We start from the raw sequence: 140,912 nt of genomic DNA on the forward strand, positions 1-140,912 counted from the left end.
AATTATCTCACTGAGGGGGTTCAGGCCTATGCAGAACAGCAGTGGGGACAGAGCATCTCCTTGGTAGATCCCGCACTTGATGGTGACTTGTGCTATCAGAATCAGAATCAGAATCAGAATCAGAATGGGTTTATTGCCAGATGTTGAGGTTTACAACATTAGGAATTTGCTGCGGTGCTTCAGTGCAAACAATAAGAATTAAAGTGCTATGTAGAAAGAAAGATATGTGCATGAGATATACATGAGATATATACATGAGAATAAGAATTAAGAGTGCTACGTAGAAAGATATATACATGAGTGCAGGTGGTGATCAGTGCCAGACATGAAATGATGCAGTGACACAGCGTAGGGTCATGTGTTGGTGGCGGGGACGGTCATGTGGTTATTGTTCATGTGTCCAACAGCAGAGGGGAAGAAACTGTTCTTGTGGCGAGAGGTTCTGGTGCGAATGGACCGGAGCCTCCTGCCTGAGGGGAGCAGGTCAAACAGACTGTGTCCAGGGTGGGAAGGGTCAGCTGAGATCCGGGCTGCACGCCGCAGTGTCCTGGAGGTGTACAGGTCCTGCAGAGGTGGGAGTCTGCAGCCAATCACCTTCTCAGCAGAGCGCACAACACGCTGCAGTCTCTGTTTGTCCCTGATAGTGGCTCCAGCGTACCACACGGTGATGGAGGAGGTGAGGATGGACTCGATGATTGCAGTGTAGAATTGCATCATCGTCCGTGTTGGCAGGTTGAATTTCTTCAGCTGCCTCAGGAAGTACATCCTCTGCTGGGCTTTCTTGATGACGGAGGTGATGGTGGGCTCCCACTTCAGGTCCTGGGTGATGGTGGTACCCAGGAAGCGGAATGAGTCCACAGAGGTGATGGGGGTGTCAGTCAGGATGATGGGGGGGAGTGGGGCTGTGTGCTTCCTGAAGTCCACAATAATCTCCACTGTCTTCTGGGCATTCAGCACCAGGTTGTTGTGGCTGCACCAGGACACCAGACGTTCAACCTCCCTCCTGTAGGCAGACTCATCCCCGTCAGAGATGAGCCCAATGACGGTGGTGTCATCTGCGAACTTGATTAGCTTGACAGACTGGTGGGTGGAGGTGCAGCAGTTGGTGTACAGGGAGAAGAGCAGAGGAGAGAGAACACAGCCCTGAGGGGAGCCGGTGCTGATGGTCCGGGAGTCCGAGACATTCTTCCCCAGCCTCACGTGCTGCTTCCTGTCCGTCAGGAAGTCAGTGATCCACCGGCAGATGGGATCAGGCACATTCATCTGGGAAAGCTTTCCTCGGAGATGGTCTGGAAGGATGGTGTTGAAGGCAGAGCTGAAGTCCACAAACAGGATCCTGGCGTAGGTTCCTGGGGAGTCCAGATGCTGCAGGATGAAGTGTAGGGCCATGTTGATGGCGTCGTCTACAGACCTGTTGGCTCTATATGCAAACTGCAGGGGGTCCAGGAGGGGGGCCGTGAGGGTCTTGAGATGGGAGAGAACTAGGCGCTCAAATGACTTCATGACCACAGATGTCAGAGCCACGGGTCTGTAGTCATTTAGTCCAGTGATCCTAGGTTTCTTGGGGACAGGGATTATGGTAGAGGACTTGAAGCAGGCAGGCACATGACATGCCTGCAGTGAGGAGTTGAAGATGCCAGAAAACACTGGGGCCAGCTCGTTTGCACAGTGTCTGAGGGTGGCAGGAGACACGCCGTCTGGGCCGGGAGCTTTCCGAGCATTCAGATTCTTAAACTGCTTCCTCACATCTGCTTCATGAATATGAAGAGTTGTGGTCGGAGGAGGTGGTGTGAAATCCTCTTTTGTGTGGGGTGAGGAGGGGGGTGTTGTAGGTGAACAGTTTGAAGGTGGTGATGGCTCTATGGAGGGGGGAGAGGTGGGGGAATGAGTGTCCAAAGTGTCTCTATTGTTGGGGCCGTTGGAGGTGTGAAGGCTGCCTGATGGCTCGTCAAAACGACAGTAGAAGTCGTTGAGGGTGTTGGCCAAGAGCAAGTCGTCAGTGGAGTGGGGGGTTTTAGGCTTGTAGTTTGTAATATTCCTAAAACCTTTCCACACAGAGGCCGAGTCATTCTCTGAGATCTGCTGCTGCATCTTCTCAGAGTGCTGATGTTTGGCAATGTCCACTTCCTTAGTGAACTTGTACTTGGCCTCTCTGTAGCAGTCCCTGTCTCCGCTTCTGAACGCCTTACTCTTGTCCAGCCACAGCTTTTTGAGTTTAGGGGTAAACCAGGGTTTGTCATTGTTATAACTCACCCTGGTGCGTGATGGCACGATGCTGTCCTCACAGAAGTGGATATAGGAGGTGACAGTGTCCGTAAACTCGTCCAAGCTGTTAGAAGCAGCCTTCATTGTGTCCCAGTCTGTAGACTCCAAACACGTGCGAAGCACCTCCACAGCCTCGTTGCTCCACAGTTTTTTGGTCCTCACGACAGGTTTGGAGAGCTTCAGCCTCTGTCTGTACGCGGGGATTAGGTGGATCATGACGTGATCAGAAAGTCCGAGTGAAGCGCGCGGCACCGCGCGATAGGCCCCGCTGATCGTGCTGTAACAGTGGTCTAATGTCCTCTCCTCTCTGGTCGGGCATTTAATATACTGCTTGTATTTCGGAAGCTCATGGCTCAGATTGGCTTTGTTAAAGTCCCCAAGAGCAATGATGAGAGAGTCCGGGTATGTCCGCTCCGTGTGGAGAATCTGCTCTGCGAGTGCGCACTGAGCTGCTCGCGCATCCGCGTCTGGCGGGATGTAAACAGCGGCCAGGATGAATGAAGCAAACTCCCGCGGAGAATAAAACGGTTTGCAGTGAATAAAAAGATATTCCAGAGAGGGAGAGCAGTGCTGAGCAATCACTGTTACATCTGTGCACCAGCCACTATTGATGTAGAAGCAGACACCTCCACCTTTGGTTTTACCGGAGAGAGCGGCCTGCCGGTCCGCGCGCAGCAGATGAAAGCCCTCCAGCTTGAGCGCGCAGTCCGGGATGTCCTCACTGAGCCACGACTCCGTAAAACATAAGACACAGGAGGAGGCAAAGTCTCTGTTCATGCTTCTCATCAGGGCCAGTTCGTCTATCTTATTCCAGAGTGAGCGTACATTAGAAAGGAAGATCCCAGGAAGGGCCGTTCTCAGTCCGCGTTTCCTCAAACGCACGAGTACGCCGGCTCGCTTACCTCTCTTTCGACGTCTCACTTTCCTGATCAGAGTCAGCAGTAAATCTGCCGCAGATGCGACAAATATTGGAAATAAATCCACAGGCGTTGTAGTCCTGCAGTTAAGGAGCTCTTCTCTGGTGTAAGAATATCCAGAGGAGTGCCCAGACACAGAAGAAATGCACAAAAACAAGACAAAAGTAACGCACTGAAGCACCAGGGCATCCATACGCGGCGCCATCTTGGATTTGGGCTTGAGGTTGGCCTCCACTGTTGTCCGCCACATCCCCATTGAGTTCCTGATGAAGGCTCTCAGGGTCCTGTTGATCTTATATAGTTCTAGGCATTCCAGGAACCAGGTGTGGGGCATTGAGTCATAGGCCTCCATGTAATCAATCCAGGCAGTGCACAGGTTGGTCAGTCTGGTCCTGCAGTCTCGGCTGACTGCTTGGTCTGCCAGTAGATGGTTTGCGCCTCTGGTATTCTTGCCCATCCCTTTCTGTGCCCCGCTCAAGTTCAAGTTCAAGTTCAAATTTTATTTGCCACATGCAGTGACAGGTTGCCCTGCAGTGGAATGAACCCGCCCCCCGACCTTACACACACAACACAGACATCACATGGGGATACAAGTCAGAGAACGGCTGCATTACAGAAAAACCACTGAAATGTACACTACAATGGGAATGTACAAGAGGAAAAAAAGAGACTTCTACTCATGCTGGGCTATAGGAGGACAGCATGAGAACAGGAAACAAAAAAAACTCCTCTGCACAGAAAGCACATAAATGTCCAAAGTACAACATTATAGAGCACGTGACCAGCAACAGGGTTGGGTAGGGGATGAGGAGTAATCCCAGGCAACACAGCAGCCATCCTGCCACTGCGCCGTCTCTCCAGCGCGGGTCCAGACCCGCCTCGTGTTCCCAGGAGGCAACAAGCATCAAAGCCGTTGGAAGGGGAAGGGGGATGTGTGAATGCTTATCAGTGTAAGTGTGTGTGTGTGTGTGTGTGTCCAGAGTTCAGCTGAGACAGTGTCCTTCGCCCTACCAGGCTAAGTAAACAGTCTTCCAGCCAACCCAGGTGGCCTTGCATAGAGTGGGAAGAACGGTCAAAAACACAGTCGTTATCAGGGTGTTGTTGTTCGGCTCCAGCCTTGAGCCCACAGCTTGCGCCGAAGGGATAGCCGCAATAAAATGGTGATTTTTCTTTTGTGCGAAAAACTCATGAGAATTTCAAAGCTGCTCTTTAACACGCCGACACCAACACTGGTCTCTCAATTCTGAGAACTCCCGACTGCAGTGAGCTGCTCCACGATGTAATCCAACTTTCTCTCAGAGATGTTATTCTGAGTGGACTTCTCCTTGATGTAGTCCAATGTACGCTCAGAGGTCTTATTCTAAGTATTCACGGCAGCCGTAAGCTTCTCCAAGATCTAACCATGCTGCACTCAGTGAGCCCATTCTGAGAAGTCGCGCCTCGTCCCATCATTTCAATCCCAGCGGGCAGCCTTGGGGGGGTTTGAACAGCCGGTTCCACTTTCTTACAGTTTTTCTCAGTCGCTTTGGTGCGTTTCTCAGATCAGAATTGAAATTCTCATAACTATTAGTTCAACCTCCACAACACTCAGTCATTTGTGCACATCATAGTAGCAATTTCTCCTCTCTCTGAACAAACTGCAAATGATTTTGGACATGAATCAGTTGCTTCCATACATTTCCCTGCTGCTTTCTGACATTTCCATTTGCTTATGCCATGTCAGTCAAAAGTAATCATACCTATGGATGCTGAATAGTCGTTCCCAATAAAACTAATAGTCATACATCCATTGCTTGAGTCATCACACACAAAATTGTTGAACTAGTTATCACATGCCAAATATTGGCCATCTGTCAAGCAAATCCTATACCTTTCTGTATCATTGTTCCTGGAAATGTCTCCGAAATTGAACAATTGATCTCGGGTGAATTACAGCTGTCACTCATGAGGAGGCGTGTGAAAGTTTAGTTGTAACCAATGACAAACAACTTGTTCACTGTCAATTATGGATGAATCCTGTGAATCCCCAATTGGCAAGCATATATAAACTGCGCAGGAGCTAGTGTGTACCATTTCTACACTTCTGTGACACAAAATGGAAGGTCAGCACCGTGGAAGAGGGGTGAGGATGCGGGGAGGAAGGGGAAGGGGAAGAGGGAGAAGAGGCAGATATAGGCGGATTCCTAATGAAATAAGGGCTACAATTGTGGACCATGTTGTCAATCACGGCCTCACCATGGAGGAGGCTGGTCGAAGGGTGCAACCCAATATTGGAAGAACTACTGTCAGTTCAATCATTCAAACATTCCGTAGGGAAAACAGGTATGCAAACAGTAATACACTGTACTGTACTGTGCCATCTCAGACACATCACATGTTACTGTACTGTATTTGCAATTTCACAAAAAGTTCACTCTGCACCACATAGGATTGTAAGACAACCTCGCGGAGGCGGAAGAGGGCCCCTTTTTACCCCACAGCAAGAAGAAGCCATTTGTGCAATGGTCATTGCAAACAATGCAATAAAGCTGAGAGACATACAAAGCACTATCATAGAGAATTACACGGTATTTGGCCATATTGAATCTGTTTCAATTTCAACAATTGACAGAGTACTCAAGAAAAATGAAATCCACATGAGCAAATGGCCCTGCTAGCAGCCATGGATGCAGCATGTGACGACATCACAGCAGGGTCCTGCAGAGGATGGATTCGCCACTCCAGGAGATACTTTCCTCGCTGCATTGCGAGGGATAACATCTGTTGTGATGTAGATGAAAATATGTGGCCAGACAGACAGGAACGTCTGGATGTGCCAGAATGATTTACTGTACTGTTACATGTGCTGTTTATTGTTCACATTAGTGCACAGCTCTACCAAATGGGTGATTTTATGTTTACATGTATTCTACAGTGCACAAGTGACTGTAGCATATTTTTCTTTTGCACAATTCTGTAGGATTACAAACACTTCTACGCAATGGAAATGTGAAACGTACGTATTCAGTGTCTCAGTTACTCCCAAGACTCCCATAACATCTACAGTGACTTTACTGCACATTTCAGATGGCTGTACAGGTAGGCCATAGTGCTGTTGTCAGCATTTTCAGGTGTCACCAATTGTTTTTGCAATGGGAAACACTGAAATTATAAACTGTCATAGTGGAAACATGACAATGCCATTTGACTATCTTGTTCATAAAGATGGTGTCAAGACTTTTCATTTTGATGGCACTGACAGTTTCATTGACATGGATACTTGCTTTTGAGGTATGGATAATCAATTCTGTGCATGTGACGTGCTTTTGCAGGCTATCCACTAGGTTTTGCAGTTTGCACTAATTGCTTTGGGAAATGCACTAACTGCTGTGCAAATGTTAATGGTGTTCTGAGAAACGCACCAAAGCGACTGAGAAAAACTGTAATTCTCTGATAAGCCAGGGCCAAGCCAGCTCCAATCAGCAAGAACCCTGTTATCATGGTTCCGAATAGTTCCGACAATATCTTCAGCGTCCTCGATCGACAGTCCCGCCAGGCACACGATCCTCCATTTCTGCCACCCGTCCATCGTGTATCCGGCAGGGAAAGTACCTCCAGGACACTCAGGCTCACCCGAGCCCAGACGTCTCATTGAGAAGAGGGTGTCAATAGCATTCAGAGACCAGTTGATCAAATCCATAATTCTGTTTAGGTTTTAGAGAACAGACTGTGAGAGAGTGTTCCAGGGAAAGTAATACACACAAGACAAGACAAGGACACAAGAGGCTAAGCAGGGAAGATAAGGGGAAGGAGGAGAGGAGAAAAGTGTGACCGCCTTCACCGAGAGCCAAACGAGAAAATTTTTTTTTAAAAACTCTCATGTATTGACCCATGTGCCTGTTTATCTTAGCCGCTATGCTGCCTGACAGGAGCTTCCACGTGGTGCTGAGGCAGGTTATTGGTCGGTAGTTGGAGGGGACCGGTCCCTTCTGCGGGTCCTTGAGGATCACAACTGTCCGGCCTTCGGTTAGCCATTCCGGGTGTCTCTGGTTCATTTGTGCTGCCAGGTGCTCGTGGATATATATATAGATATATCTATATATCTATATATCGATAGATAGATAGATAGATAGATAGATAGATAGATAGATAGATAGATAGATAGATAGATAGATAGATAGATAGATAGATAGATAGATAGATAGATAGATAGATAGATAGATAGATAGATAGATAGATATCACAAAGCATGTGTCACCAAAGCAAATGATGGCTGAAGATCAGGTTTGGCTTCCATTCGGTTACTTTTTGTTTAGCCAGCAGCTGTGTTGGATCTCTCTTTTGGTTTATTGGGAGACCTTTGTAACACTTGGGTGTGGCAGGGTGCAGAGAGGAACAGAAAGACAGAATAAAACACAGGCACCTGGCCTGTGATCTTTACACAGTAGGATATTGGCGCTAAGCCTGGTTTTAACTTTTATTTATTTAAAGTAGAACACTGTGATTAGCAGTGGCTGTTCACTCTGTGTAGCATGAAAGAATACACAAAATAAAGTGTCAGTGCAATCAGTGCAATTTCAGCGTTTCTTTGCATTTTAATTTCACATATTGTTTTTCTTTTGTTCAGCGTCAGTAAATGCTGGAGGGTCATTTTTGAGCATCACATCTTTGAATCACTAAGTCATGTTCCATAGTTTTTACACATTCTACATCTGAAATAAAAGGAACAAACGTACTTTAACAGTTTAGGGTTTAATAATTTAATTGTTTAATAATTTAGGATCATTTTAGGACCTTTTGGGTTTTTGGTCATTTGGATATGGTAAAACTGAAACTGTTATTTTTATGTTAAGGTTAAAGGATTAAAGTGAACTGAATCCTGTTTAGAAGATACAATGCCAGTGTTTTAAAGCTGTGTACAAATCTTAGAGGGAAATTGTGGGACACGTTGACAAAAAGATATCCTTTGGGGAAAATTAGTGAGGGTTGAAGGAGGAGAACAAGTTGGATTTCTTTCTGAAAGACTAAGTTGCAGGCTGACAGGAAGTTGCAGGTTTGCAGAGTGTGCCTTTTGCAGAACTGAAACCGAAAGCAGAGTCTAAGTGCAGGTTATTTTGAGGAGCCTTTAAGGACGAGACACACACTTAGTTAGAGAGAATCATTTATAGGTAAAAGTTTAATCATGTTTTGCTTGGGGTTGCAAAAAGAGCAGTTTGTCGCAGAACTGCTGCTGAGGTGCCAAGATGACAAGCGAGCATCCGGCAGTGACAGGAAGCACCTGTTATGAAGATAGAAGACAATTGTTCTTTTAAATTGTGTCAAAAGTCGTTGTGGTTTTGATATTGACGTATGTGTATATATATCCTGTCTGTGACGCATGAAGGGGCGTCAGTAAATCAAGCCCTGATGGTATAAAATATCTGTTCATGCTTTGATTAAGTCGGAGATCACTTGCTGTCTGCGTACAGAGTGTTCTTCCCACACGTGTGTAGTCATTAAAATCATTGTTTGACCAAGATCTTCTGGACCTGCTTGTTTGTACTCTCCTTCCTCAATTTTGAACCTTAACAACAGTTAACAGTTATCAAGTTTTTACTCACAAGCCACACACATGTTCTTTATACTGGTCCATTAATCTTAAAGGATATGAGCTGGGTCAATGACTGGATTTTTCAGAAGAAAAAAGAAGAAGGAGAAAAGAGGAGAAAAAATATCTGCAACAATTCTGCTAATAAGTGGTAATCTTTTTTTTTTTTTTTGATAAAACAAGATAATAAATCAACATTCCAATTTCAGTATCAAAATCCAGGCTTAAAAAAGAAAACATCTGACTGTGATTAAAACCAGTTTACCTTATATTTTAAGCTCTTATGAATGAATGCTTATTCTTATTGACTGCTTTACACAGACTACAATCCCTTGTGCCAGAGAATTGTCGTTTTTTTTTTCCCCAAAGATGTTTCACTAATTATCTGATAACAATCAATGTAAGAATGTCATTTATTAGGCAAGTAGAAGCATCTCATCAGAATTAGTGCATGCTAATCATGTGAAATCTCTTTCATTTGCTCTATATTAGGACTTAAAGTTCGGCAATATTTGTGGTCTGGATGTTTGCCCCCTTCATCTATCTACATGGCACAGAACCCCATGTTGGCGCTCAAAATTCAACAATGCAGAAGTGTTCTCAAACCACTCCTACCTCTGACACAACTTTGTAGGAACAGAGGTCTGCTGCGCTTCAATTTTGTTAGATCTAATTGCTAAATTGAATCTGACAGGTTGTCACTTTTTAGACCGTTTTAAATGCAATCTGTGGACTATAATTTTATTTCTATGTTAACTAGCACAAATTGGCAGGTGTTAGTGTCTGTGGAAAGCAGTCCACAGCTTCCACTTCTCATTCAGTCTTTTTTTCACTCAGAGATATCATAGGGCGCTGTGCTGGCTGATGCCTTATGACCATCCTTGCATACACAAATGGTGACTTCAGGCATTAAAAAATCCCACATAGCCTATGATGCTAAATCCAGGCCTTTGCACTTTTTTCTATTCAATCTATTTATCTATTTATCCATCGATTTCCACACGTAAAGAGAGCTTTAAAAACAAGTGGATTGAAAGTTGTTGTTTTTCACATGTAGGTTTGTTTCTTTTTTAAGATAATACCTAAACCTATTTTATATACTCTAAAGGTTTAATGTATAAAAAAAATGAGAAATAAGAAATAGAGAAGTATGACAGGGCAAAAAAAAAAAACAGAAGAGAGAGAAGATGGAGTCATTCAATATTGTGACAACAAATACAAAGAGGATGTGCCATTGTTTTTTCCGTCACCTAATATCACTGCTTACATAATTGAATGTCAGGTTCCCTTTACAGCAGAGACACATGAAACTGACAAGTAGTTAATTTCTTACAAACAGAACAATAATCACAAGGTCCAACTCAAACACACTCTAGGAAACACAGGCTCAGGTTATCGCTGATTTCTTTAACCTCTTATTAGATGGAATGTAAAGTTGCATGAAGCAGATAAAGTATAATCTGCATCTATAATTGTGTCCCAGAGATGAAGGCAAGATCTTGACCCAAGTCCCCACCCTTATCAAATGTTCTAGTTGAGCTTTTGCTGTCTATTGAATGTTTTGCTGCTCGAATGAGAGAGACTTTGATCCTAGATGTTGACAGCAATGAGTGATTGTGCGGATGTTATATATTACCATTCCTTTCCTCTCCAAAGCCATCAAGATAGTTCCCTTATCTGGATTTTAACGTTTATGACTTTGGGAGTTAATAAACCTTTTATATTTGTCATGCATCCTGTGAATCATTGTAGTAAAAGACTAAAATAGCAACTTATTTCATGGTTTTTTGTTAGTGTTGATTTTTTGTAACCTCTTGTCTTGTTTTCATACCCTTCCACCTTGTATCTTATCTATGTCAAGTTTACATGCATTTGTCTCTGCTTTTAGTCAATCGCTTCCTCTCTTATTTTTGTGCTCACTTGTCTTTTCATATTTCTTGTTTATAGTTTCTCCAGTTTCTCAATACAAACCTGTTCTCGATTCTTCGAAATAGCTCTTAGTATGTCCACCTATCCATTTTCTTACAGGCCAGATAGTTCACTGCACTGCCCTCTTATGATCTCATCTTGTATGTGCTGTCGTCCACCTTGCCTCAGTTTTTGTAAACCTGCACTTTATGTTCTTTGTTTGCTCACGAGTCAGTTCGCCTTTTACTTTTTGGACTTTGAATTTCTTGGACTGCTTCAACAGCTTTTGAGTCAACTCCTATCTGTTTTGTGTCCTGCATTTGGGTTCCTGACAGGTTTGTTTGGCGTTAAGTGTAACATTAAGTTCCATAAAAGACATTATAGGTTGCTTCACATCAGCAATGTGTCACAGAATTTCTTAGCAGGTTTGTTTCCCTGCGCTAAAGCCCCATCCTGCAATTTTAAACATTTTAAAGGTTGCTCTGTGACCTAGACAGCACACCTCACTGATGCGTTTGATGAAATTCAGCTTATGGAAACCAGCTAAAAAGTCTGCCAGGAGCTAAATGTTCAACTATTTCTGTTTTATTACCTTTATGTCAATAAAACACTTGCCGAATGTAATATCACAATTTAAGCAGTAAGAGAACTATTGTTTCAACTAATAACTCTTTAGAATATTAGTTCTTTAGGTTTTCTGCTCCGGGATCGGAAAATAGAAAACACATTGTGCCATGTGGGAAGTGAAGTGACATGCTTGTCGAAGATTAAAATCATTCATTTGGTTATCAAAGTAGGGAAGTACTCTTACATTTACTTCCATCACAAGACTGAATGTTTCCATTTCATCGTTTCTGTGACAGCTGAAAAAGTAGAACAAAGAAATGTCACTAGTTATATAACCTTTATGTGTTTATGTGCAGGAACTATGAAGAAAGAAGTTGAGAATAAAGGAAAATGCTTTAACTATTCATTTAGTAATTATTACCCTAAGTTTTCTTGTTTTCCATTTTTTCTGTGTGAAAACACAGTGTCATGACAATAGTGAAAAGATGCACGTCTGCCACTTCCCTTTTCTTCTCTCCCTCAGGGTGCACCACATGCTCTCCCAGGGCCTCGCTCTCACACCATCACTACGGCGACAGCTGGCGGCATGCTTTATCCCACAAGACACAGCTCCCATAGCAATCAATGTTTATAGATGCAGCCAGGCTCTAAGAGCTCTTGTGGTTTGTTTTTGTGTTCCTGAACATGATGTAGACGCATAAAGACAAAACCTAACTTCACTAATGAAAAACTAAACCAGATTGAGAAAGAAGGACACGACAAAGACAATATGACACAAATCAAAGACTCAAACCAAAGATCCAATAACTTTCAGAACTAAAAAACCCACAAACTGCTTTTTTGGCTCTGGCGAAAACATCCTTACGATCCATTTCATTGACTATCACAACAATATAAAGTCACACATGATTTTGGAGCAGTCTGCTGAGAGACATGTCCACAAACAAGAAAGTCACCTCTTTGATCTCTACAGATTTACTTGTCTTCAGTAAATGTTCCTCCTAAGACAATGTAACTCAACAATAAAGGATTTGCACTCACAGATTGGATTTTAAGCAATTCTTCAAGAAAATCATTAAGTTGGCGATAAGCCACTGTAGCCCAAAGTATGAACTCTGGCATCACCTAGTGGCTTAACGACGCAATGTGTGTTTGCATTGTTGCATTAGTGGTTTGCTTTTCTGTAATTTAATGTTTTTTTCAATTTTATCTCTGGTCAACCTGTTGTGGTGAAGAGAGAGTTGAATGTAAAAGCGAAGCTCTCAATTTACCAGTCGATCTACGTCCTTACCCTCTCCTATGGTCATGAGCTGTGGAGAGTGACTGAAAGAACGAGACTGCGGATACAAGCAGCAGAAATGGGCTTCCTCCGAAGTGTGGCTGGCATCTCCCTTAGAGATAGGATAAGAAGCTTAGCCGTCCGGGAGGGGCTCAGAGTAGAGATGCTGCTCCTCTACATCGAAAGGAGCCAGGTGGTTCGGGCATCTGACAAGGATGCCCCCTGGCGCCTCGTGGGTGAGGTGTTCCGGGCATGTCCCACCGGGAGGAGGCCCCGGGGCAGACCCAGGACACACTAGAGGAGATGGCTGGGGAGAGGGAGGTCTGGGCTTCTCTGCTTAGGCTGCTGCCCCCGCGACCTGGCCCCAGACAGGCGGAAGAGGATGGATGGATGGATTTTCCATTTAATTCTGAAATATAATGTTTGTTCCAGAAACTTTCCAACGTTCTGTTTTACAAAAACAAATCTGGAAAAAAAAAAAAGTAAAGCCCATTATTCTTGTATTTAGATTATTTTATCGGATTCCTGAACGTGAAAAAATATTTTAGGACACTTGATTATTTTCTGACTTCTCAGAAGTCAGAAGTTCAATGGGCTGAAATTTGTGTAAAAAAAGTGAAATCGGTTTATTTGCCTGATAAATAACAATATAATTTTTGATTTTCAGATGGTTTAGTAAATTTGTTAAGCATTGTATATACATACAGTCACCTGTAGGTATATATGTACCTACTTTTCGACCTGGGTCGAAACAAACCCCCCGAAAATACTGTACATGGTAGAATGTGAAAAGTAACTAAATAGCGCTTCTCATGCTGGTAGCCTGATAGTCTAATTTCAGGGGAAAGAACCGCCTCCTGCGTCATTACGCACAGCACAGCCAGGCCCTCTCCCTGTAGTTTCAACCTCCGGCCGCTCTGTGCATGCCCGCTCATCAGCTGTCACTGTGGCCGTGTGGAGACGCACATGCTGTTTTTCTACTACCTGGTAACGGAGCATATGCTGCCATGAGTGCTTTGTGTCGCCTGCTTCAGAGAGGACTGCTGAGCGGCCGGCCTCTGTGTCGTTTATTCCCCGGACAGCAGGATGTTAGCGGGGTGGCTCCCGCGGTCCGGTCAGCCAGCTCATCCAGGTATCCGTGCTAGCTTTCCCGGCTAACAGATGCCCTCTGCCTGTCACGTCTGTGACATGGTTCTGGGTAGATATGACAGCCCGGTGTTTCTGCTATAAAATTAAAAACTGTTTAAAACCGTTATATAACCAAAGGAATCTCTGGCCATGTCATATAATTTTTGTCTTTAAACGTTACTTTCACAGTTTTACGTAAATGACATTCAGATGTTAGCTGCATGGATAACGGGCAGCTCAACTATCATCACAACCACAAACAGGATTTTAGATCTGAGCTTTTATTATTTTATATTTATATTGTCGGGATAAATAAAACAGTCTTTGCTGTGATCTAGTTCGATTATTATATGCTACATACCTTCTGAATTGCCAGCAGTTTAGCAGTCATGCTAAGCCTGATTAAAATAAATGCTAACGTTGTTGTAATAAGCCCTTAATCTTACCTTTGTTTTGTTACTTATTTACATACATACAAATGATTTTACCTTAATTACTTTAATATTATATGAATATTGAGAGGTACTAAGAGGTTTATTATTATTTAAGCAAGGTGTGCCCGGTAAACAGGCAGCTGCCTGCAGATATGGTAAATTTCCATTTCAGATATATTTTCAATATAAAAATAAATAAAAACACATTGAAAACCTTAGCTTAATTAGCTTTAACTGTGTGATATTTTCCTAGCAAGCATGACAAATATTTGCTGTTTCCAGCTCGTCAACTTAAAATGTTTAGTATGGGGCGCCGTTTGTAAAGTGAAACATGCTGAAATTAACGGCAACATTTTTCCACATTTAGCTCAAAACCTTACAAAAACATATTTTTTCGAGTAATTTTTACAACATTTAGTAAAATATTTGTAACTTTTCATCAAATGTTAAATATTAAATCTAAATGTTAAATATTAAATCTAAATATTATATTTAAATCTAAATGTTAAATATTAAATCTAAATATTATATTTAAATCTAAATGTTAAATCTAAATGTTAAATATTAAATCTAAATATTATATTTAAATCTAAATGTTAAATCTAAATGTTAAATATTAAATCAAAATATTATATTTAAATCTAAATGTTAAATGTTAAATCTAAATGTTAAATGTTAAATCTAAATGTTAAATCTAAATGTTTAGGCTAATATGCAAATTTATGTACGGATCAACGGAAATACCAAAATAAAAGCTTCCCGAAAACCTCCAGTGCAAAATTGTGTCTGTTCTCCTCCTCACTTCTCCCCGCCATGTGCTGCTTCACTTCTTGCCTACGAGCATGTCCAGCGATTTTGCTGTACATGTGCTGCAGCGATTGTGAAGTGGAGACTGCAGCTGCTAAGAGTGCACTACTGCTAAACCTTTGGATGGCCGACAAAACGGATCTTCCGATGTTTTCAGCTAAATCGCCGGACGTGCTTTCTCATGGTCGGGTTATGGCTGAATTCCAGTGGAATGACGGTCCCGCCATAATAGACGTTCCAGCCATGTGTTCCAGCCCTAAACCTAACCTTATCTAACTATAACCTTATTCATAACCTTTACTAGCAGTTAAACGACGTAAAATAGTGTTTTCCAAATCGATTTTTAGAAAATGAACGAACATGTGTAGATTGAGTCCAAACGGTTCTCATGTGCTCTCCTTTTTCCGATGCCGTAATTTAGGAACATGTTGGGTACCCGAAAGCATAAAATGTTGACAATTTGTCACCTAGCGAAAATTATTACGCTTTGGGAGTGAGAACGTGTCTGACCACTACCGCCACACTTTTGCGCCGGAGGTTTTCGGAAAGCTTTTATTTTGGTATTTCCACTGATCCGTGCAATAAATTTGCATGTTAGCCTAAACATTTAGATTTAACATTTAGATTTAGATTTAAATATAATATTTAGATTTAACATTTAGATTGAAATACAATATTTAGATTTAACGTTTAACATTTAGATTTAACATTTAGATTTAGATTTAAATATAATATTTAGATTTAACATTTAGATTTAAATATAACATTTAGATTTAACTTTTAACATTTAGATTGAATATTTAACATTTAGATTTAACATTTAAAATTCTGTTTTAAATGTGAAAAGTTACAAATATTTTACTAAATGTTGTAAAAAATTACTTGTTTTGAGCTAAATATGGAAAAATGTTGCCGTTAATTTCAGCATGTTTCACTTTACAAACGGTGCCCCATAGTTTAGTGCCTATCTTTGATTTATGTCTTTGTGAATGGATTATCTCTGGACGATGACTTCCTGTTTAACAAAATAAATGTATTAAAGCTGTCGCCTGGCACTGAGGGGCTTTAAAGTGTGTCGTTTTCATGTTTTATAGACTGAATAAATGAATAATCAAGCAAACAATCACAGGATGAGTCAGTGATGGAATAACTCACAAACACCTTGTCTCATTGTCCAATTAAAACCTGAATGTATTATTTTTCTCACAGTTTTCTGTCAGTGTTTTAATCTATTAACTCTTTGTACATGTTGTCATGTAATTAGTCATCTTCCCCTTGTTAACATTGTAATGACAACAATTTAAAGTCACGGTGAAATAAATAAGAACACGTTTAACATTGATATCCTATGTTTGCACGTAAGAGTAAATGTATTAAATTTATTTGTACATGTGTGTGGTTGCCTGTGTTGTACCAGTAGGTGACAGGAAAATAATTCCCATCAAAAAAATTATTTTAACAGGGCAGTTTGAATGGGATTTAATATTAGAGAAGAAAAATGCCCTGTAAGTGACTTTAAGCATTTCTACTCCCTAAAAGTTGAATAAGAGTTTTATTTGTTGGATTTATTGCAGTTCCTGTCTAAGTAGTAACACAAATCTTAGCACAGCTGGAAGCATAGAGGTTCATTCTAATAAACATGAATGTTTTTTTCTTTCCCAGCCTCCTCAGTCCTGTCAACTTGACCTACGACGTCTTCGATGGGAAGGGAGAGAGCACTCCCCTGGTGTTTCTGCACGGCCTCTTTGGCAGTAAATCTAACTTCCACTCAATAGCGAAGTCCTTGGTGCAGCGCACAGGCAGAAAGGTAATGCAGTGATGAAGACAACAGACCTGTCAGTTTTTACATCAAAAACGTTCCCACTTATCTGTTCACTTTAAGCACCCTGTTAATAGTCTTCATACAAAAGCAGGTGTGGGAACGTACAGTTGACAGTGTGTTGTGTGTAATTTGATACAGCTTCCCAGCAGTCTGTGCTGTTGCGAAATTGCCCTGACAGATAATCTCTCATGTGTTTCCTTGATGAAACTCGTGTTCACAACACATTCTTTGTTCGTGCTGGGCCCAAGACAGACACAGCTGACATAAGAGCCAATTCTGCGTGTACGCTCTCTCGCCTCCTCTTCTCCAGTCCAAGTGTCCTAACTGTCCTTTGTCCAGTTAGGTGCTGACAGTAGATGCCCGTAACCACGGCAACAGCCCTCACAACCCCGTGCTGACCTACGAGGCGATGGCGAATGATTTGAACCACCTCCTCGCCCAGCTCCATATCGACAAGTGCATCCTGATCGGCCACAGCATGGGTGGGAAAACAGCCATGACGACCGCTCTGACGCAGGTCAGCGGTCACAAAATGTCACATGAATTTATCATGATAGTGCAATTCCCTCGCTGGATGTCACCTGACCTTTTTCACTGTACATTCCTATGAACTTAATAATCCTCCTGTCCTAGCAATTTCCATTTTCCTACTGGTTTTCCCACAGTGGCATTTTTTACTTCCATTGTCCTGCTTGTTTACCTCAGTCTGTCTGTCTCTGTAGCCTGCTTTAGTGGAGAGGCTGGTGGTCGTTGACATCAGTCCTGCTCAAAGCAGCACACGGACCAACTTCCGGTATTACATCCAAGCAATGCAGGAGATGAAGATCTCCACAGACATCCCTCGTTCCACTGCAAGGCGGATGGCTGAGGATCAACTGCGCAGTTTAGTGAAGGTCAGGATAATCCATTACACTTCTATAATTTAATTTCTTATATTGTTGTTATTAAATGGTATTGCATTTCTATTATTATGTTAGTATTCAGAGATGTTTTTTTTCTAAGTTTGTGTTATTATTTTATTTCATTTACTAAATGTATTGTTTGTTTTTCCCACCTAGACTAGTTGTAGGTAATTATCTTCATTGTGAGTGCTTTTTGATATGATACCAGTCAGTATTTTAAATAAATAAACCAATAAAACCAACCTTTTCCCCAAAAACGATTGTTAGTTTGTCAGAAGTGTCATTTATCTGTTTTGTTAAGGGTTTTTGTATAGATATTAAATCTGTAATAGCTGATCTGTTGGACCACTTGAGGTCAGCATTGTTCCATAACAAAGCCACTTACCATTTTAGAGTCTTGGAGAGACACAATAATGGCATTGATTATGATGACATAAGACCAGTATACTGTGTTCTAGTCACAGAGGCAGGCCTAAGTCTTTGTTTGTGTTAATGTTGAGCAAGAAGGCTCCAGAAGGTTTTTAAGAGCTTTTCTTATTAAGAAAAGTTCCCTGTCACATCTGAGAAGGATGTTAGTGAGGAATGTGAGTAAAGTAAAAGAGGAAAGCTGTTTTCCATAAAACTATAAACTAATAATTTACATCTGTAAAATGTTAATATATTTCAATAAATCTATGTAGATTCACTACATACCAGCCCCTTCGCAAAAAAAAGGTGTTTATGCAGTTAACAGTTAGGGGTGGGGGAAAAAATCGATACTGTGTAGTATCGTGATATTTTGTTTGCTAATAATGTATCGATACAGGGACAGCAGAAATCGATATTTTGTTACAAAAAACGTTTTTGTGCTCTGACTTCAGAGCATGTTGATCCTTTTTCTGAGCAAGAATCCTGACATTCCTTCACTGTCCAAATGTGTTTAACTTTTTTTTTTTGGCAGCAATAAACATGACAGTTTACTTATTTTAATTTAAGACATGTTTTATTTTAATTAAGGTTAAAACTTTTTTATTTAATGTAAAATTATATTTTGTTTTAATTTACTTTCAAATTCTTCAGTTGCCGAATGGGCTGCATAGTTTTCATAAATTGCATAGTTCAGAATAGCTATAATTGTACCAGATGGTTGCATTCAGTTAAGTTGGACTAGTATGTAATACAAACCGTTCAGTTTGTCAACAATAAAACTGACTGAAATGAGAGAAAGACTGAGTGCGAGACTTTATCAATATTCATTTTATCGAATGTCAAAGTTTACCTTTATGTACAGAATCTGAATATCCCAGATATTTTTAAAAAAACACAATAATATCGTATCGTGCGTTAAGTATTGTGATAATATCGTATCGTGGGATGTATGGTGATTTCCACCTCTATTAACAGTTAAGCTCGTTATTCAATAACCTGCTGTTTCCTTCCGCAGGAACATTCAGTGCGTCAGTTCCTTCTCACTAACCTGGTGGAGCAGAACGGACACTACGCCTGGAGAGTCAACTTGGAGGCCATCTCAGCGCACCTTGATGACATCATGAGTTTCCCCAACTTTGACACCGGCTATGATGGACCTACTCTGTTTTTGGGTGGAGCTAGCTCTGCTTATATCAGGTATAAAACACAGATTGTGAACTTTTTTGAACAGGTAAAATATTTCCTGAAAAAGGTTCATATTATAACATTTAAAACTAAAGTATTTAGATTTTATATATTTATGAAAATAGGAAAATATTTAACAAAAAAAATGCAAGTGGACACGAAATCATTCTGGGATGCTGGGACTGACCATTTAGTCAGTTTCTCTGATTACAAAAATGTAAACAATCCAATTAAAAATGATAGAGGTTACCTTGAGCTTACCTAAACTTTAACAGTTTTGCACTGTGTGTAAAGGTAATGCGACATCTATTATATGCTGGATTAATCGCTCAATGATCACAACAAGAGTCCACAGACTGAATAACAGAATGTTTTTTTCTTTTCTCCTGCTCTGTTGAGTGTTTCTGTTTATTATATCTCCTTTAGTCTTAAGCTGTACATGAGGCATAAGAGACGTTGAACTTTCTGCAACAGCAAAGACATTTGCAGAAATACAACTTCCAGAGAGAAGAGAGCTTTTATCATTTTTTATTGTTTTTTTTTTATCCAGTTTAACTATTAATTCTAATGTTGTAAATGCAGTTTTTAATGTACAGGTGACCATTAAATTTTAATTTAAATAATTAAACTAATTCAGATATTACTTCAAAGTAAGTGCCTGAGAGTGACTGCAGAGTGATGAGACTTAGTATTAAAAGGACTTTGGCTATACTAGCTAACATACATAATCTGTAACAGGTAAGTGAACTTGAAAGCCACTGGCTGTGAGCACATGTGTGGCTCAAGAAAATACTAATGAACTCAGGTTTAAACAACTGGAATGCAAAATGTTGTCGTAATTATTCAGACAGAAGAAGGCACAGTAATGGATATAAGAGAAATAAAATAACACATGATTATCCCTGAGAGGGTTTGCTTCAGGAAAGGCATCCAGAATGAAAAAAAAATCGAAATGTGGATCCATCTGCTGTGTGAAGCGAGCAGCAGAAAGACTTTAGCTTAGAAGTAAGCACGTCACACCAAAAAATATTCAAATATATTAAGACTGTCCTTTTATATACAGAGGAGAATGGCTAGACTGCTTTGAGCTGATAGTAAGGCAACAGTAACTCAAACAACCAGTTTTTACAACTAAGTTGTGCAGAAGAACATCTCGTATTGTTTAACATATCAAACTTTATAGCGGATAGGCTGTAATTCACACAGGCTCACCAAAATTGGGCAACAGATGATTTGAAAAAACGTTGCCTGGTCTGACATTCGGATGGTAGCTCCAGAATTTGGCGTAACAACATGAAAGCATGGATCCATTCTGCCTGGTTGCCGGTGGTGTAATGGTGTGGGGGATTATTTCTTGTACATGTCACAGCCCACCAGAGTATTGTTGCTGTCCACGGTCATCCTTTTATAAGCACAATGTATCCATGTTCTGATGGCTGCTTCCAGCAGGATAATGCATCATGTCACAAAGCTCAGATTATCTGACACAGGTTTCTTGAACATGACAGTGAGTTCACTGTACTATACTTAAAGTTTCAAGCACTTGTTGAGTTTATGCCATGATGAATTATAATATTTCTAAAACCAAAGAGACGTCTGCCCTCTACGAGCAGGACTTAGAAATCCATTGTGACTGATATAAATTCTTATATATATATTTATATATGTATTATATATGTAAATATACATGAAATAAAAAGACTGTATAGTGTAAAATAAACATAACATTTAACAATATATAACCCCAAAACACGAACCCAAATACCAGTGATTAACAGGTTTCATTTATATTCCTTTAGCACTTTTTCAGTTGCATATTCATGACTTTTACCACCGCCTGTCTTCCTTATAACACCCTCCTCTTCCTCCTCCTCCTCGTGTTCACTCCTGATCCAGCTCCGACGATTACCCAGAAATCCAGAGGCTGTTCCCCAACGCAGATATCCAGTACATCCCAGATGCCAGCCACTGGATTCACGCAGACAAACCCTTAGATTTCATCAGCTCCATCATCTCCTTCCTTCAATCCTAGCTGCCTCCAGCGTACGGGTCTGAACTTTTTTTATGCTCGACACCGTGAGCATCCGCTCGTCAAAAACTGAGGGTGCCGAATCAGCAGCTTCAGCAGGAGCAAGTGTAACTATTAACGATGCTTGTATTTGCCAACACTGGACCAAACTCACCCTTATACAACAGTCAGATCATACCTTTTAACAATATAGCACTTAGTGTAATGTACTGTAGGTGAACTTTTATTTTGTTTAGCCTCTCTGCCAGACAGGTAGTGTTATTAGATTGGCTGGTTTCTAGATGTGTGTTTGTTTTTTGGTTGATTTTTAGATAATAGAAACAAAAGAATCTCCAGTTTAACATAATGGGGCAGTTTTTGGAGGCGGTATACTAATCCAAAGAAATTCTCATTTGCACAGTGCTTCGTTTGTTTCCAGTGGCTTTAGGCCGAGGACAATCTGGGACCGCTGAAGTGTAGGAAGTCATGACAGCACTGCAATGAAACAAATACTGTAAATCTTAGAAGTGATGAATGTGTTAAGCAAAAAAGGTATCAGGAAGTTCGAGCTTGGCGCAGAGGACGTGGTACAGGATTTATGTGGTCAGTTGGTTTGTCATAGGAATTTATTTTACTGTTGATAATAGTGATATATTCAGCTTTTGGTGCAGAACGCGTCTCTTCGTTTGTGTATCTGCTGTGTGTCGGACACGAGGATTTACAGGTCAGTTGCATTTTGCAAAACTCAAGGTCACGGAGAGCGATGGTTGTGTTTTTTAGGCCAACTCATGCATCTATGAAAGGTGAGCAGAAACCACACATACAGTATTATCGCACTGTTTCCTGAGTGTCTCAGGTTATAACTGGATATACTACTTATTACACACTTATGCTATTGTTTTGTCTGTCTGGGGATAAGCATCGGTAACGTCGTCGTGTCTTTGTATGTGGTCAGTCCAAATAGTGTTTTGATGAAATAATGTTTTACCAGTCTGTATCTCATTTATCTCTACAAATAAGGCGCGTATGGGTATCTCACAAATATATGCTGCAACGAGGTACAACTGTACCTTGTTATGTGATCGTAATAGTAGTGAAACTGCCATTGTGTGAATAAGCAGGGTGTTGTTAATTTGTATACGTGCCTCTTTTATCCAGAGCTCCTTTTACATTTCTGTAAAACTTTATTAAGAAAAAACAACTTTTATTCTTCAATAATAATCTAGTAGAGTTTAGATTGGCAGCTGGGTTGCCAGTTCTGTGTGAATTTTCTCACAAGGAAAAGTTCAAGCACTTAGATGTTTACCAGAGTCAATGTTTTTTGTTCTTTTATTGTCATCACGAACGTCTAAAAAGGTTTAAATGGTCAGAATTAAGTTGAGTGAAACTCTTCTTAAGTTGTTTTTTTTTTTGTGAAGCTCCAGCTAGTAGAGACTCACCCTTTCTTCCTCTTTTAACCCACAAGACAGATTTTGTCTTGTTGCACAATATTAATAGTTGGTTAGCACTTCCACTTAAATGCAGATCTTGCTAAAGCTTCTGGACTGTTGCAGTGGGATGAGTGGATGACAAAGCAGAGCTCTCCATCAGCAACAGTATAAAAAAATATTGTCAAATTATTCAGTAACATTACGAGTTGTTTGAAGACTGTAACCATCTGTTCAGGATTGTATAGTTTCACTTTGAGCATGCCTTCTCTCTCTCGTCGTCAGGTGTGACTTTACTGTGCTATATACATCCCTGTTTGTTGAATATGTTACCATTATGATGGCATTCATTCTAGATAATGACATATATGTATATAAATTTTAAATGTGTGGAAGATGCATATATATGTGGAATATATATTGTTGAAAATATATTATACAATAAAATGACCAGGAAAAAAAACAGTTGGTCATTTTTCTTTCTTTTTCATATTGCAAAAAGCAAACATGCTGACAGTGAACAGAAGACTGTAAATGATGGATGTCGCTCAAAGGTTTGTGTCGAGCCTCAAAGCTGAGCCAGTTCACTGTTGCTGTCTTGGCGTTTTCCAACTTGAAAATAACTTCACTGAGAAATCAAGGGGCAGTACATGTTCATACAGCGCTGTGAAACAGTATTTGTCCCCTTCCCAATTCTTGTCACACTTACCATATTTTCCATACCATAAGGCGCGAGTAATCCGGGTCCAAAACTCCATCTGCTTCAGGTCCCAAAGTTAAACGAACACTGCAGCATCACTGAGAGTTAAAAACTGTCTAAATTCCTTCATTTTTAACATTTTTAATAAACATTTTTAATAAAATGTTTAATAATGTTGCTGCTTTACCAGACGTAAGAATTAAGTTTAACATCCAGGCATCCATGAAAATAGAATTTATTAAATTTAACAGAGTTAGAAGTTAGCGGGCAGTTAGCTCACTAATTTCCACCTAAACATGACAGCATGTCCTGAGTGAGAGATTTCTGAAAAAATTAAAAAGTACAGCTCTGCTATCACTTCCACCATAAATAAAGACAGAACACGTCAGCAGTGACGTTTGTAGGGTTACTAAAGTTGGGCTAGCTGGTATAGAATGATGTGCTACGTGAACGCTAGTGACACAGCTATGTTAGCATAATATTAGCACAGTAAAGCTGAAGGATGAACGCTAAGTTTTTTTCGCTCGATAAAGGTTAACATGAGGGTTCCTGATGGTTAGGGACAAATGCAATCGCATGGCAGGATGCTGTAAACGGACTAAACTTTAGTCAGGAGGACAACTGAGATAATCCATCCACAATATGAGTCATTAATATACTGCAACAACATGGGAATAGAGCAGCTGCGAGAGAATTCAACATTAATGAATCAATGGTACAGAAGTGGAGGAAGCAAGAAAAATGAGTAAAGTTTGACTTATCTGACTGTTTTGCTTAATGTGCCTTATGTATGAAAACAGACCCGTTCATCGACAGTGCGCCTTATAATGTGGTGCACTGTATGGTCCGAAAAATAGGGTACGTGTTACAGATCATTAAACAAATTTTAATTTTAGAAAAGATCATCTAAGTAGATGCAAAATGCAGTTTTTTAAAAGATGATTTCACTGACTAAGGAAAACGGTTAAACCTAACTACCAAACCTTCCTGGTCCTGTGTAAGAAAGTAATTGCCGCCAAAACCTACTAACTGATAGGTTCACCCTTGGCACCAAGAAATGCAATCAAGTGTTTGCTGTAACCGCTTGATTGCATTTCTTTTGTTTTGGCCTAATCTTATTTGCAGAATTGTTTTCATTCAGCCAAATCAGAAGGTTTTCGATTATGGAAGTTTAAGGTGATGCCAAAACATCTCAATCTGATTCACATCCAGACTTGAATCAATTCAAAACTTTCATTTTGCAGGTTTTTGGTTTTTTTTTTGAGCCATTCAATGGTGGACTTGCTGATGTGTTTTGCATCGTTGTACTGCTGTATAACCAAATTGAGCTTCAGGGCACGTCCTGATGTTCGGACATTCTCATTTAGGACTTTCTGGTAGAGAGCAGAATTCATTTTTCCATCAATTACAGCAAATTGTTGTGGTCCTAACGCAGCAATACCACACTATCACCATCACGTCTGATTGTTGGTGTGGTTTTATGTCATATGTAACAGAACTCAGACCCTCCATAAAGTTCAGCTTTTGTCTCATCAGTCCACTGAATATTTTCCAAAAACGTTAAGATGCTTCTTGGAAAATGTGAGATAAGCCTTTGCGTTCTTTTTGGTCATGGATGCACTTTTTGCCCATACTCTTTCTTAATGCTGACTTATCTTGATGCATTCTCAATCATCCAGGTAAGTAAAACCCCATAAAGTTGATTCTGTTCATCTACGTCCAGATGAACAGAATCAACTTTTTGGGGGTTAATGCTGACTTGTGAGTGCTGACCTCAACTGACGCATGTGAGTCCTGCAGTTCTTTACATGATCTGGATTGTTTTGTGACCTTTAAGTGATTTCTTGACTCACCAGGTCTGACAGTAAACAGACCCGGGTGTGGCTAGTAAACCTGAACTCAGCTTTCCAAAAAATGTGGTTAAGCACAGTTAATTCATAACTTAACAAGGAAGGCAATTACTTAAACCTACACCACAGATCATGTAGGTTTTTCCTTAAAGGTATGGTGTGTAAAATCTGACCATTAAATGTCAGTAGCTTGCACAGTTTTGTTTTCTTACCTCTCCCAGTTGAAGCACAAAATCCTGACTCCAGTGGCCGTTGTAGAACAAACAACTCTTGAGTGTTGTTCGTCTGTAGTGAGGGTAGGCTGTCAGTATGCTGTTTACCTCGGTTTGTCCACATCTACTTACTCTGTAAGAGGCTGTAAAAGTTTATAAAAGGAGTCTGGTATGAGTCAGAGAAGCTCACTGTCCGATGACAATGATAAAAAGGTAAAATGTTAAGGAAATGCTACGTGGTAATCGCTGCTTATTTTTTTAACACTCACGTGTTAGAGCCCTGACTTCAGCTCAGGAGCTGAGGCTTGTGGTAAGGAGGAGGAAGAGGATAACATTTTATTAAGATGTTTTTATTTCTTTGGTGAAAGGTTCCTCTTCTCAGAAATATAAAGATAAATAATAGATATTAAGTTTTATATCTTGAAGGTGAAGGCATGAATTAAAATTTGCATCCGCAAATGGCTACAAGTTCTTGTTTCCTCTGCTTTTGGCATACTGCATATATGACACATATATTAGGCGGGATGTGCATTGGGATACTGGATTCAACATGGCAGCTTCCACAAACAGGCGCCTGTTTCTGTGAATTTCGAATGAATTAATTCTAAGTTTAGGAGACCAGAATTTCAAATCAGCATCATGTTGCCATGGTAAGACTTAAAAGTAGTGACAGAGCACCCCATCCCCCACCACCCCTGCCAAAGAAATATCAGGAAATGTTAAAGGTAGCTGAGATTAAATGGCTCCTCAGATTTTTACAGTCACAGCCTTTTTATTCAAAATCTAGAGGAGTGGACTTTTGCTGTTCAAAACACTAATTCACTTTTCAGGCCTTGAAGCAAAACCCACATATAAAGTTTATTATTTAAAGGGACTTAAAATAAACTGAAGCTGGACACCAAGAGTGCTTTTTATACAGCATAAGAACTGAATAGGATTTTAATTAATTTACAACAACAGCATTTGTAAAACTGAATAAGATTAACAGTATTTAATAATTACATGTCTTCATATTATGTTTCATACTTAAATTGCACTAGATTCAAGATCCAAAATATGTTTCCCAAGAATATTGAAACATCTCCTCCAGGTATGTTGAGATATTTAAAAAAAAATACATGATGGTTCTTGCACAGAAAAAGTTCAGTGACTTTATAAAAACTCCTTAAACAGAATTTGCAATATGCAATATTATTGTTCTTTGCAGAAGTGTAACAGAGATGTCCCTTTATTCACTCCAGACCCAGTTCTCTGGAGCGTTTTCGCATCACACTTGTTTCAGCTGTTTATGGCTGCCTTCCTGACAAGCTGTCACATCATCCTGTCCAAACAACTAAGACTTTAAGTAAGAGCAGAGAAGGAGATCAATGTGAAAACAGTCTTTTAGTTTCAAACGGCGCAGTGAGGCTCAAAGGACAACAAAAAGCAGCGTGTTTTTCATTGTGGAGGAATTCTAAAGAGCTACACGTCAAAGTTTTGCAGCAGAACGAGTGTTTGAAGTCATTCGAAGTCATCACTACTTCAGTCGAGCGATACGACCTGAAAGCCATCGTCTTCTTCCCTTCCTCTCGCTAAATCCTGGTCTCCTTGACGACTGCTCTTGCCCATCCTGAGCTTGTCCCTCCAGTTGCTACTTCTGCCAATGGTAGGGGGCGTTTTGGGAGCCAGAGCAGCAGATGCTGCAGACTTGGAGGTGGGGCTTTGGTTTGAGCTGTTTGCGGGGGTGGCGGCTCCAGCCACAGGGAAGGTGGTCGGCCGCTGCATGGGTGTTCTGTTCGTCCTCCTCAGGATGCCCATGCGAGAGGGCTTCTTCTGGTTCTGCTCTGCCTGCTGCTGACTCTTCACCTGCTGTTGGAGGATCAGCTGAAAGTCCTCCTGAGGTAAGTCAAGGAAAAAACAATGTCAGCACATCGTTACAGCACATCCATCCCTTTTCTTCTGCGTACCCATATAAGGATCATGGAGAGACTGGCCTATCCCAGCTGTTATAACAGTGGCAGGCAAAGTAGACACAGGACAAGTCGCTAGTGTGACACAGTGCTAACACATAGAGGCAGTTCACTCTGACATTCACAGCTGTGGTCATATTAGAATCATTCAAGCACATCTACAGACTGGTCTCTAAGCAAAGGTAGGAAACAAGTGAGAAAATATGCTGATTGACCAGTTTTATAACATTAGAGTGTGACATCTGTGTCACACATGCCTTTTCTGCAGCTGCTTTCAGAGCGATGCATGTATACTGACTGAATAAGAGGCTGTACAGAAATGCATTAAGGGAAGGCCATAGAGACAGATTCAGGACTTTTCATGTTTTTATATCACAATTACCCCACTAATAAGTGCTCACACATAATGCATGCGTACTGTGAATCTGTCTAATAAAGCAAGAAACATAACTACATTAAATTTGGCCTTTATCCACCCCTGGATCACCCCCAGAGTTGCTGTTATTGCTTTTTAGATTCCTCCAAGGAAGTCCGGTTCTGAGCAACCATCAGCTTTAGTGATGGTTGCTCTTTGACCTTACCTTATCCGTAATGACTATTAGACCAATCTGAATATTGTATTAGCGTTGAGTCCAAAGATGACCAAACCAAAGGCGGCATATCTGGTCAGGAACTCAATAACACTTGAATTTGTCCCACAGGTGCAAACTATCTTGGAGTTTAATGGAAATGTGTATATATATATATATATATATATATATATATATATATATATATATATATATATATATATGTATATATATATGTATATATATATGTATGTATATATATATGTATATATATATATGTATATATATATATATATATATATATATATATATATATATGTATGTATGTATGTATGTATGTATGTATGTATGTATGTGATTTGAGGACCATTTGAATATTTCGGGGGTTTTTTAAGGGTGGCTGCATAAGCAGAGACCACCCTCACTAACTTCTGATGCAAACCCAGTCATTTTGTTGCATAAGCAGGCCTGAACTATGACAGAAACACCTCAGAGCTTCAAGGTCGACTCCAAGTAGGATTTCAGGTGTAACAAGTTAAGTCACGAGTCACTTCAGCAGAAATGTCTTCTACTGTGATGCGTAAGTTCAACAAGACAGGTCTATAATCACTCGTCTGCCTGCTTTCCTGGGTTTTTGGCTACAAGTCTACGCTTTACAATATTTCCTCTTTCCCACACTGTAAAACTCAATGCTGACATCATCGCTCTAGTCCAATCATTTATCTTTCTCCGAGCTGCTCGTGTCATTCTATCATTCAAACTTTATTTCATTTTTTTTAAAACACAGATACCACTATACTCTGTTATGAGGGGTCGTCAAAGTCTAATCACCAAACATCATGTTGAGTTCTTCCCGATAATTTCTCCTTAAACAGCGAATGTGCAAAATTTGTGTGTAAAAATATTTTTTGGACACTTCTCTTACAGCAGCCATTCACATCGGCAGTTTTGTGGCATTTTTTTATTTTTGTCATAAATTTAATTTTCCAATTGTTTTTCCCACAGGGATGAAACAGATCTGACCAATCAGACCATTGGATTTGGCTACGAGTGCACCTCAAAACGCGCACCAATAAGGAATATAGATTATATAGAATATTTTACCTCAGACACACAGCTAGACAGCTCCAAGTAAATGAGCTCCCTGAAATTATTTGATCCCAACTCTGCCAACAAAGCTCAAACTGCCACACTGACATCCTGAAATATGTACGAAAGCAGCCGCGATCCACTTTCAGCACCACAGCTCTTCCTTTTCTTGTTTAGAAACATCAAGACCAGCTCCACATTGCCTGATGTTGACCTCTGTTTTTTCAAAGTGCATCTTTTGAGGACGAATTTTTCACAAAATCGCAACGTGTTCGGTGTGTGTGTTGTTGTTTTTAACAGCTCATTCAGTGCATAAAGGCTTTAAGGGATGACAGTATTTTTATACCAGCGTTGATTCCACGTTCATCTTTATCTTGTAAAAAGGTTGTAACATTAAAAACATTTACTGTATGGTCCTTAGGATTAACCCAACATAAACAGTGGAGTCCCACTGTGTGACTTAGCAGACTGCATAAAGACATACAGATAAAAGGATCACTAAAACTACACAAATAAAAGCCAACAATTAAGAAATTCTAGGAAAATGGCGCTAACGAAGGTCTAAACACAAAGAAATCTAAGATATAATGAATGGGTAGGCTTTTGATATTTTACAGAAAGCCAGAAACACACTTAAATGAGATTCACATCCTATCCTGAGATGCATCGGAGTGAGATGAACACTGACAGTGACAGTAAGGTTTTGATGTTTTGTTTCAATTACTCACAGATGTGTGATGCATTAAAACCACACTTTTTCTTCTAAACTATGCAAACATAAGTCTTCCATCTTTCATGCAGTTTACGTGAAATGACTTGAGGTTTCAGGTACACCTGAAACAGACGCTGCTGCTCTCAACATTAAAGAGCATGCCGTGTAGTTTCAGTTTAACGCTGCAGCAGTCAGGTGCTCGGAAGATGAAGATGTGGGCCATAAGCCAAAGTGCCAGAACAGCCGCTGGCATTAACGCCTGCACGTGATGGCGTGCTGAATTCAATACAAGAGAGTTTTAATTGCAGTCTGGTGTGTGTTTTTATTGGCTGAACACGAAACCAGGTTGTGAAAGTATGTGTGCGTGCGTGTGTCCTACTTTCCCCCACTCCTTTGAGTGTCTTATGTTTACACCTTCCCACCAGCTCTCTTTTCCTCAGTAAAGCCCAGTGTGCTCAGATTATAGAGCTCGGTTGAGTGTTTGCCCAGAGAAGCACACCCTTGTGTTGTCTCTGTTAAACATTAAACTCATCTCAGGTTTACCTTCCAGGCCTCGAGCTCCAGCGACAGTTCCAGACGTTTCTGTGCAGCTTCCAGCAGGTGGTTGTTCAGCGTCATCATCTCCGTCTTACTCCGCAGCAGCTCGGCCTCCATCGCCTTTTTCCTGCACAGAGGAACAGAAAGAATGACACACTCCACAAAAATAGATGCAGTACAGTCAGCTTCCCTCTTTTTCCCCCCTCTTACATTTCGATTATTTTGCTCTTTAGAGGAGTGTGACTGTGTATGTGCTCACTTTTCTATGGCCTCATCTCTGTCCCGCAGCGCCTGCTGGAGAATTGCACTGTCTTCTGCCACCTTTCCTCCAGGTTTGGACTCCTGGATGGACAAACAGGCAAACATGGCAGCGTTATCTTTCTTTCCATTACCTAACATTTTCCACATTTAATCTCACTAACTTTAGTCTCTCTTATCAGCTGAAATCTGGCCTCTACCTTAGTTCCACACCTTGAAAGTTTCTGTAAACATCTCACGAGGCAAACTCCAGAAAGACTTGCTGATGGTGTTACTTGTAAACTTGTTCGACTGCATACCTGAGCTTAGCACATGGGTGGAGGAATTAATGATGTTTTTTTTCTGAGGCAAACAATGACGATGTTTCATCAGGAGGAGACAGAGATGCCCTCAGCGTGAGCGTTAGTATCTGTGTACAAGCCTCGGGGCTAATGCTTAGAGGATTTTTGTGGTGTTAGCCAGAGTCAAAGAAAAATTACTCATGTTAGGATGTTTGTTTTATTTACTGTGGCCCATTTTCTTAAGTATAATACACAATTTTGCCTTTACTCTATAATTTCCTGTTTACTGACTCCCCAAAAGGCCCATTGTTAGCCAAAAACCAACAAAAGCACTACAAAAATGTATTAATGCTTCTTTTGAAGTCACGTTAATACCAGGAGTGCCCAGTGGTCTAAAGACTATATAATCACTAATGTTTAAGGTTATACAATGGAGCAAATAAATATTTGATATCTTGCTGAATTTTTTAGTTTGCTCACGTACAAAGACATGAGCAATCACTAATTTTTATAGTAATTTCATTTTAATGGTGAAAGACAGAGAAGCATCCCAAAAAACACACATTACATAAACGTTATAAATTGATTTGACTAACGAATTCATTTGTCACCTTTGACCTTCTGCTAGCATAAAAACACTCATCTGAGTAACGTGTCCACTGAAACCAGCTCAAACAAAGACGTCAGAGAAATAGAAGTGCTGACGAGCTTTATTTACTCTGACCTGTTTGGTGTGGCTGATTGCCAGTTTGCGGGCCACGTTCTGCAGCTGGCCCAGAGCGGCGTCCAGGCGGTTTTCCCCATCGGACGGCTCGATCTGGCTGGACTCTGGCTCTGTCAGCGGGTGCAGCAGCCTCAGAATAGACAAAACTTCCTCTGTGACCTGGAATAAAAATCAACGGAAAAGAATTTTTTTTTTAAACCTCCAGAGCTCTGCGGATGTATACCATAGTACTGTGTTGTGGTAAACTGTACCCGATCTTTGTGTTGACTCCAGCCCTCTCCTTCTCTGTTTTCCTGCAGTTTGTCCACCTGGGCCTTCAGCTTGATACTTCGTCTGCGGGACAGCTCCACTTCTCGCCGTACTTCTTTAAGCTACAAACACCATAATTTAATATCCCATCAGAAAATGTTTAGTTTCTCTTGCTGTGAAAGTAAATCAAAGCCTGCACTCAAAAGCTCCTACTTCATGACATTTTTTACACAATCTGAACAGAAACTGCTAATCTACAATCTCGAGTGAAACAACAGATAAAAAATCCAGTCATACTAGTTGAGAGGTCATCCAACACTAAACTGTTTGATGACGTTCACGTCTTCACACATGAATGCAATCCTGGAAGTGTGCGTACACACAGATATCAGAGATATAGGACTAATAAGTGCTGTTAACATGTGTCCAAAATCATTCATTGTCACTGGAAACTGAGGTTTACTGCACTCTGACAGCAGAGCATCAAACGTGTTTTTATTCTACTTCATTATGTTTGCATGGCAGGACTCTGTGCGCTTTGTGTGTTTGTACCCTTTGATACACTGCTAAGCAACAGTTCAATCAGCCTCCTCCCTGTTTTACAGGTTTCATGTTTGACAATCCTCTTCAAACAGATCTCAGTTCAAGCGCTGGTGCTTTAAAATATTTGTGGTTTTTACACACGTGAATATTAAAAAGACTATCTTGGCGTTACCGTGTCTGAGTAGTGTCCCAGTGTTCTGCGTCTGCTGAGCGGCTTGCCACTGTTTAGCAGGTCTGGTAGGGTCCCGTCTAGGTAGTTCCTCTGGAAAGAGTTTGTGTTTTCATTGGATCCTGACCCTTCAGAGTCCCTTGCTTCCTCTGAGGCCACCTCACCCACGCTGTCTTTCTCGTCAGACTGTGAGGTGCTTTCGTCGTCACCCAGCTCATCTTCGCTGATATCGTTCAAATTCAATTCGTTAATGAGGCATGTGTTTTTACCAGCCAGCAGACTGGCAGTGTTTCCTTTAGAGTAATCTTTCTCTGTCTCGTCTACAGACTCTTCTGGATCGTCTGTCTTTGTTGTGGCATTTGGTTCAGGTTCTCTTGGCAAAACCATTGCTCGGTAATAAGTATATTTGTTCCTGAGCGAGCCCAGCTGTCTGTCCTCCAACCTGTTCAGAGAGGAGTAGAGTTGCTCGCTGGTGGTGACTCGAGGTCTCAGCTTCTCATTGAGGACTGAAAAAGGCTGACTGAAATCCATGGCCGGCTCTGTGGAAGTCACAGGCAGAAGTGGGCTCAGTTAAACCATCTGCAGACAGCGCCAGGTAAAAACAAACTCAGGAAAGCAAGAGGAAGTCCATAAAACAAGGTGGAGTGAGGATGACAAATAGAATGTCATTAAACTTGTTTTACCTGAACTGTGTGCGTCTTCACTGAGGCATGATATGACACGATGTGATGTCAGCGGAGGCTGTGGCTTCAAGTGGCCCGTCTGAGCTTTCTTCCTCCTTTTTCTGCCGCTACAAAAACATGACGTGCAAACATACCACAGCAGCAGGGAGACAAATGGGAGGAGGGCTTCTGATACAATCTAGTTATTCAAACCTGACGCGTGAAACTTTATTTAAACTCTTCCTTTATCAAGAAAGTCACACATACATAGAACATAGCCACTAGGAGTAGGCCAGTAAACAGAGGTGAAAATAAATTACACAACAGCATCAGCGGAAGTGAATGTTTGCTTGTGAAAAATCACACTTCTGATAAGTCCCTGATTTATTTTTGGTACTGAAAGACTTTGGGGAAAACACCAGTTAGAGTCATTCCTGATATCTGAGGTAAAACGGATTCTGTGACAAACCTCCCACATGCCTGTGCAAAGATGAATCAGTAAGTGACTGAAGGAAAAAAATGATCATCATCAGTTATGTGCATTTAAAAAAAGCTGTTTCCATTACAGTTCACATGGTTATGCGATTCACCAAGATGCAGCAAGGAAGTGGTTCTTGATTGTGTTTTTCCCACTAAGCCAAGGCTGTTTTGAGCAAGAAGTAGGTCGCCTCTAAATTAAATATTCAGCTAGATAGGCCCACTTTTTTTTTTAAACAAATTCTCTTAAATATGGAATCAGACATCTCTATTTCACTGTTTTGAGGTGCTTCTGCTTTTTTACCCGTCAGTGCCACAATTAATCTTGTAATTTGCCTTAATTACCTTTTTTCTTTTTTTGCAGTATACAACTACTTTATTGTGGCTAATCAAAGTCAGTAGAATGACAGACTGAGGCACATACCTATCTGAACAAATGTTGTTTAACTTTATTTATGCCTCAGAGTTTTAATCAGATATATCTGACACAGAAAGTTTTCACAGGACTGCATTCAGTCACGCTAGAAACTAAATACACCCTATTATCTACAATCCTGTAGAACGATGTGGAGGAATTTTGGCTCACTTTTTTACTAATGTTGTTTCAGTTCATTGAGGTTTGTGGGCATTTCATTATGCACAGCATTTCAATCATGTGCTTCAACATTTCCTCCTTTCTTTTTCAGTCATTCTGGTGTAGATTTGTTGCTGTGTTTGGGATCAATGTCCTGTTGCATGACCATACAACCTAGCTTGAGCTGTTGGATGGACGGCTTCACATTTGAATCTTTGGTATATAGAGGACTAGGCCTGTGGCTGCAAAACAAGCCCAAACCATCACCCCTCCTCCACTGTGCTTGACAGCTTTTACTAGATGTTTCTGCTAATGTGCTGCGTTTGTCCATTACGTCACATATCTCCAGTTTCACCTTGTCTGTTCAAAGGACATTTTTCCTTTTGTTCATATGCAACAATGCAAACCTAAGCTGTGTTCCCATCTTCTATTTGGTTGGAAACCCTTCCAAACAGGCCATGTATGCTCAGTATTTTTCTTATTGTACTGTCTTGGACTTAACATTTAACATGCTAACTGAGGCCTGTAGAGTCTGAGATGAGCGCACTTTGCTTTTGCGTATCATCTCGGAGTATTGCATTGTCTGACCTTGTGGTCAATTTGCTAGGAAATCTACTCCTAAGAAGATTGTAGCATTAAGCTAACACACACCTACTTAGTTAATCGAGTAAATTTGATAAGCAGCACCTGGCTGCTGCTTATCCACTTGCTTCCTGTAGAAGCTGTAAGGCCATCTGCATATAGTCCCGTCTATGAGCCTGTTGCAGCTAGCTATTGGTTATCTTAGCTTAGCATTTTTGATCTCCAGATCAAAAGCACCTCAGCACATTTAAAGCTTTCTAATTAACTCTTTATGTGGCTTAATTCTCACAAACAGAAACAAAAAGAGTAAAGAATTAAGAACAGCTTATTATTATTCAATAATAATAATAATAATAAATTTTAATTATGAAGTTGCCTTTCAAGACACAAGATAAAATGAACAAACAGTGGGTTCACAGTGAAAATGCACATTTGAGCAGATGGGTTTTGAGTTGAGATTTAAACTGGGGGTAAAGAGTTCCACAGCCTGGGAGCAGAGCAGCTAAAAGCTCTGCTTCCCATGGTGCTGAGGCGGAAAGAGGGCACAGCGAGCTGGATAGAAGAAGAAGATTGAAGTGAGTGGGCAGAAGAGATAGTGCTTAACAGGTCAGACAGGTAAGGAGGTGCAAGGTTATGAATGGCCTTGAAGGTGAGCAGAAGAAGTTTGAATATTATCCGGAATTTTACTGGGAGCCTGTGAAGTTCCTGAAGCAGCAGAGTCCTGAAACAGTTGAAGCTTATGGAGGGTTTATGGGGGAGACCATGCAAATGAGAATTGCAGTAGTCAATACGGGATGTAACGAGACTGTGGACAAGAATGGACGGAAACTGGGTGGAATGAGAAGGACGTAATCTGTTTATGTTGGGCAGATGGAAATAGGCAGAACGGGTGAGATTATAGATGTGAGATTTATAGGAAAGTGAACTGTCTAGGATGACACCAAGGCTCTTAACCCGAGGAGAAGGGAAAACTGTGGAGTTATCAATAGTGAGTGAGAAATGGTTCAACTTCAAAAGGTTGGATTTGGTGCCAATAAGGAGGATCTCAGTTTTATCCTCATTGAGCTTTAGAAAATTAGAGCTATTTACTAAGTTTTGAATGCTTTCTGCTGTTTGTAACTGATGTAACAAGTTTTGTCACCACGTTTATTAATGAAGTCCTCCTGAGCCCTGATACATATGTCAGATTTAGATTTTTCAATTCTATTTTTTTAATATTATGTATTTAATGTATATGAAATAATCCCATGACTTTGCGTTCTGATATCAAAGCAAAAATATTCAATAAAACTTCACCATGCTCCAGAAATATTTGTGCACAATTGCTTCACATTATAATGCATTCCAAGAAGCTGCATTGTCAGACAATACCTGTGGAGGTGGTCTGTGACAATGTGAGGCTATTCATATGCATTCATTTGCAGGGCGGTCCCTGTTGTATTTCCAGTGAAACAATTTTAAAATGTCAGCAGTGTTGCGCGTTTAATTTTTGTCTTGTGTAATTATGTTCCAATCAGAAAGAAAGTCAGTAAGCAAAGAAACACATTTAACTCTGTTCTGTATTTTGGAGTTATTCTCACTGTTTTGGTAAGGTTCAATAAAGGGGGTGGAGCCTTGTGGAGCACAAATACCAGACTGTACAGCACCTTTTGTTTTTCCTCAACTGAATGAATCAAGGACCTCCCAGGTCTTTGGTATTAATACAGACATTTAGCCTGTTCTTAACCAGGAAGATTAAAAAAAAAAAAAAAACTTTCTGCAAAGTCATTCAGAATTTGGTAACAAGACATCCTAACATCTGCCTCTAACTTTGCTCTCCTCCTCAAGAAATGCAGCTTAAAACAACCTCTGCACAAGCTGTTTGATAACAGTTTGTCCATTTTATATCATTAGATTATTAGAATAACCAGGACTTAAACTGATTCTTTGGTCAGGGCTAAGACACTTCATCACAAAGTCAGAGGTCATGGCTTTATACTGTTACTGTATTTAACCAAAGTGGAGTTTTTCAAAACATTTCTGGTCTGTTTAGCAGAATGAGCCCAATCAGTCAGACCCTCACTATGGGAAAGTAAACAGAAAGCCAAGGACAGGATTAGAGAAGCCTAGACTGAACAAACGGACCAATTTACTACCCAGTCACATAGAAACGCTCAACAAAAGACACATCCCACCACATGGAAGGAAGACTACCAATGCTGGCAAAGAGTGCCCCACTTGTTCATTTCACTGGATATGTTCAGAGGCATGTAACCAAGTCTCTTTAGTTAAGCCTGCACTATGCAGCAGAAACAGCTCCGGGATGGGCAGCCATGTGCTGTGACCAGTGAGGAGAAAGAGAAAAGAGGGGCACAGAGGGAGCACAAACAGGAGTGCTCCGTGGGGATTATATAGTACAATGAGGTCTTTTGAGAATAAATGTGGAATAAATTCAGGAATTCACAGGGATCCACTGAAGAGAAGCTAACGGGGGAGAAACATGATCTCGCAGTACTCACACTGCAAGGTTGCAAAACGAGGAATTTCAACAGTCCAGCCTAGAAAGAAGGAAGTAGTTTTGAGAGAGCTGAAGAATTTTAGATTGATGTTGGAAGTGTCCAGAATTGACAAGATTAGAAATGTGTACATCAGAGCTCAGGTTGAGTGTCTTGGGAGCCAAAGGTTTGAGAGGCAAGGATAACAAGCTTGGACATTTACAGAAGAGGAATAGTGGATATATTGGACAAAGAATGTTGAAGATGGAGGTGCCAGGCAGGAAGAAAAGAGGAAGACCAGACGGGAGATTCATAGATTTAGAGAGATGTGAGGGATAGGGTGAGATGGAGGCAGATTTATCTCCTGTGGCGACCTCTAAAGGCGAAGTAGCAAATGCATGGTGTAATCATTTAGCATCTGGCATGATGTTACTGTTACAGGTAAACAGAAAGTTCTTGGAAAATAGCAATAAATTATTTTTTTCATCATTTTAAAAAGTATTTTTTATTAAATGTTTCATAATGGTAGATTTCCTTTATTCTTTATGAAATTCTCCACAGGAGAAATATAGTTAGCTTCACGTTTAATGTGAATTTCTTCCTCATTTTTATTTAGTCCTTTGCTTCCATCTTGTTGTAAACTTTAAAGTCATCACATTTATTATTAAAGGCTGTTCACTGCTGGCTCAAATCCACACTGCTGTCCTCTGAGGCTATAGTTCTGCTTTTTCTTTTTTCTTCCTGCCCTTCTGTCCATCACTGGCAGCACATCTGAATCCAAGGTTGTCAGAAGCAGAGTCGGGAGTGTTGCCCATCCTGCAGGATGCACAGTTGTAAGCCTTACTCAAGATTAAATCGGTGGGTCTGAACATACGTTATCTTTTGTTTTTGTTTTTTTACCTCAGAAACTCACCTGGTTGTGATTCGAGCCTTGTGATTAGCTGAACCGTCCACTGTGTCGATCCAGGAGGCACCGCGCAGCACGTACATCGGCCTCGCTGCTGAAAAGCGTGTGGATGTCCACTCCCATGTATTTCCCATCATGTCATACAGTCCTGGAGGAAGATTTGTCATTATGTGTTAATGTTCACAACATAAAATGTGAGAAGAAAAATCAAATGTTTCCAAAAGCTCAAAACACAAATGTAAAGTCTTAATGCACAGTTAATATTCCTCTTAAACATCTTAGCTACCAATCAGCTCTTTCATCATGCTGATAACATGTGTGTTAAAACAAGATTACCATAGCTATTCTGGGGAGGGTATGCTGTAACAGGAGAGATGCCGTGGTATCCATCCTCTGCAGTGTCTCCATCTGGGAAAGATCCCTAAAATACACGAAAGCTAGAATTACCACAATACCACACTTTAAATCCATGTTTGTCCAGACTCACAATACAGTAAGTGAAGAATTACATGAGTCTTAGTCACAGATGGGCAGTAAAGCGTAATCCGATTACTTTTTTCAAGTAATGAGTAAAGTAATTAGATTACTGCTACTTACCCGTAAGCAGGCTACATTACTGCGTTACTAAACCATTATTTTGTTTGTGAGAGTGTCTTATGACAATGACGTACGAGCGTGCGACGTCCGTGGCAGCAATAGACGTGTGTCAATCAACAACAGATGACATGGACTGCAGCTGAGTACTGAGTACGACCATGTGGCGTCCACAGTACTCTCTGCGTGGGAAGAAAACGTCTTTCTACTGCAAAAACTTTAACTTTAAATCTGAGCAAGCACCTGGCAAGCTGCCACAGGAATGTTGAATTCACAGAGAAGCCCCCGGATCCTATACAGCTTTATAACGTATTTGTAACGTATTCAAGTTGTGTATCATGTTTTTTAAAGTAACTTAAGTAATAAAGTAACCAACTACTTTTGAAAAGAAGTAATCAGTAAAGTTAACGGGATTACTTTCTTGGAGAAGTAATCAGTAATTAGTAACTAATTACTATTTTCAAGAAGCTTGACCAACACTGGTCTTGTCTTAGCAACAAAAATTAATCTCCCCAACTCTGGATCCATACAAATTTAAAATATAGTCGCATGTTTTGTTCCTCAGTAACAAAACATGCGAGTGTAAAACATTGTTTTACATAAACACAGAGGGTTTTTTCTGTATTCAGATATACAATATATATTTACTTAATAACAAAGACAAAAACATAATGTCAGTGGCTAAAGAAGCATTAGTGAAAACCTAATCAGAGCCTCCCATGAGAACAATACTAATGACCTAATGATGACCTAACCATGACTGCAACATGCTGACCTGCCACAGGTTGGTTCTGTTGGCCTGGAACTTGTTTCCCCATGGGTAGGTCCGACCTGCAGCATAACAGCCAGGAAAGAGATTAGATGAACAATAAAATTATATTTCAGTTTTGTGAAAAAGTCCATTATTCAAACTAGTTTCCTGATTTTTCACAAAGACTTGACTGAATCTGAAACACAAAAGCAGTTTTGGGTTCCTCTGTCGAGACAATAACAAAGGAGCTGCTGAGCAGAAACATCACTGTGTGTGACTTAAATGTTGTCAGCTGGAAGTGAAAGTCAAAAACTCGACTATAATAGCAGTAAACATTATACCTTGCAGCCCCCCACGTGCAGCCCACTCCCACTCCTCCTCCGTGGGCAGTCTCTTGCTTTTCCAGCTGCAGAAGGCCTGGGCGTCATTCCAGCTCACCTGAACCACTGGAAAGTCCAGACGATCTCGAATCCCCGAACCAGGCCCTGAAGGCTGAACAGTAGAGGGTCAACGTGCGTGGCAAAAAAGTAGGCATGGCAGGAAGGCAACAATAATTCTACCAACCACTCGTTACAACAAATGTGTAAAGAAAAACACCTCTGAATACTGAAACTGAGACTACAATTTGGTCGGGCTCAACAAAGCAAAAGTTAGACAACAGAAGACTGGAAAAATGCGGTTTGGTTTGATAAGTGTCGATTTACGATAAAGCACATTTGGGATGTGGACGCAACAGAAGAGTTGCATTGTGGATGTGCAGCTGATGATCTGCAGCGGCTGTGTGATGCTGTCCTGTCAACATGGACCGAAGTATCTAGGAATGTTTCCAGCACCTTCTTGTATCTGTGCCACAAATAATTCAGCAGTGCTTAAGGAATAGGGGTCTGACTCAGTACTCGCATGGTTTACCTAATAAAATGTTATAAGTGAGTGTAAACAAAAACTGTCAAAAACATAGGAACAAACTCACAATGTGCAACTCACCTGTCTCCAAAACACACGCTCTATAGGCAGCCACCACGGAGCAGACTGATGGAAAAGATGAGGAAATAGGTCAGAAGCTGTTTACAACAGTAAGAAGCTCTACATTCTATATTTTATTTATTGTGGAGAATCTCTTTAAATGCTGAGATGCCTACAAATTGTTTCATTAATTATTATGAACAACACTAACGTTAGACATATAAAAACAGCAAATCTTCATATCTGAGATGTATGCTTAAAATTGTGAAATAAGTAATCTAGCTGGTAATCTGATCTATTAATCAGAGAAAAATAACTCGGCACCTCAATTCTCTGAGTGACTTTGCTCTTCAGCTCTTCTGACACGAAGTCCTGAAACACGAAACTCCAGCCAAACGTCTCGGCTTCAGTTTTGTACTTCTGGGCTCTCACAAAGTCTCTGTGGCAAATAAATGAACAAGTCACCGACTTCAGTGCATTAGTTCTGCCTTAATTCATTTCAATGTAGATCTTATTTACCTGAAATCGGCGTTTGTGACGGGGTGTCTGTCTATTTCAAAAGGCTGAAGCTCGACCTCCTTGGTGGGAGACTCTCCGTCTCTCCCATCGGGTGCACTGGTTCCCATTGACATCTTTCCTCCCGGGATGTTCACCATTTCCTCCGCGGCTGCCAGGAACAAACATGCCTCGATGGGTATTTATTTAAGTGTTAATGTTTTTGTTAAATTCAGAAATGAAAGAAAGAGTCCTCTTACCGGCCCCTGTCAGTAAAAACACAGCAAACATCCAGAATACCATCGTCTTTGCTAAAACTGGTTTGAAACCACGTCTAAACAAAAATATACACGTTAAACGTTTAACCACGTTCAAATGGAGAACTTCTCAAAGTTCAATTTCATTTTTTAGTCGTTTCTATCGGACAGATTTCACCGTTGCACCTCAAAATTGGTTCCGTCCGTTTTTTCAAATTCACGCGATACTTCCTCTTTCTCAAAGCTTTGTAGTTTAATAATATTGAGAATAATATTAATATTGTTAATAATAATAATAATAATAACAGGAAGAGTATTACGTTGGAAAATATTTCGAGTAAGACGTAAACACCGATGCTCTGCGCTGGTGTAATATAAATCGTACTCAACCCTATCTGACTGATTCAGCTTCTCAATTACAGTTACAGGTTATGTTTTACTCCCATGCAGCACATCTGTGTAACCCTTTCTCAATTCTCAAGTACATCTGCTCTCTGGTGTTAATAGGCTATTTCAGCCCAACACCCCAAGTACACATTACACCACTTTTAATGCGCTGCACTGTCCACTTGACTTCTGTTATACTGAACCACTAACATATCTGATATTTGCTATTTTTTAATGTGAATTTGAGAACTGCTGCTTTATTAAGCATATTTACTTTTTAATTAAAATGTCTTAATTATATAGACTTTTTTTAATGTTACAAGAACTCAGGGATCTCCCAATGTTTGTGAGCAATGACGTTTTACTCATTGGGGTCTTTTGCTGGGATGCATTTATTGTGAAGCCTTCATTTTGATGTCAAAAGGCAGGTGAATACAGAAAGTTCAGAAGTGTTTGCGTTTTGATTTGGTGTGTCGTGAAAACTCTTTAGAAACTAGAGCTTATTTACAACAGTAGAAAAGTGCAAGAGGAAGCACACAAAGGACACATGCAGAGGATCAGTGTGACAGGAAGGATGCTAAGGGGAGAGATAAGAGGAGATGGAGACTGATGACCTGCTTAATTTCTTATGCTCCGGTCCAACACTGGTTGTGCATTACAGATCACATTTTTCCTGATGAGCTTCCAAAGCATTCATGGACTCAGAGCAGAAAAAACACAGATGTTAACTTTTATATGTTTGACTGATTAATTCTTCAACGACAAAGAACCACATTTTTACGGAGCCAGGAAAACCTTTAATGGGTAGAAACAAAACTGAGGCAGAGGTCAGTGCTTTTAACAAAATCTCATAAATAAACCAATCATTTTAGAGGGAGGCGATGACAAATCCATGGAAAACAAAAAGAACCTCATGACTAGCATGACAATGATGTCTGACAGGCGCTGCGATGGATGCCGTGGATGTTTACAGTGGGCTGTCCATCAGACTGGGGGTGCTTCAGAGTGCCTACAGCGGGAACACGTTGACTGAACCTTTAGGTAAAACAACTATCCCTGTGAGTATAACAGCTGCAGCTTCTTTAGGTGACTTTAACCTTTGAGAGAAGACATTCCAGCTCGCATGATCTCATCCACCAACAAGATGTTGCTTGCGATCACCGTGCTGTGAACAGAGACCCGTGTTAGTGACCCATGTGGGCGATACATCGGGGTAATTTAAAACATTCCTTCGTCTCACCATGAGTGAAGAAGCTGTTTCTTGACACTGTAATTATCCCATACGCCTGCTTCTCCTGCCACCATTGGTTCTCCTGCAAAGCAAAAGGTTAGAATAAAAAAAAAAAAAAAGGTTTAAATTCTGCCAAATTGTTACTGTTTAATAACTTCACATAGCTAAATACAACAATTATAGAGTTTTACTCTAAACTTTAAAATGCAATCACTTCAGGATTGACTGATCGCTGCTGTGGTTCTCACCTGTGCTGAGGTCTACTCCAACTAGCTGGCCAGACTCTTTGTACTCTGTCTGCAGCTTCAGCAGGGTCTCCTGTGGGTCGTAGCCAGAGTTCTGGGCCAGAACCTAAGAACAGAAAGATGGCATTTTAAAAACATCAGTAAATTTTGATACAGGATGGACTATATAAGAAGGTGACAAATAATGGTGCAGCAAGAAACAAACCAGGTTTCGGTTAATAAAAATGACAGAAAATGAATTATTCTTTACCTTAGGGATGACTAGGAGAGCATCTGCAAATGCCTGGACTCCCAGCTGGGCTCTGCCTTTCACATTGGGCTTGTGTTTTACCAGAGCGTCTGCCACAGCAACTTCAAAGGCACCTGCACCGGAGACTACACTACCTGAAGACAGAAAAATAAAGATATTTAGGAAAGCAAACAAATGTGTCATATAAATTAACCCACTCGGGGAGGGAACAGCTCTAATATTTAAAACAATTAGTGGAGTTTGTTCTGATCAGCTGAATACATGTAGGAGAGACTAAACTCTCCTAATGCAGAGGATAAGATCAGAGTCATTGTAGCACAGACACTGAGACCAGGGAGAGCCACACTAGCATCCCTGGGTGTTCGCTGTGCAAATGAGACCTGTTCTGTTTTCCTTAAGGACAAATTAACCACCTTCAATTTCAGCTTGTTATCAACATAAAGAGAAAATGGATATTTTGATCTACAGTTTGTCCACACAATATTTGGAAAAAGCCTTAAAGGACTTCAGAGTGTTGTTTCATGAATGAATTTCTGCTTAAAGAATTCTAAAAACACTGATTTGTCTGCACACAGACATTAAAAAAAAAGTGTTAATCTGTTTAAAAAGGTAGCATTTTATAAGCCATACTAATGGTCAAGCAGAGCATCCAGTAGGATTAATTCAGATAGAACAAAACTGCAGAAATTCATCATCAACAAAAGTTTATGTTAATAATTTTTTAGTAAAAGGATTTTAAAAAGTAAAATAAGCATAGAGGAAATGTTCAGCTCTTACCATCTTCAATAGCGTTCTTTACTGCCCGCAGACCGTCCCTTACGGCATCTTTGATCTGTGTGAGGGTGTGTTTGTTGGGTCCCTTCACCAGCAGGGTAACTGAGCGAGGGTTTCCACACTTCTCGATGAACGTGTACTTCTCCTCTCCCTGCAAGCAAGGTTGCAGCATTAATATCATTTTAATTTTAAAAAGTTTAAATTTCACAGTTTTGTGGACTGAAAGGTAAAAAATAGACCCCCCCCCAAAAAAAAGTCTCACCAGTGTGTGTTCATAAACCAGGCCAGCATGTCCCAAGCATTCAGGTGTGAGGTCATCAACTGAGTTCATGGCGATGCCACCGCAAGCGAGGGTGAGCCTGTCACAGGAACGACACACTGAGTGTAATTCAGCTTCTTAATATATGACTGACTGACACCGGCTGGTAGTGTAAAGCACCTGTACGGGTGTGTCTGTGCCAATTTCAAAACATAAAGCATGAGCTCATCTCAGCATGTTAAATCAAACAATTCAAAAATCTTCTATGAACTTTTATCTAAGTAATGTAATGTTTTGCTCATCTCAACTATAAAACACCACCAACATTTATAACACTGAAAAATATTTTTCTCACCTCTCCATGTTCCTCCTCTTTGCCCTCCGCAACCCAACAATGCCCTCTTTGGCTAGGGCGTCCAGGGAGAATGGGTCAATACCCTAAACACACACACAAAATAAGAAGACATGCTTGAGACTGCAGTTTACACTAAATAGTTCGGTAAATCTAAGCGATGTAAAGATTATCCTGATCCGCTGAATACATGTAGGGGAGGAAGAGACTCTCCTAATGCAGAGGTACAGATCAGAGTTACTGTAGCACAGACACAAAAACCAGGGGGAGCCATGATAGCATCCTTGGGTGTTCGCTGTGCATGCAGCCAGATTGGCTGGGCCAGTCTCAAAAGGCTTAGTGTTCATATGAAAACACAAAGTCAAATTACGAGCCTGTATCTTTAGTAGTACAAGCCAGACTGAACTGAGTTTGACAATTCTTTTTTTTTTTAAACTTTAGCCTTTGAACTATGTTAACATCCGCATTTTCTAGCATACCTTCTGGTTAATGACGACAAAGCCCTTGTCCCCATTGGGACACACTTTGTTTTTCAAGGCGATAATCTTCTGCACGCGGTCCTCGATGAACTTCCTTTCTGCAGCCACGAGCTTCTCCCTCTCATCAGCGCTCTTGTAGAAGAAGCCAGAGTTGACCTCGGTCTTCTCGTACTCCAAAGAGACGTTGCACGTCAGTATGTAAGCATCCTCCACCCTCTTCTTCATGTCTGGGTGCCGGGCGCCGTGGTCCAACACCAGACCTCTGATCAGCCTAAGAAATAACAGATCAGCATTTAGAATTCACAGTTAAGCACAGTCTTGTCTTATTCCCCTCTCCACCTCTGTATTTACACTTACTGTGTATCACAGTCGGTCTTGTGCTTCATCTCCATGATTTCCACCATATACAAGTCAGTGGGTTCATTGGGTTTAGCGATGGCGAGCACAGCATCTACTACAGCCTGCAAACAGACAAGGTGATCACAAGCTAAATGAGCGACAGCTAAGATTAGAGAATAGAGAAGTGCACTCACAACAAGCTACAGACTGCCATAAAGGTTCAAGAATAAGTAAGCCCTTAGGTCTGTGGCAACTTTGAAATGTCAAAGTAAACTAACTAATTGGCTATAAGGTAAAAACATCTAACATCTGCTTTGTGCTCGATTCCCTCATGTCTCACCTCAGTGAGCAGGTCTGCCAGCTCTGCGTGGACCTTGGTTCTGAGGGAGGTGCGTGCGACGTTAATGAGGGTCTCTCTATCCATTTCCCGAGTCACCTTTACTTCCTCAAGAACAGCCAAAGATTTCTCTTTTGCTGCCTCAAAGCCCTCGGCAATGATTCTTGGATGAAGACCCTGCAACAAACCATTAAAATGGAGTTGTGGTTAAAAAAAAGATACCTCAACAATTCATTCACTAGAGAGACTGACATGCCAAATACAAACACACACTGTGAACTATCTTGTACCTCTGAAATGTAAAGGTCAGCCTGCTTCAGCAGTTCACCAATGATGAGGACGTTGGAGGTGGTACCATCTCCTGTGATGTCATCCTGTGCAGTGGCAACCTTGGCAATCAGCGATGCTGTAGGGTGCTGAATTTGCTGAAAGGGAAACAGGTTGGGAAAAATTTTATGAAAATCCTCATTCATGGGTAATTCATGGCAGCAGTGCTAAACCTACTGATCCATTATTAATTATTATGAATCCTCAGTTACATTACAAGGTACTAAGTTTGCTTTGAAGTGCTAAAAAAGGTATTTCCAGTTGCTCCCTTGTTTCCCAAAGGGACAGACAGATCTACAAGTTGAATAGGCACAGATTTTACACCGGATACCCTCCCATTAATCTGTACTTGGGATGGCATTAGGAGGATAGCAGGTTGTGTGGCCCGGTCAGCTGGTAAAGACTTCTGCGTTCAATATATTTTTTAGAATTTAGGTATGTTGTAATGGTTAACGAATTATTGTCAAATTATTAATGTGCACTGTGACAAATGTGGAAAAAGTGCCATCAAGTTCAAACCCTAAAGCACATCTATCCAGATATTTAAAGCTCAGTCAGATAACATGCTGCTGTTAAACTCATTGTTTGTGAGAACAAAGGCTTAAGAGACATATACAAACATTTAGGGTGTGGTCACTCTGTGAAATAGGCAATACAGTACTAATATGACATCACTGACAGAAGAACCTCATTTTACAGCTCATCGTGTCCCTTACCATCTCGTGTAGCAGGACGTTGCCATCTTTGGTCAACTTTATGTCTCCTGCACCAGACACCAGCCTGCAGATCCACAGAGACAGAAGAGGGTTAATATTTGTTACCCTACCTACTAGCGGCTTATATTATGATAATGCAAACTTTCACCCTATTATTGTTTGCCTGCTGAAGAACTCGCAGATTATGGCTGTTAGCTTTTATTTATCCATTTCCTCACATCATCTACAAATCCCCAAACAAATCTCTACCTGTAACTGAGTTATTCAGTCGCTCATCAGTATCTTTAGTTAGCGTTAAGGCTAAACTTGTGGACACGTTATACTTAGTACTACGACTTTAACGTAAACTGGCATGATCTGCTAACCGACTGAAGCTAGCATGCTAACGTTAGCTTTATGGCTGTCAGAGCGGATCATGACGATGACTGGGCAGGGCAACGAGTGCCGGGAAAATCCGCTAACCGTTTAGCGATGGCAGGCCTCAATTTATTTTAAGTGTGTTTTGGACAGGTACTCTGTAATAAAGAGTGGATGGTTTCTACTTTTCAGGCACAAAGACTTTGGTGGCGACATACCGCTATCGGCTGCAATGCTAAACCGGTGAATTGCTGCTAACGTTAGCGAGTTAGCATATCACGCGTGCTGCACAAAGAGCTCCGGCGGCACTCACATTTTCATGGTCCCCTTCGGTCCCAGGTTGCTTCTCAGCACATCCTGCAGCCCCCGGGCGGCACTAATGTTAACAGCCAGGGCGGCCTGGGCTCTGGCCACCTCTGCTTTGGGGTTTAGAGCTTTTACGGCAGCCATAGCGCAGCACAACCAGCGAAGTACAAGTAAAAAGTATCGCCGGTAGGGAGTCCACGCTACTCGGGTTCGGAAGCTCTCGAAAGGGGAGTCGCTTTCCAGAAGGCTCCAACACGTGTTCTCGTGCTGCATTTAGGGGACACGCCGACGCTGGGACATTCCGCATTTACAGCTATTACAACTGGTCCACACCATGATTTATATCAGTGCAGAAAAGTCATTACATTTTTCGAACCTATGGGAATATCGTGTCAGGTTGACTCGGCTTCTCCAAAAGAAACGTTAGAACACCTTCAAGGCAACAAAGTCAGATCATTTGTTTTCCGACTGGCAATATCGGTAAGCAAATCACAGTGAAACTGTGAACAATGTCCTGAAAAGTTATAACTTTTTGCGTGAAACATATTTAAAATATATATTTAAAATTTCCGACAGAATCCATCCTCTCCTTACTTTGCAGCATTAGTGCCGAGAATTAACCTTTAAGATTTCCATCACACCATGAAGGCAGCACAAGTCACACCCTAGACGCCAATGTCTGGAAATACAACACACACACAGACCACAAAATTCAGTTTGTGGTCTGAATTTTGCCTCACTTTTACCACTGGAACACCTCACAGAGCCGACATAAAATCAAATTTCGATATTTAGTTATTTTAAACGATTACTATTATTATTAAGCCTTACCATTTAATATAGTAGCATCACACTTTCTTCAGCATGCAAAATTAATATGCATATTTGATTTTTTTTTTTTTAATGCTGAAGAAAACAGAAAATTGTGGTCTGACAGTCAAAAATCAACTCACGTTCTATCATTTCAAACTTATGACAAAGAGCGCTCTTAATTTTTATCAGAAGTTTAATTAAATATGTACAACTAATCTTATTAAAGCACTGCATTTTACAATTTATCACACAAGATACTACTCCTCTCCTGTTCACAGGGTTATCAACACCCGCTAGGTAATAGAAGACCCTGCACATTCAGATTCAGGAGGGTCTGTAACTATGGTTTGGCCAATAATCCCACTATGTATATCTACAATCTGCCCATTTAAAAAGAAAGAAAGAAACGAAAGAAAACATTGATCTTAGTCAGAGCATACAATCACCCAGACATCATCTACTTGATATAGGGAAAGGCCAAACTTGTCAGTAAGCGTACAGCAGGCTATGCTGTAAATACAGATTAGTTCCGCTGGATTCAAAAACATGTCTTCTGTGTGGAAGAGCCACGTGTGTCATATGTTACAATTTGAACAATCAGGAGTTGTGGTCAGTTTAAAAAAAAAAACAAAACAGGGCAAATAATTCAAATTCAGTATTCATGATTCTGGTAAGACAAAAAAAACAAACAAAACAAAAACAATGAGCTGGCAACTTGTGTGTATGCAGTATTGTTGACAGGAATTGGTTCATCCAGTCAAATGATTCTGAAAGGAGTAAACACCAAGTTGGCTGTATCAAAGCTGTGTAACAAAAGAGGAGTGGACACACGATGAACTTTGAGTGAGACTGTGGCTCTGAAACAGACCAAAACCTGTAACTCTCAGCTTTAGTGCTCATTTTATAACACTGAACTTTAAACTGCAGGTTTATCTCTGTGAAACTGACCACTCAGTATGTATTTTAAGCCATGTAATTTTGACAGTGAGCTACTGTGAGCTCTTATTTTCTGCTGTAAGACACTGGTAATCATTATTTTGTTTCAGGACTCAGAAATCATATAAAATTTTCTTGTACATTAAAAAGGCCCTGTGACCAGCACACAAACAACAAAGAAAGGAAAAGAAAATGAAGACAGACAAGACATTTCAAACACCCTTTAAATGACAGAAGGTGAAGAGGAGTGCGCCCCCAAATCATAAGCACACCACATTAATAGGTCAGTAACATAGTAGCTGCTGTAACAGGTACAGTTTTGGTGACAATCATTTTGACCTCATCATCCAAACAGAAAAAGGGGAGAAAAGAAACCAAATGAAAGGAAACAAGATTGTGTTGATGTTGAGCAGATTTCCCTGGCAGTGCGCACTTTGACGGTTGGTTACACTCTCGACAGATCAGTGTAATAGTTGCAGTGGCGGCTGAGAATTCTCCTCAGGTGTTAGTAGTTACTTCAAGGGTGAATTCTTCATGGGAATCATTATTCTAGACTCCATGTGCTGAATAAGAGGGACTGTGAGGTAAAGAACAAACAACAGTCTTAACAACAGATTTCCAACAGGGAACACAACTTTATCTCATTTAAATTTGCTAATGTTTCATGAATTTATAGCTAGAGTTCTCAGTTTAGTTTCAATGTTAACATCCCAATAAAAGCTCATTTTATTAAAGCCTGAGTTGTTGTACGTTGTCCTTACACCAACACTGCTGAGTGTCTTTGTAATCCCATTGAACATAATGATTCCCTATTGCTAAATCAATCCTTCATAGATTCAGGCATCAGAGAGACGCTGAAGTAGAATTTATTGTGCCACGTTTGTTTCCATTTGTGTAGGTATGAACAAGTGAAGAATTATGAGTATGTAATCTACAGACATGCTTGTGTGCAGTTCTCCAAAGAAAAGGAAGGAATGAAGCCCAAAGGTGATGAAAATCAGGCTTGAACAGTCTTCTCTGCAGCACGAGCTAAAAGCTAAAAGCATGGACTAAAGCACAAACAAGAATAACTCAGAGCACCTGGTGTTGGCCAGAGGGGCCGATGGCGCGATATGGCAGCCTCGCTTCTCTCAGTCTGCCCCAGGGCAGCTGTGGCTACAACCGTAGCTTGCCTCCACCAGTGTGTGAATGCGAGAGTGAATGAATAGTGGTATTGTAAAGCGCTTTGGGTGCCTTGAAAAGCGCTATATAAATCCAATCCATTATTATTATTATTATTATTCCACATATTTTAAGCTACTTTTATTTGTTTTTAAATGTTTGTCCAATGCTGCCCCTCTGTACCTCTCTGAGCTTCTTCATCCATACATACCTTCCTGGCAGACCAGCTCCTGCTGAGTGTGCCTAGGACTAATGGTAAGCTCAGAGGGGATCAGGCGTTTGCTGTGGCAGCACCAAAATTGTGGAATGAGTTGCCTTTACATGTTAGACAGGCACCTTCCTTATCCGTTTTTAAATCACGTCTTAAAACATTTATTTACCTTGGCTTTCAGCACAGAAGGACTTGTTGATGTCTCTTAATATGTTTTCTTATTAATTATATTATTTTTAATTTTAAGAAATTTTAGATGTAATTTAAACAGTTTTCTCTTTAGTTTATATTTGTAGCACTTTGGCCAACATTGTTGGATGTAAAGTGTGTTATAAATAAAGATGCTATATTTGTAACACAGCTCACTGGTGAAAGTCTGCAAAGCTCTATGTACAACCAACACACTTTAGAGCAGAAGTGGGCAATTAATTTTCCCAAGAACTTTTACAGCCATGACAAGTTTTAGTGGCTAAAATGTCCAGTGAATGAACAAAAGTAACTCACTGACACTATTGTTCCCGCCTCCTCAAGTAGACTTTGGCTGTAGCTGAATAGTCAGTTTTTCATTGGGAAGCTTCCTAACAGGGAGACTTCATTGCCGGCTAAGAGGTTACATTTTCTAAACACTAAAGAAAGATTATACGATGCTTCTACACCTCATGCAGCTTACGAAATTCACTGGCATTAATGAGGTTTAACATAATTCAGTTTGCAGTTTCGCCAGCATTTAGGGATAACATTAATTCACATAAAACATTAGTAGATGCCACACTGATCATCTCTTCAGCAGGAAGAGATGATGTGAGCAGAAAGCAGCTAAATGAAAAACTCATTTACCACAAAGTTGTCTTTGTTTATATGATCTGCAGCAACCACAGCAATGACACAACAGGATGAAGTATCAAAGATGTGCATTTTGCAATTCACCTTTAGATTATAGCAGTTTCAACGCTGCGAAGCCAAGTCAACAGCATCTACTGACACACTGCAAGCACTTTAGTGCAATCTGAGTCTCTTTTCCTGTGTCCTGTGTTCTACTTCACTGTTTTCCTTGCTCTCATGATGCTTTTTCTCCCAGTAAAGCGATTATAAAAAAGACACTTTGTAAAAGGTCAATTTCTTTTCTGTAGGTTTGCACCTATTGTATCTTTTTAAAACACGGCATTTAGTTCTCAAAATTCATTATTACCAAGGTGTGTAAAAAAGTCAATACTTCCAGTATTTGAAGCCCTGAGAAGAGAATATGTTGACAGTATTAGTAATTAGTCTTCATTGTTTTAATCTATTCTTGATCGACAATTTATAATAAGTTGTTGGCAGCTTGGGTTCATCCGAGCTTAAATGTTTGAAATTAATATTTTCATTTAACGTTAACATGACACAAATATGGATAATAGATATAAAATAGGTTAATTTTAATGTCTTATGCCCACAACAGAACAACAAGACTCAGCACTTACAGTAACTAAAACTTGCTTAAGTATGAAAGTATCAGACTGAAACCAACCTGTGTAATAAACAACCTCGTCCCAGCCGTCACGCTGCCAGGCTGCGTTTCTGGTATTTTCTCTGGACTGCAGGTCCTTGTAAGCTGAAAAGAAACACGTTCAAACTCACTGAGTAAAAGCTGTAGCTTTTTAAACCAAAGACGAATCATAACGTCAAACAGTCGTGCTCAGGAAAATTTAAATACTTGACAGCTTTTGCATTAAGTTCACTTCCAGAACCTAAAGGTGCACACCGTCACGTGGAAAGAAAGAAGAGCAACACCAAGTAAACTGTTTAATGCTACAAGCAAAATGGGAGCTTCTTTCAGCAGTACACATTTGATGCCGGATGCACCCTCCAAGGGATTCGTCCCCTCTCCTGGTCCTGGACTTTTTTACATCAGCAGTCCCCAACCTTTGTTGCGCAACGGACCGGTGTAATGTCAGACAATATTTTCGCAGACTGGCCTTTAAGGTGTCGCGGATAAATACAAAATAATTAAAATAATACGACCAAGACAAAAACTGTGGTAATTTGTAAATATAATAATAAACCCGAATTCACTGTGTAATTGTGTAACTTTATTAGCAGCGTCCTCCTGAAATGTACCAACAACATTAAGAGTAACATCCTCCTCTCTGCCCCTTAATGCTCTCTGGTCACTATGGTAACGCGTAAATACTGGTCTGTGGCCCGGTGTGGGGACCGCTGTTTTACATCTAAAAGGCATGTACCAAAAACATGTACATACATTTGCATTTGTAGGTGACCTGGACAATATTTGCAGCATTTTTCTTGAATGATCCTGGAAACTCATCTTACCCCATAAGTGGTGAACTGTGTACAGACTTCCAATCTGTGAGAAAAAGCCTCCCACCGCCTCTTGGTTCTGCTGGCGAATCTCAATAGCCCGAGCCCTGCACAGCACCAAAGACATTACACAAAACAGCTTCTAAATAGAGTGGCAGTAATTAAAACACCACAACATCCACCAGTACTCCCCTCATTTCAAGTCAGTACATCAAATTTCAGTTTTAAACCATCAGCCTTGTTATAATCATCCCTGCATATTTGGTTTTATAAAATTAACAAAAATCAATTTCAATTCAACAGATGAATATATTGACATATATTAAATGAAGCCCAGGCAGTTAATGGATTATTATATGCGGTCATGCTCAGGAGTCATGCATACATTTTGTAGTCAGAAAGTACTGCAGACTCATTTTCACCTGCAACAAAATGTGAAACCAACAAACTAGCAGTGAGGAACTTTTTAGATTGTAGCTACAAGACTAGTACAAAGGGAACTAAAGCTCGCAAAGTTATCCCCCATAAATGATCAAATTTGGTGGCTCAGATATTACATGAAAAAGGAAAGTTGTGCCTTACCAGTAATTTCCCCATTCAATCATTGTGCCTGGCTGAGAAAAAGAAGGTAAAGATCATGTTCACTACATGTACCGCAAAATACAAAACAAAAACGCTCCCCCCAAAAACCCAGACTTACAGAGGGAGGACGACTAATTCTGTGGTTCATAAAAAAAAAAAAAAAGAGTTACCCTGAGTTGATACGATCGGAGCTCATAGATGTTGGGTCCTGGACGAGGGACGGGTTCGTTCCAGAAACTGAACTCCAGCAGCAGCTGGTTCCTACGAGACAGCAGCATCTTCCCCCTCTCATTCCTGTACTCCATAAACTTCTACAGCAAAGACAAATGAAAGAAGCACAGCGCTCAGAAAATCTGACTCAGCTAAAATAACTGCCAAATATATTTGTATTCATGTTGTTCGACTGTGAAGTCTGATCAGAATCTAGACAATGAAAGTCAGCTAGTGTGCATTCAGAGAATTTAAGTGAAAGAAAATATCTTTTTACCTGGACTCATAAAAATATATATACATATATAAATCACCTTTTCTGAGAAGGTATAATAGAGGAGTAGTGATATGCGGAGAATATATATGGCATTTATGGTTATAAATATAGTGTATACACTTCTAATTTGCCATGTGCTACTTAATGTATGCAGAGATAGATGAGTAAATTATCTGGGCAGATTAACAGTAGTATGTATTTACTGATTAAAGTTTGTGGAATTGTGCAAATTAAAATCATGAGGTTTGCCAAAGGACAGTTGATAAAGCAATAAAGGGAGCGTCACAGATGTGCAGGACCAGTGCACAAAGCCTATGCACGGTTTTGTAGCCTCTTGTTTACATGTGGTAGCTGTATTCTGTCACCAGGGGCCCGTTCTTCGTACCTCGCTAAGTAAGTTAGCTGGATTTGATTGTTGACGATTTCGCGTGATCTTGGATCGTTCGGTTCCCCGAAGCTCATCCGGGACTTGCTGTCATAGCAACAGAGCCATAAGCGTAAACCTGCTCGGGAGCAGGTTTACTTTATGTAAACAGGATTAGATCACGGCCACGCAGGTATGTCCGCTTCATTTATACGAAAGCAACAGCGATATTCCACCACTGTTTCACCATAAATAAATATTATCAATGTAACTAAAGATAATGCAGCACTTGATCCTTTTATTGATTTCACACAGATACATACAGGTCATTTCCTGAAAAAGGGAAATGTACTATTAACATTCTATTACATGTATGTGATTATTACAGATGTAATTCATATTTCAGAGTAGTAATTGTAAATTACTTCGTGTAATCAAGATGAGAGACCACGGCTATAAAAGCGAAGGTGGATTTGGGAAGCCTGTCGCAGCCATGTCCTGTCCGTATACGCGAGCCACCCATTGCGGAAGGTGCAAGATTGATAAGGAGAGTCCTCAGAATTCAGCGTATATTGCGGGATAGACAGGATCCTTTAGCTCAGCGCGACAGTGTGCTCATTGAGAGATATCGATATTCCTGTGAGGGTATTATTCACTTAACCAACTTGTTGACGAAGGGGTGCAGGACCACCACCTGTCTTTTTTTGCTCTGCCCTTTTCTTGGTTGCTGTTATGAACAAACAAACAGATTATTTCAGGGTCTCTTTCCAAGAGACTAAAAGCAATATAAGTGATAAATATTACCATTCTGTAGAATATTCTTATATTTCACTTTTACTTGTTCCCATGTTCTAGTGGGTCCTGTTGTGAATGTGAGAGTGACTGAATAGTGGTATTGTCATGCGCTTTGGGTGCCTTGAAAAGCGCTATATAAATCCACTCCATTATTATTATTATTATTATTATTATTATTATTATTATTATTATTAAATTACTTACGAGTTTAATTTGTCAGCAACTTTCTGCCAGCCCTCTCTCCTTGCTTTTGCAGCCTTTGCAGTGTTCCCTTGCGTTCTGATTAAACTCTGAAACTCCTGAAATCCCTCACTCAAGGGTTCTTGCTCTGCTGCCGAAAAATACCGAGCGCGCTCCTTCGACATTTTCGCCGACCAATCAGAGGGTTGCCGATCAATGTTTCTGCTATCGATGCGTAGCCCCTTTTACGACACCCAGTGATCTCACATTACTTCATCCAGCTGTACTAATCGTCAACAGCAGGTGTGTTCGGAGAACCGGATTAGCGAGCTCAGAGTTAGCGCGATGATTTGGTCTTGGATGTAGTAAGCGACGTACGAAGAACGGGCCCCAGGTGGCAGAGCCACAAATATGTGAAACAGGTTGATTTTCTTTGTAATTATCTGACCAATCAGTTCATGCTCTTCAATGTGGGAGGAACACATTATTACAAGCCACTTACTTTATTTTATCTGCAGGGCTTTCCAAAAACTAAGAAAAAAAAACACATTTCTGAAGATTAAACCCGCAGCATGACTCATCTGTTCATTAACACTTTCCTTCTTCAAAGCATTACTGTGTAAATAACCTTTAAAGATTACTGGAAACATTAAAGATAAAGATGGAAGGAAAATGTCACGTGGGTCTAGCTAGATGGGTGCACTGCTGGAAACATTGGCCTACAGATAACCAACGGCCAGTAGGCTTAACTAATCAGAGCACCCGTTACCTTATTCTGCCTGAGTTTGTTCATGACTTCGGTGAGAGCCGGGTATCCTCCCCGATATCTCCACAGGTGAACTAGAATAGAAGGAGCAGAAGAGCCAAAGATAACGTAGCTCTTAAATAGATCTTGTCTTTTTTGGGGGAGTAAGAGTTTTGTTTTTCACAATAGCATCTGTGGTTAGACCTCCCTATGAACCACCCGTGATTGTGGAGCATGACGGGATTCAGTCTATACAGCATGAATTTCCAGTCAGTTTCTGTGTATGCATGTGAAAGGACATCATGTCATCTTACCACTACAATTATATCTCAGAAAAAAGAAAAACTCTTAATTTCATGAAGTGAAAAAATGAACATGGCTCTAACATACACTCCCCAGCCACTTCATTAGATACACATTGCTATTATCAGGTTGGACCATTTTCTGTCTTCAGAACTGCTTTAATTCATCAAGGTGCTGGGAACAGTCCTCACGGATTTTGGTTCATGTTGAAGTGACAGCATCACATAGTTGCTGCAGACTTGTCAGCTGCACATTTATGATGAGTAACTCTCTTTCCACCGCATCCCAAAAGTGCTCTACTGGATTGAAATCTGGTGACCAGTCTTTGTAAACCTTAGAGATGGGTGTGTGGGAAAATCCCAGTAGATCAATATTTTGTGTGTTGTGTGTGGCACCAACAGGTATGCCATATTCAAAGTCACTTAATACACCTTTCTTCCCCTTTCAGATCATCAGTTTGAACTTTAGCAGGATTTCTTGACCATGTTTGCATGCCTAAATGCACCGAGCTGTTGACATATGATTAGCTGATTAAATATTTGAGTTAATGAACAACTGAATAGGTGTACCTAATAGAGTGGCCATTGAGTGTATTTAATACATATAGTATCTCGGAAAATATTAAAAGAAACAATTCTAATGTTTATTTCCACATTAAACTAAATGCCTTTAATCTGTTAGTTCAAGATTTAGCATCAAACTGCAAATCAGAATACAAAACACAACCATGACAATAAGACGGAGCCAAAAAGGGACAGCGACAAGCTAAAAACATAGCACCATATACTGTCTAAGTGTTCACATGCTGAAAGTGTACTGATGCAACCTTTTAGAAAACCTTTCCTGACACTGCCAACATTACAGCTCTGTAACACCAGAGAGGGCCCACAGCTGTGGAACGACAAATGTCACCACTTGGACAAAATGGAGAGCAGCCAGGAAAAAGTTCAGTTCAGTCTCAGCTATAATTAACTGAAATAGAAAAGCTGAGAGAGGAGAAAAAGCACAGTGCCTTTAAGTAATGTCTGTTTTTACACCAAGATAACGACATAGTTTGAAAAATTCTGCCACATCTCAATGTAACTCATCTGCAGCGGGAAACAGAAAGCAGCAAGATTATCCCGCTGTACAACTTGATTTAGCTTAAACACGTACAGATTCTCATTAATCAATAGGACTCACAATCAAGAGGTCAAGTAGTTTGCATCTTGTAGAGCTAAAAGCAACAATATTTATTATAAAATGAGTCTGAGCATCGCATGAAATACGCTGGATTAAAAAAAAATCCAGGTCTCAAGTCTGTATCCATAAACTGCTTATTTAAATAAATAATATTCATGATGAACATTGTTCTCATTTTTACCTCGTAGTAATATGTTGTCTGCGAGGTTTCAATCTCATGTTTCCTCTTCTAAAAGAGAAGGTTGAGCTTTGACGAATAACCAGATTGAATGGGCTCAAATAATTCACCTCGCTGACATTCAAAAGAAAGTCCGTTGTAACTCAGGTAGGGTGGATGTTCTTACCTGCCTGATCCTGCTCCCCATACCATGTGTTCCAGGTGCCCACAAGCTCACAGGGGTATTCAGGGTCAGTGTGAATGGAAGGCAAGACATCCTCACTGAAGACACAGACAAAAAGAAAAGAAAAAGTGTGAAAATGCAAAATATCTGACATACTGGTTCCAAAAAAAGTGTTCTAATGTGACATCTGAATTAAGATAACACAACAAAGACTCATACCAAAGTTCATTGTAAGCATCGAGGCACTCAGGTTTGACATTGTGAACTGCAACAAAAGAAGAAAAAAAACAAAGCATGAGTAGACAACATGATCAAACAGATTTCATGGGTTTATTAACTGTTGTGGTAATCATTAACTGTGTCCCACTGCCAGCAATACATACACTGTATTTTATACAGGTTGTTGTCTTCTTTTTTGGCAAGCAGGTGAGAGTGAGCATCTTTTCTGGGGATGACTTTTCTAACAAAAAGGGATTTGAACCAGCTTTCATCACCAACATTTGAGAGGCTCCTGTGATGGGATTAAAACATTTTTTTTTAAAAAGTTGGATACAATCAACATTTCTTTGGCTACACAATGCAGCATTTAAGTACCAACAACAACAAAGCTCCCCTAATAATCCAACCCTGTTTCCTTCTATTCTGTGTTGTATTTCTCTGTGAACATCTGACATATATATTTTAGTGTTAAACCTCTAGCTGCTGCTTTATCAGTCCAAGTCTCAAAAATACAGATGTGGACGGGCTATATTCAATAATACCTTTACTATTGTTGTTATGAAACTTTCAAAAGTGTCCTGGCTTCCTAATGTGAATAAGGTCAGTTTTACTGCAAGAGCCCGAGGTGTAAACTAGTAAATGTCGGCTGAAGAAAAGGTGCAAATCTTTTTTTAGCCCAGCCAACCTATGCATTTCAGAGGTCAGCAGCTCAGAAGGCTGAGGGGTCTACACAGAGCACAAAACCCTGAGATTAGTCTGCACTGACTTTAATCAGCCTTCCTGCATTTTCTGTTAATGTACTCGATCTACAAGTGCCAACAGTCACCACGTGTAGCGGCTGAGCTTGTTTATCAGGAAACAGTCCACCGGTTTTCCTCATAATGCACCAAAAAAAGGACACATTTTAGTGTCAGTCTGTAGTCAGGTTTATACAAATATCTGCCTTTCAAAGGGAAATAACAGCTTATTTTAGGCCGCTCAGCTGCTGCAGCGAAGAAACTGAATCGTCCAGTGACCAAAACAAGCACAGCGGTGCAGCAATTCAATGCATTTTGACCTTGAAGTTGAATTCAGTTTAAGACTCCGAGTAACTCGGCGGCAAGTTTTTAATAATTTCTTCAACCCAAGTCTATAAAATCACGCATGACATTATAAATCAGACACTGGCGATTGTTAGGACAAGTTGACTCGCTGTTTATTTTAAAAATCGTGGGGGTAACAATCAATGTTAGCAGAAAGTTAGCAGATTTACAGCTACATGGCTAATGCTAGCTACGTTGCACAGAGATGTAAACGTAGCGAACGTCCTTACGTTCCCTTTAGCATTAGCTTAACCGCCTAGCAGAGCCCGCACGTTGTCATTGGGCTACACGAGCAGAAGTTTAATGACTTTTAAGCAATATTTATGCACCTGCACAGATAAACTGTGTATAGAAGAGTCTAACCTGAGGGCGACGTTCACCGGGCTGCTCGCATGAAGCCCGCTTCTCGTCTGTTTAAGGCCTCTACCCACTGTTTGAAGGACTCTGATCGCCATCTTTCCTCGAAAGCCGTGTGGAGGTTGCTGGAGGCTACAGCCGCAGTCCGTTCCCGCAGGAGCTGACGTTACTCACGGGAGCGTGACCCCGAGTTAGAACCGACAGTACCGGAATCACTTGTGGAGCTGATTTAAAGCACAGATATTAACACAGCTCAATACAAAATACGCAGAGTTCGCTGTTGTTGGATTTATGTGAAGTTTTCATAGTTTTGATCGATCCGCCTGCTGAGCTTGCATTTATAACCTGCATATTCCCATTACTTAAAAGTGAACAGTTTGTCCCTAACAATTTCATTCACTGCACCTTTGTGCAACAATAAACTGTAAGGACAGCTCCCTCAGTAATTAGACCAGACTCACTGACTGCATATTCATTATAGCAGTCACACTTACAGAGCCACTACTGACTGGAATCACCCCACCATGTCCAGATCATCACTTTACACACCCCTGCATACAAATGTTGTTGTTTTCAGATTATAAAGTGCATATTATTTATAAATGCAATTTGCACTATTCTCTTAAACAATCTCAATTTTACTTTTTATTCTTCTTTAGCCTCAGTTTTATTTTTACTGGGGTTTTTTTAATCACCATGGTATACATAAAAGTTGTGCACTATCTCAGTTTAAGGTCTTAACTATGCACCTATTGTACTTTGACCATTATTTATTGTAAACTATACTATTATTTCTTCTTTATCCCGCTGATGTAACATAATTTTCCTTGTTGGGTCAATAAACGTCATTACAACTTCACTTAACGCTCCAAAGTACCTTATATTAAATGCAAAATGAAGCAGCCAAAGCTTCATGCATGTTCTATGATAATAACATGTCTAATGTACGTTTTTTGTATTCACACACCTGATATCTACTTTCTTAGTTTTAAGTGAATACCATAATGGCATTTATTTTATCCTCCCTCCTCTCCTTTTCTCTTGGATGGGTCCTCATGGATGGGCCGATTAAATGATCCAGCCCAGGCCTTCACCTTTTGATTATAATATATTCCTAACCTGGATAACAGACACGAGTATCTTCCATGACATTGTTTTTTGCGCAGTTGTTTTATTTTGCAAATTCCTCTGAAAGGTGTCCACTACCTGAGCAGGTAACAAGGAAGTAATATTTAGTCTCTTCACCCATACATGTACAGCAAAGATTCTTAGTTTATAAACATAAATCCACATTAACACTTGAAACACAAGCATTGTAGAGTGACAAATAAGCTGATATTACTGCATGAAATCACAGTTTTCTGTCATGAAGTGGGAGTTTGTGCCGGTGGGGAATCGGCTCCACTGGGGGCAGCAGAGATGTTGAGCTCCTGCAGTTTCTCTGACAGCGTTTTCTCCTCTTGAAGTGGAAGGTCTGTTAGAGGCTCCACAAATTCAGTTCCTGCAACCCTCTTTCCTGTTAGGGGGTCAACCACCCGGCCAACTTTATACACGATCTCTGACAGTTCATGCTTCACGTGTTTGCTTCTGGGCTCAGGCAGAGCCTTGAGGAGGACGATATCTCCCACAGTGCACTGTTGCAATGCATCATGGGCAAAGTACGTCTTCCTTTTGTTGTAGTACTACAGGAGAAGAAGAGACAATATCACAGTTATTCAAATATAAATTCATAAATGCTTGAACGTTTATGCCCAGAATTTCTAGTTCGAACCAAGTGGCAGAAAGCTAAGACTTTTGTGGCCTGAGGCCCTCGTCTCTGCTTTTTGCAGATGATTTGGTCTTTTTGGCTTATCAGGTAGTCACCTTCAGCAGAAATGTGCAGAAAAGTCACTGAAACATGGGACAGTGGACCTCCCATCCATATAAAGGCATAAAAATAACATAATAATAACGCCCAATATAAACAAATAACCACCACCACGTGTGCCTCTTGCCTCTACAGAATAAATTGCAAGGCTCACAGTTTTCTTACTGACAATAAATAAAAACAGAAGTCCTTGTTTCTACCTCGGACATAATTGTGTTTAATGTCATGAAAACTTCAAGCTCTCTTGAAACTTTTGCTAAATCATCAATCAGGAAAGTCAGTTGATGCCTTTATTTTATTGTATTTGGATTACTTTAATTCATTGTTTATTTGTCTAAGCAAAGAGTCGTGGAGTAATGCCAGTGATCTACTCATTTCCTCTGATAGTATGCAATGAGTCTGACTTGCATAATGTCACCAGAACATGTATGTGAAGCCTTTTTAGGACATCCACGAGCCTTCGCTATATATGAAAATAACATCAACAGCACCGGCTCACTCCCACACACATCTGGTGTGCAAAACTGTCCGTTTACACACCTGCATCAGGGTATATTCTCTCCCTAAAGGTATCTGAGTCTTTTCTCTACAGGACCTTTAGCTGTGGACACAATCTTTAAAAAGGCCATTCAAATATTTTTGTTTTTACTCTTCTCTCCAACAACCTGTAATAGTTTCCTTCTGTATTTCATTTACTCTGTAGCTTTACCGGCCTATTTTAAAGCACTTGTACTCTTATTTTATAAAAGGTGCTTAATCCCCTAAAGGCTCACCTTGAGCAGGTAAGGGTCCAGCACCAGCCTGGTAACTCTCACTTTGGCCGTTTTGTGCATCTTGGTCCCGATGACTCTGCCGATGATCCATTTGGCATGGACTGATGCGTGCTGGACTGACATCCTGCAAAGCTTTACTCAACCTGCAGAAACAAAATATTATCAACCCTGACATCATTATATACGGATGAGACTCAACTGAAATGTAATCAATCTAAAGACACGTTCAGTTACAGTTTTACCGGATAAAACCTCTGAGCCGACAACTGTACTAACAATGTGAGTCAACGTAAAACAGCCGCTAAACGGTTAGCCTTGTTATGTTAGCATTAACTTAAACATACATTCATTTTTTAAAGAAAAGGTCATAAAAATAAACTGATGTAATTCGGCAAGAATACAAAATACCATTGAAAGTAGAAAATACAAAACTAACTCACTATAACCACGGGAAAATATCATCAGAAGGTCATACAAGCTCCTCCATGCTGTTCAGTTCTGCTCGTTTCGTGACGTAAACTACGGCTAGTAACGAGGGACATCGACAACAAGCGTATGCTTGCGTGTATGGAAGCTTGTTTCTGACACTTGAAAACGAATATTCTTTGCCACCAATAAGTAAAACCTCGATTTATCGACTCAAACGTCTGACCAAATATCTTGAAATGAAAAAAAAAAACTAACGTAAAATGTTATTAAGGTCAAGACAGAAACTAAACACAAACAAATGTTATTTTCAGCTACGGAAACAAGCTTCCGTATTTACGTCCTACACAATTAGTCACAATTTTCCGTTTTAATTTCATATTACTTTATTTATGTGTAATTATTTTTATTATACGTCATCTAGGATTGAATGTGTGTACTTTCATATATTTTTGCAATTTTTAATGAATAAAATCGATTTTAAATTTATACTACTTACTTGAAGTGTTTTTTTTTTTTTCACTTTTTTCAACTTAATCTGTAGTGACATGCTAAATACTGGATGCTGCCGCCTATATTACCTTTCCTTTCTGTTTGATCAAAGTTAAAATCTGACTTCTGTTTGTCTGTTCGGTTGGTTGTAATTTTTATTCATTTATAACCTTTACTTGAATCTGAAATGATGACTACACTGCACTGTCTTTTGGACAATAATTATGTAAATATTTATTGGACATATTCTATATATGACGTCACTAGTGAAGGGCAGTACCTACTTTTTATGCAATCTACGCAGCTCAAGAGTGGCTGAAGTTAAAAACTTGGAAACTATGAACATCAACAACATCAAAGATTGTTAAACAATTTTAGAGCCAAGCCAGCCAGTTGAATGTGTTCTTACCTACACTTCTGCTTTTCTTATGTGCAGAGCCACAAGTCTAACTTGGTGATATTCAAGTGTTTACAGATATGCAGTTGTGGTCAGAAGTTTATATCCACTCACCATGAGCGTGAAGATCATGGTAATTCTGGGCTTGTAATTATTTCCTTGATCTGTTCTTTTTTCCAAAGTGTAATGATTGCACAGCATATATCTTTAATCAATTAAAAGAAAAAAAAGAAATTGGTGCACAAGTTTGAATATATTTAGGATTTTCTTTAATCCACAGAGTTCAAAGTATGCATAGAGGCCCAAATAATACACATACTCACTTAAATCTTTACATTCTACAGTGTCTTTTAACTTGACAAAGCCCATTCCTATTAACTTCTCATTAGTGATTATGATTGACTTCTCGTTCAGTATAAAACAGATTTGTTTGACAGTGTTCATTGGATTGACCAATACTCAGAACAATGGGAAGGTCAAAGGGACCCAGTGAATAGGAAATAAGGAGAATTGTAGAGTTACACAATCTGGGAAAGTCTCCTGGGTCTTTTTCCAAATAGCTGCAGATTCCAAGATCATCAATTCAAATAATTTCACATTAAGTACAACTTAGTTGGATGTGCCACCACTTTGCCAAGATCTGGAAGAAGATCCAAATTGTCACCATCAGACCAGAGGAAATTGATTTGAATGTTCTGGAACAACTCAGGATCCACACAGCCTCAAGCCTGCCATGAACTGGAATCCGTTGGAACAGCAGCATCACTGTCCACAGTTATGGGAGTTTTAAGTAACCATGGACTGAAAGTGTGCAGACCAATAAAGAAGCCCCTGCTCCAAAATCCACATCACGAGTTCAGCGGAAATTTGCAGCTGCTCACATGGACAAGCCAAATGTCCGCTGGAAAAATGTTTTTGGTCAGATGAGACAAACATTGATATATTTGGCCACAATTACAAGAGGCATGTTTGCATTAAAGGTGAGGCTTTTAAAGAACACTGTAGCAGCTCTCAAGCATGGTGGTGATAGCATCATGCTTTGGGGTAGTTTTGCTGCCAATGGAACTGATAAATTCCACAAAGTGAGTGAAATAATGAAGAAGGAGGACTAGCTTGGGGTGCATATAGTTGATCCTGTATATGTAACTCTGACTCTGTGGATTAGATAATAGTGCAAAGAAAAAATTAAAATCTCCAAATTACTAATAATGAATGTATATAAGCATCTGAACAGAAGTGGGTTTCCCTTTTCCAGTGTAAATAAAATATTAATTTTAACCACAAGATGGCAGCAGAAGAGAAGAGAAGAGGTGTATTCTTACTGAAAAGGATATACTTTGAAATTATGGGAAAAAAGACAAAATAAATATTTCTATATTTATAGGCTCCAGCCTCCCCTAAATTGAAACTTTTATAACAAGTCGTGAAAAGGATGGATAGATGGATAGTTTTAATGCAACAACATGACAGATGTTAGGTAGTGTTGCTGTGCTGATGATTCAGTGAGTAACCAGGGCTGCAGAGGAAGAGTGAAAAGAGAAAGGGAGGAGGTGATCAACAGTAATAAACATCAAATATTTCCCATCTTCACGAGTGTGTTTACACTTGGTTTTAAAATGCATCTTGTGTGATCAGATCATAGCTTGACATTTAAGACACATAGTTTTTGTTGTTGTTGTTGCCAGTCAAGGATCAGCTTAGTGCAGGATAGCAAGAAATGAATAAATAAAATGATAACAGTAATGTAAAGAAAGACACAGTGGAAGAAAGACCTGTTGATTGAAACAACTGGAAATCCTGAAATAACAAAAAATCTTCATAATGGAATATTATCACTTATGAATAGTCATTTCTCTTTTCTTTAGCCTGAAATAGTGGTGTGAAATATAAGACCTCAGGGACCAAAATCACCACAGCAAAAACTCCAATCTGGCCCACTGGACTGCTTTGGAAAATGCGAAGGAGGACACAAATTTTAGACATTTAACTGTATATTCACAGGTTTTACAGCTTTTCTTACAGATAAAGACCTCCCGATGGCTATTCATACAGCTCGAAAGTAATTAAGTTATAGATTTCTGTAATTTACTCATTTACTTCTTGTAATTGAAGCCTGAAGAGTCATGCTAAAAGATGCCTTTCCATTACTACAGCTGCATTTATTTATTATAAATACATACTACTCTTCTTTTTCTTATATTAAGATGTAATTAATTAAATATGCAATTACATCTCTGTACGCTGACAGAAAGAGGAGTTTCACTGGTCTAGCCCATATAAGATCCAAGTGGGCTGTACGTGGCCCCTTGGCCTAGACTGTCAAAGGTCTGCAAAATGACCAACACACTAACCAGCCACACTGATGTGAGTGTTTTTCCATCACCGGTAAAGCACATATAGCGTCTGAAAGAGCGAGGAGGTGGGGGGTTAACATTCATGCATTCATACCACATTGTTAGCAGCTTCGTCCCTGAGCATTGGCTGCAGCTCAGAACCAACCGCAGGCAGACCAATCTGGTCTTAATCAGAGCCATGTTGTAGTAAAGCACAGGTCTGGGTCTCTGTTTCCCATTTAAGGCAGTGCAGGATTGGTTTACCTCTGCCAGAATGACAGCATTAGCCAACTTTAGTCAGCTTCATACAAGAACACTGAGACAATTCAAATAATACCAACTGGTTGCATGCTTTTCCCTGCTGAACTCATTGTCTGCATGGGGCTAAACCCATGTAGGTCAAATTAAAGGTGTCACCACAATCAAAAGAACATGAAGTGTGTTTTGGTGCACCTATAAAAAAAACAGTTCAAACCCCTATTAAAGTTTTGGGTGAGAATCATATGGTGAGGCTACAAGAGAAAATCACACGGTATCAATGGCCATATTAAAATATTTACCTAAAGATAATCACATACATAACTAAGTTAAAATGCAGCCAGTGTTTTCATACATGAGAGCTGACATGGTTGCTTTATCAGCTCTGAATCATGTGAAAGCTCTGCTGGTGTGATATAAGACAGAGGCCCGATAGCAAACCCACCGTGTGATTGCACATGTATGTTTTCTGTGATAACACTGTGACCCTCTTAATCAGCATGTTTTATATTTCCAGATTATCATGCTGGAATAATGTAAGCATCCTCCTGAGGAAGTTATTAGTCTCTAGATATAACATTTTTCTATAGATTAGACAATTTAGTCAGCGTGTTTGTTCATGACTTTGACTGAGCCTATCACTAAATTAAGATCACCTCTTAGGACCTGGACATGGGGTGGTTTTAAAGCTGAGTGAATGTACTACAGAAATAATCAGAATCTGTTGTTATTAGAGTCTATTTTATTGTTTCTCGAGTTTACAAAAAGTTCAAAACATCCCTTAAGCCCAGGGTGGGATACATATGTGGACTTTATCGTAAATTGAAAGAGAATTTTTCCCCAGTGTAGGGCCTGGGTAATGACAAAGAAGAAGAAGAAGCTTTATTTCTATAGCTACAGTCATATAGTCAGGTTATGAACTCAAAAACATTACTTTAAAACATTAATAACATTTTTAAAAAATTAGAACAAAAAACGATTTAAATTTTTTTAACAGCTTTAAAGCTGACAGAATCATTCACTTATTACATAAAAAAAGCTTTGGCGCTAAATCAGTTAAAAAATGCTCCTTTGTTTTAAGCCTGGTTCACAGAAGCTTTAACCCACCTGAGGGGTCTGAGTTAAAAGTTATAAAACAGAAATCAGAGCAATACTATGTAGTTATAAAAAACAAACAAACAATCAAATATAAAACTGGATTTTGTAACAATGAGGAGCCATTGTTATTCTGCCAGGCCTAGAAGGAAACTGTTGCATCATTTAGACTTGCACATAATGACCCGATGCATTCGTTTGCATAATGTCACTGGGGAGTGCTGCCCTGAAGTTAGCAGTAATTATTTTCCACACACAGGAAAAAAAATTCTTACATACCAAGACTAAAATCTTGACACATATATATCATATATATAATTAAAAAATAAATATGCTTATTTTTTAATTATATATATGATGTATTTTAAACAATTAAGGTTAAGGTCAGAGATATGAGTGACATAAAGGGTTAAGAAGATGAGTTTGCAACAAGGAATGTTGCATGAAGTGACCTATGAATGTGTCTTTTCTGACTGGCAATAACCAAAGAGGTGGAAAGCATTAAACCATAGTCTGTCCCTGAGCCTCATCTACATCTCTCACCAACAAGATTTTAGTATTAACGGATTCTTAAAAAGTGTGACAACCACTTGATTCACGTGTATGGTGATGTATGATACGTCTAAGTCAGAGGTGAGAATTTTGTCGTGTGTTGTGACAGGCTGACACTGTCACAACAAATGACACGCTCACTTTTCCTTCACACCCAACTTCTGTCATGCACAGCAGTACAAACTGGTTGTTCTCACTCCCCTGCCTCTAACAGCATGTGTTGTCACGGCTAATGATAATAATTGAAAGTGTCTGTTTATTTCAGAATTTGCATGCAAGCGAACGTGTGACTGTGTTCTGTTTATGCTGGTGTGCACAGGCCTCTGTCTGTGTCCGGGCAGACGTGATTCTATTACATCAACATGAAGTTCTGGGTCCGCGGGGGGAGAGACATGAATCATTCAGTAGTAACAAAAAACAAAAAACATCCAATGATGAGAAGGGATTTTGCTCTTTGTTTCCATCTCTACAATAAACAGTCATGTGGCAAAAAGAGCATTTAATAGAATTTGTTTCTAATGCCACAGTTTGTTATCTGTTATTGTGTATTCATAGGAGAGTTTTGGTGCCCCAAAAACAAAAAATGTGACTTCAGATCCTCTCGGCTTCCAAAACTTTGCTTAAGCAAATGTGAAGGAGAACTGATTTGCATTTACACCACAGATCATTATGGCTGTTTAGCAAAACAGTTAAATCAACTCCAGCGCAGTCTCACTTATATCTATATTATATATCTCATATCTATATTAAACAGCAAGTTTTGGTCCATCTGACCTTCACCAGCTACATCAGGTGAATCTTGCCTGTCCCTACTGGGATAGGGGAGTGGGTAGGGCGGGTCAGTAATCTGGGCGTTTGGCATATTCCTGAGCCATTGTTAAGTTTTTGTTGTTTGGCAGGGTGGTGCCATCAAGGAGTCTTGTTGCCATGTGTGTTTGGTTTACAACAATGTTTAGGTGGGCAGCGTGTGTCAAATTAACATCCACATGATTTCCAGATTCCACGTTTTCCCCGCACATGTTGAATTGTCACGATAGGATTAGAGTTATTAACTTTAGCTGTTGCAGCTGACACGTATGCATGCATGACTGTGATTTGGAATTTAAGTCAGGTGGAGCACGGACACGCACACACATACATATACTGACACTGACAAGCACTCACTGATGCATCACCCTCCCTACCCCGGATCCAACGCCACCTCCAACGCTTACCTCCCCTCTGATGGATGGATGGATGGATGGATGGATGGAACAGTGATTGTGAAGATGAATAAACTGCTTAAAAAAATCAAATATGATCAGTGAATAGCGTGTTTTAAAGACTTTGTGGTTGAATGCTCAACAGTTGGAGTTGAGCTCTTGGGCTATGTCACCTTGCCGCTGGGGACATCCAAGCCATTTTCAGTGCCACATGTTGTACTCCATACACACATTAAACATTAGAGTAGGTCATAGGTAACAATATGGTATCGGTTTGGCTAATGTGCTTCAAATTAAACTCCAGTCAGGGGGGATTTAGAGATATTCTCCAGCTTGTGACATCACCTCCTCCTGTCTCTGCTGCCAGCCCCTTGACCTTGTACATTGCTTGTAGTAAGGGGATACTTTCTTTAAATGGAGCGTCAAACAGCTAACCTATCTGCATTTGATAACGGGGCTCTGAGGTTTAATGTAGGCAATATCCTTGTCAGTACCTGTGGCACAAACACAGGAGGTGTTCCTGCTCTGTGTCATACTGCTAAGAATGTGAAGCATGTGAAGCAGGTATGTTATTGTAAACCCCTCAGCCAGCAGTGGATTTCTCATTTGAAATCTCCCATGAATGCCATTTTTGCCCAATCTCTGTCTTATTATTGAATAATGAACTCTGAACCCTTCAAAGCAGTTCTTTAGATGTTTTTCTGGGTTCTTTTGTGACCTTCTAGATGGGTCATTGATGCTCTCTTGGAACAATTTTGGTAGGCCGGTCACTCCTGGGAAGGTTCACCAATATTCCAAGATTTCTCCATTTGTTGATAATTGCTCTCACCGTGGTTCACTGGAGTCCCAAAGCCTCAGAAATAGCTTGTAACCTTTTCCAGACAGCTAGAGATCAATCATTTTGTTTTTCAGCTGTTTTTTGAGATCTTTGAGCTAATTTCTGTCATGGCACTGGGTCTGTGATCCAGTGTGTGTGTAGTTTCTGGTTTAAGTTATAATTTTTCGATTTAATGATATTCATGGTTCTGTTTCCTTACCGCCCCTGTGTCCATGTTTCATGTGTAGTCGGTCATGTGTCTCGTGTATGTTAAGTTCTGTCTCCCTACTTATTCAGCTGTTTCCCAGTCGTGTCTCTTGCGTTCCTGCTCCCTCCGATTAGCTCCAGCTTGTTTCCCTACTGTTTCTCAACGCCTCGTTATCCTCTGTGTATTTAGTCCACTGTCTTTCGCTGCCTGTTGTCCTGTTGCTGTGCGGTTTCCTTGTGCGTGGCAGCTCCATTACGAACCCCCGTTCTGAGTTTCAAGTTTGTTACTACTCCTGCCTGCCCCTCATTGACACATGACAACTTCACTTTGTCAGACTGGTTCTATTTAAGCAATTTCTTGATTCAACAGGTCTGACAGTGATCAGGCCTGGGTGTGGATAGTGAAGCTGCAGCTTTCCAAACAAATGGGGTTAATCACAGTTAATTTTTTCACAAAGGGCCAGGTAGGTTTGATAGTGATTTTCCCTTAATAAATGAAATAATCATTTTAAAACTGCATTTTATATTTACTCAGGTTATCTTCGTCAAATGTCAAAATTAGTTTGATGAGCTGAAACATGTAAGTGCTCCAAATATGCCAACAAACAAACAAATAATAAAGCATTTTCACAGGACTGCAGATATGCTATTTGAGTCTCTTGCATATCTGTTTTTAGGGAAATATGTAGTTCAGCTTCTATATGCTTTAAAATCTAATTACTTAATGTGTGTGTTTGATGGAGATAGAGCTTTAGAGCTCTTGTGTTCCTGTGGAAACTGACGCCTGCTGTAGCTGTCCAAACTGATCAGTTTTGTCCTCCGCAAAAAGACCAACATTAAAAAGTTTCAGGCCACGTTTTAAAATTTAGTGGGAGTTGCCTTTAAGAGTCTGAAGGAATCCTATTGACCACCTCATGATTTTCTATCTTTACACTGACAGAGGAAAAACATGAGTGGATTAAAGAGCGATGGCTGTAGTACACCGCCCACATTTCCCACAGTACAGTGAGGTCATGTTTTTGGCTCGATATCTGCGGAGACCTCCACAGATAATGAACCTCTATCTCTGAACACACAAAAAATGACAGCTTTAAGTCTCCGCTGATTTGTCTACTCTACAAATAACAGTGAAAATAATTACTCATAGAGTAAATATGGAGCACATTTACACAGACAGACCATTAGACCCACATGATCAATGATTACTGCAGAAAAGTTTAGGTGTTTAATCAAGTACCACCAGCTGGGTTATATCAAGCTGCATAAATATTGCTGGACATTGGTTAAACTTGTGAAAACTGCTGTGTAGATATATACTTATTATTTGCTGTACTAATTACCAGTTCAACACCAACAATTTCCAGAATTAAAGAGGTAAATTGAAAGAAAGGGTAAAAGAGTGGCAAACCCTAGGCGGGCTGTCATGTGCTTCATATGACAGCCCGCCTGGAGTTTACCAAAGGGCACCTGAAGTACTCTCATATCATGAGAAATAAATTTCTCTGCTCTTATAGAACAAAAATTAAACTCTTTGGCCTGAATGCCAAGCGTCATGTCTTGAGGAAATCAGAAACCGATCATCATCTAGCCAGTACCATCCTTTTACCTTTTAGTTGAAGCATAATGGTAACGTCATGCTGTGGGGATGTTCTTTGGCAGCAGAAACTATGAGAATATTTAGGTTATGATGATAACCTGCTCCAGAGTGCTTTGACCTCAACTGGGGCAAAGGTTCATCTGCCAACAATAAGCACAAGATAGCAAAGGAGTGGCTTCAGGACCATTCTGAATGTCTTTGAGTGGCCCAGCTAGAGCACAGGCTTGGACCCGATTAAACATCTCTGGAGAGATCAAAAAGTGGCTGTGCAGCAATCCAAATTGAAGAAGCTTAAGATGATCTTAGATGTTAAAATTTCTTGAGGCTGTAATTGCTGTCAACGGTATTGAGCTGTAACTACAGTGTCCCAAAGACGGCCTACAAAAAGCTCATTTAGATATTTTCCCTGTCTATCTATCGCTTTCATGCCAGTGACATAAAAGTGAACCAATAGTGAAAAATAGCACCTTATTACAAAGTTTGCAATCTAAATAAATAAGAATGAATTTGCCTGTAAAGTGAAATGGAAATATTGTAACACTGAGATTAATTGGTTGTCATGTCAGTAATTGTAATATAACCTTTATTAAGGCTTTTAGTGCCTGAAGGCACATTATAAGACATGTAACAAATGCAAACTGAGTTGTGGTCATTTTTTTTGATGATTTCATTACAGCTCATAACCTTTATTTATTTTGTTTCTCACATGAAGTATAACACCTCAATATAAAAGTGGATTTTATAGGAGTAGAGGGACGTTCGTAATTAATCTGTTTATTGATTTCCAGTTAGTGTTTCACTTTAAATTACGGCACAGCATTGTCCTTCTTTTCCTTTCATAAAGGATGGCATAGTGGAGTCTGTGCTAAAGAGATTATTTTAGGAAGCACTGAAGCATCTTTCCTTAGTATTCAATGGATGATTCAAACAGCTCTAACTAAAGCTGGCACTCAAATACACTATGTGGACAAAAGTATTGGAGCACCTAATCATTACATGGGAGCTGTTAGGCCATCAAGCTTTTTCAATGGCCGTTTTTGTCCAGATGCTAATGTCAGAGGAGGTTTGGTGACTTTGACACACTATGCATCTCAGCTCTCAGAGACCATGCTGTGTAGCTTTATGTGATTTGTCACATTGTGCCTAAGGTCCTGTGCTTCCTAAACACTTCCATTTTGCATTTATATCACTTACAGCTGATCATGGAAAATCTAGGAGGGAAGAAAGTTCAGGCTGCAGGGTTAGCGTGCGATTACTGAAGCACACGTGAATTAAAATGAGCTCTTTAGAAACACCCATTCTAGGATCAAACCTCTGTTTTTGTTTCTTGTCTCTTTTCTGCAGTTGCACGCTGTTTAATTTTAAGGATTACTTTTCCTGTGTGTCATGCTGTGTTTTTACTTCCTGCCCTTGTATTATTCTTCCCCGCCCTTGCAAGCTTCAGCGTGTGCACAAGAGTTTCACCTGTGTACAATTAAGGAATTAGCTCTGTGTGTTTAAAACCCACCCGGTCACCTTGTTGTTTTTGTCAGTCCATCTGTGTTCCCCGCATTCATTTACTAGACCGTCTAACCTTAATGACGGTAAGTCTTAGTAAGGTGTACCCAATAAAATGGCAGCTGGGCCACAGCTCAAGATCTTGTCCCATATGTCTGAACATTGGCTGTTTGTAAATGTGATACATCTATAATCAAGCCCAACCAACAAAGTATTTTTTTTAAATACATGAAACAAAGTCAAAAGCTTCTAGAAGAAACCAAACAATAAAACTAACAACAGCAAAGCATCTCCATGGCCACAGCTCCCCATCAGAGCTGCCACAAAACAACATCCCAGAATTCGAGCGAAACGCTGAAAGTCAGACTAAAAAAACGAAGCCATTTTGTCACTGTTTGTGATTAATGGCCCAGCCGATCAGACAGCTCAGATAGTCTATAAAAAGATTACACTAACTTCATTAGTTTTATTTTCCCTTTTTGCTTCTAAGAAACAGCCATCAGCACCGTTCATAGTTTCAGCATTTAGGTCACAGTCCAAGCTGCCAAAACGTCTCAACTCAATATTTATATCATAGCTGTGCGATTGCGCCTGATTCTATGTATGGTCAGGAGTAGAGGACATATTGCAGGTATGCACCACAAGCGGACCTCATAAATTCTGCTGCCAGGGTTTGAGTGGCAGCTCAGACCAGTTGTCTCATGTCTTTCTCTCCAATCGCTGACCCCCCCCCCCCCCTTTCTCCCCCCTCCTTTCCCTCTTTCTGCAAAGAGGTTAAATTCTTTTGGATGCGATTCAAAAATCAGACGCCTCGCAGTCATGGGTCTGGCATGCGCCAGCAATGCACACATTTAACTTACATTGCACACACAGCACTGCGCTGGAGACAAGGGCTTTAAGTGTTTACGTTCTCAATCAAGTATCAGAGTGGGAAGAGATAACGGTCGTTGGACAAGCTATGAATCTAGACTGGGGAGCACCAATTTAACCCAGCTTTAACCTCCTAAGACCTGAACACTTCCATTGCATGCATTTTTAATTTCTTTTTGCTATTTGGGCTGATTAGGACCCGATTAATGTAAAAACAAAGAATTGCGTGATTTATTTATTTATTTTTTACCTTATTTTTGTTTCTGAGAAAAATGAGATCCACATATGAGGATTCGCTTTAAATTTCGATAGAACAGTGGCAGCATAATGCCCCCATAAGTGGATATCACATCCTTGTAGAGCAAAATGTAGTATTTTGGTCTAGACAACCCAAAATGTGATGTCCACATTTGTGGACGACAGGTCCTAGGAGGTTAATCACAACTGATCCAAAGGTAAAAAAAAAGTTTGCATATCGCAGGTACAAGGACAAAATTCCTCTTTCACCTCACTGCCGGGCTACTTCTGCCAGCTAGATCTGTTACTAAACGACTATGTTCACTGTTAAACATTAAAATATTTTAAATGCTGATGCAATGTATGAGTGACGTACGCTTAAACAAGTTTAATTAACATTAACACAGGCGCTGACGAAATGTTTTAACAGCGCATTCGTATAATTTCCATATCTTTACTTCAGCACTGAGTCTTGGCAGGACTAACAGATCTTTCCTCATTCATGCCATCATCGTGACACCCAATATTTGTTTCTCTAATATTTTTGGAGAAAATACCATTTTCTTTCTCACTTTGTTGGCCGATGCTTCGGGAAACCAAACATGGTAGGAGACAAAAACAGCCCCTCTCACAGGAATCAGTGCAATTACCGTGTTTGCGGAGGTGCAGTCGTCGCACAGGTCGCTCACAGAAGCATCCTTTCACTCTAACAGTCAGATGCTGTGTGGCTCAAACGGACACGTTATGAGAACAAAGGCCTTTAAAAACATTTCTGTTTAATTTGTGTTGTATTTCAGTTAACCATCCTATAAAGCTACTTATCACACTCACTTATATCCAAATCTATCCGCTCATTCTGTAGCTTTAACTCTGCGTACAAATGCAAAAAAAACCTCATCATGTGTGGAAACAGGGATCAGTTTCAAATGTTGCGCTTACTCAGTGCCACAGAACAGAGTAAACACATGTTGTTTTGAGTTTCGCAGGCATGGAAATCAGGCACAGCTTTTGCTAACAGCAAAAACCTTTGACTCTTCTACCAAAAGCATCAGCGTCACTTTCGAAATAAACCCCTCTAAGAAATTAGGCAATCTCAGTGGGCTGGGTCACGTGACGCAAATGGTGGAGCAATAGCTCATCGTCTGTGTTCCTGCAGCTTGGTATCATTTGAGTGAAAGTGCAGTGACACCATAGTGTAGTGCAAACCACTACAGTAAAAATATGATGGAAGTGTTTAGGTGGAGATTTAAGACCTGTGGGAGTGTCCCCCCAAGAGGGACAATGGACCCCCTAATAATGCTCCACCTAATCACACGAGCCAAGGTGTGAAAACGGGTGTAGGTCACGATCAGCCAAGGTTTCGGGTGTGTGTGGTTATTGCAGTGTGGAGGTTCGAGAATGACTAATATTCACTGAAAGCTCGACTTTAGTGCGAAATGTTCGATGTTGAGAGAGTTTCAGTCGCCCCAGGGCAACCAAGCCAACGTGGTGGACAAAATGCCAACTTCTATGGGTCAAGACGACGCTGACAGCCGGTGGACTTTTATGATCTGGGCCTTGATACTCCCAAATAATTACATGAATGTGGGATCATGAGGGCAGCAGGTTGTTTATTTCCCAGCAAAGCCAGAGAGTTGCATTTGAGTTGCTTATGTTTTGTGCGTTAGGTTTCAAGTGACCTGTGATGAATGTCGTTCAACTGTTACTAATTAACTATGGTATAAAACTACCAAAGGTTCATTTTTCATACTTCTGGATCAGTGTTTGTACAGAAAATAGTAAACCAGAAAAAGAGCTGTTCTTTGAACATGTTGTTTGTATCCTTGGAGTCCAAACGGCAGCACTGATCTGCAGCCATGTTTCACTGGAGCAACTTAATGCAAAGGTATTTTCTTCAGTTGATTTCAGACATTGTCACTACAATTTCATCTTGATCTGCATCCTGAACTAGAGAACTCTTTGGAAGCTATAAGCGTTAGGCTCAAGGACATACCATTTAAGGGCCCCTTTTAAAACCATTTAAGGGACAGTGAGGGCCGGACCCTCCGGAGTGGTTCAGACTGAAGTCTCAAGGTAATTTTCTACGTAGGTCTCGGTGTTTAAGATGACACTTGTGCTACATCAGGCACTAATGCAGCTAACTGCACGAATCTTTGATGTTTTCTTTGTCTATTTATTTTTGTTTCTCTGTTTTTACTTTTTTTTCTTTTCTTTTTCTTTTTTTTTTTTTTATCTCTGGCAAATCTGTGTGCTGGCCTTAAACCTAAATGAAGGCTACATATTTTAACAGTAGCCTTAAACTGGAAAAACTCATTCATGCATTTGTGTCATCACACTTAGATTACTGTAATTCTCTGTTTACTAGCTTGGATAAATCATCTCTCTCTCACCTCCAGACAATACAAAACGCAGCAGCCAGACTACTAACTCGCTCTACCAAGCGTGTTCACATCACTCCCATCTTATATTCTTTACATTGGCTCCCAATAGAGTTTAGAATTTGCTTTAAAATTCTTGTTTTAACATACAGAGCACTAAATGGCCAGGCTCCAGATTACTTATCCAATCTTCTTATAAAATACACTGCTGCTCGTCATCTCCGCTCACAGACTCAGAGTCTCTTAGTTGTTCCCCGTACACGACTGAAGACAAAAGGGGACAGAGCCTTTCAGTCTGTTGCACCAAGGCTGTGGAACAGTTTACCACTACAATTACGTTTGCTTGACTCTGTGGATTCTTTTAAAAACAGTTAAAAACTCTTCTGTTCAAACAAGCCTTTTGTTGATCTACATATTTTATATTTTTTACATTATTTACATTTGATCTTTTACATTGTATATAATGTCTATTGATTTTATTGTTTATTTTAATATTTTAATATTTGTGTACAGCGCTTTGTGATTGTCTGTCTGTGAAAAGCGCTTAATAAATAAAGTTTACTTACTTACTTACTTTCCTTTTTATGTAATTTTTTGACCCTTTGGATTCAGTAAATATACTCTCAGAGGAAGTGAATAATCATACTTCAAACTACTTGACTTCACCGATGGGATAAATAAGGACAGATAATCTACTGACTGACGCATAAAGCAATAAAAAGTATATCTGGTACACTGAGGCAGTTGGTATTTTGGAGAAAGTCAATTAAATTCAGAAAAGTTATATGACATTATCTCACATACATATATTCAAATACAGTCATTTTGTAGCACTGCTCTCTATGCAGCAGATTAAACTTTAACAAAGGGGCTCTATAACATTGACACAGGTTCAACATAACTTGCGCTGAAGTTTGCAGGTAGAAGTAAAATGTTACCTCGACACTCAACTTATCTGTAAAAGTAGGCTTGCACAGTGCTACGCATACTGTACTTCCACCACAGACGTAGCATGCGTTCTTCCTGTGCGAACACATCCATCCACCAAGACTGGGCTTAAGCTGTGGTTGTCCCCCATCAGAGTCCTGCAGCATCAGGAGTTTCTCCCTTCAGTCACATTTGAGTGTTTTTCTTTATCATATTTTTGTAATGTGTTTTAATCGAGAGTAAAGTCAGATTATATCATTTCACCACAGTTAAGACAACAGTGAATGTCTTGTGCATAAATAATTTTTGTACTGTATGTAGGGAATGTGTTCAGTCGCGGCTCACTAGATGTGATATGCTAAGATGTTGTGTGGCTGTACAACATCATGTGACCTGCAGGCCCTGCCACCTCTCTGCTGTAGCGGCATTTAGGCAGCATTCATTACAGCGATAAGAAGCTGACAGGGCACAGTAAGAAACACAATGGTGGTGGAAAGTGTGTTTAAAAAGTCTTTGCTCCCAATTTAAAATGTTCTCAGGATGTCCTCATATAAGCCATTATCATTAAAAAAAAAAAAAGTAGCTTGTGTGTATGGTGTTAAAGCGATTCAAAAACACAACAAAGTAGTTTTAAAGCAGTAAGTAGTAATGTGATGTGTTCAACATGGAGCACTTTACATGATGTTTGTGTGTGTAAGTAAATTAAAATGTGAAAAAGCGTGAAGAAGGATAGAAAACCACATGTGAACTCAGACAGCCATGCACAGCTTAACAGCTGCAGTCAGTGCTAATGCAACATATCAGTGATGAATTGTACAGTGTCCAACATTTTGATCAATCTTGTAGTAACATCTAGAACCCACTGGACTGTCAGCATCTTAATACACACTGCTAATGCAGTAAAAGCAATCCTGGATTGAGAAACATTAAATGGAAGATATTACCCTCCCCAGAGTCAATATTTTTAACCAATGGGAAGATCATCTTGACAGAGCTTTAAACAAAATCCAGCAACATCCAAAGAAGTGCTTTGAATCTCTTTCAAGAACCCTGGAGAACGATTCCTGCAGGCTGCTTAATGAAATTATAGGAACATTTGCCTCAGAGAGTTCAAGCTGTGTTGAAGAATAAAGGTGATATTCCAAATATTGACTTTCAAACATGTTAGAAGTGTTCAAACTCTGTTTTGCCTTATATACTGGATCTTTCTTCGTGAGCTGGTTACAAAAGTCTTTGCGTATTTTCGATGCATGCAGGATTAAAAACAGATTCTAGTGATGGTTTGTTTACCTGTATTTTCTAATCTACTGTTTAATATGTTCGCTTTATCCTGTTTTTCAGGCATTTCAGTCACTATGAAATACTGTTGTTCCACAAGCCTTAAGTACTATGTTACACACCATGGCTTGATGATGATGAGAGGAATAACTTATGATGTGATGACTGTTATTCTTATGACCTGAGTGTTGTGGTGACATGTATTCCTCGGGCTATAATCAATAAAAAAAAAAGCTTGTTGAAATAAGCACGTTAACACAGAAATCTGTGTAGTCTCATATTACGTATGCTGGGTTTCATCGTTAGGCCACAGCTTCATATTAAAATGGGGATTTAAGGTAGAAATACTTCTCACTAAAAATATTTCCGGGTCTGGGTTTAAGTCTGTTATTGTGTCCTTGTAGGTTCAGTGAGTGTCTTGTTTCTTTGTGTTTTCTCCAGCAGCAGATTTTTTCGTTTTAGTCACACTTTAACAACCGGGGCTTCAAATGGACTTGTCATGAGACTGTTCAGGGTCCATTTGTCTCCCTCTGCTGATGACACGATCGCTATATTCCTGATGGGACTTTAGATACACAAATCCACAAATTCTTGTGATGTAAACCTACAATTATGGACAAAACTTAAATGAAACTGAGTAATAACTCATAGCCTAAACTTTAAAAAGCATGTGAACCTATGTGCTTGTGACCCTTTAAAAGGCTACGTAGTGAGGTGGAAGTAGACATGTGAGGTACTGAGCTACCCCTTTCTATAAAAATGAGCATTCAAAGTCTGCAGAGACAAAGTGGGCATATTTTAGAACAAACAACCTACCAAGGCAAAGAAAAAAGGTCAGTGCAAAACACCAAGATGCCAGAGGTGGTGGAACAGTGTTGCTTTGTCCAACCCTGTTTTTGTAGGTATCATATTACCACTTGGTCATCAATACTCCAGCAGGTGGTGCATGGAGTGAAATGTCATTATATTGCACAAGTGGTTGAGAACACATTTCCCAAATCTGAAGAAATGTTCAGTGGACTGATGATCAGATTAGAATAGATGCGGTTTGGTCTATGAAGATGTAACACAAACCCTGATAAAGTGAAACAGTTTTGCAGGAAGCACTGATCTGAAGTATGTTCCTTCTCATAGAGGTTCACTAAATTGACTCAAGAGTTCATTTTTAAAACCTTTCCACTAAAGTGAGCACTGTATGGGTTCTTAAAAGAAAATATAAGTGCATCCTTTTATAACTGTGGGTTAAAAGAAGATCAGACTGCATATTATGAGCAGAGAGGCTACAAACAAAACTAGACTCATATGTTTTTCCTCTCACACGTTCGAGCCTTTCACCTTCTCGTGATATTTTGTGTTCGTATCCTGTAAAAACAAAAAAAGACTAATACAGAATCATGAAAAAGTGTCACCTTAGACTTTCTCCTATGAGTAATTTCTGGCTACCTCTTGTCAACGTTTGTCTTCTTACGCCTGTGCATTTGAGAGCAATTTCCTGTATCTGACGCGATTATATTCTCAGTCCTTATGCATTGCACCACAGTTTACTTGGAAAAGGGCCAAGAGCTACGTTTGCAGGTGGTGTGGTTACAGATTGATGGACATTTTTAGCACCTGAGCAAATATAAGGGGCCAAAGGAGAGACTAACACAAACCACTCCACAGATGCTTCATTAAAAAAGCCCCTTCAGTCTCCTGTTTGCATGCTTACACACAGGAGAGACGCAGTCGCTGACTGAATGAGCTAAACAAACCAAAGTAGACGTCGCTGTTACGTCACCAAACTCATCACTCAGATTCTGACCAAGAGAAGAAAACCCTGTAAGATAACAGAAGTGAACTGTGAGGGCTTGCGTCTGCTTTCTAGTGTTAAACACTATTTTATTGGTTAAGATGGTTCATGAGGCTGATGTCTATTCAAAGACCTCTGATGCTGTCAGTATGTGAATGAGGTGATTTTCCCATTATAAGCGCCTCCATCTGGTCACCTCAATCCTGACACTGTGGTGATGACAGAGATGGACTCATCATCATCAGGATGTCTGATTGGGTGTTTCTCTAACAACTCAGGGAGCTGAATGACTTCAGATTGCATGCTGGGACCTGATGACTCTACATGAATTACAGTACTAACGTTGGCTCTATCTCTGCTATATGAGCGTCTGCAAAAACTTCAGGTGAAACAAGGATGAGGAGACTGTGCTGAAAACCTAAAGCTAAGGAGCAAGAGAGAAAATTCTGGCACCATGTAACAGACGTTTTGTGTTGAGGTTTAGTCCAGATGATTAAATGTAATGAAGCTGAAACAAAATTAACTGCAATATGTTTCCATGGAGGAACAATAAATCTGCTGTTTAACATTTCGCTCCCCTTACCCTATATCTGATAACATAGATGAATGGAACCATTCATCTATCTGGCAGTGTTAATGGGCTGTGGTAAATCAAATAAACAGATGCTGTTCAATGCATAAACAGCATCCCCTGCTTTGCTCTTTTCCTGTTTTCTATTTTCTCTTAAAGAAAAAGGTCTGTGCGATTTGTAGGTGTTATCACTTTTGCCGCAGTGTCTCCAGACTCCTTCACGTTTGTCACATTTGCTCAATGTGAACTTGCTATCACTAGAACAGGACGCCAGTGGCAGAACTGCCAGGTCTGGTGTCCCACTCAGGGATGCCCGGTCCTTATGCTACCCTTATCAGAGTCTGCGTCTGACATGTGGTCAGAAAAATACACACTCTAGGGTCTGGCAGTGCTCCACCTGCTCCTCTTTACAACAAGGAGCAGATTTGGGTCCTGCTGCTGTCGCTGCAGAAGTATTTCTACTTCACTGGGTTTCTGTCTTCTTCCACTCATTAATTGAATCTCTTTTTGGGGGCTCTCATGTTGTTGCCTCTTCACAATGCATGTTCTCACTTTCAGTTTGGAAGCTTGCATGCTTTATGCTTCCCAACTGGACAGATTGATATCCCTGAAGTGTCACTTTTGCGTGGTGACAGTACAGGCCTTGGATTATTACGTGGAAAAAAGGTCAATGTGCAATGATAACCAACAGCAAGAACAGTGTGAAAGCTTTTTTGGATCCTGGCATTCATCTGAATGTTACTTTGGCAAAAGAGCTGATCTGTTTAGGGGAATGACTAAGCACACTCTCCCACAGCAAAAGTGCTGCACTACATTAGCAGCAGCCTCCCCCAGTAAACTATTACAAAACTATTAAGCAACAGCTTAAGGAACAGGACAAAGATCCCAAGGTGCTGACCTGGCTGTAAAACAAATCTGATCCATGGAGGCCCCTTGCTGCAATCCACAGGACACAAAAGAGAAAATGCCCACGTCTCAGTGCCAAACACTTCAAAGAGCCCCAGAGGTCCCATCTCAACGCCCCGACAGGTCAGAGCTGTTTTGGCGGCACGAGGAGGGCCTGCACAATATTTGGCAGGTGGTTTTAATGTCGTGGCGGATCAGTGTATATGTGTCATGTCAAAGTACGCCTGGCATGAACTGAAACACTGACCTCATCATTCCATTTACATCAGTCTGCCTGACAAAGCTTCAACACAAACCATCTGACAGCGAGAGTGACACACAAGCACATGCAGGCAAATACACACCATCCACTCAAAAGAAGAACATTATCAGGAAAAAAGCCTGTCTCATTTTCACGTCCTGGTACCTGAAACCTGATCTGTGACTTACAGTTTTTCTCGATTGGTTTGGCTCATTTCTTGAAACCGAGATGACATTCTCAAAATAACATGGACAAATCTCCAAACCACCTTGCAATTGTTCACAACAGAATGTCATTTCTCATTGGTTTTATCAAATTGCAAATGCTTTAGTACATGTCTCAAGTGACTCTGTGCTTCTTTTCAAATGATTATGTACAAGTAGCTACAGTTAGCACAATGAGCCCACATTTAGCACATTTTCCAAATAAATAGATCTTGGCAATCTAAACTGATTAGTTGATTTTTCAGTGAAATGGTCACTCACTCCAAAACATATCAGCATGGTTTCAGTGTGTAAGTCATCATATGCACAATTGTCTGTTCAACTGTCAAAATTAGTCAGAGATATAATACCATGAAAGTATGTCTTGGAACATTTGATAAAGTTACGACAGTACTTGACAATCAATCAGGTGAAAGTAGAACTAACGAAGGAGCAGTTTCCCACATCTCAGATGACCATGAAACAGATTTACGGGGTACCATTTGAGAGAAACTCTGACGGAGTGAAAGGGCTGCGGTACCAGTATGTGCATGTAAGTCAACTACTGGTTGTCTATCATTGTAACACTGTTACAGTAAGACATGGTTACCACTGTTTTTTTGTTTTGCGTTATCCTTTTTACCTTCAGAATCCACCTTCAGAATTGTGTGACTAGAGCATTTTGCCTAGAAATTGTCTTCAGTTGTCCACTCCCTGTTTTTACAGTACTTTAGATCCTCCCTGCAGTATCTGTCTCTACTTGACTGATTAGATTTATTTCTATTCTATTGTAGAGAATAATGGCATTAGAAGGCAACGAAACCCCTCACATCCTAGTGTTCGTTGATGAAGCTGGCTTCAACCTGGCCAAAGGTCGAAGGCGTGGCCGTAACATCATTGGCCACCGAGCCACTGTGGATGTCCCAGGCCAGCGAGGAGCAAATATAACAATGTGTGCCGCCATATCAGAAAGAGGTGTGGCCACACACATTCCCAGTTTAGGGCCCTACAATACGCAAAAGCTCCTCAATTTTTTGGACCACCTTTATACTGATCTGATCCCAGAAAATGAGAGAGGTGAAGAAGGACCTCAGCTACCACATTATGTCATTGTGTGGGATAATGTGAACTTCCACCGCGACCCACGCATCAGAACCTGGTTCACCACCCATCCCCGGATGCTGATGGAGTTTCTTCCACCTTACTCTCCTTTCCTAAATCCAATTGAGGGTTTTTTTTTCAGCTTGGAGGTGGAGGGTGTATGAGCATCAGGCTCAAGACCAGAGGGCCCTGCTGCATGCAATGGATGCTGCATGTGAGGACATCGCAGGGGATCAATGTAGGGGATGGTTGAGACATTCACGCCGTTTCTTCCCTCGGTGCATCGCAAGGGAAAATATCCGTTACGATATGGATGAGAATTTATGGCCTGACAGCGAGCAGCGCGTCGATGGCCAGGGGGATGAGGATGGTGGCCAGGAAGGAGAGGGTGACAATGGCGACCACTGAAAATATTACTGTACTATAGTTCTGAAACCTTATTTACAGTATGGTAGGCTAGAGTTCTTTTTGTTTTTTTTGTTTTTTGTTTGTGTTTATAACTGTTCACATTTACAGAATCCTGTATATGTTTTCTTTTCACAGTATGTTCTCTAATGTTAACATTTCTTTGTACGGATAAGTATGTTTACAGTTTCCTTGAGTATGAGTGGTTTACTGGAGGCTGATTTTACTGTAACATCTTTTAGTTTTATTCATAGTAGTATTCTGTTGCTAGACCTGTGCCTCAGTGACAGAACGTCTAAGCATTTTGACTTGCAGTGCTTAAACAATGCCAAAGGTATAATGCATTTTGGGGGCATTGACTATTTATATGAGAAGGATATTTAGTTTTGACACATGGATAAACTCTTTTGGGAGAGGTGTGAGCTTTTGCAGGGGATCCATGGTGTTGTGCTAAACCATCCAGGTTATTTTGACAAAAGCACTAAATGAATGCACATGTGCCAAGGCAATTGAGAAGGATCTGTGCTATTTTGACTGTACTGACCTTTTATATGGGAAAGGAATCTGCTTTTGAAGCATGGACGAAGAGTTTGGGGAAGGATATTTGATTTTGCTAGTGAGCTATACTGTTGGGCAGAACTGTAAGACTGTTTGGCCAAATGACCTTATGGTTTTGAGATTGTCATCTCGGTTTCAAGAAATGACCCAAACCAATCGAGAAAAACTGTAACAGAGAAATTACCCTTTGATTTATGCTGAGTTCACAGCCTCACTATAAGTGTGTGTAACTTTGACATTTGGCTACAATCAAAAGATTCTTGATCACACACAAGCACACGGTTTTCTTTTCATGGCCTCCTTCTCCAAACTCTTTCCTGTTTCCTTCATGTCTTTCAGCCTCCTGATGGATAGCCCCTCCATATGTTATAGAGCTGCACTGTTTATGTAAGGCGCTGCTCTTGATTTGCTGTTGTTTCAACCCTCCAGAGAGGAGAAGCCTCTCCCCTCCGTGCCGAGGCGTTCTTTGTGAGTCATGGGAAGGGGCCTGCTGTTAATGTGCAACAATGCTCAGCATTAGTCATCTGATGTGAAAAAACCGTCTGTTTTGTACTTAAGGAATCTCTATTTGTGTAACCAGACAAATAAACTATGCGTACGTTTCCTTTTGACTTTGTGTGTCTGTCTGTGAAAACAGAGGAGAAAAAAATCTCTTATGGGGATGGTAAGTGCTCCTATGCTATCATGATGTAATTCTGTCTCAATGGCTTAATTCAGCCACTTAAGCAAATGCTTACGGTCATCAGTTTAAATGGTCTGACACATGTGGGACCACTAATAACTAGAGGATGCCCCAGTTTCTTTTTCTATGTTGGTTCAAGTGGAGATAATCATGTGCAGTATCACCAGAGTATGAAAATTTTAGTCAAATGTTGCTTGTTCTGTGGCTAAACTTTCCTCATGGAGATGCTAACAGATAGACATGAGGACAAAGAGACAAAAGCTGCAAAAAGCATCATAAAGAAACCTCACCATCAATTTGAATTTGGCACAGAAGTTCATATCCAACATTGCTGAAGTTGGGACAAAACTGTAGCCAATGCACCCCAGCAAAATGTTATTTATTTGCCAAAAAATTGTAAAATAATGCAACATTTTTCCGCTTTCTCATTTGCCAGATTTTTTTTTAATATCAGATGACTTTCCTGACACAACCCCAAGGGTTTTGTGTCTCTTCCCAGATCAAACTGAGAGCTTGTCATGACTGTATACAACTACTCATTGGAGCAGAAGCATGTTCTGGTACCTATGAGTGCCCCTGTGCACTCATAGGTACCAGAACACATAACACATAGTTTCGTTTTCTATAAGATCTTTGGCGAGATTACACTGAGTCACTTTTACTACTGTGAAAAGAAATCTGAGACAACAATGTCCTCTTAAAAGTTTTGTAGATTTAAGAGCCTCAGAATCAAAATTTAAACATTGCAGTTATTTTTAGGTGTTTTGAGAATTATTGGTTGAACATCTAACTAAACTACCCCAAGCAGGAAATATTGGGATGAATTGCATCTAAAGCAAACAAAGACACATCTGCTGTCTAAGACTAACAATTCACGGCGTTACATTTTACAAAGACAGAAGCAATTAGCTGCACTTGAGCACCAGCAAAATAAATTACTTCCACGGTCACTTGTTTTGAAGGGCGCATGTAAGGCTTGCCATATGAGATTTCCAGGTACAATCCTTTGGCATGGATTGCTCGGGAAGCTCCAGCTTGACATTCACCAGCTCTGCAGCCAGTTTATCAAGTCTAAAGAATCCACATGCACGTGAGCGTGCTCTTTCTATCTGGGTTACAACTTTTCTGCTTGCTTTTGCCTCCCTTTTCTTCTCCATCACTCAACTTTCTTTCCCTCCATCACCCCAGAGGGGTAAATTACTAGTCTGGTCAAGGAAGGGGGGTTAGCGCTCCTCCACTCCACACGCGCCCATATATAGGCAGCAGACGTTAGGTAAACCCTAGGTAGACGTTAGGTAAACTCAAAACAGGCACGACTCAGCCAGCTGCTTTATTTGTAACACTGATATGCTTCTGTGAGTTGGCACAGTCGAGCACGCATGGCACTGCAGGTTGTGCGGATGGATGTGGGAAGTGGGCAGCAGGTGGATGAGAGAGACTGCAGTGTGTTTGCAGCAGGCATGGCTGTCAAGGTTTACATGAATCACACTGTGTACACACATCACTTCACTGATGGCCACAGTCATGTGAAGAATAACACTTTAACTTTGTTTAAAGGATTGTTGGCAGCAGAACGAGTATTTCTTTAGCCAATTTTGGAGAGTGGTAATTTCTACTTATTCCTGAGGGATGACTGGCCAAATACAGACAACATGATGTCATGTCTACATGTTTCCACTGTAACTACACTACAATAGAACTTGATAGATAATGCTCCTAACTCTGATAATCAATTGAATGTTTTTCCTAGGACTGTTAAAAGGATAGTTCTCCCTAAAATTAATTTTATTTAGTGCTTTTTATCCAGTTTTGGAGATAACTGTTGAGGGGATGTCAGCATTCTCTTAAGTGTAATGCAATTAGATGATATGTGCCTTGAGATGCAAAAAAATAATGCACATGATTCACAACCAAGTTACATCCCAAAGTTTGTGGTAACTTGGGGGGTGTTAATTGATGCAACGTCCAGACGCAGAGGAACCAAGTGCAGGATGAATTTTCAACAAAAAAATCAAGTGGTGGTTGTTCACTTTAAGGTAGTCGGCAAAGTCAAACAATCCAGACAATCGGGAGGCAAAAAAGCAAAGGGTCATGCACAGGGAATCACTAGAAACACAAGAAAAATAATAAGAACATGAGGAAAGCCGTAAAGTTTGAAAAAAATGAAGACAAGGTCAAGACAATCTGGTAACTGGGGAGTGCAAGACAGCACGTGTATATACTGATTGACTAATTGGAAACATGTGTTACAAATACCGCTGATACTCATTAGGGCATGACAGACAATTACCAAGGGGGTAACACAAGCAGGGCGCCACGGCGGTGCAGCATTTAGCATTGTCACCTCACATCAAGAAGGCCCAGGCTTCAAATCTGCCTGTGTGGCACTTTAATGTTTACGCCTCCTCAAAAGCTCCAAAGACATTGCTGACGGTTAACTGCTATACTAAATTGGCTGTGGGGGTTAAAGACAGCATGGATGGTGACTTTCAACTGGACAAGCAGTTAAACGTGATGAATGGAGGGACCACAAACAAAGACAATAAGTGAAAATGACAAAGATGAAAAGAGACTAAAACTAATATTCCAGAATAAAACAGGACAAAGTTAACATCCTTTCATGCACCACTTGTAGCATGACACATGCTTCATTCTGCTCAGTGATGTCGATTAAAGTTTAATAAAAGAGAAGGCCTGTATCCAGGTCACAGGATATGCAGAGAATGTCTTAGAGTGCCTTTCTTTAAATTTTGCTTAAATAAAGGCCTGTGGCTCTGGAAGCAGCACGGATTGTCTTATAAATAGAAAGGTCGGTGGTTCCATCTTCGTATCAAGTGGCAAGATACTGAACCCATAGTCACCCTTAAATCTGTGAATGTTAGGTTAAAAAGATTAGGATAGAAAAAATGTGAATGAGAAGAGAATGAATGGATGGATGGATGGATGGATGGATGGATGGATGGATGGATGGTTGGATGGATGGATGGATGGATGGTTGGATGGATGGATGGATGGATGGATGGATGGATGGATGGATGGATGGATGGATGGATGGATGGATGGATGGATGGATGGATGGATGGATGGATGGATGGATGGATGGATGGATGGTTGGATGGATGGATGGATGGATGGATGGATGGATGGATGGATGGATGGTTGGATGGATGGATGGATGGATGGATGGATGGATGGATGGATGGATGGATGGTTGGATGGATGGATGGATGGATGGATGGATGGATGGTTGGATGGATGGATGGATGGATGGATGGATGGATGGATGGATGGATGGATGGATGGATGGATGGATGGATGGATGGTTGGTTGGTTGGACGGATGGATGGATGGATGGATGGATGGATGGTTGGTTGGATGGATGGATGGTTGGATCATGGATAGATGGATGGATGGATGGATATGTGTGTATGAATGGGCTTGTAGTAAGAAAGCACTTTGAGTGCTCAAATAGAGTATAAAAGCATTATGTCAGTACCGGTCCATTTACCATACTCTTACAAGCCCATTACTGTTTCCTTATCCCACACGTGCATCACACAACTAAAGGCAGACTATTACACAATCTATTAGAGCAATTGGCTTCTAAAGTAAAGATCTGGTCTAAGAGCATAAAACTTTTTATCCATTACCGTCTGTGGATGTTTATGGATGAAATACAGCCGTGCCTTTTTAATCGTTTATGATAAGAGACTCTGTGGAGAGCTCTGCAACAGCAAGAGAAGGTCTTAAATTTGGAAACACGTTCTGAAAGCAGTTATATTTTGGTTTGTTAGTGTTTCCAACATTGTGCTGTAACATGAAATACTGTTATGGGTGTCGCGGTTTTCCTTTGTTCATTGCTCTGTTTCTGTGCAAGACTTGTTTAACTTTACGGATGTGAGAGCCAACTGTAATTTTCAAATGTGCTCCTCTGTCCTTCTCTTACAAATCGTGGCTCAGTGTCAGTACAGCCATACTGGATATTAGGTGCTGCCCCATCCACCACAGGACTAATGAGATCGAATTAACAGTTTTACGCTCAATGAAACTAGACTTGGCTTTAGATTTTGGCCAGGAGCCTAAAAAACCACTGGGACAACATGCAGACCCCGAGGAGTAACTCTGAGTGTTACTGAACTTGCTGAACTAATGTTTCTCCCTGTGTTTACATATGCAGATGTGAGCTTATGTCACCCCGAAGACTGTGTTGACTGTAGCGGAAAGTTGTACTCAGAATTAATAATTAGCTCTCATTTCCCTCATTGTGAAAAAAATGTGTGTCTAAAACACTGATACCTCTGACTACATCTATTTTAGAGACTTTTAGGAACTTGTGCTGCTTTTAATTTTATAGTTAGTCGCAGGCAGTTAACAGCACTGTGCTTTGGAAATATAGGGTATCTGCCCTGTTCTTACAAGCCGCTTGAGGCCTGTACATCCACAGTAAGAACTTGGTCTGTATTGCCAGCAGTAAGTCAGATCCATTCACAGTGGGTTGCCTTAATTCTGTTAAAAAAAATTTATGGATTGAATTTGGAGGTGTAGCCAGGTATAGGAAGCCGTCCACTTTGGTAGTCTCAGGATTCTATTGCTGCTTTTTGTGGAGGATGTGGGTCTATTGACTTGATCAGGTGGTGGCCTCCAGCTTGCACTGGGATGGTGGTGGTGGAGTGTTAGGGGACAGGAAGTAAAATTTGCACCTCATACTCTGAGGCCATAGTTGTAAGCTGGAAAAGGGTGGTGCCCACTCTGGGTCAAAGACAAGTGGAGGAGTTTATTTATCTCAGGGCCTTGATCACAAGTGAGGTGAGACTGGAGCAGGAGATTGTCAGATGGATCGGTGCAGAACCAGCAGTGATGAGGATGCTCATCATTGAGTTTAAAACCAAAGCTGTCATTTGCCTGGCTGATCAACGTTTTTACCCTTACCTTTGGCCATGAGCTCCGGTTATGAGTGGCAGTAATTAGCTTCCTCCAAAGTTTTCTTTCTTACAGACAGAGTGACAAGTTCTGGTACTTGGGAGGGGCTCAGAGTACAGACACTACTCTTCCACTTCAAAAGGAGCCAGCTGAGGTGTTCCAAGCACGTCTGACCAGAAGGAGGCCCAGGGGTAGACCCAGGATATACTGGAGAGACTACGTCGTTTAGCTGGCTTAGGAAAGTTTCATCTTCTCCATACCACTAACCCAGATGGATGGATGGATCCATCTGACTGAGGGAATAATTTTACTTTCCTTGCAAAGAGATCTAAAGCAAAAAGCTGATAGTCGAGGTTGCAGATGAGCAAAAGGTAGTCTGCATATATGAGCACTGCACTGCAGATGCAGAGAATTTGGGGTATTAATGTCTGATTTATGAACATGAGTAAAATATATGTAATGTAGGATTGAAAATAAATGGTCAGTCATAGTTTATTTTAAATGTGTGTTCTATGATTATTCTCAGTCTTCGCTTTACACCTGCATTGACCATAACACACACGTACTTTTCGCTTTGCTTTCATTCTCAATTTTCCCTCCATTATTAACCTTTATTATTATTACCCCAACATTATTTCACTGCATAACTATGAAGTTCCATCAAAGCTAAACGCAAAGCATACCCAGTCTGAAAACGGAGCAATAAAACGACAATTTAAGACCAATTATGGGGGGTCAGGTACCGACTCTCTCCTTCTTTGTCTCTGAAACAGACAAAAATGGCCAGACTATACACTCATGTAGAAATAAAAATAAAAGACTCCCATTTACTAGTTTTTAAAGATAACAAAGCCAAATGAGTCTACATGAACACATGACAGAAACATCTGCCACATTTCAGATCAGCCACTGCAAAAGAGGAAACTTGCACTGCATGAAAATGTTATTCTTCAAGCCCTGAAACCCAGCTTTGCTTACCTGAGTGACCACAAGTCACTGGTCATAGGTCTACAGCTGATTGTGGCTGTAAAGAAGAGGTCAGTGAAATGATCTAATATCCACTATGAAGCCACATTTTTCTGCCAAAGAACAAGAAGCACAGTCTATGTGAGAGGACTCAAGTGCTTCACCCATCCTCAGTCCTGCAGTCTTTAGGTGCCATTAGCTCATTTACTTCATCTGTTTCCAGGCCCATTACCTCCAGAGAAAGAAATTATTTCGGCAATCCTGCCAGACAGGACCAGCCAGCCCAAACATGGAGAGAAAACCCCAGTAATAGCCCTGGTTAAATAAAAACACTGATCAGGTATCCTGACTGGTGTGTCTCCGAGTCAGCCGAGGCTGCTGGACACAAAGTGGGGACATAAAAAAGACAAAGACTTGTGGATGAAAAGTCAAAAGGTGACAAACTGGCAGGGTTACGTCTCTGATTAGGATGATGCTTACATTTTGATGCCTACATAGCATTTTTACATGTTGCTTTTCTTCTCTTTTTTAATGTTTTGTGGTACTGGCTGCTGTTTCTTGTGTGTCTCTCCTCCACCTCTCTGCATCATCTCCTCTCCTGCAGAAGGTTGCATGATCAGGTAAATTAGTAAAAAAAAAAATTCTTAGGACATTGACTAATCCATCACCGCTTGCCAACCTTCAGTCCTGGTCTTGTATTTACCTGAATGAACACAACAAACGACAATATTAAAAACTCTGTCCATCATTGGTATCTATAGCTTTTTTGTAAAAACACATCAGTACTCATTAGTTAGTACTAAAGATCTATCATATATAGTGAATCACTCTAGTTTTCCTGCATTTTAACCTGGAACACTAGTGGAATCCAGGGCACACTCACACTTCTGTCTTTTCTTAATGATTTGTGGAGAAAAACAAAGAAGTGCCCCCCCCCATTTTCTTCAAATTCATAGTCACTCATTCATCCCAAACCTCCCTTGCTCTCTCTCCCAAACTCCCACCCACCCTACGTACTCTCTTTTCTTGGCAGCAAAGAGCAAAATAAATGCATCCCAACAGTCTGGGGGGTTAGAACAACCCATTTGCTTTAATGAGGTGATCCAGTGTGTTTTCTCTCCCTCTCCCCTTCTTTCCTTGTCTATCGCTCTCTTTCTCTGTCTTTAGCCAATTACACACTGTCCTGTTTTGCATCCCCCCCCCCCTCTTTTTTTATGCTCACACTCATTTTCCCTCCTTCTTTCTGAAGGCCTCGGTAAGCCCTGATAGGCTTGCTGGGGATAAAACCTGCAAGTTGGGAGAGGAGAGGGACATTTTGGAGCAGGATGGCAAGAGGGACGGTGGCCACATACCTGCATGGAGTCCTTCTCCTGGCTCTGTGGAAACCCTCGCTGCAAGGAGGTGGGTCCCCTTTACTGCATGTGTGTGGCACCCAGTAGAGATCAGGTGTCACATAAAGTTTCTTTAGCATTTGTAAAAGAGAAATTCATGGACAGCTCTTTTTTTTCTTTGTTTGTCTATGTTCTATGAGATCTGTGAGAGGTTTTGCATTTATAAACTGGCCGCTAACAATTATTCTATTATTATACCATCGATTTCCTCAGTGAAAGCACATTGTATTCAATGTCCAAAAATCTACTACAGAGCTAAATTTACTTGACTGAAGAAGCTATTTCTTAGCACCATGAGTGTAGCATCATTACCAACATGTCTGCAGCCTGTCCCATCTCAACTCTGAAGAACTTAAAGTCTAAAAATGGTTTTCTTAGTCAAATTCATTTGCAGCCTTCTGAAAATACTACATTGACCTTGCAGTCAACATGCCTTATATGTTCATAAAAAGTGCATTTTTTTCTTAACAATAAATCAAGAAGACAATGCTTTGTTGAGTGATTCTAAGATATTGCTGCTTTAACTTTCCAAATGCTAGTTTCCTCCCCCCTCATCTGTCTGGAAGAAAGTGCTGAAGCAGGTGAACGCGTAAATTAAGGATGACACACTTTAGACAAATAACTTCTCAAAGCCCAGGTGTATTCATTTTCTCACAGTCAGCTCCTGAGGCATGAGGTCTGGACAACAGGGTTATACTTAAAGCTTTTAATGAGGTGTTGCACCGTATTAAAAGGTTTAATTCAAACTGTGTGCTCCAGACCTCATCCCTCCAAGATGCCTTTTCATTGTCTTGTCTGTTTAAGCTTTGAGCCGGCTGATCTGAAGAGGTTCCCCCTCAACTCTTCCTGTCTTGTTAGACGAGACATCCGCTGGTTTAAGAGCTGTTCTAGACTGTTGTGTAATTTGCATTCATTCGAGGTCAGGCTGAACCACTGCACGATCACTGGAAAGCAAGGAGATGGTATCTGCTGTTTAGCTTCTTTGTTTTGGTCTTGCTTGGGATCTCAACATCTGCATTCTTTAAAATGGTACCTCAAGCCAAAAATAAATTGAAAACCTCAGCACAGACTTTATAGGGTACAGCAAAAGTTAAACTGTGTGAGTTTTAGAAGCAGAAGCCAAAAATAAGGTAAGAATGCCAGATTGCTTTTTTGCCTTTATCTGATAGGACCACCTACCTCCTGAAGTCTGCATTGCGTGATGACTTCAGTGACAAAAAAAGGCCAGCATACAGAGAGCGCACAATTAAGCTGCTGGATACAGGAAGTGTTACTTAAGTTTTTGTCTTTCTAAATTAGATAAGAGTCAGTGTTGCGATGGCAGGAAATGAGAAGTGAAAAGAGGATTACATGACAAAAGGTTTTCCTGCCTTGAGTGAAATATGATCACTGGATTTGGATGTTAAGTGAGCCATCAGACATACTGTGACTTTTTCTGAGCTTTAAAATAACAAAACTGAAGTTCAGACTCTGTGAAGTTATAACTCCTTGCAAATTAATCCAAGTTGTTGGGTGCTATAAAACAAGATATTGAACTAATTGAAACCCGGTGATGGGAATAAAACTTGCAAAAACAACCAGCTCACCAAAGTGCATTGAAGAACATCCAAAACAATGAAAGACCAGTTTTAATCTGAAGCTCAGATGTAAACCTGTTGATTGTAATAAAGGAAATAATCACCAAATTCAGCAGAATTTGTCCTCTGGGGTTCCCGCAGTTAGGCTAGCATGGCCTAAAACAGTAATATTTGTATATGGACTTAGCAATTAAATGTGGCAGGCATTATTACTTCACTAATGAGTTATTAATGACCCTGAAGAAAAATCCCTTTCCAAACAGTGACCAAATCTCTGGTGAATTTGAGAGCATACCTGTCCTGTCCAATGTTTAATTCCAATAAAAATTCCTCCAAAAACAACAAAAGCCTTTTGGCAAGCCTGTCCAGAACAATCTAGCCGGCAGAGCTGAATGACCGAACAGTTAAGTTATTTACTGTGTTGGAAATGTGCTGTACATGGCAACACTATGAGATCAGTAACCCACATTCTTTAGGAATCCCTACAGACCTTTACACATCTGGACTGTGGGACCTTAGAAAGCCTTTCCTTTTATAGTTGTTCACGCTCCCTGGTTCTATTTTTGGTTGTTGTGATTTGAAAACAACATAGGTGCAAAAAAGTGTGAGAATTGTGACCGAAGCATGCCATTTGTATGAAACAGCGTTTGTTATTGGCTGCAGAGAAACTCGGATATGGAGCAAAGAGATGATAATCGTTGCGGACAAGCGCACACGTACACGCTTTCCACACTTTTCATCATCTCCCTGCTTGTGTGGCATTAGATTCTATTTGTTAAATGTAATCCTTGGTGTTTAGGCAAATTAAATGGGTTACATCCTGCAAAGAGGTGAAAATTATGCCCTATTAGCGCCGACAGATGACTCACAAATTCCACAAATTCTGTCAGGAGCCCGAAACATGGTCACCAATAAATTGCTGTGTTTGTAAGGTGATGTAAATGGCTTTGTCTGCTCATATAAAAAGAACTGTGCAACTTTATTTTATCAATAATACCCACTGTTTTTTTATAGCAGAATATTTCTACAGGCACAGAAAAACCTACAATATTAAACACATTGCTTTTGCACACTGTGAACAGGGGTATATGTACCTGCTGGAGGTGCGACTGGAGGAGTCGGGCCAGGAGCTGGAACCGGATTTGGACCAGGAGGCATTGGGACAGGATTTCAGCCTGGAGGAGGTGGACCAGGAGGCACTGGTACTGCTCTAGGAGGCTTTGGACCAGGAGCTGGTGGAGGTAGGTTTGAGAGTTTCTCCCCAAGTTTTACTGAATCTGACTGCAGCTGCACAGAAACACTGGCTGACATGTTTCAAGTTATCCTTGGACCGCTACAGGTAATCAGCATTCCTTTCAGATGCAGTTGTTCTCATAAAAATAGCTAAAGATTTAAGATTTATCGTCAATTACACAAGCACCATTTTTCAAATGTTCTATACCTTCTGTTTAAATGAAATCAGTTACTGGAGGAGTTCCAGGTTACAAGCCATGAAAAAGCTTTAAACGCCACGCTATGTTTTCATGTCTCACCAATAATGAATTCCTCATGTTGCGTTCAACAACAAGAACAAAATCTGGCCATAAATTTGCCTATGATGTTTGGCTGCTTTTCAGCTTTCTACATACACATGTCATCTACATCAATCTTTCTGTGCTTTCAACTCACAATCACTCTATTCCTCAGGGGGCTATGGGGGTCAAAGGCCAGGTGGTGTAGGCCCAGGAGTCGGACCAGGTGGAGTGGGACCAGGTGGAGTTGGACCGGGTCTGGGACCAGGAGGAGTGGGACCAGGAGGTTTTAGGCCCAGCAGCTTTGGTCCTGGAGGACTGGGACCTGGAGGCATTGGGACTGGTAAGACAAATATAGTCGTGAGATATTTTGTTTACTTCTTGATTTATTGATTGATTTAATTATCTGCAAAGAGCAAAGTTTTTCCTTCTGTTACTTTTCACCTAACTGTCCTGATTACTTTCTTCTTAAAGGTGTCAAGCCTCCAAAAACAGGTAATATGTTTGTTTGTTTTTTCAATAAATCTTCAAATGTCATGAAATTTATGCAACAAAAAGTCAACTTATAGATCACTCTGATGGCTCTAAGAGCTCAAGGTGATTTCTCCTTTATTTAAATAGGAGGCGGCTATGGTACTGGTGGAACAGGACTAGGACCAGGCGGAGTCGGGACGGGTGGTTTTGGAGCAGGTGGTGTTGGTCCTGGTGGTTACGGAGCTGGGCCTGGAGGAGTTGGTCCAGGAGGTTTTGGAACCGGTACTCAAGGCATATTCATCATGATTTTTTTTTTCTTTTTTTGGGGGGGGGGGGAGGGTACAGGTAGCATATCATAAATTGTAGATTTTCAGCACAACAGTGTGTCTCAGCAACAAGTGACAGGCATATTTGATAAATAATATAAAACATAAATTAATACATTAACTTCACAAAGAGATTACTCGTGAAAAAAAAATCAAGTATTAATAATGCAATCTGCTATTTTACGTATCGGTATCGGACATAAAAAAGTGGTATCGTGCCATCTCTACATAGTACATGTTAAAGTTCGGGGATCTGTGTTCAGCCTCTGGTTAATTCCAGGGAGCAGGATAAGAACAGCATCGATGTACCTTCATTTCATATCTTCTGTCTTCTAGTTTACTGTTGGTGGGGACCCAGCCTGATCAGTACAGACACATACAGCGATAAAGGCTGATCCATTAGGCTTGGCAGACTCCCAATGAAGGAAAAAAGTCATTACATGAGTCAGAAAGACTGATATGTTTTGGAATTTCAGTCCATTCTGTTTTCAATCCCCCAAATCATGGAAGTGACAATATCCAAACTAATCCTAGACGTTAAACATAGGCTTTGTGTAACATTTTGAAATCCATCTATTGTGCCTTTATTTAGAAAGCGTAAACAAACCAAGTCCAGGTAAGTGTAAGCAAAGGAAACAGATTCACATATCATATTTTCCAGTTTACTGACGTCTGGCCATCTCAGTGAACACATTTTTCATCCTCACTGCATGTTTATGTACACTAAGTATGTGCGTGTGTGTGTGTGTGTGTGTGTTTGCATGTTCCACTCTGAGGAGGTACATGTAAACATAGGCAAGCAATAGAAGGCATGCATTATGAATAAAAGTAAGTTCCAAAAATGGAAACCATTGCAAGCCAAAATTATGCAAACGAACACAATGACAATTAAATTATATTTCAAAGAAAAAAGTTCTTGTGTGAAGCTCGAAATGACCTAATTTGTATACGAAGCATGAACAGCAGCACCTGTTTTAACGGGAAGTTGCAGAATTTTATTTATGCTACATGTTTTATTTTCATTCATATCTCTTTAGAGGCTTTTGATTCCTCTCTTTGACCAGCTGTAATTGATTCAGTTACTGTTAAAGCCGGAAGTTTAAGAGGTTTTAAAGATTATGACTCTAAAAACTGTAGTTTTGTCTTGAGCAGACATAAATGTGTAATAGTACAAAAAGTACATCAAGTTGCACAAAATTAGTTAGTGTATGATTTAATTTGTGTTTGGAAATTTAGGTAGTACTAAGTGCTCCTTCTTTACGTTTTTTCACCAGGGTTTGGAGGCCTTGGAGCAGGAGGTACTGGGACTGGTGGAGGACTTGGAGCTGGAACAGGTTACACACCTGGAGGTCAGCAGATTTCATATGTCTGTATCAGCGTGGCTCTTGCATGTATATCAGCTAAATACTTACCTTTATACATGCTGGATCTCTGTGATCCAAATACCATAGGCATACTGTACATACCACACAAAGCGTTGGAAATGGCTGAAATATGATTTATTTAATCTTCTTAAGTTTCCATTTACCATAAATGTGTGGTAAACATAAATATAAACTGCTTGCCTTTAAGGATGCATATGTAGCAAATAACACTCTGGTCTAACACAGGTGGATATGGAGGTGGTTATGGACCAGGTGGAGGAGTTCAATACCCAGGAATTGGTGGAACTGGTCCCAAACCTCCTAAAACAGGTAGGTACTATATGTTTATGAATTAATATTAGATGATACTATATGACTGACCTATGATATCATATCTTTCTTTTTCATCTTAGGTGGAGTTGGGACAACACTTGGAGGAACAGGATTTGGGCCTGGAGGTGCAGGGGTTGGGCCGGGTGGAACAGGATTTGGGCCGGGTGGAACAGGATTTGGACCAGGTGGTGCAGGGGTTGGGCCAGGTGGAACAGGATTTGGCCCTGGTGGTGCAGGATTTGGCCCTGGTGGTACAGGAGTTGGGCCTGGTGGAACAGGATTTGGCCCTGGTGGTGCAGGTGTTGGACCGGGTGGAACAGGATTTGGCCCTGGTGGTGCAGGACTTGGGCCTGGTGGAACAGGATTTGGCCCTGGTGGTACAGGAGTTGGGCCTGGTGGAACAGGATTTGGCCCCGGTGGTGCAGGAGTTGGGCCTGGTGGAACAGGACTTGGCCCCGGTGGAACAGGATTTGGCCCTGGTGGTGCAGGACTTGGGCCTGGTGGAACAGGATTTGGCCCTGGTGGTGCAGGACTTGGGCCTGGTGGAACAGGATTTGGCCCCGGTGGTGCAGGAGTTGGGCCTGGGGGAGGTATATAATATACATACATTTCCTCAACAATAGAAAGAAAGCTTTTGTGATTAAATCGTAATAATAAATTGATATTTAAACAGTGCATGCCGCATTTCCCGCTATTTGTAAAACATACTATTCTGAATTTTCAAGTAGTTTGTGTCTTACTTTTTAAAGTTGATGAAAATTTTGTCTATAGAAAACATTTTTCCTCTTTCAGTTCCAACATTGCCACAGACTGGTACCACTGGAGGAGGACCTGGGGTAAAGAGTGGTGGAAAAGCATCAAAGCAAGTCCCAGGTAAACTTATCACAACACAAAAACACGAATGCAAAAGGCTTTGCAGTTCTAAATTTAAACCAGAAACACTGATTTTTTTGGGTGGCGGTGGGGTATTGCGTTAATATGATGTCACACAGGCATTGGCGTGCCTGGACTCTATCAAGGTGGATTTGTCCCAGGCCAAGGTATGTTGAAACATATCAAACATATGATAAATAAATGCACGATGGTACGATAAAATAAACAATATATCAGTATAAGAGATTTTGTTTACAGAAGAGGTTGCAAGTGTTATCCCGTCTTCTCTGATCAGGGTTTGGAGGCCGTGGTGTTCTCCCTGGAGTGGCTACAGGAACTGGACTAGGAACTCAGAGTGGTATGTACATGAACTTTGTGAATACTGTAAAATCTCATCTTCAAAAAAAAAAAACACGTTGCCTTGTTCCCTGCAGGAGCTGGAGTACTTGGTCAGGGTGGCACTGGACCGGGAGGTGCAGGCAGTAAGCATCATAAAGCCTAAACCTAAAAGCTGTGTGATATTACAAGTACAACTGTTGTGCATTAATTGGCTTTTAAATATTACGACCTTAAAAAAATATTAGTGAATGGCAGCAAGTTAGAACCTTAAAGGGCTTCTGTGTAAAGTCTATCTCTCACCTTAGATGGGCGAGGACAGCCATTGCCTGGGATTTTTCGTGGTTATCCCCTCATATCACCAAAAACAGGTAAGAGAAGCAGAGACATGAAGAAGATCCAGCATGTAGCGCTACAGGCCAGCAGGACAAAAAGGAAAGGAAAAATTCAACTTTTTTTATTTTATTTGCAGGAGTGGGAAAATCCAAGAAGAATCCAGCCAAAGCTGCAGCTAAATACGGTACAGACCACAGTTGAGGTGTAAGCCTCATTTTCAACATCAATAATGCAAAAGTAACTGAATAATTGTGGTCTAATAGAAAAATACTTTGTTTAAATTTGTATTTATGGAGGTGGAGCTGGAGGCGCGCTTGGTCAAGGAGGCACTTTTGGGGGTGGGGTTGGAAGAGTTCCTGGAGGGGGAGTCTCACCTGGGTTAGGTGGTGGAGTTGGCACAGGAGGCGGACCTGGATTTGGAGGCGGAGTTGGAACAGGTGGCGGTATTGGAACAGGAGGTGGAGTTGGAACAGGAGGGGGACCTGGATTTGGAGGTGGAGTTGGAACAGGAACTGGACCTGGATTTGGAGTCGGAGTTGGAACTGGAGGTGTCCCTGGATTTGGAGGTGGAGTTGGAACTGGAGGTGTCCCTGGAGTAGGTGGTGGCATACCAGGCTTAGGTAATTCCATACTCCTGTCAAAGTTACATCATGCATCCATTCAGAAATCTTCTATTCATAGATGTTATTTATAAATTCTGAAAATTCTTCAACAAACAAGATTTGAAATTAAATATGTTTATTGGGGTTTAATGGGTCCTTTTGTGGTTTGGTAACTTTGTATTCTGATATGGCCACAGGTTATGGCCCAGGTTCAGCCAAAGCACGCAAATATGGTGAGACACGTTTCTTGATTTCTGTAAAATACCCAAATTACATGATGAATATGTGTTGTTTGCAACACTCGAAGTGCCTTAAATTTCTCCAGGTGGTGGAGGTGTCGGGACTGCAGGAGGGCCTGGTTCTGGAATTGGAACAGGAGGGGCAGGTGGTGGCTATGGTTTTGGTCCAGGCGGCTCAGGTACTGGCACATCTGGAGGCCTTGGAGGTGTGAGACCTGGCTCTGGAGTTGGTTTTGGTCCCAGTGGTACTGGCACCAGACCAGGTGGTCTTGGCTATGGTCCAGGTGGTACTGGCACTGGAACAGGTGGTCTTGGCTATGGTCCAGGTGGTACTGGCACTGGACCAGGGGGTCTTGGCTATGGTGCAGGTGGTACTGGCACTGGGTCAGTAGGAGTGGGACCTGGGGGTAATTATGAATCACTATATTAAAATCTCATATTAAATATTAAAATATACATAAACTATATTGTACACTACTATCAACACTAACTTGAGAATGTGCAGTTATGAAACCAAATCTATGACATTATCAAAGACATACAATATACATAAATACTATAATTTTATTTCAGGGTATGATGCCAGTGCCAAAGCTCGTAAATATGGTAAGACATAACTTCTCTATTTATTATAGATTATTCATCAAAATAAATCAAAGTAGCTAAAAATTAACAATTTTCTCCTGAAAGGCATGTTAAGTGGGGCTCTTGGAGGTCCAGGAACAGGTACTGGAGGACTAAGGCCAGGTGGTGCTGGAACTGGTTATGGCCCAGGCGGCGTTGGCCCAGGCGGCGTTGGCCCAGGCGGCGTTGGCACTGGCTATGGCCCAGGTGGAGTTGGGCCAGGTGGAGTTGGCACTGGCTATGGCCCAGGTGGACTTGGACCAGGTGGAGTTGGAACTAGCTATGGCCCAGGTGGACTTGGACCAGGTGGAGTTGGCACTGGCTATGGCCTAGGTGGAGTTGGACCAGGTGGTGCTGGCACTGGCTACGGTCCAGGCAGCGTTGGACCAGGTGGAGTTGGCACTGGCTACGGCCCAGGTGGAGTTGGGCCAGGTGGAGTTGGTACTGGCTATGGCCCAGGTGGAGTTGGACCCGGTGGTGCTGGCTATGGCCCAGGTGGAGTTGGACCCGGTGGTGCTGGCTATGGACCTGGAGGTATGATAGAAGAGAAATAAGGAGCCATGTCAGAATTAAAATAGGTCCACTGGCTAATATAAAACTAATGCTGATGCGTTTGCAGGTTATGCTGGAGCCAAAGCGCGCAAATATGGTAAGAAACAACCTACTAAATGTCTGATGACATTGATGCAGTAAATTTGCAATTTCATAAAATATATGTATAGAGAATATCAGAATATCCACCTGAACTCACACAACTATGTACTTCTAATGAATGTTACTAATCACACCTTTAGTTTTGACATCTGACAAGTCTGTGGATCTGACAAGTTTTTGTTTTCTCATAAAATCCTGCTCTCTGCAGGTGTTCCTGGAGGTACTGGAGGTGCCCTTGGTGCAGGAGGCCTTGGAGGAGGAACCGGGCCTAGTTCTGGGCTTGGAGTTGGAGTAGGGGTTCCTGGACAAGGTGGAGTGTCAACAGGTGGTGGACCGGGGCTAGGACTCGGGGCAGGTGGTATACCGGGGTCTGGTGTTGTGACAGGAGTTGGACCAGGCGGATTTGGACCAGGCAGTGCTGGAGGTACAGACATGAAACGCCCGTCTTATAGTTCTAAATATGATACACTTAGCTTTAAAGGATTTGTCCCCTCGTGCTTATCTCACAGGATATGCAGAGGGACCCAAGTCTAAATATAGTGCAAACTAATGTAATATACATGAGCATTAACACAGGAAGAGTTCAAAATATAATGTAATTTTATAATTAAATGAAGGCAATAATTTTAAGTTTCTTACATCAGATTTTGGTAGGAATTATAATCAGTCAATTAGAATTAAATCATTTTTGATATAAATTTTTAAACAGCAACAATATTTAAAATATTTCCATGGTTAGAAATTGTTTTTCTTTTTAAAGATATTTTAAGCTTTTGTTATAGATAAACTACTCACACACTTTTGAACCTTCCTAGGTCTTCCTGGTGGTGGCACGGGCCCAGGGACTGGAAGAGGATATGGACCTGGTGGTTATGGGCCTGGAGTTGGCACAGGCTATGGACCAGGTGGAGGTTATGGTCTAGGACCAGGGACTGGATTTGGACCAGGTTTAGGAAGCAATGATAATTTTGCTAGACAATTCTGATTGTAGCGCTTTAGAATCTTTAAAATGAAACTTTTTATGTGTATTTGCAGGTTATGGACCTGGATTAAAACCTGCTAAATATGGTATGAATGTTTTTTTTTTTCAAACTGAATTCTCTTACTTTGTGAATAATGGTGAAAATATCTTCATATGATTTTGATGAAGGTCCAGGTGGAGCTGGCACAGGTGGAGTACTTGGAGTGCTCCGAGGGTTATTAAAAACTAAAATATTAGTTGCTCATTTCTTTTTGTTTGTTTGTTTCAAAGTTAGCAAGGAAAATTAGGTACAAAAAAAATCATTCCATTCAGGAAAAGTAATATACAACAAGCTACACACTCACTATTCCTGTTGTTTCTAATGTTTACTTAAAATGATGTTTTTTACTCTCTTTTTTTTAACCACATTTGATTTGTTGTGATCCTCAGGCTACGGCACGGCTGGATCTAAAGCTGCAAAGTTTGGTAAGGTGTAGTCTGACAAGTCAAGTGGAAAATAATAAATAAACTTTTTAAGCACCTCTTTTGAATTTATCTCTTTTATAATCTGTAGGGCAACCTGGTGGAGTTGTACCTGGGACAGGAACTGGAACCAGCACTACAGTAGCAGGAACAGGGACCGGCCCTGGCGTTTCAGCGAATGGAACCACCACTGGCACCAACCAGACAACAACCAGACCAAGTGGTGAGCCTCTGTGCTAAGGATAAAATTTAAAAAAATCATATTACAGTTAACTATCATTTTCACAATTTACGAGTTCAATTGTCTATTGCTGGATCAGGAGGAAGACTTGAAGACACAAGAGGCACACCAACCCCGGCAACAGAAGGTATCTGTGCAGTGTTAGAGTAAACACACACAATCAATATGCAAACACGTTTTATTTGACTATTTAAATTTATATTACTAATCATTCCAGACATTACATGGAGTGCTAGTTTCTAATCTCAGTCCTTTTATTATTCTGTCCTTGTTTCAGGTGATGATATTTACACTGTGATAGAGGGGTCTGGAAGTCCTGGTGGAGAGGGTGTGTGAAACTCTCTGGATTCTTGAGAACATTTTCTTATGTTGAAATCATCCACAGACTTTTGTGCATATGACAATTCTCACAATCAATCAGGTCAGGAATTCTGATGGTTGCTGAAGATGGTGCACAAACAAAGAAGCAACACAAAAAAACAAACAGCAACAAAAAGAAACCTTAATTTGTAAATATTTGTTCGAAATAAGTTTTCAGATGTGAAAAGATTCCTACATAATTATTAAAACAGGAGGTACCGGTGTCGGTGGCAGACCAGCAGGTACAGGGAGTGACAGAGATCGTCTAGGTGGAACAGGAATCCCCATCATTGGACCCAAGCCAGGTATTTTTGGCCATTCATGCTACAGAGATATAGATATATGCATATCATAATTACTTAGTTACTGGTTGAACCACGTGTTTCAGAAATACCAGTATTAGTTTAAAAGTTGTATATTAGTTGAAACTTTCTGTCATCTAAGCAGTATTACTTCAATTTATGTTATTTAATCTATCTGTATATAACAGGAATCAACGGGACAACACTTCCAGGTCAGAGATTCTGTATTTATCCATTTCTGTGCATCAGTAGCTGTGTCTTTGTCTTTCACTGCTTTCCTGTTCAAGTCATTATACAGATTTCAGCTACATTTGTTGTGAATCAAAAGAGCTGGATTTCTTACATTTGGGGGTGGACAGTGCCACCATGTGGCCATTTGAAGTATACATGGGCGATCGTGGCTCAAGAGTTGGGAGTTCACCTTGTAATCGGAAGGATGCCGGTTCGAGCCCCGGCTTGGACAGTCTTGGTCGTTGTGTCCTTGGGCAAGACACTTCACCTGTTGCCTACTGGTGGTGGTCAGAGGGCCCGGTGGCGCCAGTGTCCGGCAGCCTCGCCTCTGTCAGTGCGCCCCAGGGTGGCTGTGGCTACAACGTAGCTTGCCATCACCAGTGTGTGAATGTCTGTGTGAATGGGTGGATGACTGGATATGTAAAGCGCTTTGGGGTCCTTAGGGACTAGTAAAGCGCTATATAAATACAGGCCATTTACCATTTACCATACAACATGGTTGCCACAAATTCAGATTTTGACTAACATATTCAACCATTACTAAAACATTTTTAATCTTTTCTCCAACAAATTTCATCCAGTTACTAATCAGCAAATAAATAATATTACAGACTAGTAGATCTAAAACAACAAGCACTCCATGAGAGCAAATGTCCACCAAGCCAGCGCAGCATTTACTTTTGAGGGAACTGCATTGTATAATGTAGATATCTATTTTGCTTTTTAAATTCTTTTAAATGTACTTTAAGATGTTTGTAGTGCAGTAAAAATCAGGTAAGGGTATCCAATGTTAACTTTGATTGCAGAAACTCTGAAAATACTTTCTTGAAAGATAAAAAAAAAGTTTGGGGTCAACTTGAAAGAAAAGAAGATGTAAAATATAAAACTGGGAATATGCCCTAAATATTGCCAATGCAAACAAACGGCAGTAGAAAGCATAGTTTTAAAGATAAAAGACATTTTATGAAAGATTGACCGTAATTGAAGTTTAAAAAGAGCTCAGAGGTCCAAAATAACATGACATTTACAATCCTCATGTATCATCCCTATATGCTCACATGCTGTCAGTACAAACGATGGCAGTAAGAATCACTGTTTTAAATACCTCTTTATAGCTTTACAGTCACTTTGAGTTTCTGATCAACCTATTGAAACTGAATGAGAGGTCAGAGGTCAAATGTGAGATGATATTTTAAATCTTTATATGGTACTCTATATGTTGACAATAGGCACCACACTTCTAAGAGTTATGGTTTTTAAGTCAGCTTTTTTCAACCAATAAATCACCGAGTTGATTTTTAAGATCTTGGTGGATGCAAGCCAAATTTTAATGGATGGTTAAGATAACCCCACTCTACACTGAGCCATCATGTTTACGGACAGAAAGACAGAAGAGATAAATATATTCATTCTATAGTAATCTGAGTGCGATGTGGTAAATAATGTACTTTATACTTAAGATAATATTGTCTACATATAAAATCGTGCCCCTTACTTTGCTTTAGTGCACATTTTGTTTTGTATTTGTACACCATTGCTTTGTTGATGGTCTTACGTGACACACCCAGTGTATGTGTGCAATAGCAAATTAAGTTCTTTTCTTTATTTCATGTTTTATTATTGATATTCTTCAGTGTAAACTGGCTGCAGTATTTTCACACCTACCAAACCTGCAGCAGATGACAACTCTCAAAATCCAAAAACTTGAATGAACTGATTACAGCAAGCAATAAATATCTTTGTGTTCTATTAAGTGTTACGAGGCATTAGGGGTGTGTGATTACAGGTCAGTAAAGTGCCAATACAATTTCCTGATGGGAGATCTTTATTTACTGAGCAAAATCTAATGGTCACGAAGATTAGAGTTAAAACACTGGTGACATTTTAGGGGACATCGAAATATATTCTAACTGCAAAGCATCCAACATCTGTGAGGCAACAGGAAGTCCACTTCTCTTCTTTGAATTTATAACAGTTAAACTAATAGCTTTCTTCCTACATTCCACAGGATCCACAGGCGTGACCCCTGGTAAGTTAGTATAAATAATTAACACTGAGATCTTATTTGAAGGAAAGCAGATCTCATTCTAAACAGTACTTGACTATAGAGATTGAAAAAGCATGTGCATTTGAATATAAAACTGAGCATGCAGTGACACACTGACTCCTTTTTGATGTGGCTCGTGTTATTTCTCCAATGAAATGCTGTCACGGCTGTCACTGGTTTACCTGAGAGTACCAGAGAATACTGCATGGCAGACTGACACCAGTTAACAGCTGCAAATTGAAACAAATGTTGCTTAACTTTTTCTGATTTATGCTTTTACAAATAAATCTGTACTGCTGTTGTTACAGTCGTTGGTGGAGCTGCGCAACCAAGTGGTATGTAAACCTCCATAAACTGCTAAAGTTTAAATAAGTGCTGTCAGGATTTTACTTACCAGTGTTTCTGGTTTCAAACCGCTGGTGCAGGTGTTGGTAAGTAGGCCTATATGTGGCTTGCAGATTTCTGAAAGATACAAAGATATCAGCAAACACTGCTGTGTCATATTTACACTGGCAACTCTCTTGAACATTTCTCTTTAAAATTCAGGTGGGACAGGACTTCCCCCTACAGGTGAGATGTATGAAAGCAAGATGCAGTGCACAGCATTTCTTTGATGTGTTTCTTGCAAAGTTATTCACAAATTAATATTATTTCTCAAATCTGGCCTTTTACAGGTTCTGGTGGTGATCTGACTGGAGTTAAACCCCTCAAACCCCCAGGTGATTAAAACAGGATAAAAATAATCAATTACAAATTAAGTTTAGGGATTACTTACTTATACTGATCACAGATTCAAATCATAAGATTAGCAATAGGAAAAGACTAGAAGTGAGACTAAAAGGAAAAATAGCTACCATTTTGAATAAAGACTGTAAAGAGAAAGGTCATATCAGCTGCAATGGTGGTGAACACTCATCCGCACACCATCTATGTTCTGTCTGCAGGTGTCCCCAGAGGTGACACACCAGGTGAAGGTGATGGAGAAGGAGGCCCTGATGGATACAGGGGTGGTACAGCGGGTACAGGTGGACAGGGAGGAGTAGGAAGGGGTCCCACCAGTGCAAGAGTTGCAGGAAGTGTTTCAGGTGGTGTATCAACAGGAAGAGAAGGCAGCCCTGCTACTGGAACAGGTGTTGGTTCAGGAGGTGCAGTTGGAGCAACACCAAAACCACCTAAAGGTGCCACTTGTGCCTTTTAACTAACTATCCAACTTCTTGACAGTGTGTGCAACTTGCCATGACTAACAAATATTACAACAAACAGTCATGAAGTATAAAAAAAACACCACACACTGAAGGAAAACATCTAATATGTCTTCATATTTTTAAACTATAGCTTATAAACCTATAGCAGGAGGCACAAGTGGTGGACAGGGAGGAGTGGGAGTAGGAGTGGGAAGTGGTCCTGGATCTGCAGGAAGAGGTCCTGGAGCAGTGGGTGGAGGTCCTGGAGGAGGTGGTTTGGTACCTGGGGCTGGTGGGCCTGGTGCAGTAGGAACAGGAGGTGAGCTGCACTCATGTTTTGGTCCTCAAATGTTTGTGTATCCACGCTAAACTTAAATTCCTATAATACAATAACATAATGATTCCCAGTTTATGCACTTCACACATTTTTCTATTACAGGCTATGGTACTGGAGTTTTACCAGGGGGAGGTGCGCTACCTAAAACTATCTTTAACATTTAAATCCCAGCAAATTTAACAACCCACATTTGAGAATATTTTTGTTTTTCACTCACAGGCATTCGTTACCCTACTGGAGCTGGAGTAACAAAACCAGGCAAAGGTTTAGAAACTGAGAAATTATGTTCTCCTTTTTTAAATTAAGACTTTTTGTTTAATCTTTAGCTATGAGAGATGCTACACAGTCCATTCAGGGTGTTTATTCTTTCCATCAGCATATGGGACTCTTGGAGCAGGGGGCCAAGGTGGGGTTGGCCCCGGTGGATATGGCACTGGTCCAGGAGGTTATGGCACAGGGCCTGGAGGTTATGGAACCGGTCCAGGTGGATATGGTACTGGGCCTGGTGGATATGGAACTGGACCTGGACGCTATGGTGGCGTAGGAGCAGGAGGAACAGGAGTAGGCCCTGGGGGAGGTGTTAGACCTGACGGTGAGTTTACATTGATCAAAAATATCTAATTTAAATAGTTTATAACTATTAGTATTAACAGTTTTAAATGCTCTGTTAACCAGGTTCTAGATATGGCACAGGTCCAGGACTGGGCACCGGCACTGGAAAACCACCTAAAAGTATAATGAAGTGAACACACAGAGTAAACCTACATAAAGGAAGTATAGAGAAAACTGAAACTAAACATTTAAAATATTTGATTTTTAGGCTATGGAGCAGGAGCTGGTGGTACTGGGTTTGGACCTGGTGGCTATGGGACTGGACCAGGTGGAATAGGTTATGGACCAGGTGGCCTTGTGCCTGGTGGCACTGGTCCTGGTGGTGCTGGGACCGGAGGTGCTGGGACCGGACTGGGTGGTGCTGGAACAAGGCCAGGTGGTATAGGACCAGGTGGTGCTGGCACAGGACCAAGCAGCTATGGACCTGGTGGAGTAGTAAAACCACCTAAATCAGGTATAATAAGCAAGTATTTATGACTAACAACATTCAATAAAGTATTATATATATGAACCCGACAGCTGAGTGGTCAGAGGACTAGAACTCTAAAAAGCAGACCCCTGATCCAAATCCAAGCTGGGACAATTTGCTGCATGTTTGTCTCCTGTTTAAAATCCTGCAGTTCTTCTTTTCATTATGCTGATGTAAAGACACAAAATTAAAAATGATTAGGAAAATATTTTATAAGCTATACTCAAGCTGTTAACTTCTGTTGACAGGCTATGGATCATCCTCACTAGGTGGAGCTGGCTTTGGACATGGTGAGAATTTATACTTAATCACTTGTGAAGTGTGTTTTTGTCAGTTCTTTGTCTATATATTAAAAAAAAATCACCATCTGCTAGCCATTACATATGTACATACTGTTGTTTGAAAGGCAATAAATAACAAGTGGTGATACCTTCACTGTTGTGTGTTATGATAAAATATGCACTTCATCTGTGTAGGTTCTCAGTCACCATGGTATTTTTAAGAGCTCAAAAGAAGACGACTGGACTTTGTTAACTATTTAAAGACGTTTCACCTCTCATCCAAGAGGCTTCTTCAGTTCTGAATTAACTTCTTTAAATAACTTAAAGAAGTCCAGTTCTTTCAAGTTCTTAAGAGTAAAGGAAGTACACAAATCTAAATGTAGGTTGTTATTAGCAAAACATATAGCTGTGATTGATGTCAATAACCCAACTCTTATACTCTCGGCACTTCTAATTAAAACCAACATGATGCTTTTTATTTCAGAGGCTTCTTCTCTGAGGCAGGTATAAATATAATAAAAAGAACTTTTAAACACAAAACTTCCAGATAGAGTACACCACAGCCTGGTAAAACTATTTTTGCTTTTATTAAAAATGTGATAGGGTTACCAGTTAAGTTATGCCTGAATTTCAGGTACAGGAGGGTTTGGACCAGGCGGTGTTGGCACTGGAACTAGAGGGTTTGGACCCGGTGGAGCTGGCACAGGAACTGGAGGGTTTGGACCAGGCGGTGTTGGCACTGGAACTGGAGGGTTTGGACCCGGTGGAGCTGGCACTGGAACTGGAGGGTTCGGACCAGGCGGTGTTGGTACAGGAACTGGAGGGTTCGGACCAGGTGGGGCTGGCACAGGAACTGGAGGGTTTGGACCAGGTGGAGCTGGCACTGGAACTGGAGGGTTTGGACCAGGTGGGGCTGGCACAGGAACTGGAGGGTTTAGACCAGGCGGTATTGGTACAGGAACTGGAGGGTTTGGACCAGGTGGAGCTGGCACTGGAACTGGAGGGTTTGGACCAGGTGGAGCTGGCACTGGAACTGGAGGGTTTGGACCAGGTGGGGCTGGCACAGGAACTGGAGGGTTTAGACCAGGCGGTATTGGCACTGGAACTGGAGGGTTCGGACCAGGCGGTGTTGGAACAGGAACAGGATTTGGACAGGCAGGCCAAGGAAAAAGAAAACCTTATAAATCTGGTAAGCAAGGATTACATAAATAAGATCATTAGCTAGATCATATACTAATGGAGATACCTAATGGAGGTTTCATGATATAAGAAATGCAGCCAGCAAACAGATGTTTTATCAAAGTTTTTTTCATTGTTTCTTCCAGGTTATGGAGGAGCTGGTTATGGAACAGGTAAGGGTTTAGTTTGGAGTAGGGAGGTTAATGGTTGTTTTAGATATTTTTATGGTTTATAACTGTGTAAATATATTTTAACTTTTCTTCCAGGAGGAGGATTAGGGGGAGGATATGGCCCTGGTGGAGCTGGGGGTACAGGTCCTGGAGGTTTTGGACCAGGAGGTGCTGGGACTGGTTTTGGCCCTGGAGGTGCTGGGACTGGTGGTTTTGGCCCTGGAGGTGCTGGGACTGGTGGTTTTGGCCCTGGAGGTGCTGGAACTGGTGGTTTTGGCCCTGGAGGTGCTGGGACTGGTTTTGGTCCTGGAGGTGCTAGGACTGGTGGTTTTGGCCCTGGAGGTGCTGGGACTGGTTTTGGCCCTGGAGGTGCTGGGACTGGGGGCTTTGGCCCTGGAGGTGCTGGGACTGGTTTTGGCCATGGAGGTGCTGGGACTGGGGGCTTTGGCCCTGGAGGTGCTGGGACTGGGGGCTTTGGCCCAGGAGGAGCTGGGACCGGTGGCTTTGGCCCTGGAGGTGCTGGGACTGGTGGCTTTGGCCCTGGAGGTGCTGGGACTGGTGGTTTTGGACCTGGCCAAACACTTGGAACAAGAAAGCCGTCTAAATCAGGTTACGGCTCGTCGCTGGGTGGAGCTGGCTACGGACCAGGTAAAATTCTGAGATATACTTAGAAGCTTTTGATAGTAACTCATATATTTTCTTATCAGAACCTCTACATTCAAAGCACTACCATTTGCACAAACTTAATGTAAATTAATTCAGAGAGACACTTAAACTAATCCAATTTAACCAACTGAATGCATGAAGTTGACTTTTTGTCTGGATCAACACCACATTAAATCATGCATAGGAGTAAACAGCAGCAAAAAGCAACAGGAACTGAATCATATGGTTTGGTTTGCTATGTGGTGGGATTCTATGGAGGGAGTATCTCACACTTTGTGTTTGTCGTTGCATTAAAGTCTTGTCAGAAAGTAACCTTAGACATAGGAGCTCTCTTTACAGTTACAAACTGTAATGTATGACGGACCATTATGATTATTTGAAAGACCAAATATCCTATTCCTTTAATAAACATGGACTACAGCTCAGTCTGCTTCTCTGTTTAACTTGCTGTTTCACGTTGCTCTATGGAAACATATGTATTGTTGTATTATTTGTCATTTATGTAATTTAATCACATCACTGTTCATTAGGAGGTGGAGTCGGAGTTCTTCCTGGTACTGGGACAGGAGGCGTCACTGGTGGTGGCCAAGGTGAGGTTCCAGCTTATAAAGTCAAGTAAATGTTTAGCACACAGCACATTATAATAAAGAGACAACAGACATGTGAAAATTTGACTGAGATAAAACTTTTATTAGTGACTAACTTGAGGTGTGTCAGTTCTCTCTAAAGATCTGTAGTCTCTGGTAATAATACTGGTAATAACTGGTAATAAAAATAAGATGGTTTATTTTACATAAAAAATTCTCCCAAGTGCCTCTAATCCACTGGGTACAACAGTGTTCATTTGGCCCTTTGTTTATATCCCCATGTTGATTAAAAAGTTAACTTGTCTCTCATTCATACCCATTTATCTGTTTAGGTAGCGTAGCAGGAGGTACAGGAGGGCTAGGAGGTCCTGGAGGAACTGGCCAAGGAGTTGGAGGACTACCTGGTGGGGGACCAGGTCAGTTTATATGAAAATATAGTCATTAGGATAATGAGAATGTGCTTTTAATATATTTCAAAACATCAAAATCAACTAAATTCATAGCACTGCACTGTAAACATGGCACAGATAAGAAGTACTTTGAAAGCTGTAATGTTTTTATTCTTCCAGGAGGTGCTGCTGGTCCTGGATATGGTGGGCTGGGTATAGGAAGTTATCCAGGTGAGACAGATTTGATCACATATGTCCTCTTTTTAATACTCAGCATACACATTTGAGTAAAATCATACAAAACTGAGAATAACAGGAAACAGAAAGCAGTGTTATTCTGAGATTGTTTTAAAAAGTCCATTGTAAGGTATCAGTTGTTTGTTATGACTTTATCTTTCCTGTTATTGTTCTCTAGGGTATGCAGGGGCTGGACAAAAATGTAAGAAAACTCACTGTGTCCTCTGGAATAAGCATGTCCAAATTAACAACGTTGGTCTAGCATTGACACAAAGATACACAGATCGGATGAACATATTACTTTTGCTTATCTTGTTAGTGAAATATAATATATCAAGGATAATTCTGATTGTAACATGCAAGGTTTTTTAAATATCTACTGACAACTAAGTATCTAAACTCGTTTTCTTGTTTTTGTTTGTTTGTTTGTTTGTTTGTTTGTTTGTTTGTTTGTTTTACTATCATGACCTTCAGCTAAAGCGCAGAAGGCAGCCAAATATGCAGCCATGCAGGGTTTACTTGGATCCAGGGGCTACAGAGGTAAAAGTCATAGACATATTATAACAGTCCTGATCACTGCATTTCCTATGCAATACAATATTTAGCCTCACTTCTGTCGATTAGATAATAGTGTTGACAAATAATAATAATACAAAGTTTTTATAAGGTTTTATAAGGTGCAAAAGGGCTAAAAAGGATCATCTTAGCCCTTTGCTAGATGGTTGCAAGGCAACATGATGACATTGTAATATCCGATATAGATAAAGACCTTCGTGAGCCTGAGATGTATCTATGTGTCATGTTTAGTTGTTCAACTCCTGATTATCTAGCAGGAGTTTGCGGACAAAGAGACAAACATACGGACAGACAGATTTTCTATCATATAGTAAGAAGAGGTGATTTACATTCATTTTAGGACTCATAGCGATGATATGTTCTTCTTCATGTGTTGCAACTTGAAAGGAATTAAAAAAAAAAAAACACAAGTAAAGATTTCCGCACCTCCCAATATACACTGTAATTATTTTCACACGCATACTAGACCAGATATTAAATGGTCTTTGGCCTGCCAGCTCCCCAGTACAAAGTCCTGTGATATCCAAATGCAACAATTTGTGTTGATGTGAGAATAGCACAGGTCCACTGAATCCATAGCTAGGTGGTTAGCTTGTGCATTGCTCATACATGCTCTGTCCAGGCAGCAACCTAATCTAAAGCAAACTGAACATTTTCCAGCAAATTATTTGAAAGCAATCTGAAGCTGACGACCTCCTGCCATGTGCTACATGCGAGGAAGGACAAGGACAACGTCCTCACCTGCTTCACCTGACACTGAAGTCTGACCAGAATTATTCTTTTTAGTTAAAAATAACATTTTTGCTTCGCAGGTGTAAGCCTCTGCAAACCAATCAAGTTGTAGTTTACAACTTGGTCTCTCCAGAATCACAGTGAAGCTACACTGAGACTGCATTGTTGTAGGCAAGATAAGATTTCATGTTGATGTTGCTACAAGCAAGCAACTTTGTAACCTAAATACAAACATAACTACAAACCAGCTCTGGACTACAAACTAGCTAAGGACTCAACCAACTGGGAGATCAAACTCACCCTCTAGTTATACATTTTAAGGGTTTAAGAAAAGTCATGTCATGTTTTTTGTGTGTGGCTGTAATCTTTGTGGGATGGGATAGACTTTCAATTAATAAAAAACCGAGAGTAGCTTCTAGAGTAAATTGCCAGACTCCTCTGAGAGTTTCCTCTGATCCAAAAATGTTTTCTACAGAAGTGACATGCTCAAAATTGGCAACAATTGGTAACACCCACAAATACAGGAACTCTGTGTCTGTGTAGGAAATGAACATTTGACCCTATAAACTAAGGGAAATATGTCCTGGAAGCTATTCTGAGTTAGTATAAAGTGGGATTTAACAGTTGTCATTTTATGTTGGTCTGGATGAACAGCGGAAGTCTTATTTAAACAATCTGCATACTGCATGTAAAGTGAAGAATAACGCTGTCTTTGTTCTGCTTTTTAGGAGCTGGCCGAAGGAGGAAGTGAGAAAGACCAAAAGACAGGAAGTGACCTCATTAAAACAACAGTGGTGCTATTGCATGATCCCACACTGTAAATGTCTTACCTGCCACAGAAGCTAAAGCTTCAGCACATCCCGCTTTTTACATTTCCATTTGCTTGGGTTTTATAAAAGGTTGCAGTGGTTCTCAACCGGATCAGATTCACCGCCAGGTGAAGATTGCTGTTTCCCTTTGTTAAATACTTTTTTTCCCTTTTTTGGATAATTAAGTCATTTTATTTTGGTCAAATTATTAAATGTCAATTTCTCAAGAAAGTTTCAAAAATAAAATAACGTGGGTAGAAAACCCCAGAAATTCCTGATGATCGGGTTGAGAACCACTACAGTGAAGAATCAGCATTTCTTTTCATCACTTTTTGTCTGTCTTTGCTGTGTTGATTATCATTTGTGTTGTTATGCAAGTATTGGCACAAATCCTCTGGGTTAAGACTGACACCAAGGACTCCCTCAGGGCAGCTCCTTCAGACCTGTCTGCATGCTGACGCAATGTGTAAAGAAATATAGGGCGACACTTCTACCCAGTTAAACTGGGATATGTCTGCAGAGTGAATGGCCGAGCAGATAATTCACTGTTAGCATCTTTTACATCAGTGGACAAACAAGTAGTGTGTACAGACACAGAGACAAACAGCTGCTGTCACAGGAGAAGATGAAGGCAGCATTTTATGCAGTAGTGCTAGTCTTTTGATCCTTGAAAAGCAGTCTCTGGCCATGTGAGCTGTACTCAGGCCTCAGTAGTATCAGTAATGGAGCCTGAGGATTCTCACAGATACCACTTGAGGCCCACCTGTGAGATTCTTCCACTCATTTCACAACTTAATGGCACTGTTTTATAGCCACATCACACTCAATGGTATAAATGTAAAATATTGGTTAGCGTGCATATATTTTGATTGTTAGGAGGGTGTATTTGTCCTGACTTTCTGAATGGGCTTAGTTTTAGCTTTTACATTTGCTGTTGAGGTAAGCATTCAAGCTAAATGTGAGGTAATATGACTAGAGTACATGACATCCGAGGAGTACTGATTACTGCGTTTTCCTTCTGTTCATGAACCTCCTTTAACACTGTTGGGGAAACTGCTCACGTTTACTAGACTTTTTAAATTATGTTGAGAACTGTATTTAGCCTCATTTTACAAAGTCAAGTGCATTATTACAGTACTAAAATATTTGAGTTAGTCATTCTGTGTGTGTGTTTTTACAGTTTTTAAACCCGTTTACTACTATGATGAGTATAAGTGCTTTGTTTTCTACATTGTCCTTGAATGTGTGCTGAATCACAGTGCAGGCTGTGACGTCAGTGGGTCAAAAGTGGGGTGAGTGAATCTCGTCTTGCATTTGAGCTCATGTGCATCTCGAGCTCAGTGTGATTTTTAACATCTGTGTTTCTTTTTTTTTATGTGGCCTATGAAGAAAATTATGCACTTTTGTAAACTCTCTGACAATGCTCTCCGAAGTAAAGAGATGACCAATGACGACTTCTTTGTGTCATTATTTTATTGCTACTGGAGTAATTTAGCACGTACAAAAAAAAAACCCTATAATGAAACAACAAGGAGGGGTTTAACCACTTGGCAAGAGGAGGAAGCTCAACATCTAGAAGTAGATGTTGGTTTTTTAGCATATTGAACTGTGGTGGGTTCAACCGCAAGGTATGCTGTACTGAGAAAGGAAACAGACAACTGTGGCTTAGGGGAGTATAAAAAAAAACGCAGAACAGCAGTGAAGCTTTGTGTACGTGGTGACTCATATGAAGAGTGAACAATTAGTTGTTGATGCTGTACAAACTTTAACAAAAAGACAACTATTATGAAGAGCTGCAGTGCATATTTGGGCGCTGATTGAGATTGGGTACTGCCGAGTCAACATCAGTTAGTGATAAAGTGCCAGCGTGACAATTCTGCAGACTTGGCAAGTTATTTTAAAAGTCTGCGCTCCTTAATTTGGTAATGCAGGTCAAGCGTCACAACAGAACAGTTAGTAATTGTCAGTGCAGACAGTCATTGTTGTGGGCTATAGACAAGGGTTTTGAGTGATGTTGGTTACATAACTGATTGGGCCTTAAAGTCAAATGAAGGGGGGCTTTGAAGCCATTTTGGCATCCCACTGCACTCTAACCTGAGTAGGAACAATGTGCATACAAAGCCAAGTTTCTGCTCTTTGTTTGGGTTAGAAATGGATTCAAGGTATTAAAGGTGCATTAGGCTGCTTTTCAATTACTAGTAAAACCTTAAAATGAAACTGTTATTTCAGCCAATGGGGCAACTACATCAGTTTAGTTTAAATAGTAATAGGTATCCTAAAAGTACAGTTCAAAATGTGACTAGAATTAGGGAACATCTATTGGTGTCTTAGGACAGGTGTAAGCATTGGCCATCCAAGTCTATTGCACTGCTAATATTCTGTGACACGAGGCTCAGTCATTTGTGAGTCTCCGTCATCATAGAAAGTCAACACAGCTTTTTCAGTTCAAACACACCAATTTATTTTCCAGCGCCCTGCCGTCAAGCCAGGCTCAGTGGACGTTCTTCTTTATAGTGTTCTTCTCTAGTTTCTCCCAAACAGTCCACACAGTACCTTTGCCAATTACTGCACAGCGTCTCCCAGCAGTGATTAGCTCATGCACAACAGGTGTGTCACTCAGCTCGCTTGGCACTGCTCCCTGAACCAGCTCCACCTCTCCCCTCTACAGCTGAGCTACACATTCACATTCAGCCAATTTGGAATCACAACCTAACCAAACATGCGTGACTTTGAACTGTAGAAGGAAACCGGAATACCTGGAAAGAATCCATGCTGACGCAGGGAGAGCGTGTAAACTCCATCGAAGAGGGTCCCTGATGACGAGCATGTTGAAACCAGATACCCTCTTCCTATGTTAACAGTGTTAACTACTGCAGTACCGTACTACCCTAGGATGGCATAATCGTACTTAACTTATTTCCTTACCAGTGACGAGAAGCAACCCTAAAGTCTTAACAGCACTTTCTATAGCGTTGTTAGATAACATCATTCTACTCCCAGCTCATGTAAGTATTTGCCTTTTACATGAAATATCACAAAAGAAGCAACATTTAACACAAACTAGCTTCTTTGGTCTAAAAAAAGAGGACAAGAACAACTGGATATAGTTTTGTAGTGCTGTGCGTCATGCTGCTTGGAAGTTTTACAACACTGAAGCCTGGTAAAAATATTTGTTATGAGCAATACTCGCACAAGGTTTTGCTGATTAATTTGTTCATTATGCAGCTTACAGAGATGCAATGACTAACTCGGGCATGAGAAAAACAACCGAGGATGCAAATTAAAGAGAAACGGTAACTGAAAGTGGCATAAATCTATGACAGTATCAGTTTTGTGACAGAAGGGTCTCCTCCATATATCTACACCTGTTTCTGCTTTTCTGTCTGCAGTGCAGATTTGCCTGGACAATTTAACAAAAAATAAAAAAATATGCATATGCAGACATATAGCACAGCTAGTCTGAAGTTGCTGAATTGACAGGACTGTTTGCAGGAAACCTACAGCAAAACAAATTTAAAGCTCATTAGGTCATAATTTTGGTTTGAGAGGTCGATACTGAACGCTATCAATGGATTTGTTTGTCTGTTCTGAGCTGTTCCCCACAGTTATGCTTTAACTAATTTCTCCCTCTTTGTTCGTTGTGTGTGATGAATGGAGTTCTTTACTGCAGGATCTGGACAGTGCAGTAATTGGGGCATTCATAAAGAGATTATGCCTGCACTGATGGGAACAGGGCTTATTTCAAAACACACACACAAAACACGTCTCAGACCACTTATCACATAAGCACTCATTTAGGTTGTGAGTTTAACTCTCCTAAACTTGCTAGACTCTGCAGAAGAGTGTAACTATATCTTGCAGAGGTCTACATGCTGGACATAACAGGAGAGGGGAGGGTGAGGGAGGGCGTCTCTTATCGGATTGGTCTGTTTCTCAGCAGCCAGCAGGGGGAAACTGGCCAGCTGGTGTCAGTGGGTCAGACTCTTTTCTCACACAGCTTCTCTTCACATTCGAAAGGGAACTCATATTCACACAGGAAGCCTTTGAACACATGGAGAGAGAAAGGCAACGCCTGTCATCAGTCACAGCAGAGTAGGTGTATATGATCCGCTCACAATCACATGCTGCTAACAAGCTCCTTTCTGAACTGGGTGGACTGTGTTTGACAGCTGTCTGTCGGTTAACTGGCAAGGCAGAATGTCACGACGGGACCAGAGGTTTCGGCGAGGCACGAAAGGACGGTAAGAACTGAAATCTTTAGATACGCGTAAGAGTGAGCGAAAGGGGAGGAAGCGTATGAAAGAGTGAGTCAAAGGAAGAGAAAAAATTAATAGGGAAACTTCTAAACGTCTGCATGTATACTTCCTCAAACAGAAGTCTGCCAACAAAATAACACTTGAGGTTTATTTTTTTTGGAGGTTGTTTTTGCTCTAATGTTCACAATAACAAAAAAGCATGTTGGAGCACATTTCGCAAGTTACAAAAAAAATTATAATTTGTTTACTTTGTAAACATCCCTGTTCCTCAGGCCAAAACCTAAGAGTTAGCATTTAAAGTCTTTTATTTAGCATAAAGAAATATGTGAAACATCCAGCGTGACACAAGCAGTTTAAAAAAATCCTTTTAAGAGCTTTTTTTTTTTTTTTTTTTTAAAGGAAGTCCGACATACCAACGTACAGAACACGGAGGAAACGGTGGTAGGAGAAAACGTCATGAGATTGTTAACATCTGACCGAGGTTCAGTTCTGACGTCATAACTTCTTTAGAGACACGAGAACAAAGGGGATTTTTATTGACAGGAAAACACTCAGGTGACCAAAGAGAAATGTGGAGCGATGGATGAGGGGGCGGGCAGTAGAAACAGCTGAACTGATTCCAGGTTTTCTTGCAACCAGATGCTTTAGCGGAATCGCAGATGTGGAGCTGGAAGGTTCCACATCCGCGGCCTGCAGCACAGTAACAAAGACAGGAGGTCGAAAATAAACCTGCAGCGGTCTGATGGCTTTATTGCTTAATTATTTCCTTAGCAATGAAGGAGAAGCGAATCTTGGTCTCTAGCAGCACGTCCTACAGTGCTGTCAGAAAAAAAGAGATCCCACATGTGAGGGTGTGCGCACTGAAGAAGCAATGTGTTGCTCTATCAGCAACAACAAAACGAGCTGTTTGGTGTTGTTAACAAAAACACAAAGGGAAAGAGCTGCCTATAGTTTTCTGTGACGAAATACTAAAACCACAACAAAAACGGCAGAATGAATCATGGCTTTAAGTTGTTTTGCAAGACTTAAGATCACTTTAACATATTATGAAGAAAACCTTTAAAAGAAACTATTGTAGGAATTATGCTTTATTCTCAATATGACACAACCTTTTGCTATTCTTACAAAAATGGATTCAAAGCATTTACCGCATGAGGTTTGGGGAGAGGAAACATGGGCCAGTACTCAACCCAGGAAGTCACCTCCCACTCCGGCTGCAGTGTTGGAGAGATAAGGAAGCAGGGCCTTTATCGTACACACTATAGTATTATTCTGCTTTAGCAGGGTAACGATGGGTCTCACTGTAATCTGCAAACTTTAAAGGCCTGAAACTGAACATTGTGCTCTGCATTTAAGGAATGCATGCTATTTTAATTTTTAACAGCTGTGTTGTGCAATCTTGAGTGGGTGTGTCTCTATGGGGAACATTGTTTTTGTGAAAACATGTGACTAGTCTCTTTGCATGAATAGTCCTTTTTTGTAAAAACCAATATTAATGTCACCCCGGGCTGATTGTCATGGTGATGTCAGCATAGAAGTAAAGATAAGTGTATTTCCTTTGGGTGTATGCCTCTTTGTGACCAGATCATATTGTTAACCAACATAAGAGAAGAAATGAGTAGAGTATGAGTGGAATCGTATACTGCGTTCATAAAAAGGAGCTAAACAGAAAGCAATAATCTGTTGTCTCACAGACCTTGAAATGTGATACTCTTTGTGAGGATTTCAAGTCCCACATCTTCCATCCATGATTAGGCTCATGTTACTTTGTCTGCGTATCTGAAGCTTTTCTTTTTTTTGTTTTTTGCTCAGGTTTTGTTCCACTTTCTCACTCTGTTACGCCATATTCTCCCGTTTCCCTCTTGTCTCTGCAGGTGTTGTGAATGTGGCTGTATTCTGTCTCACTGGTACTATGAAAGAGAGGGGCAGCTGTATTGTAAAAAGCACTACTGGTGCCGTTATGGAGGACACTGCCACGGTTGCAAGGAGACCATTGCAACAGGACTCATAATGGTAATATTGAAATCACTCAAAATTTTAACCAAAAAGAAAAGATTCTGATGAAACTATCCCTCTGAACACAAATAATTCACAAGTTCCTCACTAAACTTTTTTTTTAAATAATCTTGGCTACAAAACTTTAGCATACATGGATTTCTAAGCTTATAAGATGAAAGCCTGATTAGCTGCCCTCTCTGTTGTCTGACTCACTTAGTCCAAAGCAGTCTGAACTGTCAGCAACAAATCAATTGGACTAGTTTAAAAATATCCCACTTATTGATCATTCAAAGCTTACTGCTGTTCAGACTAACAAGTTAAAAAGAGTTTTATATAATATTCAGAAACGGAATATGGAATACCAAATCTCAGCATGCTCCACCAATTATTCATAAATTCAAAGCCTTCCCGACTTTTGGTTTCCTCCTGATATGAAAGCATTTATTTTCTCTTTTGACTCTAAGCTAGAGGATATCCTCTGAAAACATCCTTTATGCAAGAATGAACAGAAACAGCTCGAGTGTTTCACAGTTCAGAGTGGCCCAAATAAATGCGTTCTGGTAAAACTGTATTATGTTTTTCATACACTACTGCCCTGCATATAAACAGGTTGCTGGAGAGCAAAAGTATCATCCTGAATGCTTCACTTGCATGAGCTGTGATATGGTCATTGGAGATGGAGACACCTACATGCTTATCGAACGCTCTAAGCTCTACTGGTAAGTAAGACTCTGAAAGGAAAAATGTAAAGAAGTCTTGTGTGTTAGCAAATGTGTAAGCTGGAGATGAATGAGTGAAATGGAAACAACCTCTTTCTGACAGATTTACAGTTATGTTAAAGGTTAGGGACTCTGGGTGGTCCTATGGAAATACTAAGTAGATCCCATGATTCAATAGCTTGTAAAACCACTTTTAGCAGCAGTTGAAGTAAATGTTCTCTGTATGACTTCATCGGTCTCATGTTATTTTGGAAAATTTCTTTCCAAAATTGCTTTAGTTAATTGAGGTTAGCAGGGATTTGTTTATGCACAGTTCTCTTAAGGTCCCACCAGAACATTTCTATCAGAGTAAGATCTGGACTTTTACTGGACACATTGAGTCGTTTCTTTTCAGCCAATCGGTTGTAGATTTTCCACAGTGCTTGAGATCATTGTCCTGTCCCAGTTTCGGCCAAGCCTAAGTTTATAGTCGACTCAATGACTGTCAGGTGACCAGGTCCTGTGGCTGCTAAATAAGCCCAAATCATCACCCCTCCACCACCGTGCTTGACAGCTGTTTTGAGACGTTTGTGTTGATATTCTGTTTTTGTTTTTGTTTTTTACAAACATTGTATGTGCATTATGGCCAAAGGATGCTAAATCAGAAGTCTTTTAGGTCTGTCCAAATGCCACTTTGCCAGCCTAAGCTATCCTACCATGTTCTTCTCTCAACACTTCCAAACAAGCCATACTTGTTCGTTTTTTGTTTTGTTTTGTTTTGTTTTTTTATAAACTGTACTGTTATGAACTTTAACCTTTTAACATGCTGAGCCCTGTGGATTCTGAGATGTGGCTCTTAAATTTCTACATTTTCACTGAGCATTGCACAGTCGACCTTGCAACAGAGGTTCTCTGCACTCTTGGGAAGACTGTAGCATTGTGAATGCTCCAGATATGCAAACTGTCCAAACTTCTGCTTTTATGGAGGTGCTTACATTTGCTGAAGATTGATTAATCAAGTGCATTTGATTAGCAGGACCTGATGTTTCATTTTAGTTCTTTTTGAAGCAATAAGGGTGTACTTAGTTTTTCACAGGAAACTGAGTACACTGTGTAAACCTTTTTTTTTTTTTTTTTTTTCTTCCCCCCCTTCCTTCAAGTCACTATAGTATTCATCTTTTGATTTGCCTCTGCAGTGGTCACTGCTATTGTCAGGGTGCTGTATCGGACGTGGAGCCAACTTCTCCAGTTACCAAGAGACCACACATGGTGGCGCTGGTCTCTTTCCCTCCACATGCAGTCGGACAACGAGGCCTGAGTGTAGTCATTGATTTCGGCAAAGACAAAAGTCCTCTTGTGACTGTGACAGAGTGAGTCTCTGAATTTAGCCATTAACAATTCTGACCCTCACGTCTCGCCCACCTATTCAATCACTGTCATTCTGTTCAGGCTGGACTCATCAGTCCTAAGCCCTGACCTGCTATCCTCTGTCCACACTGGTGATCAAGTATTGGAGGTTAACGGCATCCCAGTGCGCAATATTTCTCCAGAGGAGGTAGGCCTCAAACTACCCACTGCTTCAGTTATAACATCACAAGTTTAAGAGAGAAGAGACAAAAATGTCAACGTGACCATAATGTTAAATGTCCTTTCCACTAGATAAACCGTGTAATCCAGAACACAAGCAGACCACTGCAGCTGACCATTGAGCACAACCCACAGGCACCTCATGACCTCTTTCACTCGGACAGTCCCTCGGATAACATCTCTTGTCCTGAGCCCCCTGTCCGCAACAAACTATCTTCAACCCAGAAACTCCCAAGTCTGGAGGAAGAGCCAAGTCCCAGAGAAGAACCAGATGAGCAAAATGAACAAATTAGGATGAGACTCTCACCATCTCAGCACCAAGGGACCCCAGGAATCCGATCCAGAAACATTTCGTAAGTGATGTCAGCTGACAGCTTGCCTTAACTCAATACTCTCCCCTTTCTAAGTCTTTGTTTCTTTCTCAGGCGCAGCTGCAGTATAGATAAGTGCCCCGTGTCTCCTGGAATGCTGTCGCTTTTATCTCAAAAAAAAGAAATGGTTCGCTCAGAGTCTCTTCGAGTAGATCCAGGAGACCGGGCGCACCGCATCTTCAGACCTTCAGACCTCATCCACGGAGAAGTGCTGGGCAAGGGCTGCTTTGGACAGGCTGTCAAGGTGCCTTGCTGTTTCCATCATTTTGTTGCCTGACTGCAACTCGCTTTTAGTTGTAATGCTGATTTTAATCAGCAGCACTGTTATGAACTTATCTCTCTCTCTAAAGGTAACGCATCAGGAGACTGGGGAGGTCATGGTGATGAAAGAGTTGATACGCTTCGACGAAGAGACGCAGAAGACTTTTTTAAAGGAGGTAAGTGGTCGTGGGCGCAGAAAAGGCCTGAAGAGAGCATGACATGTTTAACCAGCATCCCTCTCAATTTGTACAGGTAAAGGTGATGCGCTGTTTGGACCATCCCAATGTTCTCAAGTTCATTGGGCTGTTTTATAAGGACAAGCGAATACATTTTGTCTCTGAATACATCCAGGGAGGAACTCTTCGAGAGACTATCATAAAAATGGTAGGTTAAACTAAGTTTTTATGTTTCTTCATGAGAACCATCAGCATACACAAACACAACATGGTGGTCATAATCTTTCTGTTGCAGGACAAGGATTTTCTCTGGAAAATTAGAGTTGGGTATGCTAAAGACATTGCAGCTGGGATGGTAAGTCTTTCAAGCCAATACTCTAAGAATAAAAAAACTTTTATTGCAAAATTAAGCTGTTTTGGTAAAAAAAACTTGTCAAATATATATATATCATCTCTCCTTCACAGGCTTATCTACACTCCATGAATGTTATCCACCGAGATCTAAACTCATACAACTGCCTGGTCAGAGAGGTGAACAGATGTTTTATAGCACACATGTCAAAAATTACAGTATCTTCCATTATATAGCTCCACTTCAAAAACTGCTTTGTTACTTGAATGTGTTACTTTATTTAAATCTGAAATTATATCAACAAAACAAGCAAAACTTTGGTCCAGATACATTTCTAATCCAATTCCAAGACTTGTTCTTATTATTCTGCCAATGGTGAAAGGAGATCAACAGTTCTTGAATCTTAATGAATTTTACTTATTAAAATTCATTATACATACCACTTTCAAATAAATAAAGACTTCACAGCTGATTGTTATAACTTCTTTACCCCTCTTTGGTTGTGTAGAACCAGTCTGTGGTGGTGGCAGATTTTGGACTAGCCAGGTTGGTAATGGAGGAGAGAAACCAGAGCAGAACATCTTCGCTTGAACGTCCGACAAAAGGGACGCTGTCAGAGCTCCGCAAGCATGACCGCAGGAAGCGGTATACTGTGGTAGGAAACCCCTACTGGATGGCGCCTGAGATGATCCACGGTGAGTACACAAGCTAGGACACTACTACTTATGTTGAGGGGTGATCAGATTCTGAATCAAGCTCCTAAACCTTCACGCCTTTCGTAACGTAGTTTGCAATAAACCTTTGGTGGGTGCAGATTTAAAAAAAATACATGCGTATATTATTTCTTATGACAAAATGAAAATGGGATTCACAGGACATTTTCTAAATTCATTCAGGATTTATAAAAGCTGCTATCTTCAATATTAAACAGTGAAGATATTTAAATAATGGCCTGAGGATAAGTAGCTCCACATAATGAATGTAGAACCACTGAATATCCAGGACAGGCTAAGAATTTCTTCTTCATTTTCCTCCCAGGGAAAACCTATGATGAACGGGTAGACATCTTTTCCTTTGGCATCATGTTATGCGAGGTAAGAAAATCTGGACTGCTAAAAAGATTTCTGAAAATGCCACGTTTCTAAAACTTTTAACAGTTTTAAGGCTGAGTATGTCTCTGTCTTAAGATAATAGGGAGGGTGAGTGCAGATCCTGACTACCTTCCAAGAAGAAATGACTTTGGGCTGAATGTGGCAGGTTTCCTGCAGCAGTACCACCCTCCACAGTGCCCCTCTGCTTTCATGCCACTGGCTGTTCTCTGCTGTGACATGGACGCTGATAAACGGTAAGATTGCACCACAAGTAAATTAGATGGAGCTCAAGTATGTCTGTTGTTGACAATTATAAACTAATAGGCAAAGTCTTACCGTTTTTGTTTTTTCACCAGTACATACAGAAACAATAAATACTTTTCCAGCGTTCTTTTTGCTACCCAAACAGTGAATACTTCACTGAGTAATTCAGTAAATAATCTAGCTGCTGAATAGCCTACCAGTGGCGAAAAGTTTACATCAACTCATCATTGGCGTGAATGTCATAATGATTTTGGGGGCTTTTATTAAATTCTTTGAACTTTTTCCAGGGTGAAATGATCGTACAGCACACATCTTTCTTGTTTTTTTTTTAGAGACATTAATCTATTCACACAAGGTCAAAAGTATACATACAAGTTGAAATGTATACATACTTGTATTTTAATAAGTGTTAAGAAGGTTCTACAGTGTTGATGCATGCTGAGTCATCCAGGTAAGTAAATCCTAAAAGGTCGATTCTGTTCATCTGAAACGTTTCGTGACAAGGTTCTACAGTGTCTTTTAACTTGACAAAGCCCAGCTCTAATAACGTCTCATGAGCAAACATGATCAACTACAACTGTTAGTTTCTCTTTAACAGCATAAAAACGATTGGTTTGGCAGCACTCATTGGTTTGATCAATACTCTAAACATTGGAAAAGATCAAAGCTCTAAGAAGGAAAATTGTAGATTCACAGAAGTTGGGAAGATCTCTTGAAGCCAACAACTGCAGATTCCACAATCCTCAACCTCATCCTCAAACAGCTGTACATCAGTACAAGTTATTCACATGTGTCACCAGTTTGCCAAAGAACACCCAAACTGTCACCCTCAGATGACAGGCATTTGATAACGATGTTCAAGAACAGCCCAGGAACTACCAAGGCTCAAGCATGAATTGGAAACAGCTGGAAAACCACCATCACTGTGGAGCATGAAGCCAGTTTTACACCACCGTGGACTTAGATGATGCCCACCAAGAAAGAAGCCCTTGCTCCAAAATAGACACCTTCAAGCTCAACTGAAATTTTCCCACATAGACTCGCCATGCCTTCTGGAGAAAAGTTTTATGGTCAGACGAGACAAAGATTGAGTTATCTGGCCACAATGCCAAGAGGTATGTTTGGAGGAGTAAAGGTGAGGCTTTCAAACCTGGGAACCCTGTACCAGCTGTCAAACATCGCAGTGGTAGCATCATTCTCTGGGGCTGTTTTGCTGCCAATAGTACTGGTACATTGCAAATAGTGGCCTTTCCAAAGCCTCAACCCAATTGAAAATGTTTGGACTATGCTTAAAGACCACGTCAGTGCCAGGAAACCAACCAATCTAAATCAACTCTACCAATTCTGCCAAGATGAGTGGTCAAATATTCAGCCAGAATTATTCCAGAAGCTTGTTGATGAGTAACAAAAAAGGGTTCCTTGAGGTTCAACTTGTTAAGGGATATTTAACTAAACATTAGTTTTGGGGTATGGATATATTTGAGCCTGTATGTATACTTTTGACCCTGTTTGGGCTACTTATTTTCAAAAAATTTTAATGTCATTAAAGATGTATGCTGTACCATCATTATACCCTGGACACAAAAGTAAATGATTAAAAGCCCATAATTACCATGGCATTTATGCACATGACCTCTGACAATATGTGGCAGAGCATCTTAAAACTTCTCATTAATGCAACTTTTGCCTTTCAGTCCGTCCTTTTTGAAGCTGGAGGAGTGGCTGGAGAACCTGCTGATGCACCTGGATATTGGTCTGCCTCTGCTCTCTGAGTTAGAGCAGCTCTGCAAAGCTTTTTGGCAGAATAATAACCACCAATGCTCTGAAAACACAAATAACCACACTGAGCCGAATCAATTTACTGAAAACAAAGACCAAAATGGCAGACTTGACAGCCACACAAACCACGAGCAGAACGCTCAGGCTGACCTTACTGTGAGGACTGGGTCAGAGGGTAGAAACCAGTCGTGCCGCAGGTCGATAAGCACAGACTCATGCAATCATGGCTCTGAAACCTATGAACACAGTAACCCTGCAGAACAACTAGGAGCCCGGCGTGAGCAGTCAAGACCAGTACCAGAGCAGTTAAACGGGTCCAGGAGGATATACAAAGCATTGTGGGACACATCTACAGAGGATGGCTCATTTCTTTGATTGATGACCAAGATGGGACACATCTACAAAGCCCAGTGTTAAAGGAATAAGACTGTTTGTGGAGACATTTGTGTCTTTTCAGTCAAGTAAATTAGTCATGAAACTGCATTTGTGAGAGGAATATGTAAATGTAGAATCATGCAAGATATTCAACATGCGAAGCAGTAAATATTTGTATGTTGCCCACATTGGTCTCATACTCCACTGTGAACCAGTATTTATGTGATTGCAGCTAGAGCCCTGCTGACACTGAGAATAGCAAATATCAAAATTGAAATTAACTGTTTCCATTTTTTTTTTTTTTTTTTAAATGGAAATGCACAAAAAGAACTAAATTTTATTTAAATTCCATAAAAATTGTCAGTGGACAGATTAAGTAAAGACAATCCTTTTTTATAATTTACCTCGACTGTTTTTTGGGGGGATTTTTGTTTTGTTGGTTGTTGTTGTTTTTGTTTTGTGTACTGCAGCTGGTCTTTACTTATTGGCCAACAACATAAGCTAAATCTGGTTGTTTACCATTTAGGCTCTAGTTTCACTTTTACCAAGAAGCTGTGGAACACATGTCACTTTATGTCGCCTTATGTATTTGCTGCGGAAAAGTGTCAAACCGAATCTAACCCAACTGAGGACATTAAAACTTCTACTGCTACTAAACTATAATTAAGAAAATAAAGAGATGCAAGTCAAAAAATTTAACTACGATGTAGCAAAGATTTATTTACCAAACATTACACAAAATTAAATATAAACTATTTAATATTTTAAAATGCTGACCTTATTAAAGACAAATTAGCCAGAATTATCAGCACGGTTCTTCTTAAAGGATTGCACGCATTTTTGTTATGATGGACTGTTTACACTCACCTTTTAGGTACACCCTTTTGCCTTAGTTCTTCATGGAATAGAGTCTGGAAACATTTCTCAGATCCACTCAACACACAGTTGCTGCAGATTTGTCGGCTGCATATCCATGATGTGGATCTCTCGTTCCACCGCATCTCAAAGGTGCTGTAATAGATTGGGATCTGGTGACTGTGGAGGCCACTTGAGTGCAAAGAAGTCATTGACATGTTCAAGAAACCAGTTTGAGATTATTTGAACTTTGGGACAAATGATCTCATTCTGCTGGAAGTTGTGCACTGCGGTCATAATTCAATATGAGTCTCCCCCATTTTTATTTTATTTATTTTTTAAGATATATTTCACAGTCACCTCAAGGAACTTTATATTGTAGGTTAAAACATCACAACATAAAAACCCTAAAGGGATAGAAATGGTCAGCAGCTGTACTAAGGTAGGCTGAGGTATTTAAATGATGCTCAGTTGGGGCCCGAAGTATCCCCTGCAACATGAATACATGCATCCTTGTATCACCATTGATACAAGGATGCATGTATTCATGCTTTCATGTTGTTTGGGTCAAAGTATGACCCCACCATACAAATGTTGCAGCAGAAATCGGGCACTGTTTTGTTTTGTTTTGTTTTTTTGTTCAAATGCAGTGATCGTATGCAAACTGTAGTCTGTTTCCTGTTCTTAGCTGTGGCCTTCCAATTAAAGGTTCAACATGGTGTGCATTCAGAGATGCTTTTCTACATACTATGGTTTTAACAAGTGGCTATTTGAGTTACCATTGCCTATCTGCTTAAGCCAGTCTGCCCATTCTCTGACCTCTAGCATCAACAAGGCCTTTTCTCTCACAGATCTGCTGCTCACTGGATATTTTCTTTTCTTCCCTGACAATTCTTTGTAAACCCCAGACATAGGAAAATCCCATTTAAATGATCAGTTTCTGAAATACTCAGCTCATCCCATCTGTCAGTACCAACCATGCCATGTTCAAAATCACATTTGTTCCCTCTCTAATCTTAAATTGATTTGAAATTTAGCAGGACAACCTCCAAATTCTTCATATTAAATCTCTTAACAAATTTGAATAAATTATAATATAATCCCATGACCTAGCTAATATAAACTCACCCCCTGTAGGCTTGAGTGGGGGCCCTCTCTTGACAAAGACATTACTGTAGCCAACAAGGTGTCAGTCTGTAAATCAACCAGCAATATTTGAAAAATAAAGCAGCTCAATGATGTTCAGAGTTGACATTAAGAAATTTAGTCCAGAAATATATCGTGAAGACTTTTTAATCATTTGGAAGAAAAAGCTGAACAAACACTTAAAGATTAGCCTCACGTGTTAGCATATATTTAAATCCAATCGTTTTCCTGCTTGTTTATTGATTGATTTATTGTCTAAATGTGACTACTTTACTATATAACGACATGAATGTGTACACACTTACCAAAATATTTAACATACTTTTCTTATACAAAAAAAGCCGTTAGGCTAGCTTAGTTAAACTGGCTAATCTTTTAAATGTACCTAAATACAATAATATTAAAACATAAAAATGGCAGCAACTTTCAGACTCGAGCTTTCATGGTTGCCAAAAAAATTAAAAATGATTGCATAAATATAACTCAATAAGCACAGATAGCTAAGTAAGCTGAAGCGCTAACCTTGTTTACGTCTACAGTACTATACAGGTCTTTTTGGCTTCACAAAGATTAAACGAAGAGAATTTTATGGACTTTTAGTATTAAAACTGGGCTAGCCCACATGTGGTTGTGGACTTACTCCAGGGAGCATACTTACAAAACAACTACGGGTAGTAGAAAATCCACAACACTTACTGCTTTGATAGACTCCACTCTTCTTCATTGTAACACACTTTGAGCCACTCGATAGAAATGCTGGAAATTTTACTCACTACTTTTGTCAGATCTTTAATTATGGTATTATAATCTACTGCTAAGATAATGTTTCCTTCTTCTTTTTTTTCTTTTTTAAGGTTTCTCCTATAAATAGGAAGTTATTTGTATCTTATGCCACCTCAAGCTTGGATTGCCAGTCTTAAATACTCCAAACATATTTTTTGTGTAAAATTAACTCACTGTGGTCAGAGGTTTATAACAACTCATCATGTGCATAAATGTCATGGTAATTTTGAGCTTTTAGTGGTTTCTTTGAGCTTTCTATTTGCTATGTGGAAGGATTGTACATCATAGATTTTTAATGACTTAAATAAACAATGGGTCACAAATCAGAATTTAAACAGTATTTTCTATAATCCACACAGGTTTAGTTATACATAGAGCCTCAGATTGACCAATACTCCAAACAATGAGGAAGTCCATGGATCTCAGTGAAGATCTATGACGCTGTACTGTAGATTTACAGAAGTTGGGAAGAATTAAGAGTACCTTCTAATTCTTCAACTTTACCTCAAATCAACAGCTGGATGAATGAATCTTTAAAATATTGAGAAGTTCCACCTGGACAATGATCCCAAACACACATCAAAACTGGTTTTGGAAAGTAGGCTTACATCCAGCTTCTGGGAGGGCCTTTCCAAAGTACCAACCTCAATCCTATTGAAAATTTGTGAACGAAGTTTAAAATCTGTGTCTGTGACAGGAAACCAACTAATTTAAATGAACTTTACCAAAACTGATCAAATTTCCAGCCAGAATTGTGCTTGAAGCTTGTTTATAGCTACTAAAAGCATCTGGTTGAGGTGCAGCTTGCTAAGGGATATTTAACCAAATATTACATTTGACTTCTGTATGTATGCTTTTGACCCTCTGTGGATTAGAGAAAATGCAAAACACACTCAAACTTTTGCATGAAATTTGTGTTTTTTAAATATATTAAAGATTCACAATCATTCCATTAACATTATTATAATGATGATGATGATGATGATCGCTGAGCTGTATTAAGCTGTTCTGTAACCACAGAAAAGCGGTAACACTGAGTAGACATGGAGCAGGGTGCACCCGGAGCTGAGTAGTATAATTCAGGGACGCACACGCCCACAGAGCATCTGCAGCATTGTGCTGCAGCCATGCGCTGCCCTCCTCTGATCCAGGGACAGCTTGAATACCAGCAGCATGGAGCACATGTCCTCTCCCGTCAGATTTCGCAGCAATAAAAAAGGTAAGTCTATAATCCAGTTAATATACAAGTCTACAGAACAAGGCTCCTTCAGAAAGCAACTGGAATTGGCCTACACTGATACTTTCAGCAGATAAAATTTGCTCAGCCAATTTGAAGCTGCAGCCTGTGACAATCCTGCAAGGATTTATATCTCTGTAGGTTATTGTATTCTTAAGCTAATGTTTTCTCATCTTATTTACTGTAATTTCATCAGTTTATCTGTTTGTATAAACAATGGGGGGTTATGGGTCATTTAGTATTTTTCTGCTATTTTTTCCATTTCAGTTCTGCATTTTATTGCAGATTTACTTTTTAGACATCAGGGTGTGTAGTAACGTTAAATTGATTACGTTTTTAGCTTGTGCAGGATGGATGCAGCAAACCTGAATAAATAATTTTTTAATATATATTTTTTCCAATTTGCTCTCCTCAAAACAAAGCTTCAACTTTCTCGGGCAAGGAGGTAGGACAATTTTGTAGAGTAGCCTATAGAAGTAGTGTTTGTTTGAGCTTATGTGTGTGTTTAAGAGTTAAATCTCCAAACCCCAACCCTGTCGGAGCGCTAGAAGCTGGATTAAGCCTACTGCAAAGTTTTGTGGGTAATGAGAGCTGACAGGTAGAGGAATGCCAGATAAACCCTGGTCAATCCAGCAGCACCGTGGCCGGCGCTTTTCTGCATTCCTTTAACCACTTTAAGAGCCCAGGGTGTTTATCTTGGATAAAGCAGGTGGAAATTCCCTATCCTAGCTCCTCATCATAGGGTACAGTCATTTTGTGTGGAAGCAGGTGTGGAGTGAAGTTTTGGAAAACTACAAAATCAGCACAAAAACATACAATTCGGGTTATTTTTAACTAGCTATAGATTTCATGCTGAACGAACCTGAGAAACCGGCACTCACAGCCTTGTGGGTATATCCGGTTTGACCCTATTGTTTACGAACCTCCAGCTTCAAACGGTCTCTACATCCTGCCTGGACAGATGGACGACGGCATTTGTAACGGTATAATGAGATCACAGGTCACACCTAATCAGTGAAGGGTTTAGTCCAACACTGCAAGAAAAGATACGTCATTAGGCCATGTATTCAGAGAGCAACAAACAATCAGACTTTTTAGTTTCCTGGTTATTTTAATTTTAGTAGTGTTAAAGATATCTAAAGGGCGGGAGGAAAATTACAGTGGAACACCAAAAAATCATGGTTTTACTGTCATAGCATTATGATTCATTTACTGCATGACCGGAATACAGATCACCCCCTCATGGCCTCCTTCAATTACCATTTTAATAAATTCCAGCTTCTATTCTTTGTTAAGTTATTTATATCTCCTTGTCAAAGCCTTGTGACACAGAGCTCCTGGGACAGGTGGCTACCCTGGAAATTTAAGTTATTAAGTTAATTCCTCTGAGGACAAAGACAATCTTATTGGTCTGTTGTGAGAAACCTTCTGTCTTCTCACAACAGGCAGTCTGGAGTGTGTAATGTTATGAGATTAACAGGAAGCCTAGTTAGTGCTTATCTTAGGGGAAAAACACCTCCAGTTACTGCTGTTAAAGCCAAAATATCAGCATTACCATTGATTCGCTGAGGTCAGACAGACAGAGGTACAACCATGACCAATGATTGATACACGAATGATGAGTATTTTAATCATGATGCGACTTTTCTTCAGGTTTTAGGATTCGATGTTTCTCCAGCTTACCCATCTTTTTGTTTGACTGCAAACACGAGGCTTAGACAACAATCTTGAGTGAGTGTGGTGATAATCCGTCTATGTTGTGGACACATACATAGGCTGTGGACACATACACAAAGCCACAATGAGAAAAAGAGGCAGATAAGTGAGCTGTTTTCCCCTATCAGATGACCAAAATCAGCCTCAGCCCAGCATCACTGCGGTACCTTCAGGAGAGCACGGTTATCAGCCACATATATCCACACACTCATAATTAGAGAGGGGCTTTCACAAGAGTCCTGTCAGCTGAGGTATATTCGTCTGCTGTGCCTAATTTAAAAAAAAATATATCAGATAGAGGAAAAATCATGCTGCTCTCTGTTTTAGTTGTCCAGTCTGTCCATAAGGGACCAGGAGGACATGCAGTATCCTTATGCCATGAGGGATTTGCCTCTCATGTCTCACTCTGGTGAACAGCACCAGAGACCAGGCCACTATGGAGCAGAAGGCATTGGGAGCCCCATCAACGGGAGACACCTCAGCCTTCCTGGGACTCCCTCTCTGGTCCGCACCATCCCCTTCCACCCCAGGGGCTCTCCAGCAGTCCCTCCCAGGCATAATCACATGGGACTAGATCCAGAATTTCAGCAGCTACCGCTGAGGAGGCAGATTGTTTCTCAGGTGTCTTTGGACTCGCCGCTCAGCCCTTCCATGCGCCCACGTAGCCCCTGGGGACGCTTTGACCCCTACGACTCTCCTGAGGTATGTTTTTACTATTTTATATAATGTCTGGCTGTTTATGTCTCTAAATGTTTGTTGCCTGAACCTCTGTGTTACTTTACTTCGTAGTACATCTTTAAAACCTTACACCCACTTTCAGTACCCGTTCAACAGTTTCCAACTCCTTCATGCAGCTTTCAAAGAAACACAGTTTACGACATCAACTTTCACACAGGGGGAAAAAAAGCGGCAAGCGAGTTTGGTTATCACATCTGTCTGGCCCTTAAAGAGCATATTAAGCTCTAAAGCTAAGACGCGTCTATGGTTTCCTTTCTTGTCTGCTCACCGTTGGTGCACCGAAGCTTCTGGGGCAAAGGCAAAGTGAAATGAGGTTTCGTGATCCTTTGCAGTCCAGCTTGTGGCCCAATAGGGATCAGCCTGTGACGCGAGAGTCATGGCTGTTATTGTGACACAATATATGTTTATTTATTCAAGATAATAAGTGCTACAGTATCCATGAGGAGAACGACAGGGCTACTGATAACCAGTTTGGACATTTCAGGCCCATATCTGACTGCTTTATTAACTAAGGAGCACTGAAGCTCGAGGATGTAGAGAGAATTTCTAATTGAAGCAGTAAATATCCCCATATGTGTATGTTATCTTTGTATTTTCCTTCTTTAGGATCAGGACAAGGAGTACGTAGGTTTTGCCACATTACCAAACCAGGTCCACAGAAAAACTGTGAAGAAAGGCTTCACATTCACACTCATAGTCGCAGGTGAGTCTGATTTCTCTCCTGAGGAGGAAGGGTTTTACAAAAGGCACAACAAGTCAAAAATATAAAATATCAAAAAACTTAAGTGATGATAAACGAGTAAAACAAAGTTAAAAAAATATCTTCTTAAGTGGAGATAACGGACATCACTGCTCTGCCAGCGATCATTAAAACACGCCACTGATTAGTGGGAGCGTGGCGTCCATAAATCCTTGTAACTTTATCTGTTGACACAAATTCTTCCGAGGAAGACAGATGATTTATTACCTTACTCAAACGTCTCTGTAGGGGAGTCCGGTCTCGGTAAATCCACACTAATCAACAGTTTGTTCCTCACGGATCTTTACAAGGACAGAAAAGTTCTCAATGCTGAAGGTAAGTATTAGTTTTTCACTTTCTGTATTGGGGGGGGGGGGTAGACACACAATCTGATGTCACGTGTGTGATCTCATGCGTCTTTGAACAAACTGCGTGCGCTTACAGAGCGGATCAGTCGAACAGTCGCCATCATCAAACACACCGTTGGCATTGAGGAGAAAGGAGTCAAACTGAGGCTCACCATCATAGACACGCCAGGGTTCGGAGATGCCGTCAACAACACAGAAAGGTGAGGTCACGAACTCCTCCTCGCAGTCAAACCAGCTTAACTCGAGCAAGACTTTGGTATTTTGGTGGCATTTGAATTGAACTCGTGAAGCACATACGTAGCCCTTGATTTCATCGCTGACATTGAGTGTCAGTGTGCCTCCAGGTTTCACTCATTCATTTTCTGTTTCTGCATCAGCTGGAGGCACATAGACGACTACATCGACCAGCAGTTTGAACAGTACTTCAGAGACGAGAGCGGGCTGAACAGAAGAAACATTCAGGACAACAGAGTCCACTGCTGCCTCTACTTCATCTCACCGTTCGGACATGGGTACACTGATGAAACGGCGATAACACTGTTCCAACAGCATCAGCTAAACTTTTTCTTATTTTTGCACATTTCTGTATGTGACTATTTTCTCTTATCAGCCTTCGACCTCTGGATGTGGACTGTATGAGGGCGCTTCATGAAAAAGTCAACATAATTCCTGTGTTGGCCAAAGCTGACAGCCTGACACCAGCAGAGGTCTGCAGAAAGAAGATGAAGGTAACAGCTCAGTTATACCAATATGTACACACGGCTGCTTCACTGGGTGTTGTTCAACTCTCTGTTAACACAAATATCTAATCAGCCAATCACACAGGAGCAGCTCAATGCATTTAGGCATATAGATATGGCCAAGAGGACCTGCTGAAGTTCAAAGTGAGCATCAAAATGGGAACGAAAGATTATTTAGGAGACTTTGAATGTGACATAGTTTTGGGGGGCCAGAAGGGCTGGTCTGAGTACTTAAGAAACTGCTGATCTAAATGGGATTTTCCCACAGAACCATCTCTAGGGTTTACAGAGAATGGTCTGAGAAAGAGAAAATATCCAGCCCGCAGCTGTTCTCTGGGTGAAAAATCTTTGTTGATGTCAGAGGATAATGGTCAGACTGTTTGGAGCTAACATGAAGGCAACATTAACCCACATAGCCGTTCATTACAGTGAAGGTATTCAGAAGAGCATCTCTGAACACACATGTGGAACTTTGAAGCACAATGTCAGGTTATCACACCAGGTGGCACTGCAGTCAGCTGCGAACAGGAAACTGAAGCTACAATTTGCACAGGGTCCTGAAACCAGACACAAAAAGACTGGAAAAGCATTACCTGGTCTGATCGGATTGAAGCAGTCTTGATTTCTGCAGTTAGGGTCAGAGTTTGGTGTACGCATGGATCCGTCCTGCCTTGTATCACAACACAGCAGGAATTGCAGTGCACCAAGTTGGAATTATTCATGACTCCTTTAATTTCAAACTATGCAAAGCTATCCAGCAGGGCCGATTTGACCCTCTGGCAACCCAGTTCTGTTCTGTAATTGATCTCCAATCTCTGTTATATAGTTTATCTATTTCTGTTACACATCTTCTCCTAATGTGTGTTCATGTGCTCCAGATCAGGGAGGAGATCAAGCAGTTTGGGATAAACATCTACCAGTTTCCTGAATGTGATTCAGATGAGGACGAAGACTTCAAGACACAGGAACAGATACTTAAGGTTCCTCATTTTATTCACGTTGTCATGGTTGAAATGTGTTGTCTGGTCTATTTTAAGGCTGACGGTTTATTTTAGTTTGGGCTTTTTTCTTTGTCGTCGTTGTTGTTGTTGTTGTTTTCTTGCAGAACAGCATCCCATTTGCTGTGATTGGGAGTAACGTACAGGTGGAGAGTAAAGGTCGAAAGTTCAGGGGTCGCGTCTATCCCTGGGGCGTGGTAGAAGGTATTACCCCAAGCCTTTTAATTTTAATTTTACTTTAGTTTTTTTTTTTTATGTTTTTTGGTTTACTTTTACTCAATCATTACCCCTTAGAGTACATTTTGTGTCAGTTGCGCACCTGGCTGTTGTTCCATTTGATAACAAAGAATCCAGTATGATGCGGTAACAATGTTGCTGTTGCATGGTCAGTGGAGAACCCGGCTCACTCCGACTTCCTGCTGCTGAGGAACATGCTGGTGAGGACGCACATGCAGGATCTGAAGGACGTGACGCGGGAAATTCACTATGAGAACTACAGAGCTCAGTGCATCCAGAACATGACACGCATGGTGGTGCTGGAGAGGAAACGCAGGTGGGTGGAGGCAGGATGCACAACACCACAAACCAATATTTAAAAAAACTTGAAAAAAACCCTGTTAAGCACAGTGAGGTCAGATATTTTTGTAATATCTTTGTGTGTGTGGGTTTGGTCTTAGTTTGCGTGAGAAATATCGGGACGGTAGTGAGGCAGACTTTCCTCTGCCTCTGGCCGTCGCTGACACTGAGAAGGAAAGACTGATCTATGAAAAGGATGAAGAGGTGTGTTTCTCTTCATTCATTCATTCATTCATTCATCAACTTAGCTTATGAGTAATCAGACCTGTATTTACTCTCTTATTTTGTTTTTAAGCTGAGAAAGATGCAGGAGGTGCTGGAGCGGATTCAGGAGCAGATGCAGCACAGTCATAGAAGTGGCTGCTGATTCTCACCGTACATCCCTGAAACAGGAGCCAGACGAGGAGCACCCAGAGTCACAGAGGAGGCCTTGGCAATTGGCAAGCTTGAAACTGAGCCTATTTCTAATTGTTCTTACTTAGGATAACTTGCAGTGAGAATCATAGTTGGAATCCCGACTTTCCAAAGATACTAGAAAAGATTTCCCTGTTTTTTCCAGATCTAACTCCCGATCTAACCTCCTAATCCTAAACGCCTTTAGAAAAGAAAAATCATGAACTTTATCCTAAAACATTCTATAACTATTAAGGATACTGCAAGGACATGCAAGTCAAAAGCTCAGTATTGCTGTTTGGGAGCATCTCAGCAGGATAACTGATTTGGACTTTGGAATGAGTCACCCATTCGAAAAACCAGAGTGCTCCAACTGTTTTAGTCACATGCTAGCTAAAAAAGGAACACAAGTCAGTGTTTTAAATAGAGTTTATAGACCAACACTATGGCATATGTAAATATAAGATGTGATCCAATGCAAGCAGTCACCCAACTCCTGGATGTGTGGAAGAATTGCTCTCCATTCCTGGATGAGCAGCCTGCAGCTGTACAATGATAATGATGATTGCTGCTGTTCAAGTTTATTTATATAGCACCAAATCTCAATAGCAGTCGCCTCAAGATGCTTTTTATTATAAGGTAAAGACCTTACAGTAATACAGAGAAAACTCCAACAATCAGAAAACCCCCTATTAGCAAACTTTTGGCGACAGTGGGAAGGAAAACCCCTCTTTTAACTGGTGGATCCAGGCTCAGGGAGGGGCTGGTTTGACTGGTTGGGGCGTGTTCATCATGCAAAAGACACACTGATGAACACGCTGACCCAGAATGTCCCAGACATGTTTGATAGGAGACATATTGGTGCTAAATGATAAGGACGTGTGTGAAAATGATCCTGATCCAGAAAGACCAGCTCTGCCCTGACATTGTCCTCCTGAACAGCAGGAGGCACCGCTGCCTCTAGTACAGCTTGGAGCACCTCGTCTTCAGACATCTGTTGCAAAGCAAAGAGTGAAAACATATTTCACCACATAACACTTGCATTTCTTTTTTATGACTGGTAGATTTGTTTCTTTATCATGTGAACATGATCCCTTTATCAGCAACCTCGTTAATGGACCAAAGCTGCCACAAACAAAATAAATACATCATTCATTTGGTAAAGAAGTTATTCAAAACAAATATGTTGATATTTATTTTACTTTTCTTCCGTATTTAAATTTGTAATGAGCCCTCACACTTCTAAATTACTGAAAGCAAAAAGGTTCAACCCCTGCGTCTAACACACGATCCCTCTGACATGTGCAGTAGGTGAAAAGTTGCTCCACTTCGATCGACAACCTTTCTAATTTGCATAATGATGCAGAAACACAATACCAAAAAAAAGTATTTTTTTATTTTATTTTATGGTGTTTTTATTTAACAAGTTATTTGTTCATTTAATTTTGATCATGGTAGTTTTAGGCCTCCATATCATACTGCCATCTAGTGTTCACTGTAGCAAAGTAAGTTTTTTTTAATGTTTCAACTTAAACAGTTTTTCATGCTTTTATTTCTTGTGAGTTGACTTGTTTTGTAATTTTTAATATCCAATTTTGCTGTTTTGTAAAAAAAAAAACAAGTAAAAAAAACTGTCTTAAGCCCGTTTAAATTTTTCTTCTGAAAACCACTCACGCAGAAGCAAAATGTGTTGTAAATGTAATAAGATTTATTAAGAATCTTTATTATTTCATCAGCATAATTCTTCATTAATATGTTTTTTTAATCCATTATTATCATGGTTATCTTAAACAGTGGACAGTTAGATCTAAAAGGCAGCCCAAAGTGTACAGGCGATATATAACTTAAAACTTTCTCCATAGGGAAAAGATGTTTTTTATATTCATATATAATATCAATGTAGCATGAGGTCCAAGATTCTGCCCACGTTATATAGTATTGTACATGGTCCCAGAAATAAAACATTAAAACAAAACTTCTAATCAAAAGAAACTAAACAGAATCTACATGCAAAACAAAACAAAAAAAGAAAAGAAACAAGCATTTTTAAAATTTTGAAGATACATACACTCATTTGCCAAAACGTGCATACAATCACAAATTTACAAAACTTTCATACATACATACAAATATTACAAAAACTCAAATATTAGACATTATTAGGTTATCAAGAAAGGATCAACAGCTTTTTTTTGCCCCCCCCCCTACATTTCATGTCTCAGTCCAACTCACAAATATGGAAACCTTACATGTTAAAAAAAAAAAAAGGAGAATAAAGAAAAAGAAAAAAAAACGAGTGTGACAGTAATTCTTTGTCTCTTCCATTCGCTCGATGTGTTTTGCCAGAGCTGTCACAGTGTTCAGGAAAACTGAGTAGAGGCACACACAATAGCACCCAAACAGGCTCATACCATAAATCACCTCTGTGTAAAAAAATAACCTGCTAGCTACACGCTCACACACACATTCAATCATGCACAGGGCAAAGGGTAAACACCCCCCTCCCAAAAGAACCTAAACAAAAAACAGAGCCATGCTACAGGTACAATAGGATTAGCTATAGTACAGAATATAAAACATACTGAAAACAGTCACATATACATACGTAACACACGGAAACCAGCAGAGGAGGTGAGGAGCAGAGCCACGCAAGACTGACGACATTATACCGAAGAGAAATCTGATGAAAAGGCTGGCGAGAAGGCTGTGAGAATGCGCTCGCACACGAACACACTTTCGGCTTTTTTTTTAAATTTAAATA

The 140,912-nt window shown here is 40.5% G+C and overlaps 9 protein-coding genes and 2 non-coding genes across 15 annotated transcripts; 4 read left to right on the forward strand and 7 right to left on the reverse strand.

Annotated features, from left to right (window-relative positions):
• The first annotated feature begins 13,361 nt into the window (after positions 1-13,361).
• On the forward strand, positions 13,362-23,053 carry abhd11 (abhydrolase domain containing 11). Its single transcript, XM_026182798.1, has 6 exons — positions 13,362-13,634; positions 16,534-16,678; positions 17,037-17,210; positions 17,416-17,586; positions 19,019-19,200; positions 21,085-23,053. Exons 1-6 carry the CDS (start codon positions 13,426-13,428, stop codon positions 21,218-21,220), a joined length of 1,017 nt encoding a protein of 338 aa, XP_026038583.1. The 5' UTR covers positions 13,362-13,425; the 3' UTR covers positions 21,221-23,053.
• A 3,237-nt stretch (positions 23,054-26,290) lies between these two features.
• Positions 26,291-33,456, reverse strand: bicdl2l (bicaudal-D-related protein 2-like). 2 transcript variants are annotated; one of them, XM_026183014.1, is made up of 7 exons: positions 33,149-33,456; positions 32,469-33,004; positions 31,756-31,875; positions 31,505-31,663; positions 30,501-30,583; positions 30,248-30,368; positions 26,291-27,260 (listed from the first exon to the last, which is right to left on the reverse strand). In XM_026183014.1, the coding sequence occupies exons 2-7, from the start codon at positions 32,994-32,996 to the stop codon at positions 26,907-26,909; spliced, it is 1,365 nt and encodes a 454-aa protein (XP_026038799.1). In that variant the 5' UTR covers positions 32,997-33,004; positions 33,149-33,456; the 3' UTR covers positions 26,291-26,906. The 2 variants fall into 2 exon arrangements, with proteins under 2 accessions (XP_026038799.1, XP_026038798.1); XM_026183013.1 differs by lacking the exon at positions 33,149-33,456 and having other exon boundaries at positions 32,469-33,111.
• Positions 33,457-37,723: 4,267 nt separating this feature from the next.
• On the reverse strand, positions 37,724-41,421 carry sumf2 (sulfatase modifying factor 2). The gene is made up of 9 exons (XM_026183104.1): positions 41,205-41,421; positions 40,969-41,116; positions 40,774-40,888; positions 40,471-40,515; positions 39,828-39,978; positions 39,511-39,566; positions 38,478-38,562; positions 38,148-38,289; positions 37,724-38,050 (listed from the first exon to the last, which is right to left on the reverse strand). Exons 1-9 carry the CDS (start codon positions 41,245-41,247, stop codon positions 37,948-37,950), a joined length of 888 nt encoding a protein of 295 aa, XP_026038889.1. The 5' UTR covers positions 41,248-41,421; the 3' UTR covers positions 37,724-37,947.
• Positions 41,422-41,961: 540 nt separating this feature from the next.
• On the reverse strand, positions 41,962-47,842 carry cct6a (chaperonin containing TCP1, subunit 6A (zeta 1)). The gene is made up of 13 exons (XM_026182545.1): positions 47,568-47,842; positions 46,898-46,961; positions 46,145-46,279; positions 45,858-46,031; positions 45,536-45,639; positions 45,179-45,449; positions 44,703-44,785; positions 44,351-44,447; positions 44,092-44,239; positions 43,315-43,448; positions 43,068-43,170; positions 42,829-42,901; positions 41,962-42,753 (listed from the first exon to the last, which is right to left on the reverse strand). The coding sequence occupies exons 1-13, from the start codon at positions 47,831-47,833 to the stop codon at positions 42,681-42,683; spliced, it is 1,725 nt and encodes a 574-aa protein (XP_026038330.1). The 5' UTR covers positions 47,834-47,842; the 3' UTR covers positions 41,962-42,680.
• On the reverse strand, positions 43,553-43,687 carry LOC113031283 (small nucleolar RNA SNORA22). The gene has a single exon (XR_003273714.1). It is a non-coding gene; the product is annotated as a small nucleolar RNA SNORA22 (small nucleolar RNA).
• LOC113031282 (small nucleolar RNA SNORA22) lies at positions 44,867-45,002 on the reverse strand. The gene has a single exon (XR_003273713.1). It is a non-coding gene; the product is annotated as a small nucleolar RNA SNORA22 (small nucleolar RNA).
• Positions 47,843-49,515: 1,673 nt separating the features above from the next.
• LOC113030821 (protein NipSnap homolog 2-like) lies at positions 49,516-60,037 on the reverse strand. The gene is made up of 10 exons (XM_026182547.1): positions 59,623-60,037; positions 58,342-58,469; positions 58,178-58,223; positions 57,962-58,056; positions 56,157-56,227; positions 53,732-53,872; positions 53,562-53,593; positions 52,992-53,086; positions 52,189-52,272; positions 49,516-49,886 (listed from the first exon to the last, which is right to left on the reverse strand). The coding sequence occupies exons 1-10, from the start codon at positions 59,712-59,714 to the stop codon at positions 49,822-49,824; spliced, it is 849 nt and encodes a 282-aa protein (XP_026038332.1). The 5' UTR covers positions 59,715-60,037; the 3' UTR covers positions 49,516-49,821.
• Positions 60,038-60,767: 730 nt separating this feature from the next.
• On the reverse strand, positions 60,768-62,850 carry mrps17 (mitochondrial ribosomal protein S17). The gene is made up of 3 exons (XM_026182549.1): positions 62,697-62,850; positions 62,257-62,399; positions 60,768-61,298 (listed from the first exon to the last, which is right to left on the reverse strand). The coding sequence occupies exons 2-3, from the start codon at positions 62,377-62,379 to the stop codon at positions 60,981-60,983; spliced, it is 441 nt and encodes a 146-aa protein (XP_026038334.1). The 5' UTR covers positions 62,380-62,399; positions 62,697-62,850; the 3' UTR covers positions 60,768-60,980.
• A 29,599-nt stretch (positions 62,851-92,449) lies between these two features.
• elnb (elastin b) lies at positions 92,450-116,108 on the forward strand. The gene is made up of 51 exons (XM_026182773.1): positions 92,450-92,562; positions 95,212-95,370; positions 95,816-95,983; positions 96,115-96,135; positions 96,262-96,396; positions 97,715-97,789; positions 98,051-98,134; positions 98,218-98,727; positions 98,930-99,010; positions 99,130-99,177; positions 99,306-99,368; positions 99,445-99,492; positions 99,655-99,717; positions 99,819-99,866; positions 99,979-100,302; positions 100,482-100,517; positions 100,610-100,930; positions 101,097-101,129; positions 101,214-101,681; positions 101,767-101,796; positions 102,010-102,225; positions 102,617-102,748; positions 102,837-102,869; positions 103,213-103,248; positions 103,337-103,468; positions 103,566-103,613; positions 103,764-103,814; positions 104,059-104,151; positions 104,337-104,360; positions 106,388-106,408; positions 106,735-106,761; positions 106,852-106,857; positions 106,973-106,996; positions 107,101-107,145; positions 107,371-107,604; positions 107,762-107,929; positions 108,050-108,079; positions 108,167-108,211; positions 108,324-108,539; positions 108,623-108,679; positions 108,768-109,013; positions 109,277-109,318; positions 109,944-110,498; positions 110,635-110,661; positions 110,755-111,306; positions 111,855-111,914; positions 112,244-112,327; positions 112,481-112,531; positions 112,716-112,739; positions 113,012-113,077; positions 114,574-116,108. The coding sequence occupies exons 1-51, from the start codon at positions 92,487-92,489 to the stop codon at positions 114,594-114,596; spliced, it is 6,159 nt and encodes a 2,052-aa protein (XP_026038558.1). The 5' UTR covers positions 92,450-92,486; the 3' UTR covers positions 114,597-116,108.
• A 1,089-nt stretch (positions 116,109-117,197) lies between these two features.
• Positions 117,198-128,561, forward strand: LOC113030817 (LIM domain kinase 1-like). Of its 4 annotated transcripts, none has more exons than XM_026182541.1 (17): positions 117,198-117,659; positions 118,672-118,746; positions 118,824-118,895; positions 120,785-120,923; positions 121,518-121,627; positions 122,803-122,976; positions 123,056-123,161; positions 123,266-123,546; positions 123,619-123,808; positions 123,915-124,001; positions 124,078-124,209; positions 124,297-124,356; positions 124,467-124,532; positions 124,862-125,048; positions 125,392-125,447; positions 125,541-125,698; positions 127,403-128,561. In XM_026182541.1, coding segments are annotated over exons 1-17 (2,355 nt in total). In that variant the 5' UTR covers positions 117,198-117,657; the 3' UTR covers positions 127,863-128,561. The 4 variants fall into 4 exon arrangements, with proteins under 4 accessions (XP_026038326.1, XP_026038327.1, XP_026038328.1 ...); XM_026182544.1 differs by having other exon boundaries at positions 117,581-117,659; positions 118,652-118,746; XM_026182542.1 differs by lacking the exon at positions 118,672-118,746 and having other exon boundaries at positions 117,199-117,659.
• Positions 128,562-131,649: 3,088 nt separating this feature from the next.
• LOC113030820 (septin-5-like) lies at positions 131,650-138,776 on the forward strand. The gene is made up of 13 exons (XM_026182546.1): positions 131,650-131,865; positions 132,306-132,328; positions 133,927-134,301; positions 134,944-135,040; positions 135,326-135,412; positions 135,521-135,644; positions 135,822-135,956; positions 136,055-136,172; positions 137,063-137,164; positions 137,290-137,386; positions 137,573-137,735; positions 137,860-137,962; positions 138,054-138,776. Exons 1-13 carry the CDS (start codon positions 131,820-131,822, stop codon positions 138,123-138,125), a joined length of 1,542 nt encoding a protein of 513 aa, XP_026038331.1. The 5' UTR covers positions 131,650-131,819; the 3' UTR covers positions 138,126-138,776.
• The last annotated feature ends 2,136 nt before the right edge of the window (positions 138,777-140,912 follow it).

The sequence above is a fragment of the Astatotilapia calliptera genome, chromosome 10 (assembly GCF_900246225.1).
Source record: "Astatotilapia calliptera chromosome 10, fAstCal1.2, whole genome shotgun sequence".
Taxonomy (NCBI): Eukaryota; Metazoa; Chordata; class Actinopteri; order Cichliformes; family Cichlidae; genus Astatotilapia; species Astatotilapia calliptera.

What these genes read in the sequence shown, in the direction of transcription:
- bicdl2l (XM_026183014.1), bottom strand. Translation starts at nt 32,996, where the DNA reads ATGGATTTCAGTCAGCCTTTTTCAGTCCTCAATGAGAAGCTGAGACCT. An exon ending in TGGGACACTACTCAGACACG is followed by an intron (nt 31,876 to 32,468) that starts GTAACGCCAAGA and finishes TGGTGTTTGTAG; the next exon opens with CTTAAAGAAGTACGGCGAGA. An exon ending in CAATCAGCCACACCAAACAG is followed by an intron (nt 30,584 to 31,504) that starts GTCAGAGTAAAT and finishes TTGTCCATCCAG; the next exon opens with GAGTCCAAACCTGGAGGAAA.
- LOC113030820 (XM_026182546.1), top strand. Translation starts at nt 131,820, where the DNA reads ATGGAGCACATGTCCTCTCCCGTCAGATTTCGCAGCAATAAAAAAG. An exon ending in ACCCCTACGACTCTCCTGAG is followed by an intron (nt 134,302 to 134,943) that starts GTATGTTTTTAC and finishes TTCCTTCTTTAG; the next exon opens with GATCAGGACAAGGAGTACGT. An exon ending in TCTATGAAAAGGATGAAGAG is followed by an intron (nt 137,963 to 138,053) that starts GTGTGTTTCTCT and finishes TTTGTTTTTAAG; the next exon opens with CTGAGAAAGATGCAGGAGGT.
- LOC113030821 (XM_026182547.1), bottom strand. Translation starts at nt 59,714, where the DNA reads ATGGCGATCAGAGTCCTTCAAACAGTGGGTAGAGGCCTTAAACAGACG. An exon ending in CAACCTGTATAAAATACAGT is followed by an intron (nt 58,224 to 58,341) that starts GTATGTATTGCT and finishes CTTTTGTTGCAG; the next exon opens with TTCACAATGTCAAACCTGAG. An exon ending in GATGCTTACAATGAACTTTG is followed by an intron (nt 58,057 to 58,177) that starts GTATGAGTCTTT and finishes CTGTGTCTTCAG; the next exon opens with TGAGGATGTCTTGCCTTCCA.
- elnb (XM_026182773.1), top strand. Translation starts at nt 92,487, where the DNA reads ATGGCAAGAGGGACGGTGGCCACATACCTGCATGGAGTCCTTCTCCTG. An exon ending in TGGTGCAGTAGGAACAGGAG is followed by an intron (nt 107,930 to 108,049) that starts GTGAGCTGCACT and finishes TTTCTATTACAG; the next exon opens with GCTATGGTACTGGAGTTTTA. An exon ending in CGTCACTGGTGGTGGCCAAG is followed by an intron (nt 111,915 to 112,243) that starts GTGAGGTTCCAG and finishes TTATCTGTTTAG; the next exon opens with GTAGCGTAGCAGGAGGTACA.
- abhd11 (XM_026182798.1), top strand. Translation starts at nt 13,426, where the DNA reads ATGCCCGCTCATCAGCTGTCACTGTGGCCGTGTGGAGACGCACATGCT. An exon ending in TGCAGCGCACAGGCAGAAAG is followed by an intron (nt 16,679 to 17,036) that starts GTAATGCAGTGA and finishes TTGTCCAGTTAG; the next exon opens with GTGCTGACAGTAGATGCCCG. An exon ending in TGACGACCGCTCTGACGCAG is followed by an intron (nt 17,211 to 17,415) that starts GTCAGCGGTCAC and finishes CTGTCTCTGTAG; the next exon opens with CCTGCTTTAGTGGAGAGGCT.
- sumf2 (XM_026183104.1), bottom strand. Translation starts at nt 41,247, where the DNA reads ATGGTATTCTGGATGTTTGCTGTGTTTTTACTGACAGGGGCCG. An exon ending in AGCGTGTGTTTTGGAGACAG is followed by an intron (nt 39,979 to 40,470) that starts GTGAGTTGCACA and finishes TCTACTGTTCAG; the next exon opens with CCTTCAGGGCCTGGTTCGGG. An exon ending in CCCTCCCCAGAATAGCTATG is followed by an intron (nt 38,290 to 38,477) that starts GTAATCTTGTTT and finishes ATCTTCCTCCAG; the next exon opens with GACTGTATGACATGATGGGA.
- cct6a (XM_026182545.1), bottom strand. Translation starts at nt 47,833, where the DNA reads ATGCAGCACGAGAACACGTGTTGGAGCCTTCTGGAAAGCGACTCCCCT. An exon ending in AAGACCGACTGTGATACACA is followed by an intron (nt 45,450 to 45,535) that starts GTAAGTGTAAAT and finishes GTTATTTCTTAG; the next exon opens with GCTGATCAGAGGTCTGGTGT. An exon ending in TTGTCGTCATTAACCAGAAG is followed by an intron (nt 44,786 to 45,178) that starts GTATGCTAGAAA and finishes GTGTGTGTTTAG; the next exon opens with GGTATTGACCCATTCTCCCT.
- LOC113030817 (XM_026182541.1), top strand. An exon ending in TTGCAACAGGACTCATAATG is followed by an intron (nt 120,924 to 121,517) that starts GTAATATTGAAA and finishes GCATATAAACAG; the next exon opens with GTTGCTGGAGAGCAAAAGTA. An exon ending in ATCCGATCCAGAAACATTTC is followed by an intron (nt 123,547 to 123,618) that starts GTAAGTGATGTC and finishes TTTCTTTCTCAG; the next exon opens with GCGCAGCTGCAGTATAGATA.
- mrps17 (XM_026182549.1), bottom strand. Translation starts at nt 62,379, where the DNA reads ATGTCAGTCCAGCACGCATCAGTCCATGCCAAATGGATCATCGGCAGA. An exon ending in TGGACCCTTACCTGCTCAAG is followed by an intron (nt 61,299 to 62,256) that starts GTGAGCCTTTAG and finishes CTTCTCCTGTAG; the next exon opens with TACTACAACAAAAGGAAGAC.